Here is a 144,179-nt window from a genome sequence, read left to right on the forward strand (position 1 = left end):
TTATGATGTTCTCATGTTGGCATGTGATATTTGCTTTATGCCTGATGTAACGTGGCCCATATCTTCCAAAAAAAATAAATAGATCTTCCACCTTTGACTCATTAGTCCACAGAAATCCTTGTCCTAGTTAACGGAGTTGACACTGTTCATAAAGCAGTCACCCAGTCCAGATGTCCTCAGTATGCGTGCAAATCCTTGCTCTGGTATTTTTACGTGAGTGACAAACGGAGAGGGAATGTGGAGGAGAAACTTGCCCCAGATGTTCAGAGCACACCGCAGAGCTCCAGCAGCGCCACGCCGAGGAGGAAAGGGGGACTGCAGCTCACTGAGCCCCTTAAATGAGTTGACTGGGAAACACATGCAGCAGTGAGAGAGCAGAGCAAGCAGCGCAGCAACAGGCAGTTGGCGGTGTAGCAAAGAAGAGCCAAGACCAGGTTGCAGCGCAAAACACGGTCAAGGAGGCTCGAAGTTCTGCCCTGCTGTGGTTCCGCGCCTCTGTAAGGCTGTTCGTGTTTCGTTCGCTGGACGAAGACGCCTGCATTGCGCCTGACTGGGCTAGCCAAACTTTGAAGGTAATACATGGAGACCGGTGTGTGGTTGTGTGTGTGTGTGTGTGTGTGTGCTCTGTTTAGAGGGAACGGATGCCTGATTTCCCATTAAGAAGGTAATGCACGTGATTGCTGGGTTTAATAGGTGTGGAAAGACACGCTGTTCGCATGGCATTCCTTTACGCATGACGCACAGCTGGTTTGTGTTTATGTGCATTACGGTGCAGCATATGCAGCAACTCCTTGCTGATTGCACTCCAGAACTGAACGCACACACACACACACACACACACACATACACACACTTGCGCTTTTGCCAAGTACAGATTAGAACTGCGCAAAAAGAGAGAGAGAGAGAGATAGAGGTAGAGAGAGGTAGAGAGAGAGAGAGAGGTAGAGAGAGAGAGAGAGAGAGAGAAACACACATCCACGACAGCATAGCTCAGCACCATGCTGTGTTTATGCAGGTCTGCATCAGAGCGAGCAATGCAAAGCTTAATGCGCAGCCAGACACAGTGCAGCCACTGGCTCAACATCTGCCACAGCCTGTGCATGCATGGTCCATAACAATCCACAGAGGTGATGCTGGACCATCTGTTGCAGCAAACCTGCAGCAAATAAGCTTCACTGCCCTTTACCTCTTCAGTACTGGGCAGTTTGGTCATTTGGGATTCTGAGAGGCAGTGTTTGTTTTTTTTATAGTAGCCTAAAGCATCGTCCTGTGCTCAGGGTTATGTTGGAAGGTGTGTGTGTGTGTTGGGGGGGGGGGCGGGGGGTGAGAGGATGGCATCCCCCCTGTTGGAAAAGCACAGTAAGTAAGACTGGCACCCACCCTATCCATCCCATAATCCTGTTCAGATTAACACTAATTCATGAAATCACCTAAAATAACTATTGGCGACCTGTAGTTGGATGTATTGAATATTCCAAAGACTTCCAAACTTGCTGTTTATGCTCGTAGTTGACAGCCCTGCTTATAATATCATGGTGTTTAAAATCTAGAAAGTAAAGCTACAGTGCATACAGAACATTTTTTAATTAGGGGTGTATGAAAGTATCAGTATATCGAATTATCGCAATATTATGCTTTGCAATATTTATTATCAATGAATAGTTTACATGTATAAATGATTGGTGGCAGGCAGTGGTTCATTTAGAGTTGTGTTTAAACCCCGACCACTAGATAGCAGTGTTGTGGTCTTTCTTCAGATCCGTTTGTTCTGATTGGATAAAAGGTTAACTATTCTTTGACTGATTTTATTCATATGATTGTGTATTTATTATGTCTATATTATACTATAACAGTTTTCCTAAAAAAAAAAAAACAAATCATGATAATCTTGCTTACAGTATTGCAATATATCACAATATATGGAATCATAACCCTGTATTGTGATATGTATCCTACTGCCAGGTTATTGCCAATACACAGCCTTTATTTAATACAGTTACCTCTGTTCCTTTCCTTGGCAGCTCATATTATGAACCATCTAAACTTTTCTGAACTTTATGACGCTCCTATTAAATATTATTTATTTTATTCCAGTAATGTTGGTTTGTTTATTCTTATATTCTTATTCTTATATAATGTTTTTTACATCTATATGGAACTGTATAAATGTAAGGAAGGTCATAGTTTGTTTCATCAACTAATTAATAATGTAGATACATTCTCTTCTATGTTTAAATAAAAGCTTAGTTTAGACAAATATATTGACAAAAGTATTGGGACCCCTGCTTGCTAATTGTATTAGGGGTATTAAAAAAAGAGGGGATCCCGCCTATGTTGGAGTAACTGTCTCTACTGTCCAGGGCAGCCTTTCTACCAGATTTTGGAGGAACATTGCTGTGAGGATTTGTTTGCATGCATTGACAAGAGTGTTAGTGAGGTCAGGTTGTTGGTTGATCACCACTCCACCTTGATTATATACCCTTCTAGCCCATGCCTGGCATTAGGCATGGTGCCAATAGGTTCATGTTTGAACAGCTGCTCCAGAAAGTCCTATTTTATTGGAAAAACTTCTCTACAGGGACTAGACAAGCTATGTGTGTGTGTGTGTGTGTGTGTGTGTGTGTGTGCATTAAGACATCAAGACATCAATGTCAGCAATGGATGCAACTTAAAGTAGCTGAATGTATTCATTAGAAGGGTGTCCACAGACATTTGGACATATAGTGGATGTCACATTCATTAAATATTATGGGATTGTTGGGCGAGGAACATTCTGACTAGGGTATGACTATGGCCCATGATTTCCCATAACGTTCTTCTGTGTTAGCTGGGGAACAGTCTAGACGGCCAGATATGGATCAGAGGTGCAGTGTAGAGTTTCAGTACTGAGGTACTGGCGGGCATGGTCTCCACAGAGACAGGCAAAGAGGTCAGGGGAGGCTCATTCAGTTTTGTATTGATTTGTCTCCCATCTCATTATAGCTCATCTGGGGTCACCCAGCTCAAGGAGCGTTGAGGAGGTAGGCTCATTGTGATGCCTCAGACATGGCTCAGCGTGTGTGTGGGATCAGTTCTGCTTCATGATTTCGAGAATGGAACGATAGTCTAAATATAGCAGCATGTACACCTATAGGCGGTGGGTTAATGCTGCTGCAAGGATACCAAGGCTAAGGTTTCCCCAGATATGGATTAAGGCTTGGACTAAATTGTAGTGCCAATCAAATTGAATTGTGTATTACTCATTTTTAGTGTTAGGCTGATAATCTGGGAATGGGGAAGTCAATCAACACCCAAACACAATCCTGGGTTTTAATGTTTAAATGATATTTCATCTAAAAGAGAAAGTGATGGTAGTCCATAGTCCACTAATGTGACCAGAGCTGCGAGGCATGAACATGCAGGAGGCTGTTGTTGATTGTAGGCCTGTTGTAATATTTTTTAGGGGTGGATCATATATTGTCCCAGAAATAATGAAGGGTATTATTAATATTGATGTTATTGATTTTAATAATTATTTTGAGCCACTGATATAATTATATTTCCGCAGAGTTCACATTAGGTTCACACTGAAGTGACTCAATCAGATTATTTCCTGAATGCCACAGATTTTTGCAGGTCAGGTCTGGACACGTCAGATCCAATCTTTTGAAATCAGATTTGAGTCACTATATGTGGTCCTAGATCAGATACATGTCAGATTTGTGAGCATGGTTAATGAACCTGAACAGTCAGATCAGATTTCAGTGCTCTTTGTCAGAAAAACGGGTGTAGTGTCAGATTTCGAATCCCGCCAAAATTAAAAAGCTTACACATCTTTACCGCCCTCTGCTTTCCAGCCTCTTGCTTTTACAGTTCAGAGCTTTCTACTAGTCAGGGTTTATCAAGATAAAGAGGTATGTGTACTTAAGCTATCTTTAGGACTGAAGAACATCTGGAAACCTGTGTGCTGCACCAAGCACATGTGGAATGAAATACAACTAATGCTAAAGTGTTGTTCTGTTATTTGCTGTGAAGGAAAATGTGATATTATTAATAGTTATCCATTAATCTGTTGCACATATACTGCTCCCTGACCGGGAGGCGGATTCTGACAGGAGGCAGAATTGTGATGTGCATAAACTTATCAGTATGCACAAGCACAACAGATTCGTTCACATTACTGACAGATACAGGTCACTTACATTTATGAATGTGGACCATTAAGAAATCGGAAATCTGAAATTCAATCAAAAACCGAGTACAAAAACAGAATTGATTAATGAGGTTTGTAACGTGAATGTAGCCATAATAAATACCATAATAATGCAATTACACCCTTTTAACCTCTTAAATGGCCAATGGCCCACTATTATACACTTCTGTTACCAAGACACAGCCCCATCAGTGTGTACAGAAGTCCCTGTAGGTACTGAATAATGTGCCTTAGTGTGTAATAAGCTTTGAAGTGTTAAAGAACGATGAACTTTTAATTATTATGAATATTCAGACATTAGAATTAGAATGTAAAAATGTTTAAATATCATAAATAAAGAAAACACAAACAAAAATAAAGCTGTTTTTAAACAGAGTTGACATGCCGATGCCAGAAGGGGCTCTCCTCGCTAAGTTAACACAATGAGAAATATTGAGTATTGAGGTCATGTATTGTACAATAAGTAAAAAATTATGGTGACAGGCCTTGATTGGTGCTTTTGTGTTTAAGCATGAAGGAAACTCAGAATCATGTGATATCCCAGGAGGTTGCTAAGTGGTTGCTAAATGGGTGCTAGATGGGTGCTACAGTACGGCAAGGTAATTACTGTGTTAATTCAGGCAGCTGCCATGAATTTCTTAGCAGTTGTTAGGGTGTTGCTAGTGGCTGTTATGGTATTCCAGATGATTTCCATGGTGTTGCTCAGTGGTTGTTAGATATTTGCTATGGTGTTGCTAGGTGGTTGCTATGCTTTTCCAGGTAGTTACTGTTTTGTTGTCAAGTGGTTGCTTTGGTGATGCTAAATGGTTCCTAGCTGGTTGCTTTCCCATGATATCTCAGAAGGTTGCTGGTTGCTAGATGGGTGCTACAGTACGACCAGGCTATGGTATTTCAGGCAGTTGCCATGGAGTTGCTAGGGTGTTGCTAGTGGCTTATTTGGTATCCCCCATGATTTCCATGGTGTTGCTCAAAAGTTGCTTTGGTGATGCTAAGTGGTTCCTAGTGGTTCCACAAATAGGTGCTAGATGGGTGCTACAGTATGGCAAGGTGTTTGCTATGGTAATTCAGGCATGGATTTCTTAGCAGTTGCTAGGGTGTTGACCAGTGGTCACTAGGCAGTTGCTGTGGTATCACAGGTGGTTGCTATGGTGTCTCAGGTGGTGACTGTGGTAGGCCAAGTGTATTTGTATCGTTGTTACATTTGAAGTGTGCCAAACCTTTTGCACCCCACTTATTGAAGTGTAAGCAAGTATTAGCAATAGCAGGTCTTTGCTCTGTTCATCTCTATGCTTCCGGGTCTCAGCATTTGATGAGGTGAGCAGGGTTCAAGCCAAAATCAGAACCTGCTTTCATGTAGTGCCTTTTGGAACCACAGAAGCTTACAGGTAAACACACACACACACACACACACACACTTAACATCCCTGATCTTCTGATTCTGATTCTGTAGATGAAGCCTGTTTTAGCTCTGTATTGTGAGCACTGTAGTAAATCCTCTGAAAGCCTTGTAAAGGTAGAGAAAGCCGGAGGAGAAATCCCTCTTTAATGGGGTGGGTGACTTGTGACCTCTGAATGGGGCTGGTTATAGTGATTGACGTAAACAGCATTTTGCGAAAACAACCATATTCCAAGATGTGGCTTTACTTTCACAGCCTTTTTCAGACCCGTTTGAAAATACTAAAGATCTACAATGAGTTTGCAATTAATGATATCGTCAGACTAACATCTTATCCGGTTACAGTGGCACCTGTCATGGGATGGGATCTACTTCAAATATTAGTCAGCAAGTGAACAGTCTGTGATGTTTTTGAAACAGGAAAAAAAGGGCAATCTTAAGAACCTGAGCCACTTTAAAAAAAGAGTCAAACTATGATAGCTAGACTGGCCAGGGCATCTCCAAAACATCAGGCAGGTCTTGTGAGGTGTTCCTGGTATGCAGTGGTCAGTACCTACCAAAAGTGCTACAAGGGAGGACATCCAGTGAACCAGCGACAGGATCATGGGTGCCCAAGCCTAATTGATTTGATCCATGGAGACCCCGCCTTGCAATTTACAGGACTTAAAGGTCTTGGTGCTAAATTCCACATTACACTTGCTGGTCACTTGCCACAGAGCTGGTGTATGGGCTACTATGGGACATTAATGGGCCCAGAATTCCTTAATCATTGCATCCCTATAGCAAACATGGTGATGCTGTAGTCTTTTCATATTGAGCGGCCCTAATCCTTGAGTCCTGTGCTATATGAGCTTGGAGACCAGTAGGGCACATTGACAAGACCTTAATGATGAATCATTGTGTTGTAACTCAATTTATGGGATCAAATTATGTGTTTAACCCCTCAAACCCTTGGGTCATTATTCTTTATTTAATCCTATGGCAGAAATTATTTTGAGTTATGTTCCACCATGGAGTCCCACAGGGCTCTGGTTTAGGGCCTAAGAAATTGATGTTAATTATGGCAGTAATGCAGTTCTGAAACTGAAAAACTGAAGCGTGTTCATAGATATAGAACCAAATCTGGAGTTATCTGAGACATTCCTCGGATTGTCAGTATTCCGATTGTACTGTTGGGAATTTCTTGCACGTTTGCTTTTGTCAGATGCATATTACACCAGCCATGCAGACTTTTATTAAATAGATTGGTAAACTGGTCATGATATTATATAAACCAGTCGATTGATCGAGCGCCTCTCCGTTTTGCTGGCATTGTCCATGCACACACACAAACACACACATGGCTCTTAAATGAGCTAAACTGAGCTTTCACCTGCAGCCCCTTGTACGCGGTACCACAGCTGTGTGTGAATGCATTGTAGAGTCTTTTTATTTAATTGGAGCCTTTTTTTAGTAATCTCATTCATGCTGAACAAACAGATCTGGTTCAGGAGGGAGCAGTGTGGCTGGGCCAACGCAGAATAGGAAAAATCAATCCTACCAGCACGAGAGCGAGAGAGAGACAGACAGACAGAAAAAAGTGATGTCTGCTAACAAAGGAAAGTAATTACTGCGAGCTTCATTGCACAGACAGGGCCCGCGATTGGTAGAGAACGTGTGATTTAGTGAGTGCCCGTAATGCTGGAAGAGTAGTGAAGTGTATAAGTGCAGTCAGTCAGCTGCTTTCTAATTGTTGTACACTTACTGCAACACTGAGAGACTTCAACTGTGACAGAGAGAGAACTGCTCTGAAATAATGGATCGCATAGGAACTGATACCAACCTTATTTACCCTATGAAACACTCTGCCAGCCGTCTTTACTTTTGTTCTTAGTTGTGTTTCCACTTTGGCCATAGTAAAATGAGTCAGCATGTGGAACTGGAGCTTTACGTATGCTACTGCGATCTGTCACTACATGAAGGGAACGGCATGCTGGGCCTGGACGATAGGGTGATCATAAAATTGGTTGTGATTGACGCTTCAGAATCATGTTGCTGCTCCACTGACTGTAGTGGGGAGAATAGTATCTCTGTCTTTGCCACTCCGTGCTTGGCCCCATGTAATTTGTGTATATATGTTTAGTGAAACGGCAAGGAAAATGCTCGCAAGAACTGAATAATGCTGCATAACATTGCGTACAACGAGTCATATTAGTGTAAAATCCTGTAATATTACTCTACCGCAACAACTGCACATGCTTTTGGATTGGACTTTTTTCCAGCAGGGGAAGTGGAGACACGCTGGCACATCGTTCACTGTGGAGAAAACATCACATGTGGATCCCATTTATTCCTCAGTATCATCTGCTATTTTACTTGTTAGCTGTAGTTTAGCGAAAGTTAGGTAAAGAGATTTCTTCCTATTCATCCAGCACCAGAGTGTATGTTTTCCCTTAGCTATTTGTTATTAGTTATATGTTGTTGCATGTTGTTGTGACAAAAAACCCTTATGAAACTTCCAACGTTCAGACCTTGGACTACCTACTAGCTATTCTCATAGCTAATTACTGCCATGTTTATAGTAAACTCCACAACCCATCTTTTGTTGAAATGCACCTTTTTCAAGTTGAAGAAATAAAGAATGAATAATCACTTACAGAGCTAAACATGCAACATAACCAATACACATACAGCACTGTAAGTTAATTGTGATAATAATAGCGCAGTGTGTAACAACACCGCCTTCGGTTTTATTCTTAGGCCAGGCAAACACACCACTCTACACCAATAAGAGTCCTAGGGCAATCATCATCTAAGATGATTCAAATGTAAGTCTGTCTGGATATGAGCATCAGCCAAATGTCACACATATGAATATGTAATATAACTAAATTTATAGGAGTGCAAAATAATATTAGTAGGTATTTTGAGCATTGATTGTTGGAGCAAGGCTTCAGTGTCTAGACTAGTCTATTTTAGGCTGTTAAAACCAAAGTCACCAGCAACAAAGAGTGGAACTAGGTAGTTGATGATGTTAAAAAAAATCTAGAATCAGTGTCTTTGGATTTTTCTTGCTGATTCAACGTTAACTTCAACCTGAGTTTTACTGACTATGGCATACCAAAGCCTCTGACATATAAGGCTATGGCAAAATGAAAAGAAAAAGCACAGGACAGATATAATTTCAACTGCCGTAGTCGTCCCTTTTGCCATCGCTAAGTCTCTATTTAAACAATTTCTCAATCCAACAACATATTGCTTCTTCATAGTATATTACCATGTTCTGTATAACAATGCTTAAAACAGCACCATTTGACCTGTTATCCCCTGCTTCCAATAACTGAACGCCAGTATCTGTGTAAAGATCAGTACTCTGTACAGGTTTGGTTTGGTGCGTCCTTCGCAGCAGACCCACAGATGTGACGAGATGGACAGTGACAGGAGAGGCACACTTAGAGTAAGAGCACTGCTGCTACACCTCCACCTCTCCAACTGATTATACACTAGGCAGAAAAACACTAGAACATTTTGGGGAGGTCAGAGCTGTCTTGAGCCATGGGGAGAAATCTTTCATGATCATCCTCGCCGCTAATGAGCTACAAGGTAGAGGCCGAAGAGAGCCGCTGAAAGATTCGCCTCTCACATCAAAAAAGATGAGCTCCTGGGAAGGAAATTAAAGTGTGGCGCCCGTGAAAGCACATAAGGTCACTGTTACAAAGATGCTGCTAATTGACAATCCATTACGCAGCATCAACGCGGGTTGATTAGCTATCGCCATCTCAGTGTCTTGCAAGAATAGTGTTAATTGGCCGAGGTACGTGATTATAGGCCTTAAAAGGGTCTGCTCTGGTGTATGAAAAAAACCTTCAGTGCGAGTGATTTAGGAGAAGCAGCAGAATATGTTTGCACCTGCACCCAGCAAGCTTATGTTAATATAAAAAAAGTATTGGCATTCCATTTGATCAAATTATACAAGTGCTCTCATGACAAAGCTTCTAGTATCCCCATATCTCCCCTTCCATACTGGGATGAGTCACTGAGAGGGAGAGAAAGAGAGAAACGAGCCAACATGCAAATCTTGCCGTGGCTATGTTTAGGATTTTCTCCTTCCTGATCCTCTGCATGGAGACACGGCCTTATCTCTGGCATCATCTCAGTCAAAACACGGGAAGCTGTGCTTGACCTCTGGCCTTCAAGAGGCCTGGGTTAAAAAAGCGGATAAACAGGAAGCTGTTTGGACCACTGCTGAGTGTAGTGAATGTGTTTCAGGATGATGCAGGCCTGTTTTACAGATCTCCTAGGCAGGAGACACATGTGACAGAAACATTGTATGTGTGAATAAAGGGACCCTATGCTGAGAGAGAGCTGGACTGGATATGAATGAAGTCCAGTCCGTAGTAAGGGTGTTATGTCCGTTGCTGTCTTTTGAAGGTTTCTCGGTTACTCTTTTTTTTTTTTTTGGGTGAAAACGTGTTGGGTGCAAGTGATCAAAACTATATGATCTGAAAGCATTCAAGTAGAGTGAAGTGGTGGAACATGGGCTTTGCTTTCAGGGTATTCACTGGGCATGAGGCTCACACAACTGGCCCTCACACCACACTTGTGATTTATCATGTATTTTTGTTGACCCCTCGCTTCCTACTGACTGTATTAACTACCTCAGGGGGGCGCTAGATGGACCAAACTGTAACTTGCACAATTGTCTGACCGTACACTACGTGACTTTAACCTGTTACTGGACCACACTGAACACCAACAGACTCCAGCAAGGGAAGTGAAGACATGTTTCTATGATAAGCTAATGTACTGGCACGTCATTCACTGAGGAGAAAACATCACACGTGGATCCCATTTATTCCTCAGTATCATCTGCTATTTTACTTGTTAGCTGTAGTTTAGCTAAAGTTTAGGTCCAGCACCAGAGTGTATGTTTTCCCTTAGCTATTTGTGACATGTTGCATCTCATCATTGGAGGTACATGACTTTAACCTGTTACTGGACCACACTGAACACCAACAGAACACCACCATGTGCCTGGCGTTGCCTAGGAGACGCAAATTCAGGCCACCATTTGCGCTGACCCAAAACGAAAGAAAGGTGGACGCCTTTGGGTGTGGTCGTGGGTTGGAAGACTGGGTCAGCGTGGTTTGTACTTGAGTTCTTGTACAAATTTCCATTCCACCTTTAATGCTGCTGCAGTATCGGACATGCAGCTACTAGTGCCAGAGTGCAGCTGCTGCATCATTTAAGGTGGAAACGTAAAATTAAAATAAGAAAAATCCACTGCTCCACTTTTCCTGCTCTGTTTCTTTGGCTGTAGACAGGACCCTTTCAGATTGAGTCTCTGACCAGTACACACTACTAGATTACACCCAGAGTCGGGTCAGAAAGTTCCACAAGTCTAAGTCTGCGCCTGTCTCACACTCCTCGATTTTCTCTCCAACTGTGTGACTGTTGAAAAAATCTGCTGACTGAAGCCAGCCAGCACAGACTGAGCCAGCCTGGCAGTCAGGCTTACAATCAGGGTAAAAAGTGTTGTGTAACCCTAGTGTTATGGGCTTAGCTTCTACTGAGGCACGTGATGCCAGCCACCTGCATATATACACCTAAACCTAAGCTTAAGTTACCCTTGACCCAACCCTACATCCCTAGTTAGGGTTAGGTGTGGACTTCCATTCAATTGCCAGTCATTTCCATTCAGCTTAGAGTTCAGTTGCATTTAACAGGCATTCAGTTGAATGTTAGTTGAATGTCCGGTGGGCAGCTAAGAGGCAGCTACAACAGGCCATCCAGGTAAAGTGCTACCTTATTTCCGTAGGCCGCTCTTAAGTGGATCTGCCCAGAACTAGTTGAGATGTACTGTCCTTGAGGCAAAGCCTCAAATGCAAAGCCATCACCGAAAGGCTACTTTTTGGCATCCTGTAGCTGGGGGATATTAAAATCATAAAGCAGTTGCATCAAGTTTGTTTGAGTCCCGGTGACGGGGCCGTGCCGCCTTGAGCCCTGACGTAGTAGTAGTCTTGCCACTGAACAGGGCAGCACATTGACCACAAATGTGTGAACACTGCCTAAAACAGTAGTGTTAGTTAAAGCCCTAGAACTTCCTTTTTTGTCGTTGGCTTTGAGATGCTTTTGAAGGCCCACACATTTCAAGACTCTTGCAGCTTGCAGGATTCATATAGATGGATTACAGCTGGTCGAGGACTACACTGCAGTAAGTGAGTCACCGTTGAAAATCCTTTTAGTCCTTGTGTACATTGAAATGAACGACATTAAGCTTGAGTGAATACAAGCTGTATTGACGAATGGCCATAAAACCACTTGAGTTCAGTCCTTTAGACCTTTGATGTCGCTTGTTTTGATAACATCTAATTGAATCTCTGTATTGCATTAGTTGATTTAATGAGTTTTTAAGGCTATAAATCAAGAACAAGAAGTGATACGCTATTTGGACAGAAGTATTGGGACACCTGCTCATTCATTGCTTCTTCGATAATCAAGGGAATATATAAAAAGCTGGCTGATCCTGCTTTTGTTGGAGTAGCTGTCTCTACAGTCCAGGGAAGAAGGCTTTCTACTAGATTGTCACTGAACACCAACAGACCTCAGCAGGGGAAGTAAAGACATGTTTCTATGATAAGCTAATGTGCTGGCACGTCGTTCACTGAGGAGAAAACATCCCATTTATTCCTCAGTATCATCTGCTATTTTACTTGTTAGCTGTAGTTTAGCTAAAGTTTAGGTCCAGCACCAGAGTGTATGTTTTCCCTTAGCTATTTGTGACATGTTGCATCTCATCACTGGAGGTACATGACACTAACAGACGTTGTGCCATGTGCCTTGCGTTGCCTAGGAGACTCAAATTCAGGCCACCATTTGTGCTGACCCAAAACGAAAGAAAGGTGGAAAACGCCTTTGGGTGTGGTCGTGGGTGGGAAGATGGGGTCAGCTTGAGTACTTGTCAGTACTTGAGTTCTTGTACAAATTTCCATTCCACCTTAAATGCTGCTGCAGTATCGGACATGCAGCTACTAGTGCCAGAGTGCAGCTGCTGCATCATTTAAGGTGGAAACGGAAAATTAAAAAAGAAACTGCCTAAAAATGCACTTTTCCTGCTCCGTTTTCTTTGGCTGTAGACAGGATTGTGGATTGTGTATTGCAGTAAGGATTTGATTGTATGTAGTGACAAGAGTCATAGTGAGGTCAGGATGTTAGATGATCTCCACTCCACCTTCCACCTCATCCACTACTCCCCAGCTCATCCCAAAAACAGTCCTGGATGGAGAGCCGATTATCAATCCAGAGAACACAGTCCCACTGTACCACAGCTCAATGCTCAACGCTGTAGCTTCTCCACAGGAATTGGACAAGGTGTGTGTTTGTGTGTATTTGTACATCTGTATATACAGTGGGTTTGACCTGTTCAATGCATTTATTAGAAGGACTGGCCACAAACATTTGGACATGTTGTGTAACTTACCAGCATATAAGCAGTTCTCTCAAAGGTTTCCTGGTCTGTCAGATTTTATCTTGGCCTTTACAGTTCCGCTGAACTGCCATTTCCTAATAACAGTCCACACTGCAAGGCTGAAAGCCCAAGCTAAAAACACCTCTGTGCAACTCTAAGTAGCTGAATGCATTCATTAGAAGGGGGTGTCCACAAACATTTGGACTTATAGTGTATGAGAGGCTGTAAACAATAGACGGACAGGAATGCTTTTCGGACATATGGGCCTCCATAGGTTTTACATTAGTTATCCAATAGTATTTGAGTGTTGCCACTGAATTGCATCTAAACCATGAAAAAAAGGGCTGGTTGGAGTGTTCTCCAGTCCTGTAGGACCTGGAAAGTAGCTATATTTGCATGTCTGGTTTAATGATTGGCTGATTACAGAGCACTTCTTCATAGGCAGGAAAAGTTTTATGAGTAGAACCAGACAAAGAAGCGTTTGAAAGAGGAGGGGAAGAATAATCTCTCTGTCAGTCTGTCTATTGCGGTCTATTCTCTAGCGTGCTCTCACTCTCGCACTCGCTCGCTCTCTCGCTCTCTTTCTCTCTCTGCGCCTGGTGTATCATATCATTGTTGCATTGTGGGAAGTGCTGGCATTCCTCCAGCACTGCCTTTTGCTCTTTCTGCTGTCTAACCCATGGTCTCTCTCTCTCTATCTCTCTCTATCTATCTCTCTTCACTTTCTTTTTTTGAGCGTTTGCCTTTTCTCTTTCAAAAAGCAGCAGCAGGAAGGAGAACTGCAGCAGAGAGCAACATCTCGAGCTGCACAGCTCGCTTAGAGCGAGGTCACGCCTGAGGAGCGGAGATGCCGGAGGGTTGCCTAGTCAGATCAGTGGAGCTCAGAAGGGTTCCGAAGCTTCACCTAAACACTTTTTAAAAGGTTTCTGTAGTGTGCTGTTGCTCCACCACCGTACCCTGCTCTCCCTCCCATTACATCCCTGTTTCTTACTCTTCTTACTTTCTCTTCACTCTCACTTTTACAAGCATGCGCGCGCACACACACACACACACACATATCCGGTATTTGTTGTGTGTGTTTTTCATATTTGCAAAAGAACAGAGGCAGAACAGGAAGCATCTGCCCAATGGAAACCAAAAAAAAAAAAGCATGTAACCGATAGCGCTGATCTTTCTTGAAGCCTCACGTGAGACAAATTACAGGCTTCCCTGAGCAGTATTGATATTTACAGTAATGGACAAAAGTTTTTAGACACCTGTTTATTCATTGATTCTTCAGAAATCAAGGCTATTTAAATCCTGCTTTTGTTGGAATAACTGTCTTTACTGTCCATAGAAAAAAGGCTTTCTACTAGATTTTGAATTGTGTATTGCTGTGAGGATTTGATTGCATCCAGGAACAAGAACGTTAGAGAGGTCAGGATGTTGGGTGATCACCACCCCACCTCATCCCCAACCAACTCTTCAACTCATCCCGAAAGTAGTAGATGGGGCACCGTCCATCATTCCAGAGGACACAGTTCCACTGCTCCACAGCTCAGTGCAGCTCAATGCTGGGGAACCTTATAGAGAACCCCTCTAGCCCACACCTGGTATTAGGCATGGCCCAGTAGGCATAGCATCATAACTTGCAATGCGCTCATTGACTGCACATTTCCATTGATTCCCATTGACTGCTTCTGTCTTCTGTGGAAGGGCCTTTACTCTTTTAAATGCAGTATACATGCATACACACACACACACACACACACACACACACTCAGACATGTCTACATGTGCATGCATGCACAAGCATCTCCCTCCATCCTGCAGGGCATGAGTCTAATCTGAGTAAGCTGGTTCCTCTGTGTCCATAAGATATTGCAGAAAGAGACAGGCGTAGGAAGCTCCCAAACACACACACACTCACACACACTGCTACAGGACCGAAATAGCTACCATCAAAAGCAAGTAATTCTAGAGGTCCAAATCAGCCCTAAACAGGAGGCGGACGCACAAACACGCCTGCACACACAGATACACACATCCACACAAACAGACAAACACATGCAAACTACCTAATACATTCTTCCTATTTTATTTATTGTGTTCCTTTAACTACTTCCTGTGGAAGCTTTTAAAATTCCCTAGTCGCAAGTTTTTACATAATAACAGGATTTTTTGCATAATCTCTGAACCTGTGCCAAAACTGCAGTGCTGTGGGCTACAAATGAGCAAAAATGGGCAACGTTTATATGCTGTTTCGTAGAAGGTATCTAAAAACATTGAGACTTTGAGAGACAACGAACAGGGGTTATGATTCAATATTCATTTTTTAAATCGAATTTTAGTAAAAAATATCATAGTATAAAAAACACACCATCATATGCATATAATCTGAGTAAGCGTTTACCTTTTTTAAACCCTTAAGACCCTTAAGAAGATGTAAGCCCTCATTACTGCCACTCTCATAGCAGCATTACGGTCGTAATTAACATCAGTTTCACAGGTCCCAAAATAGAACCCTGTGGGACTCCTGAAGATATGCTAAACCAAACAGTTACCAAATAATTCACAATGGTTTCTGCACTGGGATTCACACCTGAATACTAAACCTAGTGGTCAAGGGGTTCAACTCAACACAAAATGATCCACTGCTTCACCAGTCTTTGCTTGTACACCATTAAATAATAAAGATTATGTGTTTTTTGAGAATAGATATAGTATTCAAAAATAAAATATTGTGCTGCTTCAGTGTATCGGTAATTTATTATATCCCTAGTAATAATTAGCTAGAGAGGGCTAGTGTGAACATACATAGAAATAGTAGTGGCAGCTTTTATAAATAAATACATGTCATTTGAGCGATGCCATAGAAGAACCACTTCTGTTTTCGCAAGAACCATGTGAGTGTAAAAGACTACAGGTGGGGGATATGGGCCATATCTAGAAAGCCATTTTAACAACATCTAATATTTATCACAATACTTTACATTTAGACATTTAGACAAAATGCACCACATGTGGGGTAGGTCAGTCTTCTTTAGGCACTGGGGATATCCACAGAGAAATCCTCAGAGTAAAAAAAAAAAAAAAATGCATATGATAATATGATAAAATATTGCCATATTGCCCACCCTTACCATCACTTGAGGACCATCACTTGAAGAACCTTTAATTTAGTAAAGAACCTGTGCACCAAATGATGGTTCTTTAGACCTTTAATATGTGATTCACACTCATACGTCCCTACTACAGCAAACATGGAGGTCTTATTTACCAATCATCCTTAAAAAGAAATGTCTGATTCTGGCATTCACCAGTGTTTCCTCATTTAGGTTTTGTGGGATCCTTCATTTGAAGAGCATACAGTAGCTGTGAGCAATTCTTATTTGATTGAGGCCCATGGTTCTTGATGATGCCAAAAGTGGTTCTTCTATGGCATTGCTCAAAGCAACATTTGAAGTGCCCTTAGTTTTAAGAGTGTAGCATTAGTCTGGATACAGCAGTGGTAGAGCATGTAATAACCATGTTATGGATTAGAGTAAAGTGGTCAATGGGGCCAGCAGTATTTTGGAAGATTCCCGACGCTAACATGACAGAATGTGATGCAACTGGGATTTGAGTCGGGATAACAGAGAAAGATTAGGTAGCCTCTCTGCAGGGTTTTACCTAAGCTCAATTTCAGTACTCTTTCAACATGTCCAAGTCAGCCTCGACCAGCCACTCAGAGGTGCGTAGGACCTGTGTTACACAAGTGACCACTCTAACACAAAGGGAGGAAGGCGAGAACAGGGAACAGTTTTTTTTTTTTATGTAAACACACTAGGCTAGCCTAAATGAGCTAATATAAGCCATTCAAACTTTGTACTGCAAATTTGTGTATTTTTGGGGGGGAAGTCATGACACGTAAAACATGACAGGCATACATTTTGTGGATAATTGTTTAGTCTGTCTAAAACTTTGGTTTAGAATCATAGTGTATTTGGGCTTTTTCGTAGCTATGTAGCAAGCTAGAGGCATAGACTAGTGATGTCCAATTTGAACATAACAAAGTATTTCATATTTTAAAGGATTTATTGCTTGTATTGCTTTATTGCTGAAACTGTTGGAGCATATATGTCCTGAAACCTAGCCTATGGCTTGGAAATACTAAGACAGTGGCCTCTGAAATGCCACTAAAATCAAACCACTGATTAAACATTCTTCATAACATAAGGGTTCTTTTTACTATTTTTATTAAAAAAAAAAAAAAAAAAAAAAAAAAAAAAAAAAAAAAATATATATATATATATATATATATATATATATATATATATATATATGTTTTAACAATTTCCAAGAGATCATTTACATGCTTCAAAGTATAGACTTAAAAATGACCAGGACTGAGTTTATATAAAAAATGCAGAATGGCGTATTGCAGAAATATGGGTCATTTATTTTTTTCCTATAATCTCTAGAGCTCTACAGATGTCTTATGGCCATGTTGAGTGAAAAACGCTGAAAATTATTTTTAGGAAGTTTAGTTAGCATTTCACTTTCATTTCAGTTAAACAGGTACTGATGGAGAAGCTAAAAACCTGGCATTACCATCACCAGGTGTCATTACCTTCACAACAGTTTTGTAATGGTAATGACATTTTGCAGATGTGACAATTTCCGCCTTTATTTTTTAGGACAAAAGATCCTAGATCATGGATCCTGGATCCTGGAGTTCAACAGCTAGTATAAGGTGCACTTTAGAGATGTATAAATCATGTCAATATTTATTTTTTTCATACAATATTGCTGTAAGACATAACATAGTGACTGTAGTATATAATATATGAATACAGACATCACAATGTCACTCTTCTCCTATTGACTGACTTGTGCTCCCTGTCAGTCTTAGTTTCCATGGTAAAGCAAGTGTTACGTTAAAAAAGCCTTTACAGAAATCACAGGTTGTTTGCAGCAATGACAGTACTGCATTAGGAACAGGGCCAATGTTATTACCTTAGCTATTTATTTTGTAGGATTCAAGTATTCCTACCATAAATTTATAACCCGGGTACATAAGAGTTCTCTTAATTGAAGAATGACCCAGTATCACTGGAATTGCTGACACAAGAATATCCACTTGTTCATGAGTAATAGTATCATTCTAGTAGCTATGTAATGGTTGTATTAATAGGGGCTTCTTTTTGTGATGTAGTACATGTAAGAGAATCCTGCCACCACGCCTGGAATAATAGGTTGACAGAGAGACCAGCAGTGGTGCACGAGACATAAATTGGAGCTGGGCTGCTGCAGCAGCCATTAATGCTTTGCCAAAATCACGAGTGATTGGTTGGGCATGCGCGCATGTGTACTGGAGTGGGATGGTGCCAGTCGTTAACTGAATGGATGCTCTTCCTGTGCTACTGAGGATGATGTCCTCCCAGCATCAGTATTGATTCTTACTCTAATTACTGTTTGTCTTTGCCACGTCCCCTATGAAGCTAATACGGCCTATTTTAGAGCCACAATCACCGCACATTCATTGAAGAGTAGATCTTCTTATATTCATTTAAGTAATGTGTGTGTGTGTGTGTGTGTGTGTGTCTTTTTTCTCGCAAAAGTCCCTACTCTATAAAAAAACCTTAGGGAATAGTCTTTGCTTAGATGTTCACTGATGTTAGCAGCTGTTGTGTGAAGGAATCTAGCTCTTGTTCTTTGGTGAAGAACCCCAGCCAATTAATTTGTAGTCCAAAAAGACAATGCAAGATGCTACACAGCTAGTGGTGGAGTGGGTTGAAGAGTGGGGACGTTCAGGAGGGCAACTCAGTCAGCACTTTGAGAACTTCTCTGACCTCACTGAGAAATTCTGGGACTGTGTTGGGAAGAAGAACTTCTGGCAATGTGTGGGGAAGAAGAATCCAGCCACTTTAGGAGGTGTGTGGACAGCGGTGAGGAACATGTGGACACTAATTAATTTAAATAATGCTTTTAAGAAAATAAAAAAAATATCAGAAAGCAGGTGGTGTGAGGTGGTCGTCAAGGCCAGAGGAGGTGTCGGAATAAAAGTGATAATTACTAAAAAAAAGAGGGAGAGAACAGCATTTGAGCATTCATTTTAACTGGCAGTGTGTTACCTTATGTTCTCACAAACCTGTGTGTGTGTGTTTTCCGTAACACAGTGTGTGGGAGTGCTATCTTCTATCTTGAGTGTACTATCTTCAGCTGAACATGTACTCATCTGAGTGCAGGGGCTGTCAGGCTGACAGTGGTTGGTGTGGTGCGGTGGGAAACAACACCCCCTGCTTGCGGCAGACTATTCAGGTACGATTCTCTGGCTGGGCACATATGGTACACCAATCTATACCAATAAAAGCACTTGGGCGGAAAGGCCCTTAACAGCTAACGCTACATACGCTCGCCTGTCTGTATGACATGATTCAAATGTAGGTGTGGATGTAAAGAGGCAGATGGTAGGGAGGTATTGCCAATAGAATAGGACTCGCTGAAGCAGATAAAAAAATTAGCCTGTTGGCACCATGCCTAATGCCAGGCATGGGCTAGAAGGAATACTAGCAGTGGCTGACCTCCTGACCTCACTAACATTCTTGTGGCTAAATGTAATTAAATTCTCACAGCAATCTTCTAAAAATCTGTCTTTCCCTGGACAGCAGAGACAGTGTACACGTATAATGTGACACAGGTTCATGCGAATACACAGCGCTACGTAGCAATGGCTTTCTTACTGTCACTCCACTCGCATATCACACAAGCTGTTGACTCTCAGAAACTTGTCTTCTGATGATGGTGTGGATTTGAGTGTGTCAGAAATCTTCCTGTACCAGACCGCTTCCGTTCTCTCCAGTTTCTAAGAATCGGTTCCTAGCTCTGGTGCTTTGCCTAGCATACGCCGGTGCTGGCCAGCATCACACTGAAGTGATATGGGGACACTGAAAGCCATCTGCCCACCCAGAGAGGGAAAGGCCTATTGTGCTCCCTCTGGCTCTGACTGCTGATGACAGACAGCATGACCTAGTTTAAGCTCTGGGAGTCTACTGCTTATCTATGTACCATTCGAGGTCACTGTACTTTGTGCTTTTTCAGGTTGTTCACTGAACTCGAAGTGCTTAAACGTCAGAAATCTTTGACCGTACGTGTATCAGCTTCTACATATACCTGGTAAAGTAGGGTTCACTCAGTCTGCAGTTGCTCTCTGTTCCTCTCTGTTCTCTGATAACATTTATTCTGGCAGCTGGATGGAATAATCAATAGCCTTGTTGTCGATTGGCACATATTCGCTTGCACGTGAGCACACACACATGCACACACACACACACACACACACACACACACACACACACACTCACACGCTTACACATACATTCCAAGACCCTGGAGGGATCAGTGATGCTAGGCTATGCCTGCCAGGTCTGTGTCACCAGGCAACAGCAGCTTTGCTGCCATATGGCTTAACAAGTCTATACACACCGTATAAGTGTGTGTGTGTGTGTGTGTGGGGGGGGGGGGCAGAGGAGAACAAACGGGGTGGTAATTCACTGTGGTTACTGTTGAAGGCAGAAACAGAGAGGCCAGAGAGGAAAATATAGATCGAGAGAGAAGTTGGGAATGACTGGAATACTTGAGGTTGTGAAACGAGGACGAGGAAATGCTCGCCCTGTCCTTGGTGTCGCATGAATTATCGAAAGTTACACCACGAGACACAATGACGTCGGGCAGACTTTTGTTCGGGTGAGCTGACCTGCTAACGCAGGGCTGTGTCCATTTTCAGACTGATTGATTTTCCCTTAGGAGGCCAAACACATGATCCTTTTGAAATGCTTTCTCACTCACACACACACACACACACACACACACACACACACACATACCATTTTGTGGTCTTTTATATGGTTCTTACATGAAGGTTAATTACAGGTCTCTAGCTGCCAACACTGCTGTGAATAGTATGTTCACGGTTACTGTACCTTAAGTGTGATGCTGGAATGAACTATACAGAGGTATTTACTAGATGTGGGCCAGTAGCAATTCTTTGTTGAGTTAGCGTGGGTCAATGAGCTTTTACTTGATAACAATGAGGCTCCAATGTGGTTGCAAGCAATTTTTTTCAATTATTGCAAATTAGATCTCCAAATTCAACACCAATAGCACTTTTAATGACGTCTGCAGTCCCAGAATTATTAAACCGCTTCTTAACAAGCATCTGTAGTACTCAGTAAAGCCCCCTTTTGCTTATATGACCTGCTGCAAATGTAATGCATAGCCAGACACCTGCCTCTGGCAGCGTTCCTGAGGAGTCTTAGCTCATTCCTCATGGGTAGTGGCCTCCAGTTTACTAATATTCTTGGATTTGCTGCTGCAGCCACCTTCCAGGTACTTGATTGAATTCATCTTGCCCTCCACATGCTGCAGGTTTCCAGTGGCAGAGAAAGCAGATCAGCCCCAGATCATCCCAAACCTCTGCCATGCTTCACTGTAGGCTGGGTGTTCTTTTCAGCATATGCTTCATTGTTCCTCCTCCAGATATAACACTAATCCCTAGGCCCAAAAAGGTCCACAAAACAGGATCTTATTTATATGGTTTTGAGCAGATTGGAGCCAACTGTAAACAAGGGGTTCTTATCAAAGTGTCCTGCTCCGTCAGACTCTGAAGAGTTAAGAGTAACGGTGGTGCTCCAATAGATGGTTCTCAAATTCCCATAAGAGCTTTTTTAGAAATTAAGGACTGTTTCAGCTGCATATGAACAGACATTTGAGCACAAACGCAGTTAGCTGTCTGAGAGACCTGCTATCAGTCTTTAGGCCTGAGAAATCTACTCGATCTTCTGCTTCTGCTCTATGCTAGAGCTCTTTCTGTTGACATAAAGAACCCTTTTTTTCTGCACATGTACCCCTTAGATTTTTTTACATTATCTTTGTACCAACACTGACAGGCAGATTCTATCAGAAACATCAGGTGTACAATGAATTTTGCAGCGTTTAGTGATCTGATACACTATAACTCAGTGGAGAAGACCACCACTCTATCATTTGCATGCTGGACCATTCTTAGCAGAGCAGTGACACTGACGTGCTAGTGCCATTGTGGTATGTGTGAATGTGATGTAAGGGTGTCAGACACAGGGTGTGGTGTACTTTGCAGTTAGGGCTACAGTATTTACAGTATTTTCATAACGAATAAATAAATAAAGATGAAGAAATTAGTGACATATTTATGAACAAAATAACGCATTTATTGAGTCTTTCAATTCTTTCATGTAGAAATAGTAAGTGCAAGTGCAACAACAAACCTTACATATGGCTTAAAAGCCTATTTACAACCCTGTTCTTTTGCCTCAATAAAAACACAGAGTTTCCTTGTACAGCTCTGCTTTTATTGGCTGATTTACGGCACTGCAGTGGCTCACAGGAGCCACAACAACTATAGCCTAGTTTTAACACTGTAAGAAAAACACTGGCTCTATTTTTTTGGATGTATTTCCAGTCTAGACTTTCTAGTCTTGCTGTGTTCCTTGCATTGGGATGTGTTTAACAAGCAGAAGAAAATGTAGTCCTGCTAGCTTTTAGCCTAGCACCATCTCCCTTCTCCAGGTTTGGCTTTCTTGAGTCTTGCTGGAAGAACAATTAGCCAGTGCCTTCCCTTGTAATGGGTTTTTAGCTCTAGTTTGGTAGTGAAGCTAGCTGAGGTACAGGTTTGGAAAGTACAGACGACGGAGAGAAAACATGGTGAAGTCAATCAGGTAGCGTTAGCTTTTAGCCTAATTTCAGCCTCAGTGAATATAATGAATCAAGAATACTATCTTCTTCTGATAAGTGTTAAGGTTCTCAGATTGTGGCGTCTGTGTACCAAATTATCATTAGTCAGTTATGCCAAGGTACTCTATATGTCCAAAAGTTTGTGGACACCCCTTTTCATGAATCCATGAATCCATTCAGTACTTTTGGGAAGAGTTGGGGGATGAGGCGGGGTGGTGATCATCCAGCATCCTGACCTAACTAAAGCTCTTGTCGCTACATGCAATCAAATCCTCACAGCAATATGCGGTCCAGAATCTAGTAGGAAACCATCCTTGGACAATAGAAACCTTTGCTAATTTTAATACCTATTAATACCCATTTTGGAAGAAACAATAAATGAGCAGGTGTCCCAATACTTTTGTGCATATAGTGGAAATACAGCTCCAACTAACTGTATCGTAGGTGTAATTCACTCTGCTGTGCTGGTTAGGTATGATGTAGAGAAGTGTCCTTTCTGCACTTTTAACCAGAAAGGCGGAAGCACAGACAGTGCTCAGTGAGTCTGCAGGGAAAGTGAAACCAGCTTCGGTACCCAGTTCTCAACTGTCTTGACAGCAGTGAGTAAAGAGTGCTCACCTCATTCACTCAGCCGTATTTTAATATCTGTATGGCCTTCATTCTACTGATATACATATCATCATCAGGGTTTTGAACACAGCTCTGGTTGCTGGGGGTTTTTAATACATCTAACTGTGCAGCTACAGCATGTAGCAATTATTTATTATCCTCTGTCTGTACTGTGTTGTGTTGTTTGTCCGCACTTGTTTGTTTGTGTTGCACTTGTGTCTTGTATGCACTGTCTATGTTGCACCATGGTCCTGGAGGAACGTTGTTTCGTTTCACTGTGTACTCTGTATGTAGTTGAAATGACAATAAAACCCACTTGACTTGACTTGACTTGACTTGATGTACCAACAAGGCTGGCAAGTAAGTGACAAATCAGGTAGAAGGCCAGTCAGTATTGCTAGTGCTCAATCCCAGCTGCACCACTATACCTGACGCACCAGCGCCTCAAACACTACAGTTCCAGTGTCACTGTAGTGGGAATATCCGGTCAGTGGTGGTAGAATGGCTTCTTGCCATGACAAACAGGCAATACTATGGTAAATGTTTTTATTAAAATGGGTGTTGGTTTGCTGAACATGTTCCTGAACACGCAGGGCTCTGACATGTTAGTTGTAGGTGTTAATGAGAGGGATAATGATTAAAGGTACGAGTAGTACACTCCACAAGCCAGTCCATCATTGATTACTGATACACTGCTGCTTTTTGATTGTTCCCTTGCTCTCTCTCCCTCTCTCCCTTTCTCTCTCTCTCTCTCTCTCTCTCTCTCTCTCCTTGTCTTTCTCTTAGTGTCTCTCTCTCTCCTCTTTCTGTCTTTTATCCCTCTCTCTCTCATTCTGAGGGCTGTAATTGAGTGTGTCCGCCCACCTCTCTGCAGCACAGAGACAGTAAGGGAAGGGGGCTTTGTTATACACACAGACACACACACACACACACACACATACACACACACACACACACATACACACTACTGCAGTGCCTTCTTTCCATCACCACACAAAGAAGAGCCATAAAAAGATGGTGCAGTGTGAGGAGGAGATGTGTCTATGGTGCAAATGTGTAAATGCATGTGTGTGTGTGTGTGTCATTTAGTATGACTTAGTATGCTCTCTCTCATTCTATCTATATATCTATCAATCTAGATATTTTGTATATATATATATATATGTGTGTGTGTATATTTATATATTGCCGCCATAAAAGATCTGATCGTTCAAAGCATTGACTCCTCTGAGCTACTTTAACAAAAGCCAGATTGTGATGTCTAGACGACTGGGTCAGATACAATGCATGGTACCTACCAAGGTACCTTCTCCAAGGAAGAAGAACTAATGAAGTGGCGAGAGGATTGTTAAATAATGTTGGCTGGAATGCATGTTAATGCATTTTCATTTGTGTGTGTGTGTGTGTGTCTGATGTCTGATGACCACATAACCACATTTAGTTTCTAGCAACTCTTATACCACACTGTCTGACAAGTGAGCTGCCTGAAACCAACAGTGGTCAATCAGTTGAGCATCCATTAAAATGTAGCTCTGCTGTAAGCTGGAAATGTTTGGTGAACCGATTTGTTAAAAGCTAGATAACACATCAGCATCAATTGTTTAGGTTTTCTTTGATGCTGTAAGTTTTTTTGACATGCTGCTGGTGTATATATATATATATATATATATATATATATATATATATATTTGTGTGTGTGTGTGTGTGTGTGTGTGTGTGTTTTGCCATGGTTTCCTGCCCTGCAACTTACTAACACAAAAGTCAGACAGAGCATGATGCATCTGTGTGTGTGTGTGTGTGTGTGTGTATGTGTGTGTGTGTGTGTGTGTGTGTGTGTGTGTGTGCCTGTGTTTCTCCAATGCAGACACAGAGCGGGAGCCTGAATAATGACTTTGTATCTGCAGCAGGAAATGGTACATTGTGGTTTCTTCGCTAGAAGGGGTTGATGACAGTGTGTCAGTTATTCTGTCTATGCAGGCGAATGTGCTTTCCGATTAACACAAGCCATGGCCAGCTCAGACCTGCTGAAGCTGTCAAATGTATCTGTCCTCACAGGGTGGTCTCACATGGGCCATGAACGAGTCATTTTTGCTTTGTTTATACATTATGTATGCAAAAATAATTAATATTTGGCAGTGACACAAGTTGTGTTCTGTCTTGGCTCCAGACTGGAGAGTTATGGGCACTATACAGTTGCAATGAAAATGATTCAACCCCATGGCAAATTAGGTTTACTGGCACAGTGTACAAACTTTCAGCTGTTTCCAATAAACCAGTCAAACAAGAAGTATTTCAATAGCTCAACACCACTAATATATAAAAGGCTTTCTCCAATATCAACACAAAATGACACTTTTAATGACCACTGCAGTCTCAGAATGATTCACCCCTCTGAATAGAATCACATTTGCAAATCAGGTGGCAAATCAAGGGCTTCATCAGTTGCATCAAGTGTGCTTGAGATAAAACACATCAAATACCTGGTTAGGGGTTTGTTGACTGTGGCATATGATTTCATCTAGGGCTGTAGCTATTGATTATTTTAGTAATAAAGTATTCCACCGATTATACCCACTGAGGAATTGGATAATACATACTTTAGCTTTTTTAAATAACAAAAGTAATTCATATATTCAAGATAAAATAAGACAGGTCTTTTAAAATGAACAAAGGAGCTCCAAGTGCCGCTATGGCTTGGAGGTCACAGGTTTGATTCCTGAGCTATGCTGCTTTGCCATCAGCAGCCAGAGCCAGAGAGAGCACAATGGGAAGATGATGCTCTCTCCTCTCATCACCCTTGAAGCGATGTTGGCCGGCACGGGTGCCTGTTAGCTGGTGCGGTAAAGCAGTGGCTTGGGCTCTTTCCTCAGAGAGTTGGCTGCTTCGCGATGCAGTTTGAAAAGAGGCAGTGGCTGGCTTTGCATATATTGGAGGAGAGATGTGATAAGTCCTTAACTACCCTAGTGTCAGGAGCATTGCTAGTGCTAGGGGGAGCTACGAATGAGTGGATTTAATTGGGAGTAACAGATTCTGTTCAGGTGAAGAAGGTGCAGCTGTCCACACAGTGCAGTTTATTTTCTATTGTTCTGTTCTTGAGCAAAGCTTAGCTAATTTAGGTACAACATCCCAACCATACCTCAGAGTCCACCAAGACTTGGTTTCAGAGGAAGTTCTAGAAAATTGTGGAGTGGCCATCTCAGTCGACTGACTTAAACCTCATTGAAAATCTAAGGTGGTTGCAGCATGCAAACCCAAGATGGTTGAAGGTTTCAGTAGTGAACTGGAGGTCATTGCCCATCTGGTCAAGTCAAGTCAAGTGGCTTTTTTCACAGTGGAATGAAATTGTGTTTTAGGCTTTAGATTCCTTAGGAATACTGCCAGAAGCTAGTGTCTGGCTATCTATGATTTTTACAGCAGGTCATAACAGCAAAAGGGTGATTTACTTACTATTGGAATTGCAATTATAGCAGAGAAAGCTAACCAACAAAGGATAGCTGGGCTGGGCTGGGCTGGCCTAACGAGATGCTAACAAAAGAAAACTATGGCATTGTTCAAAGATGTATTATAGATGTATTATTACCATTCAAAGCAAAGCACCGTTAAAACCTCAAAAACAGAAAGTTAACCAAACCAGTTGGTTAAGAAAGCCTGTCACAGATGGACAGATGGAATAAAGATTAACCTCTACCAGTGTAATAAAAAAGAGGACACAGTGGAGGAAAAAGGAACTGCTCACGATCCAAAACAAGCCACCTAATGTTTGCATATCTGCCTGCCAGTGGAACTGACTCATTTATCTTCACTCATCTTGTCACAGCAATATGGTGAGTTCTGAACTGAAGGGAACCCTTTTTACTGTTCAGGTCCAGCCAGAAGATGCAGACACAACACTCTACCTTGACCTGACACCTGGACAGTGCCCAAAACAGCTCTGTTCTGAGTTTTTTCAGGGCCAAAAACTGTGAAAAGCTCTTGATGAGCAAAGTCAGTCACCCAGCCTAAACCTCACTGAGTAACATTTTGCCTACTTTTTTCAAGTCTGAAGACAAAAAAGCTCCTGAAACAAGCAGGAACTGGAAGATACCAAAGGTGGTAGATGATTCACCACCACATACTAAAAATGGATTAATAATATTGTTTATGTCCTGGCAGCTTTACAGGAGGAGAAAAACAACTTTCAGAAGTTGTAATGAAAGTCAGTGTATGAAGATTTTAGTCCAAATAGTTTTGGAGCATTTCTATTGATGCACATGGAATGTGTACATCTCCAATGTAAAGAACAACTGCCAGATTCAAATTATGTTGTAAGAGATCTGTGGATCTTGCCCATCCAACTTTATGTTATTTAATTGTATTACAGAATCAAATATAATCATTAAAACGAATGTCTTTTATGCTCATATATCAGGTCTCCTAATGTGCCAGTTAGTAGAACATGATAGATGTTTCATTTGCTATGGAATTACCTGGGAGTACCAAGGGGGCGTGATTACAATAGTAGCAAACATTCCAGGGGTGGGCATGTGGTTTATAGGAAAATCTCAGCAGGTTGTGTTGAAATGAAAAAAGAAACCAAAGCTCAATGTTCAAACACTTGCATTCAAACAGGGTGGTCACACATACATACGCTTGGCCTTGGCTAGTTTCAGATTGCCACATGAGCTTGATTAGGTGTTTTGTGGTTCAAATCTTTGAGATGATCTTATCTTTGTCACTGAAAACTACAGCATCGTGTTCACAGGTTGCATATTAAAACCCTTTATGTCACAGTGTGGTGGAGCTTGGAGGCGGAGGCAGACGTAAACGCAGGTATTTTATTAAGACAAGGAATACAAAACAACAACAAGTACAGATTAAGCGAACATAACTTACTAAGACACAGACTGACATGAACATACATCCACATGAACATGCACAAGACCAGACAAAGGAAGGGTGAAACAAAGGGGTTCTTATAGGAAGGATTAACAAGGAGCACCTGGGAGTAACAAGGGGGCGTGGTTACAAAGAGAGCACAGGTGGGAACACTAATGGACAGGCAGGGCTAGGCAAAGAAGAAACAAACAGTGCCATGTGCTTAAGAGCACATGGTGAAACAAAACAAACAGACAGGCGGGACAAGAACAGCCAGGAACAGAGAACAGGTGTGACGCTGTAGTGGTATTCCTGTAGTGTAGGTGCATACCATAGGAAAGTAGTAAGTGATGGTGAATACACTGCAGAACCACACACCACTGGACAAATATACTGATAGTCTGGTGGTCATTGCGTTTACATTACATTTACATTTAAGGTATTTAGCAGATGCTCTTATCCAAAGTGATTTACAGAAGTGCGTCACTGTTTACTCAGAAAATACCCTTAGCTAGTTTGTAAAGGCTAGGATCCAAAAGATACCTCTAAGTTCAGATACTGCTAAATACAGAAGTCAGTATGGAGACACAATACTTGGCTCTACACTTCGCCCAAGTACTCTTGGAAGAGGTGGGTCTTCAGTCGGTGTTTGAAGACAGCGAGCGACTTTGTTGTTAAGACACCCGGGACAGAAAAATGTCTTAAAGGATGGCGGGTCAAGCCCAGCCACACTCGAAGGGCTCTTAGTAGTGATCGGCTTTTGACCGTTGCCATCAAGTATGGAGGGGTTGCTATAAAGTACTATTGCCTGCCTTGATGTAAAGTATGATTGCCTGCCTTGATGTAGAATTATGCTTGGTTTGAATATTTATGATGATGAAAATGCATTTATTTGATTGATTCTGGTCACAAATACATCAACACTGAATAGGTTATTTGCTCCATTTGGTAAACACCTTTTGGATCCATAGGTTATTTGTAGAGGGTCTGGTGTCATCCATTTAATTGTGCTACACTTCAAAGCTACTGTGAGTAATATTCCTAAGAGGTATTTCTTAGATCTTCCATCTACACTTTTAGGGATCACTCCTATAGGATCTTGTAAAATATTCTGTTGAAACAAAGGTCTGTAGCTTAGGGCATAGCCAGAATATATGAGTATGATTTCCTATTTGTGCTCCACAACGTCTTCAACATGAACTAGTGTGTGTTGTGCCCAGCTTTGACACAATTTCTGGAGTTCGAAAGTGTCTAATGATTAAACTAAGTTTGGTTCCAAACATATTTTAGTATATACCGGTGTTCATTTCTGGGTTCATCTAGGTTTATAGATAAAAATATTTGATAGAGTTTACTTATTATTCTTCCTTCTGGTTCTCATTTGAGACTCAGTGAAGTAGTTTTCTATTGGGGTAGGTTTAACAGATTTTCCCTTTTTAAAGAAGGCTTTTTAACCTACCAGTGCTACCAACTCCTTACCTAAATTAACAGCATCACTTCTTTATTTTGCACTCATTCTAAGTCAAATAGGCCCTTATGTTGACTGTATGTGGGAGGTTCGAAGCTTCCTCAGCTCCAGTGCCTTGACCTCACTTAATGTATTTCTGTATATTGCACTGATTGCATGCTCTATATGAATACAACATACAAGCATACAAAAGTTCAAAACTCAAAATCTTGTGCAGTGACAGCTTTATAGGCCTTTACAGGAATAATAAAGGAGATCACACTTTCTGGATCTGCTTTGTTAAGTTATGAGGAGTTTTACTACTGTAATAAAGAAGGATAATTGTGTCAGCTGTAAAAGCATAAGGTCAGACATTCTTGGTTAAACACAAGACAAGCAATGAATATTGTCATGAATATTCATGAAAAAGCCATTCATTCTGCTTTCTTCCCCTTTCCAGGGTTTCAAAAGTGAAATACGTGGAGTGGAGGAACATACAGAGCTGAGAAGGTGGGTGGAAAGACAGAGTAACAAAGGAGAGATGGATTCGCTACCAATGGAGTCAGCCACGGTGGATGAACTGGTGGACGCCTGCATCCAAGCTTTTGGTCAGTTTATTCACACACCACAAGTTTTTTTCATTTTGTTGTATTTGCTAATTTTATTACTTGAGGCCTTCAGATTCTGCTTTCCTTCAGACATCTGTTAAAGCCATTTCTCTAGTGTTCTGTGTGCTTTTCTCTAGATGACACAGGGAAATTAAAGGACTCGTCTTTGGTCCGGATGTTTCTAATGATGCACCCCTGGTACCTGCCCTCCACTGATCTGGCCAAGAAACTACTGCTCAAGTATCCTTCTCTAATAAAGACTTACCTGCAAAAATGTTTACTTTACAGGAGAAGCTAGCTTTGAATGGAAGTCATCATAAAATAAGAATGAATTCCTAGCAATTTATAGCATTTCTATTGGTCCATTTATTCAGTATTACATTATTACTATTACACAGTGTACAGAGCAGCTCTAGAGTTCAAACCATGGAGAAACCTAAAAAAGGACAGCAGCAATATATATATATATATATATATATATATATATATATATATATATATATATATATATATTATATATGTATATATGTGTGTGTAGATGCAGAATGGATGTTAATGATTCTTAATTTAACGGCAGATCTCAGGAGGAGGCCTGCACAGCGGAGCTCCGGAGCAAAATCTGTCATCTAGTCAAGTAAGAGCTAACTTTAGACTTGGCCAGTTTGACAGTACAGTACTACAGGAGGGAAATCCTTCTTAACTTTAAATGGCCAGTGTAAAACTTTTTTGCAGCATTCAGATTATGTCAAAAAGCGAAAAACCTTAAATCTATAGACACGTTTTTTGCATTTATACAGTACTGTGCAGATGTTTTACCATTTAAAACCATGTATATCAGCAATAAGAGTGTTTGGCTTGTAGAAACTTTAAAGAACAAAGGTTGGTTTTCCTGGACACCCCTATCAGCCAGCACAGTGTGGATGTGTTCAATTCTTGCAGCAGCAGCTCACCTGATTTACCATCATTAAGTTCTGATCTACCAAACCAGGTGTTGGATGATCACTATAAATAATACTAGACTCCATGAGGAGAGCTTTGGAGATGTTTTAATGAACACAGTGATGGAAAACCACAACTTTCTGTATGAATATTATTACTGTTTATTCTAATATCAGTGTTTTACTGAGGAAGTAAACACTTACTGCCCAAATAAGCAGCTTTTTAATTCAGATCTTCACAGCTTCACACCAACAATAAGTCAGAACATGCACGTCTGAGTATATTACCAATATCTGCAGTACTTTAAAATCACATATTTAATTATGAAGAATCAGTTCATAATTAGTCAGTGGGAATGAATGCTCGGCCCCGTCTCTTAGATATCTGAAGGTACAGCATGGAAATCTCTTATTACTTCCTTTCTCACTCATCTATCTGTTCCCCTCTCTGCACTCTTTCTCCTTTTATATTTGGTTGATTTTTCATTTTTTAGGCCGCTCTCGTCCATCTGTCTCTCCTTTTTCTCACTTATGTATTGCTTTTTGCCTCCCGTCTCTGTCTCCCTCTCTCTCTCTGCCCTCAAAAACAGGTTATATGTTACTTTGGCTAAAAAGTCTCTTCTCCCTTTTCCTCTTTCTTTTCCCATCTCCTACTTTGTGCTCTACTTTCTTATCTGTCTTACTTTTATCACATCATCTGTCTGCCCGTCTCTCTCTGGCTTCCAGAAATGGTTACACATTACTGCATTAGAGGAGTTTCATCAGTTCACTCATAATCTCTCTCTCTCTCTCTCTCTCTCTCTCTCTCTCTCTCTCTCCCTCCCTCCCTAAATCTGTCTCCGTAGGTACTGGATCGCAGAGTTTCCTGTAGAATTTAATCTTAATCCTGCTTTAGCTGAACAGATTAGAGATTTGAGGGAGCAACTCAACACGGAGGGTAACAAACGGGACAGTCAACTCATCGACATAGAGAGTGTGTAAGTAACACACACACACTTTATTATGCTTACACAAATTCATTAAGTCTTTAAATGGTTACAGGTGGTTTTGAGATCCAGCTCTGTGAGTTTACTTAAGGAACAGAACATTAATAGGAGGAGGGGAGGCACCAAAATTGGAATTTACCAATTTACCAGTTGAGATTAGAGAAGCTTAATCAGCTTAATTTTAAGATGAATGCATCTAAAGACATTTTACTTACTTTGATCACTAATATTATTGCTTGTTTTTGTTACTTTTCACTTTATTAAATGATTGTATTACTTAATAGATGTAACCTTTCTTTTTATATGACCTCACTTTAAATTCTACAGTTCCATATGAATAATATTATTGCTAATATTATTACTTTTCCATGTTACTTTTGCCATTTATAATTTTTTTTTTGTTTATAGCACTAATGCTTTGTATTTTTATTTTGCTTTTCATATGACCGTACTTTAAATTCTTCAGTTCCATATTATTAATATTATTGTTGATATTATCACCTTTGTAATGTTTTAATAATGACTATCATGTATTAAATGTATTTAAGTTTATAGCTATTATTTTTTGTATTTAGCAAATTTACATTTGCTACCACCTTACTTCTCATTCTACAGTTAATATAATTATTATAATATAATGTTTTATGATTTCTCTAAATAAACATACTTTTATGGTTAATATTATCACAGTTACATTATTTATGTAATTTATTAAATTATTGAATTACTTCACAGCTGTTATCTTTTGTATTTTTGTTTCCTATTTTCATTTTACCTTATGTTTTAATCTGCAGTTCCACATTATTAAAAACCTTTTTTCTGAACATATATTTTTAACCCCTTAAACAGCCTATGGTCCGCCGGCAGGCTGAATGTGATATTGCAAACTTCTCTTACCAAAAAACAGCCCCATTAGTTTGTACAGACGTCCCTGTAGTTACTGTGTAATATGCCTTAGTGTGTAATAAGCCTTGGAGTTTGCAGATACAATAGCACAGGTCGAATGCTTTTATCTGATCAGATTATGTGGCTGTCTGTAAGTGTTGTGTTTTTAGCATTGCGTCATGCAGCAGAATGCTTTGTGCATGATCTGCGATCTACTGTTTTTCTTACAGTTCTCTATGATGTTTCCTGTCCCTTATAGGCCGTCATATAAATGGAAGCGTCAGGTGACCCAGCGTGTTCCGTCGATGTCGAAGAAGAGGAAAATGTCTCTTCTCTTTGATCATCTGGACTCCTCTGAACTGGCTGAACATCTTACCTACCTGGAGTACAAGTCCTTCTGCAAGATACTGGTGTGTGTTTGCGTATCATAGCTCTTGATTATTTGTATTATCTTTACCTGTGGCTTCAGTCTCTTTCCATGAACGCTTCACTTTTTCTTCTCTGCCAAATGTATCTATTTGATAGATTTCTGGATATTTATTCTGGCTATTGGACCCATGTTGGTCCTGTTGGTCATCCTCCTCCAGCTAATCTTTCCATTAGATCCAGTGCACTTTCAGGCTGAATGCATCAGCTTAGCCTTCTACACCATCATTCAGCACTTGTTTATATTTACGGCTCTTATCCAGAGCGACTTACAGGATTACTCGTATTACAGAGGTGGGTCAGTGTAGTGTTAGGAGTCTTGCCCAAGGACTCTTATTGGTGTAGCGCAGCATAGTCACCCAGACTGGGAATCGAACCCCAGTCTCCCACAAGGTATGGTAGCTCAGTGGCAGGTTGTGGTGTTGTCTGTTGCGCCACACTAACCACACCCTTGTTGACACTTGTTGAACCTCTGGCCTTGTTGAGAAGAGGACTGGACTAATGCCACATTTGTTTGTATAAGAAGGGTTGCTGTGTGTACAACTACGTTTAGCGGGAAGAAATTTTGTTTTTATCATTGCATTGTCATTTTATTGGAGAAACAGTGTGATTTTGCACTACAGAAGTTTAATTTGGTCTAAACTCTGCCTTTCTTGTTCTATCTGTTGCTGCAGTTTCAGGATTACCACAGCTTTGTCAGACATGGCTGCACAGTGGATAACCCCATCCTGGAGCGTTTCATCACCCTCTTTAACAGCGTCTCCCAATGGATCCAGCTAATGGTGCTTAGCAAGCCGACAGCCCAGCAAAGAGCCGCTGTCGTAACTCACTTCATACGCGTTGCGCAGGTTAGCTTGATTTGCATAACTCTGGTTTATAGGTCACATGAGCGTAAACACCAAAATTAATGTTGATTAAGATTAAATTAAAACCAAATTAAGAATGGTTTAACTGTTAAGTTTAAATGTTTTATTTACTGTTGATATAATTTTTTAATAGTTTTCATGTGTTTAAATGTGATTCTGGTCACATTTTACATTGGGTCAATATTTTTAATGATGGACCAATAGAAATGCTCCAAAATGATAAAAATAAAATAATAAAAATGGGAATCTGATAATCATATGTTGGTTGTGGGTTCGCTGAGCTGCCACTGTTGGGTCCTTGAGCAAGGCCTCTACCCTCTCTGCTCTATGGGCCCTGCAGCAATGACAGTCCTTCGTTCTGGGCTAGTGCATCGGCTGTCTAAATACTGAGTAGGCCACCCCAACAGATTTTGTGGCATGGACTTCATAAGACCTCTTTCAGAGTTGTCAGATTGTTGTACTCTTCACAGCTTGTTGTCTTGTAGTGTAGAAATCTGTCAGAGTTGTAGTTTACACATTACATGACACAGGGTCATGAAGTACAAGATCTTTCACCAGAAGGAACCCACAAAGAGTCTGTCTACTCTCTAAAAACACGTTTGGTCAAAAACACACAATAAAGATGATGTGAGAAAATTAATGGTCGTAACAAACAAGCGATACAAGATGTTTGTGTGCAGAAGAGAGAGAATGGATGTGAAAATGGATTAAGACACATGGGCAGATCACTAGACACAACAATTTGTACTTCTGCCGAAGTTCAACCAAATGTTCCTCCATTTCTTGGGTCCAAGCAGACGAGGAATTTTCTTGTAGCCATGCTTGATGATGTTGTATGACTACCCTCAGCTTTCTCCTCCCCCACTGCCAACAGGTGCAGGTATTAAACCTGCTAGATTTTTTTGGGGGACCTTGGGGACATTGCAGATCACTTGACGAGCTCTCAGATTGCACCTTTCAGCAGTTCATACATAATGGCCGAGCCAGCGCTGAACGAACGCTGATTTGCCTCAGACCTGAGACCTTTGCTGGCAGTCCCCAAAACCATTCAACTACTCGAAAATCAGGGCTAAAATTGTGAAGTGTGAACCTGGTATTAGTTGCGAGGTGGGGCCTCCATGGATCTCATCAAGGAAGCTTAGGTGCCCATGATCTTGTTGCCCGTTCAAAGGAAGCACCCCCATTTTCTACCCAATTCGGAAGACCAGTTACCCAATCCCCCCAACACTAACAATGCCCCAACACTAGGAGGGTGAAGATTAGCACGTCTCTTCTGACACATGTGAAGCCAGCCACTGCCCCAGCTCTGATACAACAGCTAACAGCCAAGGCTGTGCTGACCAACATCACGCTAGGAGTGCTGTCAACCCACTCCTGGGAGTGCTCTCCCTGACTCTGGCTGCTGATGGAAAGCAGCACGTCCCCAGATTTGATTGTGACCAGCGTACTGACCACTGCATACCAGGAACTCCTCACAAGACCTGCCTGATGTTTAGATGTTCTGACCTAGCTTTCACAGTTGTCAGAGTGTCTCAGATTCTTACTCTTGCACTCTTACACATCCTACCTTCTTCATCTTCAGCACGTTCAATAACTGACTGTTCACTTGCTGCCTAATATATCCACCCATTGACAGATGAAGCCACTGTATATATATCAATGTCAGTGGTGTTCATGTTATGGCTTATCGCTGTCATGATTACCATGTCATATCTGTTAAGCGCTGCTTCTTCACCTTAACTACTGGAGTATGTTAGATTTTTGACCATTAATCATTTATATCTTAAATTTTAGCTCCTTTTAAGCACAAACACATCACATCACAGCCTTCATCAACAAGTCATCATTTATTAATATGTTCCTCATGCTGTGAGTCTTCCCTCCCCTTTTCCTCCCAATGGACTCAAGAGTAGCAACCCAGCCAGGAGCTTGGGGAGAAGTTCACGTCTCACAGCCGGGGCACAGGTGTAGCATCTGCGTCCAGCTGAGGCAGAGCTGCCCCAAAGCTGCTTTCCCAAGGGCCTTGTACATTATTATTTGTGTTGAGTTAAACGTGTAAGTCTTTCCAGCCTGGTTTGGTTTGGAGATGTTAAAATATTGATGTTCTCAATATGTTTTTTTAAGGCCCGTGGAGTGTCCTGTAGTAGTAGCGCTGCAGGCCACTGTCACCCCCTACTTTGCTTCTTCCTGATCCCTCGTTCTTCCCTCCTCCTTCCTAAGAGAGCTCATCCTCTCTCCAAAAACCACCTACTGTGTGTTTTTCTCTTCCCCCTTTTGCTCTCTCGCTCTCTCTTTCTCTCTGTCGCTCTCTCTCTCTCTCACACTCTCTCATTCTCTCTCAGGTTCCCTGGCTGGTTTTTATGAGACACTAATAACACAGTAACATTAATAGGCTCTGTCACCAAAGGCCTCTCATGTTATTAGCCACTTTACTCTCAGTTGTACTGAGTGCTTTTTACAAGTACTGGATTCATTGAGGATGATATTTGGCCACAGTAAAACCGGTCTGGTGTGTGTGGTGCCGCAGCTGGGGCTGGATTGATTTTTGCAGTGTGTATGTGGGTTGAAGGGCAGAGGATGTCTCCCATAGAGCCTCATTCACAAAGACTTACACTGTGGCTTTCATGCTCTGACTACCACATTCCATACAGCCTGAGAAACAATGGAACAGGACGGCCTCTGACAGAGCCTTCGCCATTTTTGTAGTGTATTTGTAAGAAAACCTGAGAGAAAAGGCCTTTTTAAAAGGGGTTTACAGCTCAGTAATTCAGCTCTTTAATTTTTACACAATTTTTACATGGAGATGGAGGTAATATAAGTAGACACACACAACTGAAAATGTGTGTCAAATGTAGTTAATAGAAATGCAAATGTAAGAAAAAACTAAGGACACGTTTACCCCCACATTTATTATTACTAAAAATGCCTACAATTAGAGTCAGGTGCAGAACATCAGCTGCCGATGATTAGAACATGGTTAAAAGGAATTCTGGGGGAGACTGTCTTACTTAAACCTCAGTCATTTAGTTTGGTTTGTTCTTGACTGTGTGTGAAGTAAATGTTAAAGATCACTATGGTCAGATCCAGAGAGCTTTCTGAGGCCTTCAGAGAGAAGGTTGTAGATGCAGATGAGTCTGGCAAAGGGTTTGAAGATATCTCAGAACATTTAGAAATCAGCCGTTCGACTTTCCTCAAAATCATTTACCAGTGCTACAACTGACAACATGGCCAGATCAAGCCTTCCTATCAAGTTCAGCCCAAAAGCTGATCACAAGATGCTTGAAGAAGTCTCCAACAATCTTAAAATGTCATCACGAGATCTACAGGTCTACAGCTCTTACCACAGCTGATGTCAAAGTACAGTATCTATCATCAGAACATGTTTAGTTTTATGGAAGGTGGTCAAGGAGGAAACCCTGTCAATACTGTTCAAGTGAAGATGATTAAATATGTTTAAATATGTTAAAAAACTTAACAAGCGTCTCTGGTCAGATCTGTCTTAGGTTCTGCATCAGAATCTCAAATCTCAAATGCCTCCCCATTCCCTAAATAGTACACCCAGATAGTGCTCCAGAGAACTGAATCTTAAATGGCTCTTTGTTAGACATACAGTGCTCTTTGTTAGGCATACTGTGCACTGCTATTTTAATACCTACATGGTGCACTTCCTAGGGAGTAGGGAGCCATTTGAGATTCCATCCCAGTGTGGGCAAATCACATAGAGGCTCTAATGGAAATTAGCCCCATCATCGCAGTGGAAATTTGCCATGCAAAAACTGTTTACAATGGGAAAGTGTTTTTAACAATGCTGTTATGTAATGTCTTCATTATTATATAAATTCAGTTGTTACAGTATTACTACACAGTAGTTTTCCTCCTGCAACAGTCAGTAGCATACTATGTTACTTGGTGGAAGTATTGTTTATTGAAATGCAAGTGGAGTCATTCCATAATTTAATTTTTGGAGAAGAACCACGCCCTGACCTCCACCTCTATATCATCATAACCTTTATATAGACCACTTTTCAATCCAACCATGTGTTGAATGTTGTATTTGTAACCACAGAAAAGCAGACCCGGACTCCAATCTAAAAGAATTCAAGAGTCACCCACCCGTTCCACCTCAGAGCATGGTCTGCACTTACTTACTGCAAAATACTTATTGAAAGCTATTAAAGCCATTAAGGCCACTGAAAACTGTGTTTCAGTGATTTTACCTCAAATAAGGGTGTGGGTTAGGCTTTATTTATGGCTCGTAGATAATTAAATAACGTTGTTATCACGCAAAATGTAAATCTGGCAGTTGTTCTTAACATTGTATAAACATTTCATAGTAAGTGGACCAATAGAAATGCTCCATAATGACTTAGTTAAGAAGGTTTATTCCATTTCCTTTAAAGTTACTCTTTAGGAGAAATTCATTATTTTTAGAGCAGCCAATACCTTGACTATGCATAGTTTGTCCCTCCTTTGACCACTTGTAATGGGTACTAATAGGTACTATACACTGGCAAGGGTCACTACACAAGCTTTGCTGTTTAGGAGTCATCTGGCCCTGGTCATCAAGACCCTTGTTAAAGTGGCTCAGGTCTTTAACAAATTGTTCTGGCCAGAACAGAAACAAACTTATAATCAGCATTATTCAGCATTATTCAGTTGATCTCTTGAGTTATCATGAGGTAACTAGCATTTCATTAAGAACACTGTACTAAAACGAAACCCTCCAAGTCATGAATGCCATGGATTCCACAATTTTTTTTTATTATTCTGGTCCATGTTCCTTCATGTTTATTAGAAGAGAACCTTCATGTCGTGAATCTCCGGTTCTACCACATCCCAGAGGTGTTCTAATAGATCTAGATCTGGTGACTGGGAGGGCATCAGAAGAACAGTGAAGTCATCATCATGGTTATGAGACCAGTTTTGCTTTGTGACATGACGCACATAATCAGGCTGGAAGTAGCCATTACCCAAACGATGGATACATTGTGACCATGAAGGGATAACTATGATCAGTGTGCTCTGCGTGAGCTTTTCCTTTTTTGTTATTTACTATTGCCTGAGCTTCCTTCCTCTGAATTACCCCCCCCCCCACTCTGTTTCTCTACTCAGTCTAAATTTTTTCTTGAACCATTTTTTAATATTATTTTTTTTATTATTATTTCTATTATTTCTTTCTGTGAACTCCTCTTTTATCTGAACTACTTCTCTTTTCCTCCCTCTGGTCTTACACTCTAAACTGTAATTATCTTAATCTTAGCAAGATGCAATTTTTGAGATGTTTTTCTCCAACCATGTCCCTCAATGTCTCTTTTAGAGTATCTCCTTTTAAAAATGATCAGGACAAAAGTAAATTCAGTCATAGAACACCTAGACAAGGACCTGGACATCTGGAACAATGTGCTTTGAGCTGTTGAATCCAAAGTTGAATCATTTGGGCACAGTAACACTGACAGAAGATGTTGCAACAAGGCTGCAAGGCCTGACAAATGCTTCATCACAAAATCCACTATGAATTCTTTTTTGTGCAAGAGGGAGTGGAAAATGTGAGACCATCTGTATAAAGACTGAAGCTGAAGATGAGGTGGACCATGCAACATGACAATGACCCAAAACATTCCAGTATATCCACCAAGGAATGGCTCGAGTTTTAGAGTAGCAGCCTTTCACAGCCTTGATCTTAAGCCTATTGAAAAGCTGTGGGTCAAACAGTAGTGGATGGTTTTTCACGTTTTCACATAACTGTATGTAGATGGATAACCTACGTTCTTTAAAAGGGAGTAATAGGGGATTAGGTGAATGCTGAAGATGGAGAAAAGGTCTGTTCTTTCACTTTTGGCCACACTTCCAGTGGGATTGAATCAACAACTGTCCAGTCCCAAGCCATGATTGCTAATGGAGTTTAGTTTGAGTGGACTGAGTGTATTTTGTTTGTGTGTGTTACTGTGAAAGGAATCACCACAACTTGTAGGCCAGTTTTTAGTACGACAGCAGGTTGTTAAGATATGCTCCCATCTCTCTTGGCTTGTTATCACTCTGAACATGTGTCTTTCTTTTTGCCTTTCTGTCTATAGAAACTGCTACAGCTGCAGAACTTTAATACCCTAATGGCAGTGGTTGGAGGCCTCAGTAACAGTTCCATCTCCAGGCTAAAAGACACACAGGCCCACATCAGCAACGACACCAACAAGGTACCCACCAAAGCACTCCGTTGTGTGTGTGGTCGAAATCAGCCAGGATTGCAATGAGATTAGATTTCCTCACTACTCCATTGGCTGGTTATTTATTTTTTTTCGAACAATTTGTGTAACGTTTATGATGTGAATACACAAATGACACGAAAATGTATTTTTTGGGGTACAGACACTATCACTGTGGTGAGCTCATCAATGTTACATTTTCATTATCTTTAGATTTGCATTATATTCCACTGAAATTCTTTTTTTTATTGTAGTGCACCAAAAACTGGTGTGTAATACCTTTTAAAGTAGATGTAAAGTACCCCTTTTTAAATGTATTTTACACCTCAACTCTCTCACCTGCCCTCAGATTTTCAACAATCTAATAGAACTGGTCACCTCGTGTGGAAACTACAGTCAGTACCGGCGCCGCTTCGCAGACTGTTCTGGGTTTAGGTTCCCCATCTTGGGCGTCCACCTGAAGGACTTGATTGCAGTGCATGTGGCCTTGCCCGATTGGACTGACCCGGAGAAGACGCGGGTCAGCTTAGCCAAAACCCAGCAGCTATACGCCATCCTGCAGGAGCTTGCACTTGTACAGACCACACCACCCACCATAGAAGCCAATACAGATCTGCTCAATCTACTCACGGTGAGTTAAATGAGTGTCTACAGTGGATGGATGTGGTGTGTTGCTTGTTTGTTTGTTTTCCGAGGCATGTGCATATATTGCAGGATGCCTCGAACACACTTCAAGCTTCAGATAATATTAAAAAATAATATTAGGCCAGTTGTCAGTTGTATTTCACTGGGACTTAGTGCTAGCCTGCTTGCATTAGAGTCTGCAAACACTTACTGCATGCGGACAGTTGAAGAAGACACACCACCACGACAGCTAGACTGGCAGGGGAAAGATTCGCTTTGCTGTAATGAAAATGTGGCTCAGTTCTCACTATACCCAGCTGTACTCTCACGCAGTAGTGCTTTGACAGTTAGTTTTACATGATGCATTTAGACAGTCAACTTTTAGATTGCATGCAATGTGTCTCACTCAGAAAATAAACAAAAAGGGACGTGTCCAAACCTGCAGTCAGCATGTCACCATTGCACCAGCTCTATATCTCTGATGCACTATGAATGTAGGAAATGTTGTTGTGAGAAGGTTTGTTCATATGTGTTCACAGATTTTTTACACAGATTTTTCTTTTTAGCACCTGTTTGTGCACATATTTTTTAAAAATAAATATTTATTATCAACAGGCTGTCACACAAATATTGGAAAACGTTATCTTCAATACAGTATTTATCACTGTATGTGATGAAGCTTTTAGAGGCATTTAACTCTTCTGACATCTGGGGCCAGATTCACAAAGTGCTCTAACCCCATAAACCTAGTGCTGAGTGACATGGCTTCAAATTAATAACATGGTAATTGAACATTTTATCTTGTGATTATCATTTTATCTTTATTATGATTAATGAATGCTTATTTAAGCTGCTCAAGGTGCTCAGTTGACTTGGCGTTTGAATTCTCCTCAATGTTGCTTCCATGTCGCAGACTGGACGGGGGACATAATTGCACACACTGTTGTATGTTTTTAAGGGTACAGTACATGAATACATAAAGTGGGGAAAGTAATAGTCAGAATAAAAAGAAAATGTAATAATCGTCATGGGCAAGATTATATAAATTATTCTAAATGTCAGTTTCAAGAAATTTGAAGCCCTGTTTGAACCCTATGTATGTTCACTATTGTAACTGTTTGGTATAGAATATCTTTTGGAGTCCCACAGGGTTTTAAAAAAAACCTTTATTTAAAAAGGTTTATATAAATGATGTGCTTTTTTAACAGCTTCCATAACTGAATAATATGTATGATATTTTTTTGTAATGTAAAATGTAAATGTAGCTTTTAAGGGGTATTTTTTACTTAGTCATCAAACATGAGTGAAGTTTTATTTTATAAATCAATAAATAAACAAACAAACCATACCATGTATTTTGCCCCCCTTGTCTTTGCTTTAGCGGAAACTATTTTCACGGTAGGATCTTTCCCGGAGATTGATCATTTACTTCCTACTCCAGGTGTTCATGAGAGATACCAGTGCTGCTTAATTTTCTGGGAAAGTCAGAGATAACTCTTTTTGTGGTGCGGAGTTGAAGGGCGTGAGGAAGTCTTGCAGAACGGCGATCAATATTCAATTTTCTCATGTTGGGAGGGAGGAACAAAATCTGTTTACGTCAGGCAAAGGATTGATGTTTGTATTCAGGCAGAAGGGCATTGGGCAGCGGAATGTGATTTAAAATATCGAGAGTGTTTCTCCGAACTGGCCTTCAGAAGGTATTCAGAATAACTCAGGCAGAAGTTAATAAAGGGCAGCCTTTGCCTCCTCACTATTTTGACATTAAGAAGCTTTCAGCAGCTCTGCATTAACTTGTTACTCAGCTTGGGCCAAATTGAAATTAGACTGTTTGTGTTCATCCATCCAAGTTAATCTTAAAAAGCTGAGGCATGCAATTTACAAAATCCAATATAATTTCAGTGCAAATTATTCTGCCATCTGAATGATTTTTTTTGACATTTCTACTAAAATGTGTTGTGTATTATGGATGATATACAGCAATCAGCCATAACATTAGCACCAAGTGCCTAATATTCAGTAGGCCTGCCCTTGTGCCTGAACAATCCAGGCATAGACTCTTCAAGACCTCTAAATTTGCCCTGTAGTATCTGGCACCAAGACATTAGTAGCAGATCCTTTAACTCATATAAGTTGTAAAGTAGGATCTCCATGGATTGCATCAGTGGTGCCCATAACCCTCACAGTGGGTTACCACTTTTTCTTGCACCACTTTTGGTAGGTACCAACCACTGCATATCAGAAAAACACAAGATCTGCCTTGTGTTTTGATGATGCCTGATGTTTTGGAGATGTTCTGACCCATCTAGCAGTTTGGTTACTGTCAAAATGTCTCAGATTCTTATGCTTGTCCGTTATCCTGCCTTCATCACCTTCAAGAAAGTTTATTTGCTGACTAATATATCCACACCTTGACAGATGCCACTGTGAATGATGATAATGAATGAATGTTAATATATAGCTTTTAAATTTAGTAATATAATATAATATAACATAATAATTTGTAATAATAATCATATAATAATAACCTATATCACCCATGTGAAAAAGTAATTGGCCCCCAACACCTAATTGCTGTTTGTGCCAACCCTAGGCAGTAACAACCACAATCAAACATAACGATTACTTTGTGATGTTTCACCTCACTGTGGAGGAATTTTGCCCTTTGTCTTATTTGCAGAATTGCTGCATTGGAGGGTTTTCCAGTGTGAACTGCCCCTTAAGGTGTAAAAAAAAAGCATCTCAGGCTTATGTGGTTCGGATCATTCTGATCATTGTCCTGCTGCATAACCCAACTACAACTTCTGCCCTGCCCTGCATCCAAAACACCAGTGTGGCGATGCCACTACATTGACTCTCTGGGCATATTAGAAATGACAGTGACTGAAACCAAGCTTTTGTTTGCTTTTATCAAAATTTCTGCAACAAAAAAGAGAGAAGACGTCAGAGAAGGTGGTCAGGCCATTGATTGAGGCAAAATCAGGGTGAATTTTCTGACCGTCAAGGAAATGTTGATTTGCTTCGTCATGTACAACCATTTATCTCCCATCGGTGTACACACAATCTACAATCCATGAATTTAACTTTTATTCATCTAAATTTGCTCATTTAAAAGTGGCAGCAAAGATGGAAACACGATGCTGCCAATCGAACCAATCACACTTGTTCTGTTCATTAAAAGAGCAGAGCTGTGAGCAGGCCTGCACTTTAATAAAACATTGTAAATCTGTCATAGATAAACAAAACGTTTGGGCTTGTTATGACTACCGCAGTTGTAACACATATAGCACAGTTCTACAATTTTGCCCACAGGGTGCAACTCTAATTCAGAGTTGGTGGATTGGGAACAGAGGGAGTATTAGTTTAAGGGAAAAAACAGAGTATGGAAAAGTGTACTGGCTTGACTCAGCTGAAATGACACCTTTTGAACCCAGCAGATTTCCTGTACCTGTTTTCTGGTTTCTCCCCAAGCACATTTTCCCCTTAGTGAGCAATCAGTGGTGCTAACTATCAGTTCCCATGGGACTAATCTACTGTATTTGCACAAGCACAATTCTGGGAATTAAATCCAGTGCATATCAAAACAAAAAACCAACATTCCTATCCTCCCTCTTTTGCTGAGGAATTCCAACTGTTTAACACACACATACACACTGAAGTAAATGGGAGGACTAGATAACCAACAGTAAGTGCCACAAATCATCACATATCAGCTAAGTTCAAGAATTTGGCTACATACACAGGAAGTAAATGTTATATACTCTATACTGGAGCATTTGTACTCCAGTTCTGTCCTGACAAAGACCCATTGAAGGAAGGCCTTAACTGTATTATGTAAATTATTCTTTACAGTCCACTGCATTTTCTGTGTGGATCATGAGTAAAATAATTTTAATATGGTATCAGATGTACCTTTACCACAGAGAGCGAGAGATAGCTACAGTGTGTCAAGCGTGGCTTTTGAAACCAGTCTACATTAGACACATAGATTTATTACAAACCCATTAACCTTTATGTGACTGCAGCCACATTCTACAAATGGGCTTTTCTGTAAACTGCTCATTCTCAAAAGACGTTGCTGTTCATTAGTCTTCGCTGATAAATCCATGTGCTCACCTTTTCTCCAAACAGGGCAGACCCAGGAACACTCATTAGCATGAGCATCTGTGTCATATGGAAATATGAAATTCCATTGAGGATGACTCTATTATTTGTGCATTCACGTCTAGATATGGTGACTATACTAGCACTTGCTTCAGATCATTGTCCTGCTGCATAACCCAGCTGTGCTTGAACTTTAGGTCACAAACTAATGGGATTAGATTTGCCTTTAGGATTTTCTGATAGAGAAAAGGTTTATGAATTTATGATTCCATTAATTATTACAAATTGTCCAGATCCTGCACAAGCAAAGCAGCTCCACACTACCACCACCACCATGTTTGACTGTTGGTATGATATTCTTAAGGTGGAATGTGGTGTAACAGGAACTTCCAGAAAGATCCACCCTTCACTCAGTCTTCTTTGCTGAACACAGAAATGCATTTAGCATTTTTGCATTTTTTAACTTCTTCAACTAAATGTTGTCTATGAATTAAATATTAAATAATATTTTATTATTGCATTGTTGTGTTTGGGTAGGTTTCATTGGACCAGTATCATACAGAAGATGAGATATACCAGCTATCTCTACAAAGGGAACCACGAAGCTCTAAACCAGCTGTAAGTTACAAGCAAGAAGCAATCACACATTGACACTTGAATATTTGCCACTAGAGAAAGTTTGCTTCATTTACTAACATGGTTATTTGGTTTGTAATTGTAATAGGGGCAGAACTCAAGCCCCACTCCCAGCCCAGCTCCAAAGCGACCATCGATGATTGATGAGTGGGCAGCATCGGTGAAGCCTAAAGCAGATCCTGCCATCATCACCAAACACATTGAAAAGATGGTTGATGTATGGGAATTTTTTTCTTATGCAATTGTTTATTTTGTTTTTCATCTTTTATGATTTTTAGCAAAGGGATATTAAATAATATTGAATAATACACCAACGCAAGTGGTTAATGTCTTGACTTTCTTATGTGTTCCCAACAAGCCATTTCATTTCTATTTTACTTATTCATTCTAATAAAACTATAAAATCACACTACACCTGCTTAGATTCATTATTCTGGCATGTTACCTTGTTTGCAGTCTGTCTTCAAGAACTTTGACACGGATGGAGATGGTCATATTTCCCGTGAGGAGTTTGAGAGCATCAGGAACAACTTCCCATATCTCAGCAAGTTTGGAGAGCTGGATACAAACCAGTAAGTGTGGGAATAGCAACTGTATATTAAGCCACTGGCCTTTACACTCTTGACTTCTTTACAGTCAGGCTAATGCCTTTCTCATGCAGTCGGCACTGTTTACTTGCTCACATTGCTAACTCCTTTACTTACATGCTCATTTTTGCACGTTGCCCTCAGTACAGACTTGTCTTACTTTCACACTAAACACTAGCTGTTTACTCTGTGGCCATCTTTGCAATGCCACAGGGCAGTTATTTCCAGGCATATGAGACCAGTCTTCTATCTTTATGAATGGGGAAAGACCGAAATACTCCAAACTGAAGATCAAATTACAGCTTAAAACATCTTTTAAATTGCTAAAAAAATCAAACAAAAATCCAATAAAAAGTTTGTAGTGTTTGGCTTGTTCTGGTGCTCCCATTCATATTTCAACCAGTCTCCTCAATTATAACGTCTCTGACACTACTGACTATAGTTTACAGTAAGCATTGGACTGTAGTTAGCGCTGAATACTTTAGACACAATACTGTCTACAAATAGCACTGATTATGGCTAACAATGGCTATTTTACAGCTAGCCTTGACTACTTTACAGTTAGCTTCACTGAGAATCCCTCTCTACCTACTTTACACTTGGTAGTAAGTCCTTTTATATTCAGTATTTAGTCTTTTACTCTAAGTACTAAATGCTTTACCCTAACCATGGAGTGGTTTACAGTTAGCACTGGACTCTAGTTAGCACTAAATACTTTAGACATAGAACTGCCCATAAGTAGCACTGCTTATGGCTATCAGTGGCTATTTTACAACTAGCCTTGACTACTTTACAGTTAGCTTCACTGAGAATCCCTCTTTACCTACTTTACACTTGGTAGTAAGTCCTTTTATATTCAGTATTCAGTCTTTTACTCTCAGTACTAAATACTACCCTAACCATGAGTGGTTTACAGTTAGCATTGGACTCTCGTAAGCACTGAATACTTTAGACATAGAACTGCCCACAAATAGCACTGCTTATGGCTATCAGTGGCTATTTTACAGTCAGCCTTGACTACTTTACGATTAGCTTCACTTAAAACTCCTCTCTACCCACTTTACACTCTTTACTGACTCTTCTTACGTTCTGTATTCGCTCTTTTACTCTCAGTACTAAATGCTTTATACTATTTTACATCTAGCCTTGACTACTTTACTGTTAGCGTCACAGATTTTACAGACAGCCCTGACTACTTTCTGGTTAGCAATGGCTGCAATGGCTGCTTTACAGTCAGCAGTGTATGTTTTAGGATTCTTTTCTCGTAGTTTCTTTTGTTATCTTTTCCTGCCATCTGTTTCCTTTTTCACTCCAATCATCCTGTTTCTCTCCTTCATGCTATTAACCATTACATTTCTCTCTCTTTGTCTCTCAGGGATGGAAAGATCAGCAGGGAGGAAATGATAGATTACTTCATGAAGGCCAGTTCTCTGCTCAACTGTAAGATGGGCTTCATACATACGTTCACCGAGACCACTTACGTGAAGCCCACTTTCTGTGAACACTGTGCTGGCTTTGTGAGTATTTTGAGCATATTTAACAAACATAGGTATATTGTAAATAGGCTAGGAATGAACATGATACACAAAAGTCATGGTTTGGGTTACACCATGGTCCTGTACGAGTTTGGTACAACAGGAAAAAAGGACCCCCCCAAATACACCCCATTCAACAATTACATTGAGCTGTGCTTAGCTTGTCTTTCATGCCAAGTATCCACTTTCACTCCGCATACTGTTCTTTTATAAAAAAAAAAAAAACAATACAATAATGACCATTATTTGATATTTATGCAGATATGGGCCATTCAGCACCAATCTTTAGCTTTTCCCTCTTATCGCAAAGTAAACATCACTGTTAAATGGTGGAGCGAGCATCAAATGAAACACTCTCTCTACTATTTAAGGTGACCATATTATTATGAAGCTGTGAAGAAACTGAGCTCGTGTTAGTCAGCTGCTCTGTATCTGATCACCCCTACTATCAGCATTCGTTTCACTGATGTTTTGCTGGGAAATGTCACTGCAGGCAAAGGTGATTATTTCTAACACAAGTACTAAGGAAGTTCAGCCAACCGGTTTCCGGGTACAACTCACACTTTCCGAATACACGTATCATTAATATGGACACTAATTGAATAGTATACAATCTCCTAATATTCCTAATGGGATTGTTCCAGGACACAGTTCTGACATGAGGGAGGATCACATTTCATGATTTCATGATGTGTGATCACTTAATCGTCCAGTTAATTGCAACGTGAGCCTTCACCACAGTACCTTAACCCACTGGAGATTACAAATGCATTTTCACAGTTTTTGCATACCATCTTAAAATCGCCCCACATGTGTTATAAATAAATAAATTAATTTAAAAAAAATAATAATAATACATATATATATATAACCCATTTCAAGCACCAAAACAATTTGGCCACATATGCAAAGGTGTATATATATGAATTACATATGAGAGACAGGCAAAGAGTTCAGCAGAATCCAGCAATTACAGGTGAGAGGACACACAAATCCACTAGTTACACACAACAATAGGCAGGGATGAGTATCTTGACCTTCTGCACAGTCTTTAGAGCCTGGTATCTCTGGATGTGAGACACAAATGATCTGACAATGAGATGCATTGGAAAGGGCGGGCTCTACAGATTCAGGACACGTTTGAACCACACTTCAGTGCTGGATTATTATTAATAGAAACAGCGAATTTGATGAGCTGGCGCATTCGTAGACTCCAAAGGAGTTAATTCATTATATTTTTATTGTGTAATAATTTTTTTGTGTAAACCAAGATGGGAAATAAAGAGATTTTTTAGTTTTAAACTGTAATTGGTAATTGTTAAAAATGCAATATTTTTAACTCTTACCCTGTCTTGCACGCCCTCTCTCTCTCTCTCTCTCTCTCTCTCTCTCGTTCTTTTCCCCTACCTCTTTAGTAGTTATTTTGGCTCTCACCCCAGAGAAAATAGTTCAGATTTTTGAACACTGTGTTTTTGATAGAGTTCCAAATACAGAACCCAAAAACTCCTCCACACATTCTGCCATTCTGCTGCTCATTCTACACTCTGTGTATGTGTGTGTGTATGTGTATGTGTGTGTGTGTCAGTTTGCAACTAGCCACAGCCTGTACAGTTTTCCTGCACTTTACCATAAAACCAGGTTCCTTTTCTAGAAAAGAGAAGTTTTGTCAAGTTAAAGGGTGCGGCGTTCTCACCAGCATCTCGGGTAATTAGCACATTTTCAGAATGAGTGTCAACAACATATCAGAAGCTGTGTGATCACAAACATGTTAAGCTAGAGAGTTGATGGTAGACATTGATAGACGTTGCCTGGTTGAATGAAGGTTGTAACACTGGTTGAACAAAATGCAAAGTCAGGACAATGACTAATGCTAACATGCTGTTAGGCAACCAAACTCCAGATGTCACATGCCAACATTATATTGATGTAAAATATTTAGTTGTGAGGTATGGTTACCAAAACCCAACGTCTGCCAAACTTCATGATGTTGATGTTCATGAAGTTCTAATGTTGTTTGATGAATCCTAACTTCAACCCAAAACCTAATCCTAACCAACATTTTGGCCCTAATCCTAACCCTAACCTCAACCCAAAACCTAATCCTAACCCTGGCCCTATACTTTACCGTAACCTCAACCCAAAACCTAATCCTAATCCTTATCCTGGCCTTAATCCTAACCCTAACCCCAACCCAAAACCTAATCCTAACCCTCAACCTGGCCCTAATCCTAACCTTCACCTCAACCCAAAACCTAATCCTAACCATCATTTTGGCTCTAATCCTAACCTCAACCCAAAACTTAATGCTAACCATCATTTTGGCTTTAACCCTAACCTCAACCCAAAACCTAATCCTCATTCTGGCCCTAATCCTAACCCTAACCTCAACCCAAAACCTAATCCTCATTCTGGCCCTAACCCTAACCTTAACCCAAAACCTAATCCTCATTCTGGCCCTAATCCTAACCCTAACCTCAACCCAAAACCTAATCCTAACCATCATTTTGGCCCTAATCCTAACCCTAACATCAACCCACAACCTAATCCTGATCCTCATCCTGGCTCTAATCCTAACCCTAACCTCAACCCAAAGCCTAATCCTCATTCTGGCCCTAATTCTAACCCTAACCTCAACCCAAAACCTAATCCTCATTCTGGCCCTAATCCTAACCCTAACCTTAACCCAAAACCTAATCCTCATTCTGGCCCTAATCCTAACTCTAACCTCAACCCAAAACCTAATCCTAACCATCATTTTGGCTCTAATCCTAACCTCAACCCAAAACTTAATGCTAACCATCATTTTGGCTTTAACCCTAACCTCAACCCAAAACCTAATCCTCATTTTGGCCCTAATCCTAACCCTAACCTCAACCCAAAACCTAATCCTCATTCTGGCCCTAACCCTAACCTTAACCCAAAACCTAATCCTCATTCTGGCCCTAATCCTAACCCTAACCTCAACCCAAAACCTAATCCTAACCATCATTTTGGCCCTAATCCTAACCCTAACATCAACCCACAACCTAATCCTGATCCTCATCCTGGCTCTAATCCTAACCCTAACCTCAACCCAAAGCCTAATCCTCATTCTGGCCCTAATTCTAACCCTAACCTCAACCCAAAACCTAATCCTCATTCTGGCCCTAATCCTAACCCTAACCTTAACCCAAAACCTAATCCTCATTCTGGCCCTAATCCTAACTCTAACCTCAACCCAAAACCTAATCCTAACCATTATTTTGGCCCTAATCCTAACCCTAATCTCAACCCCAAACCTAATCCTAATCTTCATCTTGGCCCAATACTTTACCTTAACCTCAACCCAAAACCTAATCCTAATCTTCATTTTGGCCCAATACTTTACCTTAACCTCAACCCAAAACCTAATCCTAACCCTAACCTTAACCCAAAACCTAATCCTCATTCTGGCCCTAATCCTAACTCTAACCTCAACCCAAAACCTAATCCTAACCATTATTTTGGCCCTAATCCTAACCCTAATCTCAACCCAAAACCTAATCCTAATCTTCATTTTGGCCCAATACTTTACCTTAACTTCAACCCAAAACCTAATCCTAACCACCATCCTGGTCCTAATCCGAACCCTCATCCCGGCCTCTTAATCCAGTTTAGTCCAGTTAGGCTCCAGTTCCAGACTGGTGTCAGCAGCAGGTCTATAGCAGTTGGTTGACTCTCCAAAAAAGCGAACAGCTGAATTCACTAGTCTTCAAGTCTTCAAGGTCTTTTGATGATGTGCTGACTGTTCAGATGCTGCTACATCACTGAGATGTTGATGATCTATTACTGAGAGTCTAATGAGTGTTTATTTCATCTAAAAAAACACCACTCCAAATAACGTGTCACCAGGTTCTGCAGACAGTGGGGTCTATAGTAGCGCGTGTTTGGGTCGCTCTGGACTGTGCCCAGTTACTGTGGTGAGGGTGTGTTTGTATGTGTGTACCATTGTCACCAATACACACACGTGTGTTTTTGTGCAAGGCTCTTTAGATCTTGCATTGTGTGTGTGCGTGTGTGTGTGTGTGTGTGTGTGTGTGTGTGATGTTCTGTTCAGGCCTTTCATGTATTGTTCGCCGGCTCTGATCACCTCTCTCTCTCTCTTGATCCTAAAACCACCCTTTCCACTCTTCCTTTATCTGTTTGTCCACGTTTCTACGTTTCCCCTCTCCCCCCGTTCTTTTTCCACCCCTCACCTTCCTCTCTCAAAATCAGTAGAGCTCGGTCAGTTTACCAGTGCCCCCTGTCTGATTGGTCATTTTCTTTTTTTTCCCTTAGATATGGGGCTTTTATAAGCAAGGATACAAGTGCAAAGGTAAGGGAGATAAGGTACATTCTGTCTGCATCACAACTATTGGAAAAGATCACCCGTAGGATCTCTGAGCTGTTACTTCCCTAGCTTTTTTAAGCCCCCCTCTCTCTATATCGCTCTCTATCTCTCTCTCACTGACTCTTGCCCGTTCTCTGTCTATAATAAGCAGTGTGTGTGCTGACACTGGCTCACTATGCTTCCCCATTAGCAGTACTGAGAGCAAGGCAGACTGGCTCATTTAAGAAACTGCTCAACCCAGAATGTATGAGTGCCTCTGCCAGCTGTATGTAAGTGTGTGTGTGTTGACATTTGATTGGCCACATGAAGTACAAAAATGATGTACAAACGCAGCCAACTTGCTCATATTGGGCTCACATGGGTTGAAATGAAGGCTAAGTGGGTTCTAGGTGGGTATGGGCTCTCAGTGTTGTTTGTAAATGCCTTTTTACTGGGACCCAGTTGGGCTTCCCAAATTGGGCTCATTGTTAGAGCCCATTGTTAGTGTGACTAAGGCACTAGTAGTTTATATAATAATGTTGAGAAGGTCCCTGTTGTGCCTCCAATACAATGCAGTACAGCTGTGGCCATTCCGGGCATGGACTCCGCAAGACCTCCCTGATGTTTTGGAGATTACAGGTCGTATAATTAACCCCTGTGAGCTACAGCTACATAGTCTGGCTCAGAAGCATGGCTGGAACTCAAGCCCAGATAACCTGCTCATGTGGGGCCTGTATGGGTAGCCCAGCTGAAAGTATTGTCTGTGGCTTCCTAGTTGGACCCACATATGGATGCCCACCAAGGTCCCACCAGGGTCAGAGTTGTCTGGGTTGTACCTTGCACATGAGGCCTAGATGAGCACAACTGGGTCCCAGTAAACCCACTCAGAGCCCATGCCCACCTGGAACCCACCTATCACACCTGAAACGTAACCATGCTACCAAAAGACTGTACCCGCTAGAACGTTGGGTATGGATTTGTTGCCGTGCGCACCTCAGGTTTTTATTGACAAAAAAGCGATTTTGCAAACGAGCATCATGGGAACCACACCTCCGAAGGGTGGAGACGGATGTGTAGAAAGGTTTTGCCTGGATGTTGCCAGAAGTTTTTAGATGAAAGGGTAAAAAGTGTTCATTACAGCGAGATTAAAAGTGTTCGTTGCCATAGCAGCCGATTTCTTAAATCAATCAGTAAAGCGAACTGCACTTTTTCTTCCTTCCTTCCTTATACTAGCTACTAGTTGCCTATCCTTGGACAGCTGGCTTAAGCTAGCCAATATGCTAGCTCATTGCCGTAAGTAACTTGAGACTTAAGAGCAATACTAATGGACCATGTGGTCCCTGTCACAACACTCCGGTAACTACAGCTAGGAAACTACATTTCCCACAATGCCGCATCACCAATCGCTGCATCTTCCAAGCCGCCTTTGCAGCCATGGGGGCACATAGTGAGTTCAGTGTAGCAAAGCGGACATTTCAGCCAGCACAGTCTTTTAGTAGCATGGTTACGTTTCAGGCTGGATTCAATATCTTGCAATAGATTTACGATACTTCAGGCAAAGCGATATATTGCGATTATTTATTTATTATTCAATTAAATTTTGAAAAAACTGTCATAGTATAAAAAACACACCATCATATGAATAAAATCTTTGTAGTTGACTTTTTATCCAATCAGAACAGAGGAATCTGAAGACAAAGTACAACACTGCCCTCAAGTGGTTAGAGTCTAACCCACTGTCTGCCACCAGTCTTTACATGTAAACTATTCGGTAATAGTCAATATTGTGTTTTTGAGAATCGATACAGTATTACAAAGCATAATATCACAATACTTTGATGTTACAGTATTTTTACCTCTACAAAGTGCAATGTACATTTGTGGGCGGAGCATGTTTCAGTCAGTCGTAAACTTGGCGCTGCTTTTGTGTGTAAAGAGTTTACATTTTCATCTCACTTTCATCAGCCTGTTCTCTCTACTCATCTCACTCATTCTTTCAATTCTTCATTTTCTGTCCTTTCTTCATTTCTCTCAGGCTCTTCCTCCGTCTCCAAGCTCATGCTGGTGTCCATCACGTTAGGCTTGTGCGCCTGCCAGTGTGCGTGTATGTGCCGTGTGTGTAAAAGCACATTCCTCTCGCCAGTCTTTCTGGACTTCTGCCCCACCTTTCTGCGTGCACTGGTCCCTCAATCAGTCCTTTGCACTTCCTCTCATCCTCTCATTCTTCCACCTCTGCATCACTTTCCTGCCATCTCTCCTCCATCCCTACATTAAGCCCTGCCCCCCCCTTCCCCCTGCATACCCTCCTCATCAATCCATCCAGCCATCCATGTTAAACCTTCTCTCCTCTCTCGTCCTACCCCTTGTCCCTCTACCCTCCTTTATCTGTTTCTCTGAACACCTATACTCCCTCCAAACCCCCACCCAAACCTCCCATCTGCCTCCCTCCCTCCTTTGTTATCCCCCTTCCTTTTCTCCAGTGTGTGGCGTAAACTGTCACAAGGCGTGCCGCTCTCGGCTGGCAGTGGAGTGTCGAAAGAGAACGAAAAGCATCAGTCATGAAACTCCGCCCGCACTACAAGCTCGCTCTTACAGCTTCCCACCTCCGTCAAATGCACCTGCCAATCTCCAGCACACAGGTATGGGCAGAAGGACACACACACACACATGCTTATTTGTACACCACCTTACAACTTGCCATTACTTGTCAAAACGTGAAGTAATTTTAGTAAACACAGTGTAGATTAAGCAGACTCTGGAGTGGTGTCTGCACAAAAACACACTCTCACACACACACACTCAGGCTTGCACATGTGCACACACATACATAGATCTAAACACTATGCATGTAAACTGCTATACGCCAGGACACACATACACTCACACACAGACACAGAAATACAGGCTCACATACACACACATACCTAGACCAGCTGTCAGGACTCAGGTGAGCCAGTACATCTAATTGCGTCTTTGTCCTCACATGTGGCTTTTGTGTGTGTGTGTGTGTGTGTGTCTGTAAATTGGCTCCGGAAAGTTCCATATCACCCAGCAACAGCTGCATCTGTCACCCACAGGATCCTCTTTCTATTTCCAGCTAACTTCACATCAGTGTAGCTTTATGTCAAATTAGTGGTTTAGCTGTATGCTCCTGGGACAACGGATAACACCCCCAGTGTGACAAAGCAAAACAATAAGATGGCTCATTACGTAGTTGTGGCTCATCTTGCACATTTTCTTTTACGCTGGCGAGAGAGATTTAGGAAGCGTACTCATCAGTGTGGTACAAGTCTCAGTAAATATTTACATCCAGCTATGAATCCAGCATCTCTTTTATGCAAATGTCTTTTTTTAATGTAAATTCAGTATATTTAGCCATTACAGACTCTGGGAACACTTTATTTGTGTGGTCCATTATAGATGCCTTGTAGATGTTTACCTAGCATCCAAGTAATGTTCAACGGAATGTCTAGTAACCCCTGGCTGTATGCGAGGGTCTGTACAGTGGGAGCAGAATGGGGAGTTTAAGAATGTGACCTTTACTCAGTAACTTCGCTGTACATTATCTGATGTGATGTGCGATGTGGAGGATCAGCAGGAAGTAACTGTACAGGCAAGACCAGACCATGAATCTGGCGGAATTATTATTTATCATTTTATCCATTTTGTGCCCATTTTTATGAAGTATTGACATTTCATGACCTCGATTCATGTATTCACTGGATCTGACTGATCGTATTTTGCTTAATTTGCCTTATTTTGTACCATGAAGCTGATATTCCACCTTAAAACAGTGCAGCAGGTACATTCTTTTGCCGATAGCTTCTGCACCATTTAAGGTGGAATGGAAAATTCCAGTTAGAGGCTGTAGAATTTTTCTCCTGATTTTCGCACTGCTTTTTATCCCACCTGTAATGCTCAAGACACTAGGAGAGTAAGGACTTAACACATGTCTTAACACATGTCTTCACATGTGAAGCCAGCCACTGCCACTTTTCAAACTGCTGCCAATGCTGCATCACTGGGCAAAGGAAAGAGCCAGGTCCCCAACTCCACCACACCAGCTGACAGACACCTTTGCTGGCCATTGCTTTTAGAGTGATAAAGGAGGGGAGCACCATCTACCCACCCTGAGAGAACATGGTCAATTGTGCTATTACAGACTCTGGCCACTGAAGGCAAAGCTACCTAGCTTGGGATTCAAAACCCCAGGCTATAGTCTTAACTCTAACCATCAAAATGAAGTGTTAAAAACATGATGGTGATAATTTGGAAGAGATTGATCGTTGGGTTTTAGTCAGATGTCCACAAAACAGGCAAAGGTTCTAAGAAGACCAAGAAAACTTTAGTCGGAACTCTGTTTGACTGCAAAAGGCCTTCAGGAAGATTTAGCAGACTCTGGAGTGGTGGTGCACTATTCTACTGTGCAGCAACACCTGCACAAATATGACCTTTATGGAAGAGTTATTTCCTGCATTCTCACCACAAAATCCAGCGTCAGAGGTTTTCTAAGAAACATCACAACAAGCCTGAGTCATTTTGGAAACTCATGTCCAGAGAAAAGAAATGTGCATGAAGAGAAGACCTCACCAACTGTTAAACATAGAGGTGGCTCGAGCTAGAACATTTCACTGGTAGTGAGAAGAATGGATTTCCCTGCTCCTACAGCAGAATAATGATGCTGAACACCTTATAATCCAATTGAATTACCTTGAGGTGCAATCTGGGGGTTTAGGCTTTACAGTCCCCTGACCTAAACATTATCAATCATCTGCAGCAAGACGGCCCAAGACCTTCACAGAGCTAGAAGCCTTTTGCCAGGAAGAATGGACACAAATCCCCCAAATCTAGTAACTGAAACCCTTAAATGCTAGAAAAATGTTGTGGTACTTGCCAGAGGGGGTGTTGCTGACCACAATGAAAATTAGAATATTCAAGAAGTGTGTCACCTTTAACCTTAGGCTTTTTGGTCTTTTACGGTTCAGCTGAGTCTTTTGCATGCCACCGTAATTTGTTGTATGACTTTGTTGAATGTGATTAAATATGTAAATAATAAATATTACTTAATTAGATATGTATCAAAATTAATATGTTTGACTGAGAAACTGATGGGTCAGCAGCTATGCACTGGTTGAGTTTCTCTCTCTATCTCTCACTAGTGATTGCAGAGGAAGATATGGATGCGGTGGGGGAAGGAGTGTTTGATGTTCACCTATAGTCCAGGTACATCATAGTTCCACAAATATCTGTTGTGCACCTACATCCTCTAGTCATATTCTGCAAACTATTTTATTAATAAACCATTATTAATAGAATTAATACTGGTTAAAAACCGCGTACCAACTGCTTTGCTAACTATTTCCTGTAATTGCAGACTGCCGAGACATGAGTGCGAATGCAGCATTGCACCACTTAAACAAGCAAGAACAAAGACCAAGGAGCATTCACTAACCCCAGTGCACTGACTAAATGCTCAGTTAGCATGCTGTATGTTGAGGGGTTAGCAGAATCGGGTTTTGTAAGTTCCAGGTTGGTCAAAGATTTTCAGTGCAAAAAGGCATAAGACCAGCCTTTCTGACCTCAGTCCTGATCTTTAACATTCTGAGAAATGTCAAATTCTTAGAAAAAGACAAAAAAGGCAATCTTAGATGTGATATAAGGGACATTTCCACCAACCATTGGCCTGTTAGGAGCCAAGTTCAGACTTTGTACCGCGGTTCAGCTACACTGAAGAGACTTCGAGTGTCCACCAGCTCCGGCTCCAGAAACTGAAAGAACCTCCAACATAAGACATCAGCATGCTGCCATCTCCTGGACAAAAACTACAAGTGCACTACAGACCAGGTGCCCCAACTAGTCTTTTTTTCCCCTTGAATGTGATCCTCTCAATATTTTTGTAAACACAGTATCTGGTTATTTGCATTGCTGTGCAAAGTGATGTCTTCGTTTCAACTATTTTATATTTACAGTTAAAAAAAAATATGCTGTAAAAGTACAGATATCTGTTTAACCTACTGGGAGACAGAGGGCCATGCCCATTTACTAAAGAAACAGAAGACTGTCTCTAATTTGTGTTCTTGTTGAAAGTTGTCAGTAAATATGTGTATACTGGGAATTTGGGTGGGGGGTGTCCTTTAATTGTACGTCATTCCAGAACTCCCAAGGTGCTGAAACATCCAGAGCTTGCTGTTTAAACTGCTCAGCTTGTGTTTAGTCATTGTGAGTCTGTAGTTGTGACTTCTTTTTTTTTCTGTGCTGAATGCAAAACAACGTATAATGAAAAGCAGAAATCCAGCTGGGTTTTACATGATATTAATAGGAGTATATTAGAAACTCACATAAGCGCTTTTGGAATGACCACCATTACTGATGTAAAAGTCAAAAGAATATTTTTAAGGTTTATCTTAATAACTGAATACATATTTTATATTAGATGTCAGAAGACTGTCGTTAGAAAACTCCGAACTCTTCCAGTAACTGAGCTATTGAATGTAGACAGTCTAGTTGATATTGTCCTGAGAAATGTGTTGCTGTAAATATAATGTATATTGTATTTTTTTCCCACGCTTGTATGCTGTTTGTTGTATTTTCGAGTGCACTGATATTGCCAAATATGCTAATATGCTAATATGCCGATATGTTAAATGTCTGTTTTTTTATTTAGCATGCACAACAAACATTTTTATACCACTATAAACATATAGGTAATGAACTAATTTTTATTTTACATAGGAAGTCTTTGAAAGTGTTGGTTTAATGATGTATTTTTTGCTGTGCTGACATGGTAATGACAGATTTTATGATCCTATTATTGTATTGTTTTATTTTCAATACACTTCGTAGTTCAATAGAACATAGAAATGAAGCTTTCAAGTCACATTGAGTCAAATGACACATCTGCTCTCATCAATCATTTTTTTGCACACTTGCTTAAATTCATCTTTGCTGTCACCTAAAAACCTTGTATCTCAATTTTTTCATTTTTCACATTTTGACACAATGCAATTCTGGCAGTTGTTCTTTACATTGTTTTTGAATTTGAATTTGAGGAATGGACCAATAGAAATGCTCCAAAATGACCTGGAATATAATATTTTTAAGAAGTTAAGAAGGTGTTTTCCTTCTCTTGCAAAGTTGATATTTACTGATATATATATATATATATATATATATATATATATATATATATATATATATATATATATACTATCTGTCAAACATGGCGAAGGCACTGTCATGCCATGTGAATGTATGACTGCTGAGTGAATTGGGTCTCTGGTGTTTACTGATGATGTGACTGCTGATGACTTCTGAAGTGTATAGAGCTGCAATTTCTGTTTACATTCACTCAAATGCTGTAAAACTGATAGGATGGCACATAACAGGACAGATGGATGATGGCCTAAAACATATTGCAAAAGCAACCCAAGAGCTTCTCAAGGCAAAAAATTTAATGTTCTGGCAAAGCATCTCTAGGGATGGGATGGGACGCATTTGGTTCCATAGCTTAGGCTGTCATTGTGTCCAATAACTTTTGAGCCTGTGGAAATCATTGATATACATTAGTTATAAAAAATTATATATATATAAATCAGTCAAAAGTTTGGACACATTCTTATTCAATGGTTTTTAACAATGTAGGTTAATATTGAAGACATGAAAACACACTCAGTCTTGGCTCACTCTTAGTCAGCTTCATGAGGTAGTCTGTTTAGACTCTTTCCCAACTGTCCTGAAGACATTCCCAGAGATGTTGAGCAGTTTTTCTTTCCCCATCTCAGTTGGGCTTAGTTTGGGTGATTGTGGAGGCCAGCTCATCTGACGCAGCACTCCGTCACTCTCACTCTTTGTTGGTCAGATTCCCCTTACAAAGCCTGGAGGGACTACACAATATCTTATGTGTTACTTCATAGTTTTGATGTCTTCAATGTAAGTCTACAATGTAGAAAATAACAAAATATAGAAAAAAACAGTGTGTCTGAACTTGGGAAGAAAGTTCAAGAAGTGGGTCCAAACGTTTGACTGGTACTGGTGTATAATTACATACTAGTGGATAATTGTATATCACTGGTGTATATATATATATATATATATATCCCACCATCCTATTATTCTTTTGTGAATATCAGCCATTATTTCACTAAAGCTGTGCTGCAGCTTGGAAAATGAACGTATTTTCATAACTACGCTGTAATTCCTTTTAATCACACAGACCTCATGCTCTGCTTTAATGACTGATTCATCACAGATTTGTGCATGTAGTGTGCACTAACTGCTCTGAAGGTACATACACCACTTTCCTGAAACATTGATTTGTGCCTAGACTTGTTTAGCTGAAATACATGTGAACAGCAAAAAACAAAGAACAAAGCATTGCAGGAATATAAAATAGCCAATGAATTACACTTTAATTCACAGTGGTGTATTTACAAAGCCAGGCCACTGTTTATTCTAATGCGGGTATGATTGATGAAGGCTGCTCTCCTTCGGACTTAAATGGAGAGAGTCTGTCTGCTTTTTTATAAGTCAAATCGTTAAAGCTTTGTAAGCAGAACGCACAACCTAGCAATGCATTAATGGAAACTGCCTGAATTTCAGAGCTCTAAATGGGTTTGAATACATTATGCGAGATGTACTCATGTAACCCATTCATTCCTTTATTTCCAGACGCTTATTCAGTATCTCTATAAACAGGTTTGACTGTGCACCTTCATGTTTGGAGAATGTGAGTCCAACTAACAAATGGATAAAATGGAGAATAAAGAACCATTCGTCAACTCGAGGCCTTTAAAGCATTTCATCAAGATCGACTCGTGCTAAATGCATGTTTATCTTTTGGACAGTTCTGATGCCACTCTTTTCATGTGACTGGGATTCATTACGGTGCTTAAGTTTAGCTCAAATTCCTCCACCCTTCCTCACCCCCTTCTTGTCGACATTTAGCTGCTGCATTGAAAGGTGCTCCATTGATTTGAATAGGCTGGAACGAGGCAGATCGAAAAAGGATTCAGCTAATTATGTGATGAATACAAGAGGAAGTGTGCCTCACACTGTTAGCGGCTGAGCGGAGTGACCTTGATGGGAGTCTGCTCGCTAACAAGAGTTAGCGAAAAGAGCTCCTTGAAATGCTTGTCTTGAACAAGTAGAGGGCTAACCCTGGGGGGTCAGCAAATGGAAGGAATTACGCATATTTCTTTTGGGCTTTTGCAAGGAGACTGCTTCTTTTGTACCATTAAACTGCAGGTATTTCATTCAGTTATTTGAATTGAAGCTAGAAGCCAGTAACAGGGATGTTGTTCCATGGCCCTCCTTTAACTCTTGGGTTCTCTAAGGGCATCTAAGAGCATTTTCACACCTGTACTTTTTAGTTAAATTGGACTCCTTGTTTTCACCTTAACCGAGACCCTAGAGGAACCCTAGAAGAACTCTCGAGGAAGCGCCATCTCTGATGTTGCTCCATGTTAAGAATATGTGCACTAGTCTAGAACACCTTCTTCCTGTATTTACTTTCTTGCTTCCACCCCAGACAGGTTTTTCCAATTTGCAGAGAGAACGTTCTCACATGATTTATTGTGAGGCATTTTGGTGGCCATTTTGGGGGCGCTCAAAGCAAACCAAAGCAAAAAGGAATGGAAGGAGTAGTAATGGTGGTTAAACAGGAATGGTGGAGGTCAAGTTAAGGTCTGAAAAGCCAAGAAAGGCAAATCCAGACGTCTGTTTGACCTTCAGAAATATTTAGAGACACAGAATCTGGTCGCAGGAGTGGTGCACTGTTCTACTGTGCAGCGATACCTGCACAAATACAACCAAACATCTATCATTCTATTGGATGTTAAAATAAAATAATATTAAAAGAGCTAAAATTTGATCAACAGCAAAGAGATTCTACAGTCACTCTGTTTCTTTCACAAAAACAATTTACACTCAGGGCCCCTTGCTGGCTTGGAGGGCCAAAGCAAGCACTTATACTTGCTTTCTTAACACTTAGCATAGTGTTACCTAAATAAGTAGCTGTTCATTTTCCTTTATTCTTAGCATCACAAGCTCATATTGACTCAGTTATGTATTTAAGAAATAACGTCATAATCAGGGCTGCCTAAATCTTCCAAAAAATGGCATTACCAAATATGCTAACATATGTTTATAAACTGTAAATACAAGCTAATAGTCACCAGTCAGCATAGTCAGTCTTTTATGTGCTGCTAATCAACATTTCTGACTTAACAACTCCTCAAAAGTAATCAGGGGACTATCTCTGTAGCAGTGCCTTTTTTACTCTTTCAAGCAGCCTTATTGAAGAATACAATCAGCTACTGCCATCAAGGCACTCTGGGAAAGGCCTTTGATAGACCTTAACCTAATTTTCCCATCCCAATCATCTACTGTGGGAGGATAGTACTTACTGGAGTTGGGCCTTATTTCTGTTCACGTCTCTATTCCTTTCAGAATATATCGACACACACTGCCCAATTGTCTCATGATCGCATTGAAGCCTCCTCCATATGCCATCAGTCTCAGCTGAATTGGAGCCAGTGCACTGTTAGCAGTGCACTTTAGATGGTGCTGTTGAGCTTCCAGAAACTTGACAGCGACAAATCAATGATGTCAGTTCTTTTGTAACCTTGCAATTATCTGAGGTCCCTTCGCAAATAGCAGACAAATGGGCGAAGGTTCTCGCTCACATAGGGAGAGGCAGGGATTCGGAGGAATACTTAAAAGGCAGATGAAACGTATCTATTATGATCTCTATTATGACTAAATCTGCTTTTTGAAAAGCCTGCAGTGACACTATGATAGTGCTGATATCAGGCTTGTTTTAATGTGAACTAACTTCAAATTAGTGTTATTAATCTCTAGAAGGTGTTTAACTACAGATTTAAGCTCTATAGTTTTACATGGGAAGGTGGTTAATGTAATTATTACCGGTGTAGCTGAGTGATTTTAGCCTCGTCCGAATGCCAGTGATTGAACATTAGGCTGAGAACCACATTTTGCGACATGCGCACACATCCACAGATGCATAGCATCCATTTATAGCTCCTGATAACCCAGATAGAACTGTTATTACGCACATTCTCTCTATATGCACTAATCTGAGCTCTGTTAAATGGTATAATTGTGACATGACTCACATACCCCAGTGACTAATAGTGTACTGTTTGTAATCTGTAGCTTATGCCTTAAATCAATGTACCAAAGAGACTTCCTTCCCAAGTCAAATTACACAGCATATTTCACATTTCCTGAACTTAGCTTAGCATGCTATTAAATATTGCAAAAGGCTATATCAGATATAAATATATAAGAAATATATACAATATAATATATACGACAGCTTACCTACTCTTAAATTTTATTTAAGTAAAATTGACTTTCTCCACTGCAAAAAGTAAAAAAGCATAAAATGAATCATTAAACATCCATTAAAACATGTTAAGCAAGATTAGCGTATTACTTTTGTTTGTGTACACTTTTATATTGAAAAAAAAAAAAAACTACCATGCAAAAGTTTGGGCATCCCAAGAGTTTCAAGCTCTCAGATAACATTTACCAATTCTCAGACCTTAATTAGCTAGTTAGGTCTATGGCTAGTTCATAGTCATTGCTAGACAAGGCCGGGGGATGCTAATTTTAACTGACATCTCAAACCTCGTCCCAACAATCAGCAGCCATGGGCTCCTCTAAGCAGCTGCCTAGCGCTCTGAAAATTTACCTCATTGATGCTCACAAAGCAGGAGAAGACCTATAAGAAGATAGCATAGTTGTTTTTTTAGGTAGCTGTTACATTAGTTCATAACATAATTAAAAAATGCAGATTAACAGGAATGGTGGAGGTAAAGTTGAGATCTGAAAGACAAAGAAAGGCAAATCAAGACGTCTGATAGACTGCAAAAGACCTTCAGGAATATTCTGGAGTGGTGGTGTGCCGTTCTACTGTGCAATGACATCTGCACAGATGCGACCTTCAAGGAAGAGTCACCAGGAGAAAAAAGAGTCACGGATTTTGCATCCTCATCACATAATTCAGCTTCAGAAGTGTTCACAGGAACATCTTAACAAGAATGTTGCATTTTGTGGACTGATGAAGTTCAAATAGAACTTTTTGGTAGCAGAGAGCAAAGGCATGGAGAACACCCCTCCATCTGTTAAGCATGGGGGTGGGCTTGTGATGCACAAGTTTCTTACGACAATGTCATAATACAACTATGTTTTCATTAACTAAGCTATCATTTTTAATGCTAGTTAACCCCTTAACTCAGAAAGGCTCATTACACACTAAGGTTTATTACTCAGTAAGTTACAGGGACTTGATTAATAGTCAGCAAATACTAAGGGCCCTAATGTAGCAATCTTTTGGCAAGCCGTCAACTGCATACCGCACAACTTGATTTAGGGCGTGTCAGTGTGTTAAAATGCACAAAAGGCATGTAATAAGTCTCTTAATTAATCATGGGTGTGTTTTGGGCCAATCAGCATGTCACTTGCTATTCCCGTTAAGAGCCAGGGGCAATCTGACTTTGGCTGATTGCTATTTCAGTGGTGCAGAGCGGAGGTGTACGCGCGTTGGGCTGCACGCGCCTATGTTGGCAATTCACTGCCAAGACAGCAATGAACATCTGACTGTTGACGTCTACCTAGGTCGTTTTCAGTCAGTGACCTGCGCACCTGTGTTTTCCGTTGGCAAGATAGCAATATGCCAGAACTTGACCTAAACACACCTCATTTCGAGACCACCACGCCTATCGCTGTAGATATATTCGCAAGCATCATTGCTATTTAAACGATGCAGGCTGAAGGCATGAAAATAGACTGCTGGCAGGGTGTAAGATAGGCCCCTGAGACGAATGCCAAAGGCTACTACAACTCTACTACAAAAAGATATTTGTGGTTCCTCCAATGCTGTTGCCGTCCACTGGTCAGAAATAAGCCCCCAGGAGAGCAGTCTTGTCAGTATTGTCAGTATTGTCATGACACATTTATTGATGTTACAAGTTGTAGTGCCCCCCCCCCCCCCCCCCCCCACACACACACACATCTCTAATCATGCCCACTGCTAATCGTTGCACCTAAAGAAGTAGAGTGGACTGATAAAATATTAACAGCACCTTCGTTTCAGCAAACCTGTTATCATTGCCTGTCTCTTATTGGCCATCTACAACTCTGATGATACACAGTATGTCCGAATGTTTATGTACAGGACACCCCTTCTAATGAATGCATTTAGTGTGCAATGCACACCCACGGCTTGTCTAGGCCAATAGAATAGGACTCTCTGAAGCAGGTAAACATCAGCCTATTGGCACCATGTCTAATGCCAGACCTGGGCTTTAATGTGCGAATAAAGCCCCCCAGCATTAAGCTGTGGAGCAGTGGTGCTGTGTTCTCTAGAATGATGGTGCTCCATCCAACATCCTGACCTCACTAACACTCTTGTTGCTGAATGCAATCAAATCCTCACAACACTTCTCCAAAATCTAGTAGAAAGCCTTCCCTGCACAGTAGAGACGGTTACTCCAACAAATGCAGAATCGACTTTTTAATACCCTTGATTTCAGAAGAAACAATGAACGAGCAAGTGTCCCAATATTTTTGTCATCACTCCAAACAAGCATTTTTGGCATCTGTTTTTAAGAGTGCAGGACTTTCATGATTCTGAACATTTTCCATGGAGTTAGTTTTTGCTTTTAATGTCATGCTTTAAGCTGATCTCTACACACAAATGGTCCTATACCTTAAACCAGAAGTGGGGAACTCCAGCTCTGTAGGCTCAGCGTCCTGTACTTTTCAGCTTTCCTTGTTCAAGCACACCTAATTCAATTCACTTGTTAACTGCCAGGCATAAATGGTGAAGCTGCTAGCTGTACAAGACTCCGGCCCTTGGTTCCCCATATCTGCCATAGACAAGCAATCATGTTCTACTTGTACACATCATTAAACCGTTCATTCATTCTCCTATTGTTCATCCATATTGAATTAAAATGGTCCTAGTTGCTGCTTTCATTGTTTTTGCCTCTTTTAAAGCTCTCATCCGTTTCTTCCTGGTGGGTCTACCCGGAATCATTAAACACAAGGCTGGAATACCCCATGGACAAGGAGTCAATCCCCTGCTGGAAGCTTAAAATTGAGCACTAATTTATTACAATTAAACTAATGGATGCAGGAGAAGATAAGCAGGAGAAAGATAAGAAGACAGCATCATGTTTTTTTAGGTAGGCATTTCCACAGCTTATAGTGTGATTCAGAAATGGCAGTTAGTAGGAGCAGTGGAGGTCAAGTGGAGGTCTCCAGGGTCAAGAAAGGCAAATCAAATCCCCTGTTTAACTACAAAAGGAAGATTTAGGAGACTCTGGAGTGGCGGTGCACTGTTATGCTGTATGCTGTTATGCTGTACACCACCACTCATGGAAGAGTCACCAGGAGAAACATTTACTGCATCCTCACTGACTCTTACCATAGACAATCCTTTTTGAAAAAGGCTACATTTAGCACTTTTAGCTTCAGAGCCCACACGAAATCATTGGGTGCAAGGCAGGAATACTCCCTGGACAGGGTGCCAGTCCATTGCCAGAAGCTTGAAATTGAGCTGTAACTTTTAAAATGAAAGAAATTTACGCCTACAAAGCAGGTGTTTTCAAGTAGGCATTTCCACAGTTCCTAATGTAATCAGGAAATGGTAGTGAACAGGAGAGGTGGAGGTCAAATTAAGGTCTGGAAGAAGAAGAAAGCCATACCTCTTTTGAACACAACTGGCCTTGCTCTTTCCAGGTGAGTAGATGGGGCTCTCTCCTCTCATCACTCTTAAGTGATGTTGGTCAGCACAGGCATCTGTTAGATGGTGCGGTGGAGCTGAGGGCTGTGTATCTACATCTATATTGCAAGTCTATACCCTCCTAGAGTTGGGAGCATTGCTAGTAGTAGGGTGGGTTAACTGGCAGTACCAAATTGGGAGTGAACATTCTGGAGTGGTGGTGCTCGGTTCTGCTCTGCAGGCTCTTGCATATGAGCCCTCTTTTGAAGCTTCTGAACTTTCATCCATCCATTCATCTATCTTCTCATCTGCTACTTTCTGACAAGGGTGGCTGAGCCTACCTGGAATAATTGGGCGCAAGGCTGGAATACTCCAGTACATCGTCCGAAGCTTCTACTTGAATTCTAATTCAATTGTAATGCCAGTATCTCTCTAGTACAACAAGCCAGGGTTCTACTTTGCAACAATGCACAATCTTTCCGTGTACCATTTTTGCTGAGTATTGAGAAACCTCTATTTGTGCCAAGGGGTCCAAGCACTCATATTTCACTTTTCTAGCTCTTCATCGTTCAGGACATTTATAATCACTGTGTTTAACCAACCCAAGCCTGCAAGCCTAGGTATCCAATTCCAACCTCTGACCAAGAAAGAGAGAGGAAGATGGAGAGAGAGAGAGGGAGATGGAGCGAGAGCTAGAGAGAAAGAGAGAGAGAGAGAGAGAGAGAGAGAGAGAGAGAGAGAAAGAGAGAGAGCGAGAGAGAGTATGCAGCTGCTGCAGAAGGCAGAAAATGATACTTTGCTGGTGGCTCAGAGAGGAATGACACTTAATCAATGCAGAAACATGCCAGGCAGCAACACTGCACATATTTAATATTCCTGTGGATGGGAGGAAGGCGGGAGGGTTGGGGGTGGGGTGGGGTGGGGTGTTGAGAGATAGGTTAAAGGGAAGAAAGGAAGGGATAGAACGAGTGAGATTGTGCAGCAGCCCAGCATTTGAGTGGCAGGTGTGTAGATTGCATCTCCTGAGAGAGAGAGAAGGATCTTTGATAGTGCAGCATCAGTTATCTGTTTACAGACCAGCTACAGGCTGTCTCTCTCTCGCTTGCTCTCTCTCTCTCTCTCTCTCTCTCTCTTTCTCTCTCTCTCTCTCGCTTGCTCGCTCTCTCAGGTTCTTGGCTTGGTTCCTCACACTTGCACAACCTATTTACAGAATGCTCCTTTAAAGAATCATCAATTGAAAGGTTCTTGAGGGCACCAAAAGTTGTTTTTGAATGGTTTCCTGAATCAAAAGTGGTTCTTGAAAGGTTCTTTGGGGAAAAATCACACACACACACACACACACGCGTGTCACAGCACTTCACATGTCTCCCAAGTCTAGCTTGCATGACACCACACAAAACAGATACCAGGATAATGACATTCTAGATCATGAGTGGGTGATATAGAACCTTTTATAGTGCATTTATTTGAATATTTTGACAGTGATGTCCTTCATCAAAGCACATACTTCATGAAGAGAGTGTTGTGCTTGAGTGATAATTATGTGCACGGTTCGATCGTTCAAGTGTATCTAAAAAAGTGCTTGTATCATAGATAACTGAGATTACTGGGGCAGTGGTGGCTCAGCGGTTTGAGCTCCAGGCTATTGATGACCGGGTTGTGGGTTCGATACCCGAGCTCGGCAAGCTGCCACTGTTGGGCCCTTGAGCCCTTCACCCTTTCTGCTCCCCGGGCGCTAGAGTTGGCTGCCCACCACTCTGGATGTGTGTGTGTTTGTTCACTGACCCTAGTTTACTTGTGTGTGTGTTTACAACCACAGATGGGTAAAATGCAGAGGACACATTTCGCTGTACATAGTACAGTGACAGATACGTTCACCTTTATATATATATATATATATCTGTCACATATAGTCCCAGTGTTCTTATGGTCTTAGTTACCACAGCATAATCTAATACAGCATCAGTAAGTGTAATATTAACCCCCTTATACCCTGTATGCAAGCCCATACATCTTCACTTTCCAAACTAGATTACTGCCATAATTAAACTGAGTTTCATAGGCCCTAAAATAGAACCTGGTGGGATGCCACAAGCAAAACCAAGCACTTAATAAAGCATTTATAATAGTTTCTGCATTTGGATTAACAACTGAGTAATAAACATAGGGTTCTAGAAGTTAACTTGTATAACATTTAATAAATTGACATAATAAAGTATAAAAACAGTCCAAATACTGTATCATTTAAAATGATTGATGATTCACAGCTTGTTACTTTTTCTGAGGGTCTCTTGTTTGCCACCTTTTGTGGAAACCAGAAATCTATTGATGAATAAATTCACACTTGAAAACGTACTATTTACTGTGTGACTCAACCTTCTGCCAGACGCAGATGGTTATTACTATTGAGAAGTTCAACATGTACATCTTAAACTGTATAAGGTTTTATATAAAGGCAGTTCAGGTCTCTATTGATTATGTCTCAGACGCACTTTACAAGACGTTTTACAAGGCCACTATTTTGCACAAAGACCTGAAGGCACCCCGCCTTTTCGCAGGTGAATCCACCAATGCTGGAGAAGCTGAACATGCAGCACCAGCTTTAGTTGATGGATCCCCGAGGGCTGTAGGCAACACACACATGCAGCATGTGTCACTTGTAATGCATATATGCTGTGTTTGCTTGCTAGCAAAGGTGGTTGCTGTGGTATACCAGGTGGTTGCTAGATGGTTGCTATACTGTGCTAGGTGGTTGCTATAGTAATTGGTTGCTGTCTAGTGATCAATAATTTACAGGTGAATCCACCAATGCTGGAGAAGCTGAACATGCAGCACCAGCTTCGGTTGATGGATCCCAGAGGGCTGTAGGCAACACACACAAGCAGCTTGTGTGCCCTGTGATGCATATTGCCCACTAGATTTCTACCAAGTGCTTTGAGTCCCTTCAGTGCTTAAACGTGATAATATACCACATGGGCCCTACAAAGTGACTATATTCCAGTCCAGCCACGTTATATCTGATAGTGTCTGTGGTTTGGCAGACAGTAAACCTGACTGTTGTACCTAAGCTCTCTTCGGCTCTGTCTCTGTATGAAACAGCCAAAGCGACTTGTGAGTTGTTTTGACAGAAAGCAAGGAAGTGAAGCCCGCTCCGACAGAGGCCGTGGTCCTCTCCGATTTGTGACTGTGTCATCCGAGGTTGAGTGAATTTTCCCAGACGTGCCTATGTGGTAACTCTTCACCGCTGAGAGACCGTGACGTGGGGAACCTCTCCCTCAGGTGTCAGAGCCATTCACCAGCCGAGACAACACTGTTGATAAGCTGCTAGCACAGGCCACACATTCAGCGTTGTGATGTTCAAAGAAAAAATATTTACTGGCCGAAAGGAAGGATCGTACTTCTTTATATTCCATTGAATCATCTGATGAGCAAGTTGACAAGTTGGAGCATGAAGAAATGGTTGTAAATGTCTCTACATGTGCAGGTAGTGTTGTAGACCCTGCCGGCTTGCTCACTAGCAAAGGTGGTTGCTGTAATATACCAGGTGGTTGCTATGGGTTTGCTAGGCCGTTGGCAGTTGGTTACTATGCTGTTGCTTGGTGGCGGCTATAATGTTGCTAGATGGGTACTGTAATGTTGCCAGGTGGTTGCTATAGTGTTGCTAGGTGGTAGCTATAGAGTTGCTTCGTGGTTGCTAGGGTGTTGCTAGGTAGTTGCAAGGCAGTTGCTGTGGTATACCCGGTGGTTGCTACAGGTTTGCTATGCTATTGCTAGGTAGCGGCTATGGTATTGCAAGATGGGTGCTATAATGCTTCCATGTGGATAGGGTGTTGCTAGGTTGTTGCAAGGCAGTTGCTGTGGTATACCAGGTGGTTGATATAGATTTGCTAGGTCATTGCTAGGTGGTTGGTTGTGGCAATGATGTTGCTAGATCAGTGCTATAATGTTGCTAGGTGGTTGCTTTGAGTTGTATAGTGGTTGCTAGGGCGTTTCTAGGTTGCAAAGTAGTAGTAGTAGTTGTTGTAGTATCCCAGTTGGTTGCTATAGGGCTGCTAGGCAGTTGCTAGGTGGTCGCTGTAATGTTGCTAAAGCATTATCCAGGCTCAAATTCACCTTTCTGCTGGGTGATCAACCAAGGAAAACACAGGGAAGGCTGCTATAGTGGGTTGGATGGAGGGATGAACAGATTAGCTGGGTAGTTTTCAAAGATTTACGCTATGTTGCCTAATCCAGCTAAAGTTCACATCCAAATCCACATTTGCGGACGGAGCATGGATTATGGGTGGAGCAGTTGCATTTCCAGCATCTATGCTTGTCCTCTTCTCCTGTTGTGGCGGTGCACAGCCTGCAGAAAGCACACTGTTACCATTGACCCCTGTTCATCTGCCTGTTTATGCACACTTGCACACCTTGCTTTTTCCAAAGCAGTGGAACTAATGCCTCGTAATGCTTGTCACTTCAAGACAAATGCTCATAACTTATTCACTAAAGAGGGCTTCTTTTTTCCCCTCTCTTATCTTCTTATGTTACACCTCATGAGATCCTCCTCCTGTTAATGTAATCATAAAAGGTGCTGAGTGATTTTGAAGACCTGGGCAGTAGGGCCCAGGGGAACCCCCCTGTCAGGCTGGAGCTGAGTAAAGAAAAAGCTGTATCTAAAATTGTTCCTTATTTTTTATGCGACACACTATTTCACATGTCACACTTTTTATAGGGATGTATAAATTCTTAGCGGCCAGTTTGATGCCCTGCCGTCGTTCATGATATGTGAACCAAAAATAGTAAACTGCAACATATGCAGCTCAGCGCGGTTCAGTCGTCTGGCATGGCGGCACAATTTGTTTACATGGGCTAGGATTCATTTCATCTCCTATAAAAAGTATAGAAAGTCTTGGATAGCCTTACATTTTTACATAGTATCACATAGTATCACAGTCATAGCATTAGCTGCTCGAATGGCATCACAGTGACACAGCAGGTAGTTCTACCCCAAAGCTAGGCTATGCTGTTGCAACATGTTCAATAGGTTGAAAGTGTTTTTACTTGGTGGTTGCTTTGGCACACCAAGTGGTTGCTATAGGGTTGCTAGGTAGTTGCTCAATGGTTACTATGCTGTTTTTAGGTGGTTGCTATGGTGTGGCTTGGTGGGGGCTATGGTGTTGCCTGGTGGTTGCCAGATGGGTGCTTTAGTGTTGCTAGGTGATTGCTATGGTGTTACTTAATGGTTGCTCAGGTGTTGCTAGGCCATGCTGTGGTATACTAGGTGGGTGTGTTAATTCCTAGGCAGTGGCTAGGTGGTTTCTGTGGGATCCCAGGTAGCTGCTAACAGTTTTTGGGTGGTAGTACGTTTCCTGAACGTTACGACTTTTGGTTCGAAGAATGTTCAATCTGTCCATTTTTTTGGATGTTCTTTGAACATTTTTATGTAATATTTTAATCTCACATTTGAAAATGGGCTTTTACATTTGGTAGACATTTTTTTCAAATGTTTACTAAAATGCTCTATGCTCTATGTTTCATTTAAAATTTTTAGTTTTAGTAGCATACATACATACTGAGGCCAGTGGTGGCTTAGCGGTTAGAGCGCCGGGTATCGATAACAAGGTTGTGGGTTTGATTCCCGGGCTCGGCAAGCTGCCACTGTTGGGCCCTTGAGCAAGGCCCTTTACCCTCTCTGCTCCCCGGGCGCTGGAGTTGGCTGCCCACCGCCCTGGGTGTGTGTGTACTCACTGCCCCTAGTTCACTAGTGTGTGTGTGTATGTTCACTACCACAGATGGGTTAAATTTTACTGTACAGTGACAAATACGTGCACCTGACTAACTGAGAACGTTCCAATGACGTTATGATGCAAACCGATACTGCGTCACACATTTTTAGAACGCTTAGAACATTATTTTTGTTATGTTACAGGCGAACCTTCCTGGAACCGTTTAAATATGTTGCTGAACTTTCTGTAATGTTCTCTGTTAGCTGGGATGGTGTCTCAGCTGGTTGCTAGTGTGCTGATAACCCATGTGGTTGGTTGGGTTTTAATAGTGTACTGGTATCATCAGTAACGTAAGACAGACATTCCTTTAAGAAAATTGAGTAATAACAGGCTTGAATCGCACAATCCGACCATACAGTCTGGAGTTTGGAACAGTCTGGAACGGTTTTGATATCTGAAAAACTGTGAGACGAGGTCGCCCTCAAAAACCCAGCAGAAAAATAAGAATAAAATGGAAGAAGAACAATAAAACGAACAGTACAGTGATTCTTTTACCAGCTAAGAATGAATATTTGCAGTGGTTTATGTAATCAATGGCACAAAAGCTAAAATAAAGAAGCTAAAAAATGATATACTTAGGATGAACCTAGGATTCATAGTCTATTTTAGCCAAAGGTGAAAGTTTGTCACCTTTTGATTACGACCCTTGAGTGCCCCATTTAAAAGGCAAGCACATGTATGTATTATCTATTCCTTCCTTCAGACATTATGAGCACAGATGAGCCTCACTTTGGCAGGTAGAGAGGCCACTTTAGCGCTTCATAAACACAGAACTAGATGAATGGCCATTAGCATCTGTTTTACATGCTAGCAGACACCTCTGATGTAAGGTTTTATTTCACTAAGCTTTATTGGGCTCTTAGGCATTATAATGGACATTAGAGGCATTAAGCGCTCAACAGAACATGTGGACACAATGCATCTTTAAGGCCTCACACCAATAACCCATTACTCTTCACAGCACAACACAGTTCTCCTTTGGAGAGACCAGCTGCTGGTAATTAGCCGATTTTATCCACAGCATTTTCGAAAAGTGATAAACCGCATTTAGGATGTTAAGAATGAATAGAAATATGGATATTGTAGGAATACAGTGTGCACTCTTAATATGAGGGGTTCTGTATAGTACCAAAAAATATACTATGACTATGCTCTATAACAATATTCTTTATGACAATATGTTCTTTCAGGAACAAATACATCAGGTTCTTATCATAGACAAGAGCCAGGTAATCTAAATACAAATACAGTAGTGAGCTCTGTCCGTGGTTCTGTACAAAACTGTTGGCTTTATTTAAGAATTTAGGTCATGCTAGGTCTAAGCACAATGGAATGGTGTCTTCAAACCCACTGTTAGCATGTTTGCTGTTAGTTACTTAGCTTAGCTGTGGGGCTCAGCCCTAAGACCTCAATGCTACAGCACTGGGTAGCTATCACTTAGCAGGACAAAAAACCACAGCTTCCACAGATGGGCCAGTGTTAGCCTGCAGGGGCACTTACTATGGGATCATAGCCCCAGCGTGTGTCTCCCTGACCCAAGCGAGATTAAACTCTAGCCCCTGGTCTCTGTGGCCTACACAGGCTCAGAAGTTTGTAGGAGCTTGCTGGGCTTGCCTAACGTGACCCAGCTAGTTTCATAGCCCAGCTTTAATTGCTTTGAGGCTCAGGGCCGGCAATGGGGAGGCCAACTGTACGATGTACAGCGCTTCTGAGAGTCAGCCATTAATAAGTAATAGCGCTGCGCTCTTAACCTCTCGCTGAGCCAAGCGAGCTAGACAGACCACACCACCACTCTTCCACAAGTCTCTCCTGGGAAGGGAAGGAGGTGAGAAGGAACTGGCAGGAGGGAATCACAGTCGCTAAGCAGTGAACCTGAAAACTGATTTGAGTACCATATGCCCAGCAGGGCAGGCTGGAAAACAGAGATTTGTTTCAAATTGTTTTTGAATACACTGCTGGATTTCCCACAACTTTACAATTGCACCAGAAATGTGTCCTTTTGTTTTTCCTTCTGCATAGTTGGACAAACTTTCCAGAACTGAGGCAAAACGTCCCATTCCACTAGCACACTACTCAGCCCCCCCCAGGTTTATGTCTGCATTTTGGCCTCCCATCCACATGAAACATAATTTTTGGTCATGATCAATGGAGCTTTTTGCAAACACTTTGAAAAAACCTCTGTTTTCAGTGTTGTCGTGTAGATGGGAAAAACAGTGTTTTAGGTAAAAAGCTGAACGCACAACGCATGCATGTTACTGGATGAATCTTAAAGACCTCTTTACTCCATTTATAGTGAACTAAATATTTGTATAACTACAACATTTACACGCAGATGGCGCTATATTTCAGACTTCTTTTTATGAAATAATGTAAATACTGTACAATTACAAATATATATACTGCGGTATTTAGATTGGGAATCTGTAATCTCGTGACTTGTGTAGTACACTACATAGGGAACAGTGAGTAATTTAGGGTTAAATCTCAATACTTTCTTCTTTCTTTGTGGTGTTTTGATGTCTTTCTTTATAAGGTACTGACACTCCATACAGGGCTAGCATGCTCATGCAAGAAATTTCGTCTCTGTGTGTAAATGGAAATATTATCAAATTTAAATATTCAGATATGGATTTGGATAGGGCCTCAGTAGCATGTATCTCATGATATCAAATAATATTTATTTACATATTAATTATTAATATATATTATATATATATTAATATAAAAATATATATATTTATATATAGGGTCATGGCTGTTCCAAAGCCTGTCTGGAATGGTCCATTGCAGGGTACCACACATAAATTTCCTCACACCATTACTCTTAGAAGCACCACTTTTGGTCCCATAAAGAACCATTTTTGTAAATGAACTGTGAGCATGAGGAACCTTTACATTAGCAAAGAACTTTCACATTGACCTTTAAAAGGTTCATCACACATACAGTACAGCTGTTTTACAAAAATGATGGAACCAAAAGGAGATCTTCTATGGCATTGTTCAAAGAACTCTTTGTAGCGCCTTTATGTTTTAAGTAATGAGTGTGGGGATATTGAGCATGGCCATTTGTGAGGTGGGAGGAAACCCCCGTGGAAAACCACACTCCTCACAGACAGTGACTGGAGCAAAGACTGAACCCGCAACTCCAGGCCAGTGGAGCTCTGAATCCACCCTATCATTGCTGTCCTACAAAAACCTTTCTTTCTGTCTTTCTGTCTTTTTGACACAGTTTGAATCTGACAGATGTTCTTTATATTGTTTCAAGATTCAATGGGTTATGGACCAATAGAAATGCTCCAAAATGACTTGGAATAAAATATTTTTACATTGACTTCCATTGAACTCCATTGACTTCCACCTCCTGTATAGTTGCCATTATGGAGATTTGGGGAAGGTTTTTGCGAGGCAGCAATGATATGTTTGGCAGGGCATGGTTACATTAATTGTGGCTAATTTTGGTTATTTGGCTATAAAGCAACAAAGTACATGTGTGAACCATCTACTTACAACATTTCCAGAGTTGTTAGCATGTCCTGTTGTTAGCTTTCATTTCCCACTTTCTAGGAGAGATGCCAATAGTGTACTAATGCTCATTAGAAAAGCTGTGTTCAGCCATTGTCCTGCTGTCACCTACACTTTCCACTCACATCTTTATAAAAGCTTGTTTCCCAATTTCTGTACAAGCTTCACCTTCAGATTTGGCTGCCTCAGACTGTGACATTGGTTAATGAACTGCAGCACTGCTTTGCATGAGAGGTTAATAAGTATGCAGCTCACTTGCATTGTACACTTTGAAAACCAAAAGAAGACCTAGGTGGTAGACGTTTATCATTGCACAAACATCTGAATTTCATTTCACTGAATTACTACCTGCAATTAAACACGTTAATTGATGCAGATGTGTGACTAGGTCTGGGCGATTTGGCTATAGCTTCAAATGTTTGTGTTTTTTTTTTTAATAGCTCCAAATCTTTTTTGGGGGGGGGGGGTAACATTTATATTCAGTATACCGTACACTCTTAAAAATACAGTCAATACAAATGCTACAAATGGTGCTTTGAGCGATGCCATAGAACCAATTCTGGTTCCATAAAGTACTATGTTTGCCATAGAGATTTGAGTTCTTTATCAATTTATTGGTCACATTTTTATTACAAAAATGGTTCTTTATGGAACCTAACATGGTACTTCTATGGTATCGCTCAAAGAACCTTTTAAAGTCCCTTTATTTTTTTAGACTGTACATGATTAAATAAACAACATTAAACAACTAATAGATTACAGCTATACATAAAATCCAACTATCCAACTGTCTATGAACTACCAGGCTGAAGAGGCTGAAGTTCTTGTCTAGAATGTAACCGCTGCACCATTTAAGGAAGAACAGAAGAAGTTGGTGAATAAAAAAAACAAAAGAAACGTGGGTTCGTTTAATTAAATGGTGTGTAAGTTTGATAACAGGCAATAGTGCTTTTATACATAATGTACATAATGCTTTTGACTCTTGTCCACTAGGGCTAGCCATCAGGTGTACACTCAACAAGACTACACTACCGAATTATCCCAAAGTGATTAAAGGGGGAGTAGCGATGATATTGCCAACACTTAAATTATTGTGGAACCTCCATTTTTTACTATTATGTTGAATTGTATTATGATATTATATTCATTTTGTCACTTAAGCCCTTTGGGCATTTTTCTCAAAAAGCTTAGCAAAAAATTCAATTGCCAGCTAATTGAATAAAATCTGTTAATTATTTCATCTGCGGGATGTTGTAGATGTTCTTTGGCTTTTGTAAATGGTAAAGAGCAGTACATATTGACGTATTACATATTGGAGAGTATAGAGGGCATGAAAGGCCATAATTCCCCACCAGGGGGTGGTGGAGAATCTGAGTGTGGTCAATGATGTAATGAGTGCCAGGTGTAAGACCTTGATGAGGTAGGACATCTGAGAAAGCCAACACAATAGAAAGCACATCTTCCATGTCTCTCCAAACTGGACTTGGTTGATGGACTGCAGGAGTCTGGACCATTGCTAGGTAAAGATTAAGGTCCTTTTGACCTTTATTGGAGTTGTTTTCGCCAGTGTTTCCCCAGATAGTGGTCCAGTTAAACTATAGTCCGGTTTCTTAAACTAACCTGCATTCCATTTATTCAGGGCCTGGGAAAGTCACTCCATTTGCAGTACGACACACAACATGTTCATATCATGAAGCTTCCAGCTAGTGAGGAGCCAAGTGGATTATTTGGTAAGGTAGGTGTAAATCATATCTAAGAAAATCTGTCAGGGTAATCCCTGTCTTTTTCCCACAAATTCACAGCATATACATTCACATACCCTGCAGTACAAGAACAATGCTTGTTATTGGATAATACTTCTCACTTTTTGGCTTTTGTCTGTGGTCTTTAGTGCTTAAGCTACCCAGAGATCACATCATGTATGGTGTTCAAATGCATACTGGAGACCTTTAAACCTTTGCCAATGAAAACTTTAATGTGTTAGACTCACAGCTTGTCAGATGTAGCAACCAAGTGGGAGGGGCTTAGAAAATAGTTAAATAGGTTAGAGTCTACAGTATATGCTACAGTATATCTTCACAATGCTATTAAATGAGGCTGCTGTGAAGCTGTGGAAGCAGGCAAAAGGTGATGCCTGGTCATGACTCAATGGAACGACCTCAGTAGAACTTGTGGACTGAACCATGTGGGCTGAGAGCATTCTGAACAACCCTCAGTTCTATGGGAGATTTCACTTTCGGCTTCTCTGCTCAAATCACTTTTATTACGTGTGATCAAAACAGAGAGTCTAATTATTATTCTAATTAAAACTGACCCTGCATGCTCAGAGAAGGCACGCAGCTTCAGCATTCCCTTTCATTTTCCTTCCACTCTGTGTTCTCCCCATAATGAACAGCTTCATAGAAGCAGATAATACATCTCAGCGCTGGACGCAACAGGGCCCCCTGCGCCACTTTCATGTCCCCTGATGTCCATTTATGTTTTTAAGTGCTGCACAAAGGCGATAAAACAAATGAGACCGGCAGGATTACAAGCAGAAGAAGGTTTGCATGATGCCTTACACAGCCCAACCTCACAGCTTTCTAGTGCTTTAAGGGTGCCTAATCTCTGTCCTCAAGGACACATTAGTCAGAGACAGTAACCCACTAATTACCCTTGTTCAAATAGAGGGGACCGCATGGATTTTCCCTGAATACAATGACTTCGCAAAGCAATGTTACTTCAATGTCTGTGACAACACCTACAACACAGTTTGCCTTCAAAATGCTCTAAAACACAAAGTATTATTTCTGGGTACTCAAGTTACCCAGGGCCCACATCATGGAGTTCCAAGGAAAATGAGTTTCATGCGATCATGCAAAATTGAATAAACTAATAGGGAAATATATACTAGTAAAATAATTAGGGATGATCCAATTTAGTGGATTGAGATGGGGACATATCCAGATATATGTTAATGGATTGGGTATCGGCTATTTTAATCCCAATCCAGTTCCTGTTCTTTGGTTTAACGACCAAAGCAAGTGTCCAAAGCACCATCTGGTGTCCTTTAGGTGCCTTTTACAGACATTACCCAGCTGGGTATGGCAGACACTCTCAGAAGGTAAATAACATAGATTAGGGTGTGAAGCTGAAACTTTATAAAACTATCACTGAAATGTTCTGTTTTACCATCAGGAGAACCGCACACCTTTCTTTGTTTTTTTAAATCAGCACTGAAGAGGGCATTCAGAGTGTAGGCTAATGCTAATAGAAACCCAAATCACACCATTACCCACAATACACCAGTAATTTTACATCAGTAGACCAACAACCACAGATATCAGTCCAGAGTGTGTACCACTACACACATACAGGAAGTGATTTGACTGCAGTGTTGTAAAAGAGCTGGGAGCTGATCGGTCAGGGAGGACTGACCATTAGAACTGGATTATAAAATGTTAAACACACTATAAAACAGTGATTTTAGGAAAAGTCTCTGCTAAACTAAATAAATCAGTCCAGAATGTCTCATTATAGAAACTGCTACTAAATATAAAGGGATTTTTATGCTGAACAAATTAATCAGCAGCTCATCTTCTCTAAACTGTGAGGCTTTATTATTTATACAAACACAAAGATTGGGTCGGCTGATTAATATCAGCTGATACTCAGCATTAAGAAACCCAGATTCAATTGTAGGGAAAAATAACTGGATCAGAGCATTCCTAGTACGTATTTTCCCTGGTAACCTAATGCATGAATTTTACTTATTGACACAAATGCACATGTACGTCTACTGCAAACAGAATTGTTTACACTGGATTTTCTTGACAAAAGATTATTGTGAGTCAGCACAATCCTATAGGCTTTGCTTGAGCTACAAACATGTAGAAAATGTTATTACAGTGCTGTTTAATCAGTTGAGGAAGAGCTGTAAATTGAGGAAAGGTAATGGGGTGTAAATGTGTCAGCTGCAGACGTTTGCAGAAAAGATGGGACTTGATTGCTTTGTTTCATGTACGCAACGAGGAACATAAAATTGGGAGAACGCTGCGTAAAAAACTAATTTTCCACAAATTAGGATTAAACATTTAAAAGAAAAAGGGTAGATACACTTATGCGACATAAAGCTTAGAATATGATTAGAAATCGGATTGAATGGCAGAGTGGTCTAAGGTTGTGTACCTTATCAAATATAGGAGCTTCTGGTCTCCAAGTGGAGGCATGGGTTTAAATCCCACTCCTGGTATTGTGGTTGGTGTGGCACAATAGATAACACCAGTACCTGTCAGTGAAGTGAAGGGGTTTTTACTCCCGTTCTGGGTGGCTATGCTGCACTTTACCAATAGGAGTAGCTGGGCAAGACTCCTGACACTACATTGGCCCATCTTTGTAATACAAGTAACCTTGTAAGTCACTCTGGAGAAGAGCGAGTCATGCCATAAAAGGAAATGATTGGCTGAGCCATGTTCTAAGCTATTTTTATATACTTACATACACTTCACTTAATACACAATAAACATTCATTTTAACCCCTCTGCCCCACATCCACTATAGCTACGGTGAAATTCATGGTGGTGAAACTGCTAGAACAGTCTGAATGAATCATTCGAATAAATTCTGAGCAGATTTCTTCAAGGACTCGTGGCTAATATACTTGATTTCTCCATTTTCTGGCAGAGTTGCAGTATTACAGTACTGTAAGGGGATCTACTTAATTTCTCTGATAGCACATTAGTAAATTACAGTAACTTATTAGTAAACTATAGAAATGGATCAAGACGGACTAAAATGTAAATGGATTACTTTGAATTACTGTTTTTCTGTGAAGCTTTGATTTTTTTGTTGTTGCGGTAGCCACCACTAAAGGTGCCGCACTCCCATGTTCAAGCCAAGAAGGCGAAGAACCACACCATGTGGGAGACAGGGTTTTGATTCCCAAGATCTGGGTGACTATGCCATACTACACCAGTAAGAGTAGCTGGGCAAGACTCCTAACACTACATTGGCCCACCTTTGTAGTACAAGTAAGTTTTTGAAATACTGTTTTTCTTTGCAGCTTTTTTCATGGTTGCTGTAGCGACCGCTAAAGCTGCCACAGTCCCATGTTCAAGCTAAGAAGGTGAAGTCACATCATGTTGGAGATGGGGTTGTAATTACCGTTCTGGGCGACTGTGCTACACTACACCAATAAGAGTAGCTGAGTAAGACTTTTACAGTAAATTATAGATCTAAAATAGATCAGGACTGACTAAATGTGCTGGGAATTACTGAAAAATCTGCTCTGATATTTTTGTGGTTGCTGTAGCCACCGCTAAAGCTGCCACAGTCCCACGTTCAAGCCAAGATATTGAAGTTGAACTAATGTTAACTTAAACTTTAATACACACACATGTTCATGCCACTTCCCTAAACATAATCTTACACTGCATTAGGGCATTTTGTTTTTCTTCCTAATGTTTAATCCACAGGCATCCGTTTTATCCATTTGATCCATTTATTTGTAATGTGTTCTAATTTTATCATTTCATAAAGGCAATAATCCACTTCAGCTTTTCAATGATTTTAACACATTTCAGGAGCTTTAATTCATTTCACGTCATGCCAACAATACCCACTAACCATGGTACAATCACTCTTGTGGCTTATTGCTTTATTTAAATAAAGAGAAAATGCGTAAAGACCTGGTTATTGGGAAATAAGGACATTAAATGCGCAAAATTCTGTGAGAAATCTATCAGTTATGTTCTTCCTTTTTTTTCCATAGGCTGCCTAATAAAGCAACACTGTCTGCTGGCGTTTAGGGGGTTGTAATTTGGAGAGTGGAGACAGATTGAGCTGTAAGTGTAGCAGAAATGGATCTGGCCTCCAGATTGTGCGCTGATGAGTTTTGGTAATGGGGACAAATGTGAGAGAGACAGAGAGAGAAATGAGAGTGGAAACCAATGTGTCTGATTAACGAGAGAGAACAAGCGGGCGTTCAAGAGAGAAAGGGTGAGAGAGAGAGACAATGTGTATGGAGAAAGGAGGCCAGAAAGACAAAGTAGGAGTGAAATAATGAACGTACGAAAGTAACAGTAAATTGATAGAAGATTTAAGCGGATAAATACAGGCCACTTGTGCTCTATAATTCATTTTATTGGGCTGCGTATTATGTCAAAGCATGTGCAATAGACTTATGCAGCGCAGAGGTTACACACACGTTTATACCCACACGCCCATGAGATTGATATGTCAAATGTGAGGACACCAACCTTGGTAAGAAATCAATTGCACACTGCTAATACTCCTATGGCTGCTCCAAAGGCAGCTCACGGCAAGCACAGGCAGGGAAGACAAGCAGAACACATGTCCGACATCTCTACAGATGAGAGAGAGAGAGGGAGAGAGAAAGAGCTTTCTGTCAGTTTTGTTATCTGGGGTTTCATTATAAGCCTTCATTAGTTGACTGCATGTGCTAGATGTGTCGGTTGACAGCTCCATTTGAGCAGACAGTAATGAGGAATGTGTTGTGCTATTATGGCATTGTGTTGAGTGTGGTGGCATGTTGTTGGTATGTTCGCATGGACCACCGTAATGGAGTTCTGTGATAGCTGCTCATCGTCGCTGTCAAATTAGAATCTCCTAAATCCACTTTTCTTTGATTTTAATCTCATCATTCCTTAACATCTTTCTACCTCATCATTTAATGGAGCAATAGGAATTGTCCAAAGCAACTTGGACTAAGCTAGTGATGGATGAATGAGAGGTGGAAAAAATGTGGCGTTCATGTGCCTCGAAATGATCATTAGGACTAAAAGAAAGACTGAAGAAAATGAAGAGAAGCGTATCCAAGGTGGTTACTTTGGTATTACAGTGTGGTTGCTAGGGTGTCTTGGATAATTGCCAGGGTGTTGCTAAGCAGTTCAAATATTATTTAATGTGGTTGCTATGTGGTTGCTAGGGTATTGTTAGAAGATGGTTACTAGTGAATTTTAGATGGTTGCTATGATATCTGGTGGTTTCTAAGTTGTCCCCGTCTCTTTAATAGGTGCTCTAATATTATTGCTGTGAATATTTAAGTGGTTACTATGCTTTTCCAAGTGGTTGACAGGGTATTACTATGGGTTTTTTTGGGTGTTGCTTTGTATTTGCAGCTTCATACCTTCTTGCTGATCATTTGAGTGCTATGCAAGGGCCCAAAATATTTAAATCTTATTTTCATATTATTTATATGATTGAAAGCAATGATTACAAGGTTTTGGACAATAGGGCAGGTGGTAACTTAGTTTTTAGGAGGTACTGATTGAATGGTCATTAGCTAATAATGGTTACATTAAAACATTACACAATGCAATACAGCCAACGGTTTACTATCTTTCCCTTTCAGTCAAGTTCTAATTGGAAAAACTTATACTAACCTAATTGAGAAAACACTTGGGCAGATCCACAGTCTCTTGCAATGTGTAGTTAGCCTCAGCATTCAGCGTTTTGGAAATGCCAGCACATCTTCGTCTCAGTGGTGATCGCTTCAGCCATCAGCAGAGGAAGCAACGAAATCTGCTAGCAGGATAATTATCCCGAGCTTATAGCCTTCTCTCACCCTCAATACATTGGCTCTAATTTAATTCTGTACCTCGGCGGACAGCAGGGGAATGGTGGAATCATTATCCTGACTTTTTACAAGTTGTTGAAGTGCTTTCTCACATTAGGCACTTTCTGGAGCTAGTGTTTGATCCAAATGTTCAAACTGAATACTAGGAAAGGCTAATCAATTGTTTTTGCTGTGTGTATACAAACACAGATGCGCCAAAACATTATGACCATGTCTAATATAATCTTGGTCTTCTGTGCCTCCTCGGAAGGTACCCCAGATTCTTTAAGTCCTGTAAATTGTGAGGTGAAGCCAACATGGATCAGACTTCTTGTTCTTCCGGCGTATCCCACATATCTGTGACATATACAGTATGTCCCTGGATGTGAAGGAAATATGACTTACCAGGTCACCATGTTCTTCTATAAGTCCAGTTCTAAAGCACTCATGGCCACTGTAGGTGCTTAGGACGGTGGACAGGAGTTATCATGGACACTGAGATCCATAATGGACTGTAAAGAATACATGAATCCAGCTCGAGACCAGCTTTTGCTGGTAACCGGGGGGCGGTGCTTCTCTGCAGGGACTAGATAAGCTGAGTGTGTATGTACATTTGCATAACTGGACTCGGTGTGTTTTCTTTTTACAGTACGTCTCCATGCCTTCCTCGGCCTGCCACTGCACAAAAGCCATGCTAACATGGCACTCTATCTTAGGATGTCACTAACTCCAGACAGTATTATTACTGTGGGCAAATGACAAGAACTAGCCAATCGAAATCTACTCTCCATTCGCCTCCAATATCCCTCCACCGAAACACTCTAATTCTGTCTGGCTGTCTGGCTTTGTCTGGCTTTTAAAGGCTCAAACAGGTCTTGACACCATTTAGCGGCCCTAGCCTAGCCGCGCTGCCCCATTCACACATTTCTCATGCAAATGTATTTGTGTGGCAGATTTGCATAATAAATTGGATGGAATGTTAATCCATCCCAGTGTAATTTGGTGCAAGTGAGCCGGATGAAGACAAAGCCTCTATATTAATTTGTAACGATCTCTTTTTCGTCAGGAAGCACAAACAACAACAACAACAAACAGCGGGGTAAAGAGCGATTGGCATCTTTGGTTTGTGAGGCGCTTTGAGTCGCGCTAATCCACACAGTCAGGCAAATTAGAAACCTCAGCCATTAAATACATGCAAATAGACCTTTTGATTCCACTCCAAGGGAACATTTTGCCCATATCAAAAAGATTAGCAGCTGCTGCAGTGACAAAGGAAGGATTACCAATTTTACTTTACACACACATGCACACTGTCCCTCTCTTGTGAGAGCTTTCGGCAGATGATATCTCTTTCTGCCGTTCGTTCTCTCAGTAGATGCAACACACACACACACACTTTGTTTGACTTTGTCATTAAAGATATGGAGGTCAAATGCGTCAGTTGAAGGTTCACTAGGTTTTTACCAACGCACATGTGGCGCTCTTCCAGTCTTCTGAATTTTTCATTTAGAAAGAAATGTGCAGAATGAGAGATTAGCAGAACTTTTCCCTTCTCCAATGAGAGCTTCACAGATGTTTGGTGTTCTTGCTCCTGGCCTATGTGGAGCTGAAATGACAGATTTGACAGATTGCTTTTGAAAATGTGGGATGCTGGCGACTTCGTGTGAGGTGACTTGTCTCATAGGTGTCAACTCATATGGTTTACCCGTACAGAATATGCTGTCTTTGCAATATTTGGAAGCATTTGGCTTCATATGGCTGGGATACAGGAAATCTAGTCGGATGCATTGTACCTCTCCAGATAGGCACATAATTCTAGGCCAAAAATTGTCCATTTTAAAGCCACTTACTGGTCAGTTAAACATGGCAATGGCAAGTGTATTATAGGCCAAAACTGGTCCAGCTTTAGCAGCCACAATTAGAATTTGACCACATGCGGCCCACTTGCAATTTCTGTATTGGCCTCAACTGACTGACTTTGTTTATGTCTTATTAATCAGTTTATGCAGAAATAAAAATCACTCTTTTTGCTATTAAAATATAAAATATCAAAAATAGTTGTAAAAGTTTAGTCCCTACAAAAAGCTAAAATGCTACCCCCTCCCACCCGGCCCCCAGCACACAATTTATTCCATTTGACTCATATTGAGTCATTGCCTTTTTGTACAAGGGCATCAGGACACATCTGTTGTCTGTTCTGATGTTTTCCGCATGCTTTCGTTCTACTACATCTGTATTTTTGCAGAGATTTTGGTCCAGTTTCTGGCACATAAACTGCACTTAACTTAATCTGGATGTGGGAAACTAATTATCATTGTTTGAAATCATTTTAAAGCCCATGCAGACCAAGTGGCTAAATGTAATTAAAAAGGGCTTTGCTGTTCTGAACCTGGGCTGAAAATAGTGCTTTTTGGCCATTCCTTGTGTAGCCAATGCTAAATTTGGAGGTGTGGACAGTTTTGCCCTTCAGGATGATCTGTTCCTAGTAGAAGAAAGGAAGAGTGAAAAAAAAATAATAAGGTAAAATAGAGAGAGTAGTGTGTGTGTGTGTGTGTGTGTGTGTGTGTGTGTGTGTGTGTGTGTGTGTGTGTGTGTTTTTGTCTAGGCCGACCTTAGAGGTCCTCTTCAGGCTGTCACAGATACAACACACACATACACAGATGCTCTGGGTCCCTCTTCATCCCTCATCAACCGAAACAATGGCACTGTTCATAATTTTGGACACAAGCACTCAGAGAAGGCCTGATTCTGGGACCTCATAGATATGTCTACTTTGTTTTCGCGTTGTTTTCATAGAATCGTCCTGTGTGTGGTAATACATTTCTGCTAATACTGTAGAAATAGCTATTCAGAGCCAAGTGAGGCCAAACTGCTGCTTAAACATCATTGGAGCTCCACATGCTTGGAGGAGAACTCTAACTGCCTATTCTGTTGTCAGCAAACAGATGTCTCTGTTAGCATGGATCACACTGAGTGATTGGGCGAGAAGAAGGGCCATTGAGGTGTTCTTGGAAGGACTTCACTTGGAAGGAGACTCATGACCACCGTCTTTCAGTTGCAATCATGAAACATTTTATTACAAACATACAGTTTGGAAAGAGTCTGTCAAATCTCTGTGCCCCTCTGCTCCCTCTCCCTAGACAAAGAAAAACCTTGCGTTTTATACCCTAGCACATGTCATAAGTTGTACAGTTCCCATATGAGGGATGTCAATCGTCTAGCCCAAATGTATGAAAAAGTCAATATCCATGTGACCCCCACCTTACTATTCCTTAACACCATACTATTCCTTCAAGTCTATGAACAACAGCAAATGTACTGAATTTACCTCACTATGCTTTCCCCAAAGAGAAAGCACTGCTAATTATGCTGTATTGGACTCCTGGTCACACCAAGGCACCACTCTGGACCAAACACTGATGGGGTCTTCGCTTAGATGACCGTATCCCTCTACTTAAGCCTTTAAACCTTAAAGGCCTGGATGTGGGCCCATACTTTCATTCCTCATTGCCAAGCCACTTAAGTCAAGTATTTATAGTAATTACTGAATAATGTATTATATTAAACAATTTAAAGTTACTGCAGCATTTAAAGTAGTAGCAATTATTTATAGTACATATTAAATCAATTATAGTAGTTGCTGAATCATGCGTAGTAGATATTGAAGCATGTATGTTACATATTGAAGCATTTATTATAGTTACTGAGTCATTTATAGTAGTTACTGAATCATTTATAGTAGATATTAAAGCATTTCTAGTGTACTGTATATATTGAAGCATGTAGAATAGATACTGAATTATTTATAGCAGTTACTATATCATTTACTGTAGATACTGAATCATGCATAGTTCTTAGGGAATCCTTTATATGTTCATATATCCATATATCCTTCAATGTTTGTGCTGGAACCTGGAACCGATCCCCTCCATCGCACAGAGGAGAAGTCAATATGGAAGAATGGAGGAGACGGGCTGCTGGTTGGTGTGAAATTTCGTCATGGGAAATGAAAGGGGAAAAGGAGGATTTATATGGGCGTGGTTCTTTCATAAGTTCAACCAGAAGACCCAGGAGACATGAGTATAATAAAACATCAATTTAATATTAACAAATGATGAATAATAAATATTGAGATGGGAACAAGGCTAGCAAGTTAAAATCTGTTGATGGATAAAGGCTTTGGTGTTGGCCTAAACGTCAGCCCAGGTTCTGGCAGATCCTGTGGCGCTGAATTACAGTCTCCTTGTAGAGCTTTCGCTGGTAGAGCTTTCATTTATTTCATATTTACTTGTTGATACTTTAAAAAATGAAAGAAATGTCATGTTTGAGAGCTAAAGCATTACAGGACCCCCTCCTTGCACTACACCACAGCACATGTTTGCTTCGACAACACACCTACATGTATATATTTTTGTGAAAATGATCATTTCAAGCTTTTGAGTCGTAGCTTGATCATGAAAGTGATCCAGAAAAGGGACAATCCATGTGTAAGAGAGAAAAATACTGTACATGATATTTTAGTGCTCATCATTCTCTCATTTGTCTCTACCCCTTCTCTGTGTCCATGTCTGATAAACTTGCTCTTTCACCAACCTTCATTCTCTCTCTCTCTCTCTCTCTCTCTCTCTCTCTCTCTCTCTGAGACCATACAGCCTAGAGCTTAACTAATTAAATCTTTCTAAGTGAGCCGGCTGGCCGCGCTTGCCTGCGTCTACAGCGGGAAAAGGTCAGTGGTAGCCGAAGCCCCTCCCCCCAACACACACACACACACATAAATGCATACACACACTTTCCCCACTCCACTTGATTCTACGGCTTGAAATTTAGCAGATTGTTAATTATCAGATTGCAAGTTGGTTCTTTAAAGGGCACTGCACTGCCCCGAGTTTCATGGATGCAGAGTGTGTTAGTTGGTAGAGTGTCTGTGTGTGTGTGTGTCTGTGTGTGGGAGGGGGAGGTTCTTTCTGAGAGTGAGTCAGGTTTCTGATTGGTCCCTGAGGAAATGGAGATGAAGTGACTGAAGCTCCACTACATATTTTTCTACAGTGCTTCATAGAGAGAGAGAGAGAAAGAGAGAGAGAGAGCGCGCAAGTACTGTTTTTTTCAAGCCAAACATGGATGACTGTAGACCCCATTAGTTGTGCTAGAGCCCAGATATTTGAATTAGCTTTATATATATATATATATATATATATATATATATATATATATATATAACACCACCTCTTTTTTTCTACACCCATTGTCCATTCAATCAGCTCCACTTACCATATAAGAGTATTTTGTAGTTCTATAATTCCAGATTACAGTGGTGGTGTTAGTAGTGTGTGTTGCGCTGGTATGAGTGGATCAGATACAGCCGTGCTGCTGGAGTGTTTAAACACCTCAGCCTCACTTCTGGATTGAGAACAGTCCACCAACCAGAAACATCCAGCTAACAGCATCCTGTGAGCACTGATGAAGGAGTAGAGGATGACCAACACAGGCTGTGCAGCAACAGACACAGAGCTTCTGTCTCTGACTCTACCTTTACAAGGTGGACCCACTAGGTAGACATGTCCAAAAGAGTGGACAGTGAGTGGACACAGTGTTTACAAACACAGCCCTGCTGTGTCTGACATACTCCTACCAGCACAACACACATTAACACACTCGCCACCAGCTTGTCAGTGTCACTGCAGTGCTGAGAATGACCGACCACCCAAATACTACCTGCTCGGTGGTGGTCCTGTGGGTTCCTGAGCATTGAAGAAGAGAGTGAAAGGAGGCTGATAAAGCAAAGAAAAACAGGTGGATAAGTACAGAGTCCGATTCCACAAAAAATATCAGCTGATGCAAACCATCTATGCAAAGACAGAAGCTTTGTGAAATAAGGATGACTTTGTGGATAGACCTCGAAAGAGCTGAGCAGCAGGACGACCCAGGAATACCTCATAAGAGACTCAAGAGTCTTTCTGCTGTAAAAAGTGTTAGTCCTGACCCTGTAAGGGGCCTGAATTCTTGCACAGGCCACAGATTTCAAATCTTAAGACAGACAGAGCAACTCTGCAGTAGAATCTACTGAGGACATTGAAATGTATTATTGATAAGCTATAGAGGTTGTGTTTACTGCTTAATTAAAAAATGCCTTGTACGTGGAATTCCATGAACTTGAATATGAATCCATCATATGTATCATTTGTATGAATGTAACAAAACAAGATAATTTTAGGGCTAATTTAATGCTCTTTGTCAAAGCCGACAGAGGTCCAAACACAGGCAGGCAGGCAGGTAACCCACAGGCATATCCATAACTACAAATCCAAAAAGCATGGCAAAGGTCAAACCCAGCTCAGGACTCTGGTGGAAAGGCAGAATCACTGAGACCTCACACACCCATACTGAAACATCTCAGGAAGACGGTTCTAGATGAGTTGTAGCTGGCTGTGGTTAGTCCAGGGCCCATTCAGGTTAGTCCACCCCTCTGCTTCACAGTTGGCAAGGTTGCAGTTTCTTGGGCAGTCATACAAGGGATTAGATTTGCCAGTCTTACCAGCGTATGAGCAGTTCTCTCAGAGGGTGTTCTTGGTCTTCCAGTCTCATCTTGACTTCAACAGTTCCCTTGAACTTCCTTAAAAGGAGGTTTTGAGTAATTAATAAGAAACCTTTTGAAAAAATGTGAGCTGTTAGATGTAGATACTCCTATAAAGGAAAAGAAAGAACTGTATAGTATACACTAAAAAGGGTGTTCTAACAAAATGAATACCCACAATGCTTCAGATTACCATGCTCATTGCCTAAAATGCCTAAAGTAACTGGACAAAACTTAATTTTAATTAATGAAATTATTGAACAAACTGCTTCCTAAATATAAAATATATTCCAGGTGTATGCACATCACACCTTCATTTTTCTCTTGCCTCATCATCCTCCTCTTCTTCCTCTGCAATACTCCCTATAGATGCTGGTGTGGAGTGTACAAGGGATGAACACCAGCGCTGACATTTAGAACTCTCTCTCCAGTGAATCTACGCCTATTGATTTAGCCTGGGTGTGTGTGTGGTGTGTGTGTAAGTGTGCTTTCTACCATAGCCTTCGTAACGATCCGGAAACGGATCATAACGTGGGCCGCCTGACAGGCTGTACCGCCTCATTAAGAGCATTTGAACACTGAATGGGATTCTCGGTAGTGTGTGGCCTTTCTGTGGGATTGCAGTTGGGTTTCAGAACACTGAGGCCTTTACCAGCATTCAGATACAAACACAGCCTTTTCTTCACTTAACTATTCCATCTGTCTCCTGACATTCCCTTCAACTTTTTACTTTTTAGAGTGTTTCAGAGTTGTCTGGCAGGTTAATAAAGCCTGCAGTGGTCTTATATTTCGTTTACCAATTAAATAAAGCACACATCAGCTTGTCTATTAGCTACGAGTCGTGTGGAAGAGGTCCCCTCATCAGTCCAACAGATCTCCTTGAAGTTTGTTCAAACTAAACTACTGCTCTTCTTTGATGTTCTGACTATAAACCTTAACAGCAGGGATGCTGATTTGTTGTGCTGTTTGTTTCTAGGTCCAAATGTTTGTGGACACCATTTCTAATGAATACATTCAGCTACTTTAAGTTGCAAAAGTATTGCCAATAGAATAGAATAGAGTCTCAGGGCCAGGCATAGGGTAGAGGGGTACATGAGCATTGAGCTGTGGTGCCATGGAGCTGTGTTCTCTAGAATGATGGTCAGGGCTCCAGCCAATACTTTTGGGATAAGTCGGGGGTGAGGTGGGGTGGTGATCATCAAACATCTTGACCTCACTTATGCTCTTGTTGCTTAATGCAATCAAACCCTCACAGCAATGCTTCTCCAAAATCTAGTAGAAAGTTTTTCCTGGACAGTAAAGACAGTTACTAAAAAAAAAACAGGATAAACTTTAATAGCCTTTATTTCAGAAGAAATAATAAGCAGATGTCCCAATACTTTTGTCTGTATATGTTTTAGGTGGCATGCAGAAAACAATCTATGTTTAACAGCTTACATTAAGGCATCTTTAGTGACAGGCCACACAATCTGTTTGCAATTTGGTCGCTCATCCCTTGCTTTCCTCTTTTCTCTCCTGATGAAATCCTTTCTTGTGTTAACAGTGCATTTTGGATAATGATCTTGGTGCATGGTGAAGTTCTTTAAGATTCGACTGGATGCATCTCTGTAAGTTGGCAGAAACTATATTTATATAATAGACGTCTACCATCACAAGTTTCATCCTCACTAATGATTAGTCCATTTCAGAAGCAGCCATGCAAGGTCAAGACATGACACTACCTCAATTTTTGACGGATGAGCTTGTATGTTTTGGATGGTTTTCTAACTTTGGTCTCATCAGTCTATAAAACTTCCAGAACTTTGTAGTTCTTTGCAGATTCCAATCTCCAGTTCTTACTGCTAATGGGTGGTTTTTGTTGTGTGGTATGGCCTCTATTTTGCTGTTGTAAAAGCCTTCTTCCAATAGAGGACTGTGATATCCTTACCCCTGCATTATGGAGAGTGTTGGTGATGGCACAGACTGTTGTTTTGGGGTTTTCTTCACAGCTTTTACAAAGAGTCTGTCATCAGCTGCTGTTGTTTTGTTTGGCTGATCTTTTCAGTGTCATGGTTGTTGTTGTAAGGACCAGGCCCAATGCTTGGAAAAATGGTTCTGATCAGTTTTCTTTTTCGTTTCCCAGCCTCCAAAGCTGGCTTTTCTCCGATAGACAACTATGTGGTCTTCATGTTGGTTTATAGTTTTCAATAACAAATGCAGTCTACAGATCTAGAACTCAAACCAAATAGCAGACATTAAGGGCTATGAACTGTTTTGGGCTCTGAGTGGCATTGCGGTGTAATGTACAGCCACTATGGCCTGGTGGTTGAGAATTCAAATCCAGAGGCATGCCGCTTTGCCATCAGAGGCCAGAGTCTGAGAGAGCACAATTGGCCAAGTTCTCTCCATGTAGGCATCATCACTTTCAGTCTGTTAGCTGGTGCGGAGACGATGCCACATTGCCGGCACTTCGAAAAGAGGCAGTGGCTGGCTTTGCATGCATTGGAGAAGGCATGTGTTAAGTCCTTACCTACCCTAGTGTCAGGAGCATTGCTAGCACTAGGCAGAGCTATGAATGGAGGGGGAACTGGGGAAAAAAGGAATATTAGACAAACAAATGTATAAAAGAGCAATGAACTGTTTTAAGAATCAGTCCAACAAGGTACACCAAGAAACACCTGCCAGTTTCATGTTCCGATAGGTTTGCTCACTTGTAAAATAGGTTGGTTCTAATAAAAGATGCTGTGTTCTAAGCTGATTAAGCATAGATGCAAATATGAGGAAATAAAAGCTGAAATTCTACTCAAATTTTGCAGTAATGTTACAGCAGCGGGGAAAATAGCTTTATTTTATGTATACCAGCCAGATGTCCTCACAAAACAAAATATTCATTTTCTGAACAATTATTCTGGAGACATTTGGTCACTACACAGGGCTGAAAATGTGGTATGATACTTAATCAACATAATCTGCTCAGTATCAAAGTGTCAAGTTGTGCAGACTATTTTAATTTGGTATATAAAGCAAATTAAGACGAACTGAAAAGAATTGTCCCGACCTGCATACATGCTTCTTACCTACACTACGGCTCTTCCTGCTTATCCCAGAAAATCAGACGATGACATCACTTGACCCTGTGCCCAGAGGCGCACAATGTTCTGCAACCCTCCAAGAAGCTGAAAACGGAAAAAACTAACCTAGATAAATGACAGGAGGGGGAAGGGAATGCAGGTAATACCACGAAACTGGTCCATATTTAATGTGTGAGTACTGAGAAATAAAAAACTCCTAGGGTTAGATCCCTATCTTACACTCTGCGAATGCACGTTGAGAAGCTCATTGCTATTTTACACCTTGCCAACAGTCTATTTTCACGCCTTCTTCCAGCGTCGTTCAGATGGCAATGGTGCTTGCAAATATATCTACGGTGATGGCCGTGGTGGTCTCGAAATGTTCCTGAGGTGTGTTCAGGTGAATTACTGGCATATTGCTATCTTGGCAGTGGAAAACACAGGTGTGCAGGTCACTGACTGAAAACAACCTAAGCAGTCGTCAACAGTCAGATGTTCATTGCTATCTTGGCTGTGAATTGTCAACACAGGTGTGTGCCCAACGCATGTACAAATAGCAATGTATTAGGCTGCACCTGACTCTTAAAGAGACTGGCAAGTGACACACTGATTGGTTTATTGCACGCTATGCCCAAAACACACCTATGGTTAATTTCGCATTAACAATGCGAACAATTGCATTAACAAGGACACACTGACGCCCTAAATTGTGCGGATGGTGGCTCGCCTAAAGATTGCTTAAGTAAGGCCCTTGATCTTACAATATCTTAATTTGACAATAATTTCAACATGATTTCATGTACGTAGAAAAGATTACTTATTTACTTATACTAGAAGCCAATGGGTTCTATTTTAAAGTACTGTAAAGTTGCAGGTCTTACCATGAGATAAAAACTAGTTACTTCAGAGAAACTAGAGTTTCTTAGCAAAGCTGTTCTTATAGTTTTTTCGATGCGCTGGGATGCATCATTAGTAATGTTCCTGGGGTCAAAGGGGGTCTCAGTTCTTTGTCTCAGACTCTCTCGCCCTTCAAGGGGTTGATTAAGTCCTGGATTGCATTCCATCATCTGCAATCCACGAGCTCACCCTCTTTCTCCACAGCTACTGCGTGGCTTTCTCTACAACTTCTATAATAGAAGTTAAGCTGAAAAGCTCAGGATGTCTTAGCCCTGGTTGTTGCCGCTGGCTTTTGTTTTGAGGCAGTCAAATTTGGCTACCCAAAGTCACACACTTGCTGCCATATCTACACTGGCTAAACATGCTAACTCAGCACTAGCGTTGGCATGCAAGCCAGCGAGGACGAGGGAGGTTGAGAGCAGCAACACTACCACCACGGCACTGTTACTACCTGATCCACATCCCTTGGCCAACCTGCACTGTGCATGTGCAAGCACACTCGGCAGCAACACTCTGCCTACATCGACTACAAAACTGGGTTCAACTACAAATATTTATTTACAAATATGTTTATGAATCAAGCCTGAAAGTGTTCTGATAAATATTTTTTAATACATGTGTTATGCAAATCAGCAACTGCCCAACAGCCTAAGCTATAAAGGTATATTTTTGTAGCTAGAGGGAAATCTATCAAAATGATTGCTTAGAGTAATCAATAATAAATCACAGATAAAGACAAAGATAAAGGCTCAGAAATTGTAACTACTCCTTTTTAGCAGTCCTTTTGAACAAGTATGGTCATTAAAAACAAATAAAACCAACTAACCCAGTGGTGTAAAAGGCTGTAATTTTGCCTGGCTTACACTCACTGTGAGTTATTTACATATTTACAAATATGTATATGTATATTATTACAGCCACAAAAAGGGAGCTTGATGATGACATGGGAGTAAATTTCACAAATTATATGCACGACTCACCCAGCCAACAGGCTTATATGGAGGTCAAATTGGTGGCATGTGGGCTAGGTTGGTTCTAGTGGGTTTGTATATGCATTGTTACTGCCCACCTACGTCATTACAAACATCATTACAGCCGACCTTAATCCCACATGAGTTACATCAAGGCCCTGAGTGCAGTGTACATCCCAGATGGGGCCCATGTTTAATCACTCCCAGTCCCATCACTGACCCTGGTCGGCATTCATATGTGGGGCCGACATGGGACCTGAGGACATAACGTTCTGGTTGCCAGATGGCTAACCTCTACAGGCCCCACATGGACATGTTAGATAGGCAGTGATCAGACATACTACGAATGAAAAATCAGACAGTGAATCTTAAGAAATGTCAAAATGAGCCAATGACAGCAAGTTCTACAAGAACCTGTGAATGTTAGATTTGATGAATGGACCAGTACACCATCTGTACATCAAAATCTGAAATAATCACATTAAGAATGCATTCAGAGAGAGAGAAAGCAGAGTGGATTGTGTAGCCGCAAGGCTCGTCCGTATGTGTGCGAGTGGATGCAGTGGTGCGAGAGAGAGTCATCAGGCTATTCGGGAGAAGGAATTGGTCAGACAAGGGCGTCCTGAGCCTTCAGTCAAATCAGCCCGCTGATGTGCCTTCCTTACTGAGTCACTCTTCTTATTGCCCTCCATACACACACACACACACACACACACACACTCTTTTCCCTGGGCGCAGCTGAACGGCAGATCTGTAAGGGATCAATTTTGGGACTCTAAGAGTGGAGGAATGGATGGAGGAGTGTGTTGGACATGTGTAACCTTTCACTCTCATTTTTATTTTTTTTCCTTCTTTTGCTCCTTGTCCTCTGTCGTGGCAGAGAGAAGCTGAACGCATGACTGAGCCCCAGAGTGTTTGCCTAGAGAGAAAGAAAAGGAGAGCAAGAAAGAAAGAAAGAAAGAGAGAGAGAGAGAGAGAGAGAGAGAGAGAGAGAGAGAGAGAGAGGGCCAATTACTGCCATCCCATCACTTAGTGCAGATGTGTCTTACTAAGAAAGAGAGCGTGAGAGTGAGAGAGAGAGGGAGAGAGAGAGAGAGACTCAAAGCTGTTCTGTCACAAAGACAGAGGACACTGACAGAGCGAAGACATTTTGTTAGTGTGAGAGAGAGAGAGAGAGAGAGAGAGACACACAGAGACAGAGACCGAGAGAGAGAGAATAATGAGCACCAAGAGCAAGAAATAAATAAATAGACAGATAGAAAGAAATGAGAGACCGGGAGGGAAAGACCGGGGTGAGAGCGAGGCAGAGAGAGAAAAAGAATAGGAAAGAGAATGGACAGAGAGAGAGAGAATTAAAATGGAGAGAAAGGGAGAATAAGTGACAAAGAGAAGGAGAAAGAAATGATTGAGCAGGAGAGAGCGAGAGGGCAAGAGGGCGAGAGAGAGACAGAAGGGGCGCAAGATAGTGAGAGTAGAAGGAAGAAATGAGCAGGAGACAACAAATGAGGGTAAGGCAGGGTGAGACAAAGAGAGGACTAGATGAGGGGGGAAAAGAGAAAAGAAAGTGGAGGAGAAAGCATAAAAGAAAGTCAGGAGAGAGAGAGAGAATTAATGGGAATGAGGGAGAAAGTTGGTGGAGAGTTGGTGGAAGGAAAGAGGGCGAGAGATGAAGGAAAGAGAGGGGGACAATATCGAGAGACTGTTAGACGGGGAAAAGAGAATAGAGAAAGAAGGAAGTGGAGCGAGAGTGTGAATGAGGAGAGAGGAGGAGAGAGAGGGAGAGAGAGGGAGAAAGAGGGAGAGGGAGAAGGAGAGCAGAAATGGGGAGGGAAGGAGAGGGAGAGGTTGAGACAAGAAATGAATAAATGGGAAAGATTCTTTGTCAGTTTCAGGTTAGCAGATCTAACTATTAACTTTGTGTTTTTTCTGTTCCTGGTTGGCAAGTTAGCTTGTGTTATAGGAGACTTTTTGATGACCAGGCTTTTGCTCCAGCCTCAAGGTTTTCCTTCCACTTTTGCGAGTTCTGCTAGGAAAAGGTGGAAACGTTAGAAGAATATTGCTAAAGCCAAAATGCAAAAAGTGACGGAAAAGCATAATTATATAATAAAATAAATATAAAAAAATAAAATAAATAATCTGTAAATGTTGACATGTTTAGCCATTACATGAAAAATCAATGAAAGACCAATGTCTAAGCTGGTCTTTGATGGTCAAGGTGGTTGACAGGTTGGTCAGCCAGATGAAAACATACCCTATGCTGGGAAGCTAACTGATTCAACACCTCTGGATTTGATTTTGTCCATTCTTGCTCATGCTGGTCTGCCTGCGTGGTGATGATGGTCAAGCTGGTCGACCAGCTCGGTCTTGCTGGCCATGCTTGTAGACCAGCTAAACTATTAAACTCAAGCAAAAACATGACCCATGATGGTCAAGAGTTGGCACAGGTGTCCGCTGACGGAATAAATGTCTGGCTTGCTTTCGACATTCTCAAATGCTGAATCCAACATTGGTCTGGAAAATGGTTCCAGCACTGCTCTCCCAGAACCGTCTGGTGTGTTTGCGCTCCCGGATGTATGGTGGACATCGCCAGGGTGGCCCAATGAGATTTCAGCCCCCATTAGGTGGGATACTGCTCGTCCTGTCCGACGTCTCTAAAGTGCAAACGACTGTGAAAGATGGTTCCTGCAAAAAAGTCACATCTCTCACTATATCCTACGTCATCTTCCGCCAAGTTCCTCCGTGGAAACACGGCTTAACATTTTGCAAGCCCAGTTTCAGTTACAGACTTTGGCAAAGCAATGTAAACTTCAAGTGTGTAGTGTGATTTTGGCTTAAGGGAGTATGAGAGATAGGGCACTTGAGGGACAGCACTTGAGACTGCGACAAAAGGGCTCAGAGGGACGTGCAATGTGAGCAATGTGAAGAGAAGATTTGGAAAATTGAAAATGAAATAATGAAACAAACAAGCAAATAACACATTAAACGAGGACCAAGAAGGAGGAGATGACCTAAGAACGGCGGAAAGAAAGCCTGAGAAAGTCTGAGAATAAGGTTTATTGGGTTCTGGGAGGAATGTTGTCAGAAACGGTTCTGCTTTTGCTAATTGGCCCAGAAACTCAGTGAAAGCCTGTGATGAAGGCCCAACCATATCGCCAGCTAATGATGTGCTAATGGCCACTTGCGCTCAACTGTACACACACATCGCTGTAGATCAACACACACACGAAGTACCGAGCCGAACTAGAAGTGTACAAACTGCACAGGGAGGTTCTCCTTAAACCCAGAACACCCATACCTCCCCGCCACACACACACAGTCCCTCATTATTTTCATTACTTCTCTTGCCTCTAATGATTAGCCTATCTCTTTAGCGACGTTGCGGCAATAACGAGCTAATTGGAGGGCTTGTTACGGCTTTGTAGGTGACATTGCTGAGTGTGGGATTGCTGCAGTGTGCACTTTTAGTCCTGTGTGTGTGTGTGTGTGTGTTTCATTACAGTACACTAGGTTTGATATTTTTTTTTTCAATTATTCAGTCTGAAGAGTGGTAGTGTGTGTGTACATGCCAATGCGTGTGTGGGGTTCATTAAAGTATATCAGGTTCGGTTTTGGCAGTGGATGTCTGAAAAATGTCTGTGTGTGTGTCTATGTGTGTGTCTGTCTGTATGGGGTAGTTTCTATCCTCTCCATTTCTGTCCATCTTTCTCTCATTCCCACCCCCCTCTGTTGTGTGTGTGTGTGTGTGTGTGTGTGTGTGTGTGTGTGTTTGTGCGCCTGTGTGTGTTCTGATTTAATACAGTAGGTTTGGTATCTCTCTGCTGTCAGTATTAATTAGGTGGAGTTGCCCTTGACCACCAGCACAGTGAGAGATGGAGTGTTTCGCCCACACTCAGAGAAGAGTGGTGGTTGGAGGAGGGGGGGGGCGGGTGGGTGGAATAAAAGTCTTGTGGTTTATTGTGACTACTTTTGCTTGCCAACTTCTAGTTCTTTTTTTTTATGTAATTATAAACTTGTTGTTCTAGATAAAGAGAGATAGAGATAGACATAGAGAGAGAGAGAGAGAGAGTGAGAGAGTGCTAACTCTGTGGTCATGGCTTTTGGCTGATCATATGGCAGCGTTGACATTGTGGGCTCTGTTGAAATGCTGGTTATGACAGGCCTGTAATTTTTCTGCCCTATAAAGGAGCCTATTGACTGGTCACCTCGGTATATATGTTTTCCTGTAACTGCCATGAACGGCTGTTTCCCCGACAAGATCTTTCTAGTAACAGAACTATTCATTTGTGATTGCATTTTCTTCATGCAAAAATCCTATACAGTACTGAAAGCGGAACAATAATGAAGCAGAGGAGCCCTTTTTAGTCATTCCCAGGTCCCATCAGTTAGGAATCCCCCTCGTACACAATGCAACCAGTGTTGGGAGGGTGAATGTCCGTATGTGCTTCTGCCAAGTAAAATGAAGCCAGCCAACTGCATCCTTTCAAACTACTGCTGACACAACATCACTGGACAGCTCAACATGCTTGGAGGAGAACAGTCGGTTCACTGCCAGTTCTGTTATGTCAGTTAGCAGACACCCATATTGAGTGATGCTGGGGAAAGGGCGGGCCGTTCTACCAACCTAATGAGAGCAAGGCCTATTATGCTCTCTTGGACTCCAAGTGACGGATGGCTGTGGCATAAAGGTAAAGGTAAAGGTGCACGTATTTGTCACTGTACAGTGTGCACTATACAGCGAAATGGGTCCTCCGCATTTAACCCATCTGTGGTAGTGAACACACACTCACACACACACTAGTGAGCTAGGGGCAGTGAGTACACACACACACCCAGAGCGGTGGGCAGCCAACTCCAGCGCCCGGGGAGCAGAGAGGGTAAAGGGCCTTGCTCAAGGGCCCAACAGTGGCAGCTTGCCAAGCCCAGGAATCGAACCCACAACCCTGTTATCGATAACCCGGCGCTCTAAACGCTGAGCCACCACTGCCCCATCACTAAGATGTCCCGTTGTTTGGGCCTTTGCTTAGACTAGTGCACCACTCAGGAGCCTCTAAACTATACATTTTTAAAAAGGGTTCTATAAAACCATATATAAGAAGTTTTCATTGTATTTGAAGAATCATCTTACCAATGCATTTAAATGATTCTTATAGCTGGTATGGTTCTATAAAGAACTAAAGACACAAAAAACCCTCAAAAAGTGTGTAGTACCTATATAACAATACATCACAGGTTGTATTGGAGCTTTAGTTGAGTTGTACCAGAGCTTTAGTGAGGTTACCAGAAATTTGGTTAGGTAACCAGAACTTTGGTAAAATAAGCAAAGTTCTGGTAACCTCAACAGAGTTTTGGCTATTTTAACAGAACTTTGGTTAGGTTGTGAGAACATTGGTTAGGTTGTGAAAGCCTTGGTTAGGTTACCAGAGCTATAGATGGGTTGTACCAGAGCTTTAGCTTTTAGTAGGCAATAGCATACTACTACATCTAAGCAAATGTTAGGTACTGGGATTTCCAAAAATGTCTTGGCACAATGATGATTCTTAAATGGTAGAGTAAGCCTTACACTGAATACTCTTGATTAGGTTTTGGGGAACTTTTTCTGGAATGGTAACAGTCCCGGTGCCGTGTACAAGTACATACTTCCATAATGTAAGTAACTGCAAACCTTCTGTTGGATTTAGTTCATACACATGCAATTACTTTTACTCTATTACATGTGTAATTACTGAGACTACTGTTCCAACTACCAAAATATGCTTGTGCAATGAGTCAAAAACCAAAGTTAATACATGTGTATTTTTAAGCTGTACAGCTCTAAGCTGTCGTACATAAATTATTAATATGTAACAACATGTAATTATATAGTTAAAGGGCAGGACTGAGTGGATTGTTGTGAAATACCCTCTTCTAGAAAAGAAATGTTCACAGTGGAGGTGAACGGAACCAGAATCTAATGCCTCTTGAATCTTTATCACAGGAAGTTATTACACCAGATGGTTGTGAATACACCATATGACATACTGTTTTATAGGATTGTGAATAGGTTTTGGTCTAAAACTTATTTTTTAATACATTTTAAAAACATGGTGGAGGGTATATGCAGGCTGTGAGATAAAATAGTCCCTGGGGACAAAGATTGTCCACGGTTTTATCAACCCTGCAACCCTAAATACACTAAATGTTTGTGGAAACCCCTTCATATGAAAGCAATCAGCTAGTTTAAGTGGCACCCTAATCCCTGTAGAGAGGTTCTGCCAATTGAATAGGACTCTCTGAAGCAGATAAACATGAACCTATTGGCTTCATGCCTAATGCCGGGTATGGGCTAGAGGGGTATAAAGCCCCCCAGTATTGACCTGTGGAGCAGTGGGACTATGTTCTCTAGATTGACGGTGCTCCATTCAATACTTTTGGGATGAGTTTGGGATGAGGTGGGGTGGTGATCATCCTGACCTCACCAACAATCCTGTCCATAAATGCAATTGAATCCTCACAGCCGTGCACCGAAATCTAGTAGAAAGCCTAGAGACAGTTACTCCAACAAAGGCAGGATCAATTCTTTTTGTAAAACCTTTGACTTTGGAAGAAACAATAAATAAGCAGATGTTGTAAACCTTTGTCCATGTAACATCCATGGAAGATATGTGTAGGTTTCCCAGTGGTTTTGGAGAGTAATTTGGATAGTGATTGTACAATGCATTTCAGTGACTGAATTTATCTACATTTGAATCATTTCATTATGCAGAAAAAATGATAAATTATGAAGTCCTACCTATACACTTGCTGCTAGAATTCAGCAACTGCCCAATAGCTTCCACTATAAGTGAGTTTCAGGTCAATGGATTTTCTGTTCCTTACTAATTACATGGAAATGCATTGAAATTATTGTCGATAGTATTCAATACATTACTGTGGATTTTGGATGTCAGTCCTTCTTCTGCAAACCACATTTTATAAATTTCATACATTTCCACCCACACCTTTAGACTACACTGCTGTACTGTAGTTGCTAACCTTTTGCTTTGTCTGTTCTTACACTCCTGTAATATGTGGGAATGTGAGTGTCACACCCCCCCCCCCGGGCTGATAATGCAAATAATGTGCCACCTCTCCATATCTCTGGATCAGGAAGGGAATTTAATTGGAATACATTTGTTCCAGTCACAATATTTTGATGGAGTGATGATGTGTTTGTGTTGGACAGGGTCTAAACGAGGAAGTTGGTCTTAAATTGGGACACCATGTGTGGCTGAGGGAAAACTGACACAATGCCCTCTGTTAGGAGAATGCTACAGGTGGTCTCAGGCCAATGTTTCACTCTTCTCCTATATTGACTAAGGATCGGATTTCTCAGGATGACTCATGGTAAATGCAGTCCTTTCTGCTGCATTTCTTCAAATGGTTCACTGAGCAATGCTGTAGACGAACTACCATTAGCAGGCAAGACTAGTAGTATACAACCAAACCAGTAAAAGAACCAAAGGTGGTTTATCTATGCTAATGTATAGCTTATCCTTACCTTTATCCTTATCCTTTAGAAAAGTGGTTTCCCCAGTTATTAAAGTTGGGTGCTGAACAACTTGACCTGGGCTTGTCAATTAATCATGCAGATTCACTGCATGCCTCTTTCAGGCAACCAGTGGGATCCCTTGCATTCTTGGCCTGCAGCAGATCAGCCCAGACGTTAATCTGGCCCTGCTATTAACAGTGGAGAGAAACAAAGGGTCCTTATGCTGTCTACATATAGCACATATAGTAAGGTCTGCTTCTAACATTTCTGTGGCTTAAAATACTAAAAACATCATTCCTCATGTCATTTGTTTATACGTCATATAAGTATTTTTTACCTTCATATTTTACAATCACTGACTAATAATTCACTCTTCCCTTTGTGGTGTTGGTCTGCTGCTGTCCAATTAGAAGAGTTTTATGGGAGTGTGTTGGTTTTTGCGACATCACAAAAACAAGTGAATTCAAAATGGGCTGTTGTGAATGGATTGGTAAGCGAATTGTGCAGTTTGATACTCCAAAATAGTGTCTACGTTAAACTCTCACTTTTTATTAAAAAAGGACCTAAAAATTCTGTTTTCACAATATGGGCCCTGCAAAAGCAGACTTTACTCCTGTATTATGAAATATTCCAAATGTATTCTATAAATAACTGAATATGTTTGAACCTGTTAAACAGCCTATGACCTGCTGGCAGCCCGAAAGTTTTATTACAAACTTCCATTACCAAGGAATAGCCCCACCAGTTTCTACAGCAGTGTCTGTAGTTACTGAGTAATACACCTTAGTGTGTAATAAGCCTTTCTGTGTCTTTCAGTATTCAGCCACCACAACTTTTTCCAAGTGTTCTTCCCAAATTTGTTACTCTGGAATTACCTTCTGTTACTTGATAGCTGCGTTGGCCTCTCCCGATCAAATTTTAGAAGAAAACTTCAGACACTAAACATGTCTGGTCTGGTTAGATAACATTAAAGGGGGTGGAAGTGGGGTGTAAATGCGATTTTTCACTGAACTATTCCTTTAATTCCCAATCCTGGTGAGACACAACTGCTGCTGTCTTTCCTGCCACTGTGGATTCATTTGTGAATGTTTGACCTCTGAACTAGAAGGATCGAACGAGTGACCTGAGGGATGGAAAGAGCAACGGGTGGGCGAACAAAGGACGGGAGAGGTGGACGGATGAAGAGATGAGAGTGTGCACACTCCTCCGTCTAATTGACATTCCAGGTGTCAACTTTCCAGTCTCTGCTGATTAGCTCTTGAACATATCACCTGGAGAGAAAATTAAATATTGATCTATTTTTCTCTCCACATTTTTCCTCACTCTCTCTCTCTTTCTCATTTCTCTCCTTCTCTCCTCTCTGACGGAATTTCAATTCTGGCTCATCAAGACTCGAGCTGAATCAGCCCAGGGGCAGAAAAAGCACAAGTGACACACACACACTCTTAACAAGCCTCTGCTTGAGTTTTAAACAACCAGCTGCAGATCAGCCCACCCCCAACGTGGCAAATCATTGCCACTGCTGTGAAATCAAACAGTGGAGTGCCCCAGGGTCAGGTGCTGAGGGCCTGCGAGATTTTCAATGGTATAAACTGAAGCCAAAAAGAAGAGAAATGCTCTGCAGGCAGGTTTTAAGGTTTTAAAGAAAATCCAGCAAACCCTTTAACTAACCTTAACCTGGTGTTCATTTTCAAATTTAACCCTCGTCAGAAATCCACCTGCCTGAGGGGCTTTCATTCAAACCCTGTGTATCTCCTCTAGACTACAGTCTGGTGGGCTGGAAGTCTGGGGATTGGAAAACCTGAAAACCAGTGAAACAGTTTCATATAGGCCTTTAAATACATTACATTCTACAATAAAGGTTCTACAAATGGTTCTTTGAGTGATGCCCTAGATGAACCACTTTTGGTTCCCTAAAGAATCATGTTTGCAATAGAGATGTGTGAGTTTGAGGAACCTTTAACCCATCTTTATTAGAAACATAGTTCTTTAGGGAACTAAAAGTGTCTCTTTTTTGGCTTGTGTCTTCAAACCTGGACCACGCCTCTAGTTTCCAGTCCTGGCTTTGACCCTGTCATAGGGCATTGCTTAAATAACATACTGTAGCACCTTTATCTGTAGGAGTGTATGCATCTGTACAAAAGAAATGTCAAAAAGATTTACTCTACAACATTCAGCAGCTCTCTAAAATGGTCCACTTATGATGCCTGTGTGCTTTTATGTATTACAAGCAATCAGAATTGATCACTAAACAGCGATTTTCAATCAGCGATCTCACACTACTAGGCAGGATATTTTGTGTATTCTTTGTGTCTTTAAGGCTGATCATTTTAAATGACCTCATTCCGATTTCCTGTACTGTAAAAAAAATTATAATAAAGTCACACCAACTGAAAATGATACAATAACTGATTACAGAGCATTTACAGAGTTAACTCAACTTAGTTTAGTCATTTTTTAGCTGTGCAGCCAACTCACAAACATAAGTAAATGAACTGGAGCTCCCCCTAATACATGGCATGCCCAGACTAGGAGGACTTTGACAATGGAGCACTGAGCCTTGCTGGGATTTAAACATATGATCTCCACACACTTGATGGGCAGACTTACAAAAGTGCTTCACTGTTTACTCAGAAAACACCCTTAGCTAGTTGGGATAGACTAGGATCCAAAGATACCTCCAAGCTTTAGATACTACTAAGCACACAAGTCAACATGGAGACCATAAAACTCAACACAACATTCACCCAAGTATTCTTGAACGAGGTGGGTCTTCAGTCTGAGTTTCAAGACAATGAGTAACTCTGCTGTTCGAACACCCAGGGGAAGTTTGGTTTACTACTTGGATGCCAGGACTGTAAAAAGCCTGGATGCTTGTTTTCCATGGATCTGAAGAGATGACTTATCAAGCCAAGTTGTACTTGAAGCTCAAAAGGTTCTTGGGAAAGATCGTTTTTGGCTATTGCCATCAAGTACAGAAGGGCTGGTTTATTCTTAGCTTTGTAGACCAGAGTCAGGGTTTTGAATCTGATTTTAATTTTTCAGCTTAGTGTATTGTTTGCGTTGAAGTACTGTGTAACAAAATGTCAACATTTCATGATACATTGGATCATTAAACTGTGTCTAAACCAAAGATTAACACCATGTCTTGTTTTGCTTATTACACATAGTAATTACTTATTTTATGCAAGTTCTCTACATAAATCCTGTTGGGTGCATGATTTTTAATAATGTTAATGTTAAACCGGAATGTTCATGCCCTCTCCCCCCTCAGAGTAGGCGGGAGTCGTGAAGTTTTGTATTTTGAGCACTTGCTGCGGCTTGAAATGTCTAATTTATTCTGCAGTGACTTTGCAGTTTCTCTTGAGTTTACTAAGGCTGTGCTTTTATGAGGTATGACTCACAAGGTTGATTCAACACTTGCATAAGGTTGATTCAATGATTGTGTATTGTAAGGGAAAGGCTGTTCATTGGTGGATTTTAGCATGATGTTAATTACAACTGACATTTTTGGTTAAGACCCGGAGTGTATTAGTCCTTCAGATTGAGACCTATAATAGAATTCTTACATGTCTCTTCAATAATAAAATCTGGATGTGAATATATTGATATGGTTATAAAGGACATCAACTAATGGTGGTTGGTGGACCTGCCACTGAGCTACCACACCACGTGGGAGACTGGGGTTTGAACATGCGTTAAATGCTTTTTTTTAGTGATGCTGTAGAGGAACCACCATTGATTCCATAAAGAATAATGACTGTAATAGGGATACATGCGTGTGAAAAACCTTTACATGAAGTGATGGTTCTTTAGACCTTTAGAAAGATTGTCACACTCACACATATCTCTATCAAAAACATGGTTGTTTATGTAGTCAATAGGGGTTCTTCTATTGCATCGCTCAAAGAACCATTTGAAGCACCACATTTCTAAGTTGATAAACAGAGGATGGAGATCTGGAATTTCTACCACCCAGACCAACTAAACAGATGAAAGGCTCTTCCAAAGAATCCACCATTTTGTGATATGGATATTAAACACCCTTTAACATGTGTTTGAAGAGCTGGGAGATTAAACATAGCAGAGGAGCAGCAATGAAAATTTCTTTCCCTGTGCAAGACTATGTCTGTCTGGAAAAAGCCTGGAGATGGATATGTTTATGTCTGTGTCTATCTGTATTGTGATATCATAAGCATTTCTATGTTGTGATGTCATAGAAGCTTTTATGTTCAGACATCATATATGCTTCTATGTTGTGACATCATAGAGGCTGCTACATTGTGACGCCATAGACCCATCTGTTTTGTAGAGGCTTTTATAGACGCTTTGGTGTTGTGATATCATAGAGGTATTTTATGTTGTGGTATTATTGATACTTTTGTGTTGTGACATCAAAGTCACTTCTGTGTTGTAACATCATAGGTGCTTTTATGTTGAGGCACCAAAGACGCATGTGTTTTGCAGACGCTTTTATGTTGTGACATTATAGACACTTACGTTGTGACATCATAGACACTATATTGTGACACTTACATTGTGACATTATAGACACTTGTACTGTGACCTCATAGATGAATGTACTGTGCTGCGACGGTTTTATGTTGTGACTTCATAGTTATTTCTGTATTGTGACATCATAGCACCTTACTTATACAAAGTCTGAAATCAGTATTGTAAGTGAAAGTTGTGTTTTAGGGGAAATGTCTGACATTATATGATGTAGTTTGGTTACATTTGTTTAGGAAGTGAGAGAGGAAAAGTGTGTTGAGCCCTGAACTCAACATCTAGTGCTTTTATGATCTGCACAAAACCAGTTTGATAAACTCCAGAGGCTTTAATCCTTAGGGAACTTAGACCTCTTTCACAAATGTCTTTGCTTACATTTCATTAATACACCAAATGTCCAAATGTTTGTTGAGTTGGGGATGGGGTGGGGTGGTGATCATCCACCATCCTTGTGGCTGAATGCAATCACATCCTCACAGCAACTCTCCAAAATCTAATAGAAAGCTTCCCCTGGACAGTAGAGACAGTTACACCAACAAAAGCAGATGTCCCAATACTGTTGTCTATATGGTGTAAATTGAATTGGTAACTATTGAATGGAACATTACACCTACATCTAACCCTAAACCTTTACCATAACCTTTTAGGGTTAGATTTAAGGTTTAGGCTAAGGTTATGGGTACAGTTAGGTTTTTAGGACTGATTCAAGTGTAAGGTTGAGGTTAGGGTTTTAGGTGCAGAGTTACATTTAATAGACATCTAATAGAGGCATCTACAATGGACCATTCAAATAAAGTTCAACCTAAGGGTAATGGTATGTAATATTGGTCATGTCACCAGAGCATTGTCATAAACATTGATCCCTGCTATGACAGTCAGGGAGGTGCTAACCAGGTGTTTCAAAACACGCCTCTGTTCCTAATTCAGAGTGGCATCTTCAAATCAATAAAACAACAAACCCCTTGAGCTGGAACCTGCTACAAGGGCGTTGACATAAAAACCTCCGCTTCCAGGTCCTGCCTCATGCTGTCACTTCCAGTCTCTTTTGGCATCAGACGGAGAGAGATATCAGAGTGGCATCTGAAGCCTCTCCTCTCCAGGCCTTCTGATTTTTCGTCTGAGTGGCTCTCTAAGTTATCCTGACAACTCAAAAGAAGGCAGAGAGAGTCATTGTCATCATCATCTCTCAATCTCTCCCTCCCTACCTCCCCCTCTCGCTTTCTCTCTTTCTCTCCTGCCTTTATCTCCCTCCACCCCCTCTCTAGGTGAAAGTAAATGATGTGACCTGGCTGATCTCTTGTGAGCCCATGTATAAATAACCCTTACAGGCCCGACTTCAAGGTGTTCCACACAATGGCCATTTCCTGAATCCTCCAGCAGAGTGACTGTTTCAGTAGATGGGGGGAGAGGGGTTGTGACAGCTTCGATTTTGCCGGTCGTGTGTTGTCAAAATAAATCAGGGCAAAGATGCCCACCACTGTTACTTCGTACCCTTGCAAAATGAGGACCCCCACACATAAGCAGTCAATCAAAACTCCATATATATATATATATATATATATATATATATATATATATATATATATATATATATATATATATATATACACACACACACACACACATTAGCCATAACATTAATACCACTGCTAACCATTCAAGGCTTGGACTCCACAAGGCACAAGCCTCTAAAGGCATCCTATGGTATCTTGCAGACAGTCCTTCCGTGAGATGTTCTGACCTCCAGTCATCTAGCCATCATAGTCGTAGCCCTGGTCAAAGTCCTCAGATTGGTGTGCTTTTAATCTTCATCACCTTCATGAGCCGACTGTTCACTTGCTGTCTATATATATCCACTCCTTGACAGATGCTGCTATAGAAAAAGATAATCAATGTTCTTAATTTTTGGTTAGATTAAAACAATGATTTTAACCTGTAACCTGTATTTAACCTGTATTAGGTATAATAAAAACTCAGTTACCAGGTTTTGGTATCACAATAATGAATAAAAACGATGTTTATTCATTATTGTGATAAATAGGTTTGTCTTAAATGAAATATCAAGGTCATGTTTACCACACCAGACATTTCCTCTGTGCAACCATTCTATTCAGCCATTAGATCAGAAAATAGCATAACTTGCATTAGCCTGTAACTCACCAGACTAAGGTCCATTTGCTGATGGAATACTGCATACTGCAAATTCTGCTACCTCCTTCACACTATGGCCTTTGCCACACCCAAATGCAATCACTCCTTTTTGCCAATTATTTACATCTGCTTTATGACCTATTTCCCACACATCCAATAAGATGTCTACTGCACTGTCCCATCCAGCCCTGCAGCATCCCCTGCAGGTATTTATAGCTCGATCATCCTTGTGCAATGCCATCTACAGGAGCCTGAAGTTACTACCACCTTAAATACACAAATTGTTTTTTGTCTGGAGAGCTTATGACTTATGCATGTACTGTACATACGTGTAACTTTGTTTCACACTATGTAAATATAATGTCTGGGAAGCTTATTTACAATACAAATACAGCATGTGCACTCCATAATCATCACTGGTTGAGATTTCTGTTTAGGCCAGCTTTCATTTTGTAAGATGGTTATAGCACCAAGTAATTCTACACATCAACATCTAAGCTCATTAATGTGAATAGCTACATTTTTCCTGCCCCTAGCCAGTGCATTTATATGTGATACTGTGGTAATATGCAATCAAATGCACTACAGTCTGACCATGCAAACCAATTGATTTGGTCACGTGTGACTTGATATCTGACACTCTAAAAATCTGATTTGCCCTGCATTAAGAACAAAGCCATACTTCAATTTAAAGGACTGTTCGCAGAAGTTGTGTGTGAAAATGCTGATCTTTCCTAGAATTATCAGATAACAAACAACCTCCTAGTCATGCGGCAGAAATGCAAGTGGCCACAAGCCTAATGAAATCTGTCTACAACGACAATGCCTGATTAACTAGATGAGTAATCAAGACCCCAATGGATTCTCAAGGTCCCAGACAAGTGTTCTGTGAAGGCCCAGTATTAATCTATATTGAATGGTGGAGGCCACAAAGTGAAATGAGTGAAGGTAAAGGTTCTGCTCCAATGGAGGCTCAAGTACTAGTGATCTCTGGCCACAGAAAGGACAGAAATAGGAATGTGATGATTGATGTAAAGACAATGCCTGCTGCATGCTTCATGTTTTTGGGCACATAGTACATTAATAAGTATCTTTTTTCACCCCAATTTTCCCACCAATTTGGTTCTTTCCAATTCCCACCCACTAATTAGGTGTCCACCTAGGATGAAACCTTTGCACATGCTCCCTCTGAGCCACATAAAACCAGGCAGCCACTTTATTTTAAACTGCTGCTGATGCAATGCCAATGGAGCTTGGAGGAGAACACTAAACTGCCAATTCTGTGAAGCCAGCTGACAGATATCAACGTTTATTGATGAAGAAGAGGGCAGGTCAGCCTATCCACCCAGAGAGAGCAAGGCCAGTTAGGCTCTTTTGGACTTTTGGCAATAAATGCACTTCTAGCAGCGGGACTAGTGGTCTTCAACCCTGGTCCTGGAGAGCTACCTTACTGCAGACTTAGGATGCAGCCCTAATCCAACCAACCTAATTCAGCTAATTACTGCCTTCAGAAGTCCTTGATTGGCTGAATGGGGTTTTGGTTGGGCTTGAGACCTGGAGGTAGCTCTTCAGAAGCCTCTATACATTATATAGAGGCTACACCTACAGCTAAAATCACTAAGCTAACTGATTGCATTAATTTATCTCCAGTTAAAATGCTGCAGTAAAGTCCTTGTATCTTGTGTGTATTATTATCTGACCAATTTCATATTACTCTGCTCCTTTTGCCTCACATTTGAATGGGCTGTTACTACTGAATGTGGCTTTTGTATGCTTTATGTCTGGATGTTTCAAATATGAACAGGGTTTAAATATGCTATTATACCAGGAGTGGTGCAGCATGTCTGTAAGGCTAGTACAGTGTGACAAAATCCATGATTATAAGTGTATTTTTAAACATTGAAAATGAATGTTATTTACCACTGTTGTGCTTTCTGAGCACACTGCTTGCACTGCCATGTCACCTGTCATAAGGCCAGCATTAGCATGATATACCTCTAGTGAGCTATGTGTAAAACTGCTAACAAAGTAAGTCAGGAAGAAGAGGGAGTGTTTACGTAAGCATGAGAAGATAGAGGGGGTTATGTGGGCCATGCTAACTCTATTTAATGGTTATCACTAGGGATGGAGGAAGGCGTAGCATTCATAATACAGTATTTGGTCTTTTTGGTGTAGCGAACTGGAAACTCCAGTCTCCCACATGGTGTGGTAGCTTACTGGCAGGAAGCGGTGTTATCCGTTGCACCACACCAACCACTGCACACAGGTTACACCCATTTCCATTGCTGTGCTACACCTATTTTCATTGTTATGCTACATACAGTTATGGAACAGTTATGGTAATGTTACAAGAATATTCGTGGTTATGCTTCACCCATATTCATGGTTACATTACACCCATTTTCACTGTAACAGTGTACACTCATTTCCATGGATATGTTACACCCATTTTTATTGTTATGCTACACATATTCTCCATGAGTGAGCCACACCCAGGTCCATGGCTTTGCTACACCCATATTCAGTGTTACACCACTGATATTTTCCATGATCATGTTGCACCCATTTCCATTGCTGTGCTACACCTGTTTTCATTGTTATGCTATATACATTCCATGGTAATGTTACTAGTATATTTGTGGTTATGTTACACTACACACGTTTCTGCAGTCATGTTAAGTCAGTGATGGTTACATTACACCTATTGGCCTAAATAATCTCAGTACTGGCAAAACAGCGCAGATTAGACGAAGAATTTGGAAATATTAAAAACTACCATGCATAAAAAGAAAATACAAGACAGATATAGTCACAAAACTACACCTGTCAGCGCTTAGTAATGCTTAGCAATTACCGTTAGTTTTCTAGCTGTGCATTATCTGCCGTATAGTGAAACAAGCTGACTTAGTTGGCAACGGTTTCCAGACATTAACATTTATATTAGCTGTTGTAGTGCCACCCTACACTGATCTGTTATCCCCAGCTTCCTGTGTTCTCTGCTTCATAAACACACACACACACAGACACACACACACAATATCCTGCCTGAAAAAGATGATCACCAAGTGTGTCTCCAAATTCCTGGCCATAAGCTGCGACAGACTCTGACAGGGCCTCCATAAAGCAACGTATTGCATTTGGCAAACCAATCTCCTCTTGCCCCCCGTCAGCCCATTTGCTCCACTTTAGTGAGCAATCGCTGGGACAAAATGACTGACCTTTGAGTTTATAGACCATTAGGCCGAGTGGCAAAAAAAAAATGTCATCATAAGATTCCTCTTACCGATGCGAATAAACGCTCTGCCCTCGAAGACTCTGACTATGTGGAGGAACCAGTTTGAGAGTCAGTTTGTGTGTGTGTGTGCATATATTATTGGGCCAGAACACTTATTTGCTTCCTTCAGGTTCCTGAGCCAGCTTGCTGCACTGCACTTTTGATGATATACTAAATGGACAAAAGTATTGGGACACTTGCAAATTCATTGTTTCTTCTGAAATCCAGGGTATTAAAAAGAGTTGAACCTGCTTTTGTTGGAGTAACTGTCTCTACTGTCCAGGGAAGAAGGCTTTCTAATAGATTCTGGAGCATTGCTGTGAGGATTTGATTGCATTCAGTGACAAGAGCATTTATGAGCTCACAATGTTTTTGATGATCACCATCCCATCTCATCCACAACTCGTCCTTCTTACAGCCTTACTTCTACCAGGGTTTGAAAAATGTTTTCTGTGCTTAACAGTTGGAGAGGTGTTCTTTTCATAAAATTCTGCACCATGTTTTGCCTTTGCTCATTGTGCCCAAACAATTAGATTTTATCTTCAGTCCACATGACCTTTTTTCAGAATAATAAATGTAAAATAAATGTATGATTATTATTTATTATTATTATTATTATTATTATTATTATTATTATTATTATTACACACATATATTGGCATATAAAAAGGCAACATATATTTTTATATGTAATACATTAAGGCCATAGCCATGGCCTTATGTCCTGACAGTGGGTGAGTGTGTGCATGTGTAAATGTGTATACAGACATTGTGAACACCGAATGTGAACTTTTCATGCTTCATAAGGAACGGTGAGATCTAAAAAAAAAAGGCGTTTATGATGGACAAATAGACAAAGAAAAACAAAGCAATATCCGCTAGATGTGCTTGGTCGGGCAAGCTGAGAGCAAGGCCAGTTTATAAAATGCTAGCGCCTCCCTGGGGGCCAACTCCTTCTCCTTATCACCAGTGTCAAATCCATCATCTCCTCTCTTATCTTTCATCACTGTGAAAATGACTGAGTTTTGGCTTGACTCTCTGTTAATAAGGAAAAACGGATATAGCCATCAGTTGAGAGGGAAGGTGCATTAGTACAGAATGCTGCGGATTCTGCTACTAAAAGGAACTCCATTAATGAGCTTGTCCAATCAGAAACCACCTGTTTCTTCTGGTAATTAGTCATTTGAGCACCCAGTTAGACCCCTAGACTGGCCGACTCATAGTCAAGATCTCTCTCCCCACTCTAAACAGAGATAATTACTTCTCCCAGCACAGAATTTGCAGGGAAAATGGTGCTGAGCAAATAATCAGCTTATTAATTATTTGCTATAAAATCAATGGTTTTACAGGAACTAATTAGGACTTGCTCATCCCATGCACTTACACCAACTTTCCTGTTTATTAGCTACACCTGCCATACCTTCTACCTACATTCTTTGGCCATTTTATCAGAAACCCTCACCTCATGGGCGCACTTTACAGGTTTACAGAGTAAGACTGTGGTTATTATGTTGCTTACCAGCCTGTTTTCACCCTGTCCATCAGTGGAAATGGACTGGAACAGCCCTGGAAAGGGACCATCACAGAACCACCACTGACCAGATGTTCTTTGATTGGTGGACCATTCTCAGTACGGCACTAAGACCAGTGTATCATGCCTGCCAAACCTCTATGCCAAGCTCAGCACATTTTTGTGTTTCCTCTACTCATCATAACACATCTTATCCAACACACAAGGAGCTTGTTGTTAATGACCTAATAACACCTGGTAACCAAGTGGAATAGTCTAAAGTGACAGCTAGGAATATGACAGATGAACTGGCGCAAGATACTGAGTGAAGTGCAAGTGTTTTTGTGTTTAATGTGGAGATACACATAGGAATAAACTGCCCCTGAATCTGGAAGTACATGTTCTAGCCAACCCATGTCGCCTACCAGAGGGCATCAGTTCAAAGAGGTGGTGACCTGGGTGTGCTGGGTCCTTAATGATGTTATAAGCTCTTCTAGGGTAGCGAGATGTGGCAGTGTCCTCCAGGGAGGGCAGTGGGCAGCCTGTAATTTTCTCTGCTGTTTTCACTACTCTCTGCAGGGCCATTCTGTCCACTGTGGGGCAACCTGTATATGACATTGAGATGCAGTAGGAAAGAAAGCTCTCAATGGTGGCTCTAAAGAAGGCCACCAGCAGCTTCCACTCCATGTTGGTTCTTCTGAGGACTCTCAGAAAGTGCAGTCTCTGCCTTGCTCTTTTAACAATTACTGTGGTTTTGGCTGACCATTAGAGGTCCTCAGAAACAAGGACTTCTGAAATACTTAAATCTAAAAGTATGTATATGTATAATACAAAGATATGAAAGTTGGAACACCACCCATGCAGAAAAATGACATTTCCTGAACATGTTTAAAGTATTGGGACACCTGCACATTCACTGGCAGAGAACATAGTTTCACTGCTCCACAGCTCAATGCTGGGAGGCTTTATACCCCTCTAGACCATGCCTGGCATTAGGCATGGTGCCAACAGATTCATGTTTTATCCACTCCAGGGAGTCCTATTCTACTGGCAGTACTTCTCTACAGAGACTAGACAAGTGCTCTGTGTGAGTGTGTCCGTGTGCATTTGCACATCTGTGTCAGCAATGGGTGCATTCATTAGAAGGGGTGTCCACAAACATTTGGACACTGTTATAAAGGACATTCTTGCTGCAAAGCATGTGAAGCCTGGTGAAATAATTTTATGATAACTGCTCTCCGACACTGCTATCCGAAAGTGTCGGACAGCATCATTGCACTGCCAACGGGACTCCAATTACACTCCAGGTATATTAAATGTGAAATATTGCATATGGATACAGGACTCTGGCTGCATTATAGAAACTCAGAATTGTGGCCAGTTCCGAGTGCTTTTTAGGGGTAATTTTGGCTTGAGCTTGCATGATTGTTTTATGCAAGCTCTATTATGCGTTAGTAGTAAACACTAAAAGGCAGAAATGGATTTTTAAAAAGGTTCAGTTTTGCTGTGCATGTTTTATTGTCGGAGCTGAAGCTGGAGTGTTCTCTCTTCACTTAATTTCCCTATTTGTATTGTGTTTGGGACAGAGACTGAATACTTATTACATTTAGATATGTAATACCTTTTATTTTGTTTCTTTTTATAAGGGTTAGGATTTCATTGCCTCAAATTTCATACAGGCCCAACATAACAGACACAGCTGAGTGTGTTTAAACCAGGTTAGGACTTTATTCAGTATACCCCTCTAAATAACACCAGCTGCTCAGATTGCTCTTAGATATTTAAAAACTAAATAACTAATCTAACACTATTTGTTTTATTAAATAAGACATGGCTTGGCATAAAATACGACTTAAAAGCTAGAAAACCATTTGAGAATAGTATGGCCACACCTGATTTGCAATGAACTGGACCTATTAGACCCACTTACCACATAGGAGCCATTTGTAGTTCTATAATTACAGACTGCTGTGTTTTATCCACTCATACCAGCACAATACACACTAACACACCACCACCACCATGTCAGTGTCACTGCAGTGCTGACATGTTACCAACTTTGTGAATTTGTTGCTATATTTAGCGACTTTTCAGATCCCTAAAAAAGTGACTAGCAACAAATCTAGCAACCTTTTCTGGTGTTATTGCTGACGTTTGGAGAATCTGAGGTGAACACACATGTTCTTTAGTTACTGTCCTGCCATGAGCTCTGTCCCACAACACTCGCAGTGCTCACTCTCATGGTTAAAGCAGACCCACACTGCTCCACGTTCACACTGAAATGAACTGCGTATGCCCAAAGTCGCCGCTGACCCTGCTGACCTCAAGCCCAGATAAAAGAGTCTTTGATTAAATTTGATATGCTTACATTTGACAACACAGGACAAATTTGATTGATGTAATTTACATAAAAAATATTTATGTAATGTGGGTCTGGACAAAGCATTAAAGTCATGAAGTTATTTTGGGAAGTAAAAGCCTAGTTCAAAGGCAACAACAACAACAACAACAAAAAAGGATCAACAGAAGTTCATTTATTCAGAGTTCATTTGTAGTTCTAACACATTTAGTCACTTTATTTTCAACATTATTCCTTTATTCTACAGCTTCAAATACAAGCAAATGAACAATTATGCAAATTAGGGACATTATTGCATCATTTAGCAACTTCTAGCAACTTTTAGGACAGCCAAAAGCTACTTTGCTTACTGAGGAGTTGTAAAGACTGCACCCAAATAATACCTGCACTGTGGTAGTCCTGTGGGGTCCTGAGCATTGAAAAACACAGTAAAAGGAGGCTAACAAAGTATGCAGAGAAGCAGAGGATCTACAGTCTGTTTATACTATGTGGGAAATGGAGCTTTCCATATTTCAAACCAGGGGTGGTCATAATGTTCTGATATGTGTATTTTACACATTACTTAAACCTGGTTCTGGGTGGTGTAGCTGTCTAAGTGTTGCTGTCACATATTTAAAAACCTTGTATCCCCAAAACAACAACTTTACAGGAGAAGGAAAAGTCAATGTAAAAAGAGTTTAATCCGAGTCATTTTGTAACCTTTCCATTGGTCTGTTCATTATCAGATTTTGACACAATGTGAAATAGACATTCCAGATTCAAATTATGTCAAAAAGTGAAAATTAACATACAAGGTTTTGTTCCAACAGCAACAACTTTTAAATGTACCTTCTCAGAGAAGCATTATTTAAAATCTGACAGGCACATAAAGGCTCATTTACTTGGTTTATTATAAGAATCAGACATAAATCTGACATTAGACAGAGGGGAATATATTCTGTCCATCATCTTGCTTTGAATTCATGTTTGCGGTTGCCCCCAATTCTCTGAGGTTCACTCTGCAGTTTGATGATTCAGTGACATTAGCAGTTGCTGATAATTACCTGACATTTATTGCTTTAGCTTCCACTCCCATTTCCTCTCTTGTTCTCTTATTTGCTCTCTCTCAGTCTTGCTCTTTTTTCTTTGTCTCTCTCTCTCTCTCTCTCTCTTAATGGTACATAAATGGTCTGGGTCCACCATAATATATCTGCTCCGTGCTGCTACAGCCCTACATGTCTGAGTGTTAGGCTCTTTGTTAGCTGATAAGGCAATTACGCCATTTAAGTAGTGCTCTCCGTATATCCAAGGACAGGGATAAAGCACTTTAATAATGCATGTTTTAGACAGATAGTTTCTTGCCCTTGATTCTGACTGGCTGGCACAGTTTCAAAGCCAAAGCTAAGTTGCACTCTCTGAAATGCACACTGTACATTATTAAATATCAGCATCCTAGCCGGTGAATCTGCCTCGTCTGTCGCCTTTTACGACTTACCGATGTCGGCAGCTCAGGGATTGACTCTGGGATGGAGTGTGGTGCATTGAGTGTTCGGAGATTTGCTCTCAAAGGATCAACACTCACAATTACCATTTCAAAGTGCATGCTCTTTAGAGGGCATATTTTGTTGGTTATTGTCATATGCATTATTGGCCTTGGCAGTATTGATGCCACAGAAGGCTGCAACATGCATATGAGTGTTGTATTAAAAATTGCACTATATAACTATATAACCATTTACAACCATGTTTGTCATGGAGTGTAGGTCTCATTAAACAGATGTGATGTGTGAACAGCCTATAGATATAAAGTCATGGTAATGAGGTCCTGAGGTACATTTTATAATGTTTTTGTTTATACTAGTTTATACTAGGGAGTGAGTTTTCGTACACATTTGTGGCAAGTCCATAGGAAAAGGGGCACGGCCACTGTGGGCAGCGAGGCCCAGAGACGACACTAACACAGGGCTCCAGTGATGCATACCTTTAATTTAAACGCACACTCCACCACACCCAAATGAAAGCTTAAGGAAATATATTGGCCCAAGTGGGGCTGTTGTAGTCTCAACACACGTGTCTAGTCAAGCTCTAGGCTCATTAGACTGAATGACCACAAGTGAACGGCATTAGGGCGGTGTTGGGTGGCACTGTGGGTGTGCCCACGGCTCACTCCCGCCAAATCTTACCCATTATAATGTGTAATCTACAAGAATGCATGTACAAGTATAAATTTTAATTTGTACAGATTTTGTATTAGCTGATATTATGATGACTGTAAGCACTTTTACAGTGTTTAGTATGTAAAACTGAGCTTCTTTTTAACGTCATTATGTGTTTTGGTATCATAATGTAACTGCAATTATGTAATTGTAATGTACACTGTTTTCACTTAGTTATTCTAAATGGAAAACAAAAGGACTGACACTAAACTGAAATATTGAATAAACCAATGAAACCCAACAATAATGCTCATGGTGTATTAGACTGAGAATGAGGGCTAGTAAGTAGTGAGACAGGTGAACAATGTCTAGGCCTGAATAGTTGTAGTTGGAGTCCTTGCAGTGTTTAGTCTCGTCATTGTGAGTATTGCGGAAGCCAATTCTGTGCTGTGTGTGTGTGTGTGTGTGTGTGTGTGTGTGTGTGTGTGTGTGTGTGTTGGCTGGTTCTGGGTGTTGTGAGAATGACCCTGGATTAATGTCTGGAATGGCTATGCTGTTTTCACAGTGCTGGTTTAGCAGTTTTAAAGGATGGCCACTCCTGACGGTGCCCTGTAATTAACAAAGTTGAAATTGTTGAAGTTTTTTTTTTTGATGGATGATTTTGTCAAAGTTCTTGGTAATGGTGCGGAATGGTTACTCCAAATAGATGCCATTTGATTTATTGATTAAAAGAACATATTTCTCCATTGTACGTTTTGCAAAGGGTACTTTGAGTGATGCTATAGAAGAATAATAAATAAAGAATAATGTCTGAAAAAAAGAGTTGTGAGTGCAACCATTTATAAATGTAAGAACCCATGACATAATATTGAAAGGTTCTACATCAACTGACTGTTTCTTCCTAGAACCTTTAAGTTATGTGGAGGTTCTTTGTTAGAACATTAAAAACATTTAACAAAAAAAAAATCTTTATAAAGGAATCAAAGAAAGTTCTTCTAAGTTCTTAAATAGTTTTTCCACTAAAAGCAGCAAAGCCTAATATAACATTTGAATGCTTAAATAGTTCCATGCCTACTGGTTAAATGATCCCTTCCTATGATGTTGTAGGTAGTTCTTTAAAGAATTAATGATCATATACTCAAAAGAACTCAAATGATTGTATATAACACTGTTGTTAGTGGGTTCTACTATTGAGTACTTGTCAGTAATAACAGAACCATGGAACCATGCAAAAAGAGCCCTTTTTGTTTGGGATTACATATCTGAGCTGGCAACAATTCAGTTCAATTATGATTGTCGTGGAAACTATCCAAAAAAAAATGGCCCAACGGTTCGCGAGTCAGCAGCCAGAGCCTGAGAGAGCACCTTGCACATTGACCTTGCTCTCTCTGGGTGAGTAGATGGCGCTCCCTCCCTTCATCACTCCCATTGGGATGTTGGTCGGCACAGGCGCCTGTTGGCTGATGTATCAGAGCTGGGGATGCGGTGCATTTCTTCGAGTGCATTGACTGCATAGTAATGCTACATTGGCGGCAGTTTTAAAAGAGGCAGGGCTGAAAATAGCCTGAGAATGTTGTAAAAATAAATCAATGAATATTTTATTATAAGTAATTAAAATATTTGTTAAAATGATTAATGACACTGAAATTCATGCAACAAATTCACAGCATGGTGTGTATTTACGCCCCTATTAGTTACAGTTATGCTGTTTATTAGAAAACAAACAAGCTTCAGTAGTTTATGTAACAAATCTAGCCCTAAAGGCTAATGCTATTAGCTGACCATTAGATTAAATAACAACAGTCAACCATGTTTAATAGCAGGGCCAGAACCCCAACCCAAAGTGTAATACGATGTGTTGGTCCTTTGGGGCCAGTCTGTTGAGCTATGTCTGCTGCTATGAGTAGAGCCATTAGAGCAAACAGTTCAGGGAGTGTACCAGCTGGCCCCAGTATTACATTTACATTTTGACTTTCACATTTGAAAGTCTCACCAGCCAATAGCTGGGAAATGATCAGAATTGCCCTGCTGGGAATATGAGTGACATTTCAAATGTCAAAAAAAAAAAAAAAAAAAAAAAAAAAAAAATCCTCTTCAATTTTCTCACAAACAAAAGAGAGACGAGGTTATTTATGGTTAGATCCAGCTAACTGATCACACAAGTGCACAGATGCACTGACACACACAAAAAATTACACACTCACACAGACAATGCTCAGTAACAACACCGAAGCAAAGCTTGTATGGGACTTGACCTTTTCTTTACAGCCCACCATCATACCACCTGTCAATCAGTGTCTGTCTCTCTCTCTCTCTCTCTCTCTCCCTCACTATCTCCCTAGTAATAAAAAAGCTTAACATTGCAGCTGCCATAACTATTCAATTAAGGATGGTGTTGGACCTAGAGCTTGCCTGGAATCGTTGGGCATGAGGCATGCACTGCTCCCCCTGGACCGGGCACCAGTCCATTGCAGGGCACCACCGACATCCATTCACTTGCACACTCACACATAGGTGGGTGATTTAGCATGACCAAATTACCTACCATGTGTGTGTTTTGGTAGGAAACTGGAGTACCCAGAGGAAACAAAAATGTCATGATGAATGGACCAATAGAAATGGTCAAAAATGATATGGAATAACATCTTTTTACATTAACATCCACTGAAGGTTACTATATTTTTTCCCTTCTCCCGTAAACCTGCTATTTTGGAATGACGATATGTACGTTTACCACTCAGAGATTCAGTGGGTTTGTGTGCTACCAGATTTTTCTAGATTTTTCTTTTACAGTCAGGATTATAGTAGACGTTTATTAGGGCTAAGGTCATTGTCACTGTCTGATACAAAGGTGCTGTACAGGTGCATTTTTACATAAGGCATACATAATGTAAACTGTGTAGCACTACCCAGCTGGCCACCGATGTTAATAGATGTTATCTAGTTATATGTAGGTTGTGATCTCAGGTGACCAAAATTAAATGCCAAGACAACGTGTAAACCCAACAACAATTTGATGTAGAATAGTGACGACAGCTGCCGTTAATATTTTGTTGGTTTTACACTGTTAAGAGGCTAAGTACAGAAAATACAATGTCTTCCAAATGTCACACGCCAACATCATATTGATGTAAATATCAACATTCAACACCAAAATCCATCGTAGGCTAACCTTAATGTCCACGTTGATAGACAATAGAAGTTGTTGGTTTTAAGTTGTGAAGGTAATTAACCAAATTCAACGTCAGCCTAATGTTGGAGCTTGATGTCAACCTAGGGTTTGTTTTTAACAGACATGTGACTTTTTAATTTCCAATTTAAATTCAACGACTGCTCAATGTTGGGTTTTGACCTCTACCAAATTTTCATTTTCAACTGAAAGGTCAGTATTTGTATGTTATCAAGACTGTTATCAAACTGTTACTAAATGTATTAAAGGCCTGCATGTATATAAGAAAGAGAATTTGAACCTTCTCCTCTATAGAGACCAGGGACAGACACTGGGGCATTGTGGGAGATGTATTGCCTGTAGTGATTGTTGTGTGTCCTGTAGTTCTGTTCAGCAATGCAGGATGAAATTGACTTTTTACTGCAGGGATTTTAGTGGTGCACATGTCCCAACAAGTTGGGTTTAATGATGCCAATGCTTTCAAGCCTTTTTTAAATGCTTCCTTTAAAGCCTAAACTGTACAAACTGTTTATCAGTTTAACATTTAATAAATGACTATGTATTTCATTCATGTAACAAGCAGCAGTTCAACTCAAATATACTCTCTGAATAACCCACTTAGTATTTCTCTCTACAGGCTTTACACATGCATTTCTGGACAAGCTGAGAGATAGAGCCCCATCACTGAAAGTGACAGAAGCATGTGGACTGAGGCGGTAGAGTGATTATGCATTTTTTTTACACAAATATGTTACAATTTACAGAGAGCTACACACTCTTAACAAATCTATGTTCTCAGTGTGTGTGTGTGTATAAAGGCAAAGTGAAATCTGTTCAGGATGTGTGTATTTTAGAATATTAGCTTGGTTAAATGAGCTCAGTGGTGGGTTGATTAGTTATCAGATACTCTAAGATGGAGGAGACTGAAAGGGCTGAGTAAAGACAAAATGATGGAAAACTATGTGTGTGTGTGTGTGTGTGTGTGTGTGTGTGTGTGTGTGTTTGTGTGTGCCTGTTTGAGCAGGTGTATTGCACCCTTTATTTCAAATGAAGTCATGTTGTGAAGTTCAGATGGGGAAAGAGTGTATTGGAGTGTGTGTGAGTGTGTGAGTGTGTGAGTGTGTGTGTGTGTGTAAAAGAGAGTGTGAAACGGTAAGGGGTAGAGGCAGATTTGCTGGGTAATTGAGTGTTTAATCCCATCAAAGTCGGAGCTGTGCCGACCGCCTCTCTGCCTAATCTTAGAGTAATTACATATCCCCCCGACTCCACCTAATACACACACATGCTCACACACACTCTGAGAAAAATCTCACACAGATTCTTGATCCAGCACCTACCCTTACATACATGAACACATTCCACTACACTATTAAAAGAATAGTTCAGCATAAAATGTGCCCGATTTGCCCCTTAGTGACTGAAGCTGCATGGCTAATGTAGCTAACAAGTAATGGGGAAATGTAGCTTCCAGGTTAGCATCTTGCTAACTGACTGCTTAAACACCACCTCTTACTCAAACCTAGTTAAGTAATCTCAGATGTAATTCAGAGGGAGGTCGTGTATAGCTTGGGCCTTTAGTATAGCTTGTGTGTTTAAAGAAGAATGTGCTTTTGGTCATCTTCTCCTATTCCATTAGCAACCTTCATTTATAAATGTTATATCTGACAGATCTTTCTATAAGATTTGGCCTAAAGACTGTGTTTGAACCATAAACCAATAATATGCTTGATTTACTGGGGCATTTTCTATAAGCTATAATTTACTATATTATATTATTATATTTTATTTTAATTACCTTCGAGGTGGCTAAAACAGCATGTAAATAATGCCGAGTTAGAGTTAGGTAGGCTAATATAGGCCTCCGTATGATGGGGTTGATTTTTAATAGTTTCACACTATATGAAAGTTTTCTAAAATAAACAATGAAAGAAGTTCTTATCCCCCATAAAAACTTAAAGTAGTTCATAGTTTTTATGAGTTACAGATTATAGAATGTTTTATAGTTAAACCAGAGTTTGGTTTAACTTCCAACTCAAATGTTAACAGTAGCTAGGTTATTAACTTTTTTTACAGTGTAGGTGCTGGAAATAATATCCCCTGCTTTTATGATAAGAATTGGACAGAACGGTTGGCTAAAAACATTATCAGCAATGAATAAAGCCTACATTTCCCCCCCAAACTTACTGCCTCTGTTCTGGATAACTGTACATCATACAGGGGCAGAACCTACATAAACAAGTGTATTAAAGAGTACTGAACATCTATACATTGTGTGGTGCAAATGTGTGACATTAGCATGAATTTACGGTAGATTATAGAGTGTCTGAAACCATTGTGATTGACGGAAGATCCTAGAAATACTGTAAATCATCCAGTGTTCTAGAATGGCATTGTGATTCACTGCAGATCATAGACATACTGACATACTGTCAATCATACAGTTTAATGCTGTTTAATGCATTGCAAATTGTAAACCCCACAATGTTCTAGAATGTCATTGTGATTCACTGCAGATTGTAGACATGCTGTAAACCCCACAAAGTTCTAGAATGGCATAGTAATTCATTGCAGATCATAGACATACTGTCAATCATACAGTGTTATAGAATGGCTGTTTAATGCATTAAAGGTTTTAAACCCCACAATGTGTTATAATGTCACTGTGATGGGTTGCAGATCACAGACGTACTGTAAGTAGTACAATGTTCTAGAATGCCATTGTGATTCACTGCAGATTGTAGACATGCTGTAAATCCCACAGTGTTCTAGAATGTCATTGTAGTGCACAATGTTCTAGAATGTCACAGTGATGGATTGCAGATCACAGACACACTGTAAATTGCACAGTGTTCTAGAATGTCACAGTGATTGATTGCAGATCACAGACACACTGTAAATTGTACAGTGTTCTAGAATGTCACAGTGATTGATTGCAGATCACAGACACACTGTAAATTGCACAGTGTTCTAGAATGTCACAGTGATTGATTGCAGATCACAGACACTGTAAATTGCACAGTGTTCTAGAATGTCACAGTGATTGATTGCAGATCACAGACACACTGTAAATTGTACAGTGTTCTAGAATGTCACAGTGATGGATTGCAGATTGTAGACATGCTGTAAATCCCACAATGTTCTAAAATGTCATTGTGGTGCCCTGTAGACCATTACTTTATTTTTATCCAATTTCTTTACTGCAGCTAGAATTGCTGTCTTGTGCCTTAGTGTGCTTTACAGTGTACACCAGAAGACGACGGGTTCTTCTTGTCTTGCTTCCTATTAAGGTTTCTTCCTTTCACTCTGAGGGAGCTTTTCCTTGCCACTGTCGCCATTGGCTTGCTCAAGATAGGCTCTGACCTGCTGCTTTGTGACAACACCTATTGGGAAAAGCATTATAGAAGTAAATGTGAATTAAATAAAGCCCACCTACATGCAATCAAGTGTCAACCTGAGCTTCTCCAATAATGCTGGATAAAAACCGAAGGTAGCATATCAGAGGTAGGATTGTGTGGTAGAAATGAGGAGAACAGTCTGCTAGCCTATTTCATTGACAGCCTCTTGATGGAAGTGCTAAATTGCCCCAGCAGGCTTACTCCTGCTGTAAATCAGCGCCTATTCTACGGAGAAAAAAGAGAAAGTACTTTTAGTGCTCAGGCTAAAGGCTGAGTGCTAGGCCAGTAAATAATATGTTAATGGTGATGGCTTTATTTCTCTACACCGCCATCAGTCACGCTGGAGCAGAAGCAAATAAAGTCGAGGGAAAACGTGTATAAATCAATGCATATGTACCTGTTTTTGTATGTGTACAAATTAGTGTGTTGGTGAGGATGTACAGTCACTATGTGTGTGTGTGTGCATGTGTGTGTAGTGTACTAAACTAGTGTACTAAACTAGTGTACTAAACTAGTGAACTAATGTACTTAACTACTGAACATTTAGATTATTACTAATAACACACTTTTTACCACTCATCACCACTGTTAATATTGATACTATACACTATATGGGCAAAGTATTGGGACAACTGCTCACTCATTGTTTCGTGAAATCAAGGGTATTAAAAAAGAGCACATCCTGCTTTGTTGGAGTAACTGCCTCTACTGTCCAGGAAAGATGGCTTTCTACTAAATTTCGGAGCATTACTGGGAGGATTTGGTTGCTTTCAGCTGAAAGCTGAAAATACCCCTCTTGCCGACACCTGGCATTAGGCATTGTGCCAGCAAATGTATGTTTATATGCTCCCAAGAGTCCTATTCTATTGGCAGCACTTTTCTGCAGGGACTAGACAAGCTGTGTGTGTGTTTGCATGCATTTGCACATGTGTGTCAGCAATGGGTGCAGCTTAAAGTGGCTGAATGCATTCATAAGAAGGGGTGTACACAAACATCTGGACACATTGTGAACACATTTAAAAATTAGGTAATTGTAATCCAGATGAATCTGATGATCTTTAAGGGTGTTGAAAACAGTTGCACTGAATATTTATATGCGCTTAGATAAATACAGTCCTGTGAAAAAGTATTTGCCTCTTTTTGGTGTCTTCACTTTTTGAATATTTGTCACATGCCAATGTGTCAGCCCATCCAGTGGTTTGCTGCAGATCCACAGTTATTTGCACCTTTACAACTTTCCCATGGAAGCCAGTTTGTCCTATTGTAGAATTGTGTACATGCATTGACCTTAACTGAGGCAAGTGAGGCCTGCAGTTTTTTTTAGATGTTAGTCTGGGTTCTTTTGTGACCTTCAGGGTGTGCCATTGATGTGCTTTGCAAATTTTGGTAGGTCAGCCTCTCTGGGAAAATTCACCACTGCCCAAAGTTTTCTTCATATCTGGATAATGACTCTCTCTGGTTTTCTGGAGTCCCAGAGCCTTGGTAACCCTAATGGCTTTGTAACCCTTTCCAGACTGGTGGATTTCAGTGAATGCAGATCTTAAAAATGTGCCATCAAGTGCTGTTTTCAAGTGATATTCCAATTCAAGTCATCATGTACTGGGTGTGGCTGGTAAAACTGAGCCACATTGTCAATTGAATTTGTTTTACTGGTTGAATCTTTATCTTCAATCAGTGGAAAGATCTTTAAAAAGCTTCATTTGATTGTGTATATCTCACATTATAGTTAGTTGGATGATCTGAAGCATTAAAATGTATCAAATATGCAAAAATACAAGAAATTGGGGAGAGGGCAAATACTTTTTCACAGCACTGTTATGTACGTAGGATGAAGGATGTAACTGTCAGGGTGTGTTTTCTGTATTTGTGTGTCCGTGACCCCTGTCAGATGCTCACCTGTTTGTCGTGGTGTTGACAGGACCTTGGACACTTCTCTCTGACAGCCCTGTCCCCTTCAGCATGTCACTGTTCACTCCCTCAGCACACTGACACTGCACTCACACACAAGAGGAAAGGTCAAGCCTGAGAAGCAGAGATGCTACAACAGGACACTTTGGGGGGCGGCAGGACCAGACAATGCGGCTTTAGGACTGCCTTACTGTGAATAGGGATTGCAATAGCAAGGGTGTTTCATTATTAAAGTGCCCATCTATTTGCCTCGAGGTCCAATAAGAACACTTGTGTGATTTCTTTTATGCAATGAAAACCATTTATTGACTTCTCTTTATTCCTTGGGATTATACAGGCTTTTATTGTGCTTTGTATTCTTTTGTATTGTGCCTCATTCAGAAATGAGACCGAATGAAACTTTCAGAACTTCAAGGTGACCAGGCTGTAGACCATAGACTGAATAGGTGGTTATGCAGCTATGTTGGTCTTGTGACATCACAAAAACAATCGAAAGGGGCCTTATTGGCCACTTAGTTGCCATGTAGTATAGACTGTAAGGACTGGGGACTGAACAATACATTTAGGTTTTTCTATATATACATGTTAAAACAATAAAATCATATTTCATACACTCTTAAAAGTAAAGGGGCTTCAGAGGGTTCTTTGAGCAATGCCAAAGAGCAGGGGGTTCCCACTTAACCCTCCACAAAACATTCCATTTAACATCTAAACAAATATAGCACAACAATTAGTGTACTAGCTTGCTAATCTACTCGCTAGCTTTGTTGGTCAGACCAATCTATAAGTTATGTTTTATTTTTTCAAATAATTTACATAATATACATCACATATTAAATTACGATTGGCAAAATATCACTATATTGGAAGGATTTTTACTGTTATTCTATGGAGCCAAAAGTGGTTCTTCTATGGCATCGCTCAAAGAACCATTTGAATCAGCCCTATTTTTAAGTGTGTAGCAATTAAAGATTCTCAGTAACAAGGTTAAATAGTGGATCTAAGTCAAGAACCTTTTAGGAATTTTCAGTGTATTTTAGATGTCGCGCAGACCTTACTCATGGTCATACTTTGGTTTGAGCATTTTGAGACTACGGACATTGATAAATCCAGCATTTACTAAAAAGTGTTTTTCAGTGATTTATGCACAGATTTGTTTTGCTCACATTTGATTGCTTTGATTCAGCTACAAGAGCTTTAGTGAGCCTGTGTCAGCAAAAGGCTTGACCTTAAACTAGGTGAATTCACTAATTAGAAGGAGTGACTGGATACACCTTGATGTAGAGTTTAGATCTACATGTTACAACCACTGTGATTTTTATCATTAATCACTTGTTGTTTGAGTGCAAGAGTGCATTTGGAATGCCTTCAAATTTCCACTAAATCTCAGGCAAATGCTATTTACATTATGCATTAGGCTGTACAGTGCAACACATGATCAATAATACTTGCACTGTGCTTTATGTTTGCAAACGGTAGCTATTTGTAGTACTAGAGAAAGTGTAGACAGGTAATTCATTCACTTACATTGCTGCTGAGGGAGTCTAGAAGATCAAATTACAGGGTATGTTTTCTTAGTTTAATAATAACACTGCTGTTGGGTCAGTAGGATTTTATGAAAATTACATCTGATGGCTTACAATTTCTAGCCTTAGGGAATCAAACTAATTCTAAAAGCATGCCATGTTTATTGGATGTGAAGAAAAATACACTTTTAAAACTCTAGTTTCTTTCAAAAGACTGTTTAAAAGCAAAATACCCACCCACAAAATTGAAGATTTAAAAAGTCCTATATCTTTCCCCTTATCATTAGTCATGATGTCATGATTCCTTGGAATACATGCAATAGATGAGCCAAAAAACCCTTTTAAAGGTTTAAGAACCTTCACATGACATAAAGGGGCAAGCCCAATTTTAAGGTACAAATACTGCACATTGCTGCTTAGAGGGGTTTTTTCACACTAACACATCTCATTTAAAAATGATTCTCCATCCAGCAGATACTATATATATATATATATATATATATATATATATATATATATATATATATATATATATATATATATATATATATATATATATATATACTATACAACAGATGGAAATTCACAAGATACAATAGTTTTTTTTAAAAGTGAAACCATGCTTAGCTACAGTACTAACTTTAAATATGCAAGTAGGAAAAAAAAACAACATTAACAGAAAAAGAAATGACTTTCAAAGAAAACTCTAAAAGCAACTCTACGGTCTCTACAGTCAAACATGGTGGACGGTCAAATACATTTTGATGTTGTTTTACGGTTTCTGGCACTGGATGCCTTGACTGTGGTTCATAGCATTGTGAAATCTGAAGACTATCAAAACATTCTGAGGCAAGAAGGGCCAAGTGTCTGAAAGCGTGAGTTTTTCAGCAGGAAAATGCAGGACAAACTCAAAGAGCATACTTCAAAGAGTACCCAGAAATGATTTAGGACAAAGCACTGGACCAGCAATGAGTCCAGATCTGAGTCTTATTGAACACCTGTGGAGAGATCTGAAAACAGCAGTTGGGAGATGAGGAGTTGTCCAGAATTCCAGTAGAGAGGTTTAAGAAACTTATTTTCTTCTTATTTAAGATTTCTGTTAGTTTATTTTACAGTTTGACCTGTAAAAGTGCTGTAAAGTTTCCCATGTTCTAATGAATTTTTTTATGTCTATAGACATTAACTTAAAAATGTTATATTATTTTAGGTTAATGTGCATATTGTTGTACTAGGTTGCTTCATTTAAATGAACTGACAATGAACCCAACCATTTGTAGCTTCCCCAAACAACACCAGAAGAGTAAGGAGTTAACACGCCTCCTCCAATACATGCACCTCCTCTTTTTGAACTGACACCGCAGTGCCGGGTAGCCCACACACTCAGAGGAAAGCACCAGGTCCCCAGTGATGAGGGGTCAAGAGTGATGAGGGGAGAGAGCGCAATTTACCTACCCAGAGAAAGCATAGAAAACTGTGCTCTGTCAGGCTCTGGACACTGATGGCAAAGCGTCATGGCTCAGGATTCAAACTCTTAACCCTCAGACCATAGTGTTAGCACATTTGACCACTGAGCCACTCAGAGCAGACAGTGTCCACCTCCCTGACATCTGTATATTCAACACAACAGCAGATGAGTTGGACATACACAAAGATCTTATGTAAACACTGAATCAATTACAACCTTTTACACTTGAACACACACACACACACACTCACAAATTAGTGTTTTAGTGTTTCTTAATTAACTCCAGCGAGACTTGTGTCAAAATAACAAGCAAGAGTTTTAATCCAGGGGTGGCTGACCCCGTTAGCAGCACACGAGCCGCCTGAGCCGTTGCTGAGGCCGTCACTTTGACACTGACATTTTCACACGGTGTTGCTTTATTGGACTGACAGGCCAGAGCGCTCCTGTGACGGATTACGGACCCTCTTCTCTCTCTTTCTCTCTCTCTCTTTCTGTTTGCAGCTCCTGTAACATTACTTGGCATTAGAATCACACCAACTGTAACAAATTCCTGGAAATGAGGGACGGTGGGGAAATGTGGGGCAATTGGAAAGAAAAGAAGGAACATGGGAAACAGTGTCCAAAACACAGCAGATTGGTCTGAATGTATTTAATAGTATAGTGCATATTCCTGGACTAGAAAGCTGTCAATGAACACCTAAACCTGGCAATTTTATTGTTGTAGGTTTACAGTTATAGACTGTAGTCTGCTGATGCACATTTTATCAGTTTCCATCTGCCACCATTATCAATATAAAGGGACCACCATAGATCTATTGCTAAGTATCAGGTGGGACTAGGTATCATTTAGATGGTGGACCATTGTCATCAGTGACACTGGTAATGTAGTGTATGAGGTGCTGATAAGAGTGCATCGAACACATTGACAACAGATGCGCTATGTGTCAATTACTACAAACATACATGGTGCACTCTCGTCTACTCATCAAAATAATCAGTAACTTGTTAAACATTGTAGATAGTAATTTATGACAAGGATCGTACTTTACGGGGTTTTTTTCCTTGCAACTTTGCTGTGAAGATGTGCAGGGCTTGAATATTAGAATCATTTTATACATGTATCTGGAGCCAAATGAGTTTACTTTAATAGAAAAAGGGCTGGGAAGCTTTGAACAATGATTGCAAACTTTTAAACAGTGATTGGAATTGTTTCAATATTGGTTTCTCTCTTTTCAACGGTCATCCCAAACTTTGGAATGGTAATTCAAAAGAAACTGAACAGATTCCAAACTTTGGAAAAGTAATTTCAAACATCCAAAACTCTTCAATAGTGAATAGAGCTTTGGGCTTTTGAATGATCATCCCAAACTTTTCAAATGTGATTCGAAAACACAGCAAAGCACTTTTGTAAGTCGCTCTGGATAAGAACGTCTGCTAAATGCCTTAAATACACCTTCTAAATGGTAATTCCTGACCTCTGAACACTGATTCCAAACTTCCAAAAATTCCAAGTGATTTCAAACTTTTGAATGATCCTCCCAAACTTTTGAATGATCCTCCCAAACTTTTGAATGATCCTCCCAAACTTTTGAATGATCCTCCCAAACTTTTGAATGATCCTCCCAAACTTCTTAGCTGTAACTCCAAACTTTGGAAGGTTAGTGTATCTGAAAGGTGTTCCAGATAAAGTGGTCTGAAAGGGTGAGTACATGATGGGTGCATCTACTAAACTTTAGACTAATTAGACTATGAGTACAAAGAGATCCTGAGCTGAAACTCCTTTTTTTGCTGCTAAAAAGAAATATAAGTGCCACAAATACATAAAGCAGTAAGTATTTCTCCCTTCTACCAAAGTTCTAGGCTAAGGGCAGTTTGTGTGTGAGTGTGTATGGGCATGTGTGTGTGTGTAGTTTTGCGCAGGCATGCGGCGTACCAGCCTACACCGGAGTAATTTTCTCGTCACCATCTGTACCAGTAAATGACACTTTGCATATGAAAACACTCAATTTACCGAGCTCACTTCTGTAGAAATGTTTCACGATGTTCTCTGAGCAGACTGTGGGATGGTGTACTTTTACACTGTCAGATTTCTTCATAAATGACAAGTCCTATTAAACTGTTCAAACGGATAATGCAAGTGGACAATGCAAAGCATGATTAAAAATAGTAATAGGGTGATTTTATATTTATAGAGAGTGAGAGTGAGAGAGACAGCCTGGCCTCATATGCAAACATTATTAAAGATTTAAAATGTACCCTTCATTTACACAGCCTGTTTTGAATGCGTTGTTTTTATGATGTCAAAAAAGTCAACTAGTTTACATTTAATAACCAAGCAGTTTATTACAAAGACCATACTAATACTGGGTAGGTCCTCAATTTGCTCTCAAACAGCCTCAATAATGTGTGGCATGGATTCCACAAGATATGGAAAGAAGCACCTTCATGCTAGAAATCTCCCAATTAACACTGAAGAACTCATTGTTCATGAAAGCAGTTTTTTAGAGACTATTGCTCTGTGACATGGTTATTCACTGTGCTGAAAGTAGCCAGTACCTAGAAGATGTGTAAATTGTGGCCAAGAAGGGATGCACATGCTTAGCAGCAATACTCAAACAGGCTGTGGCATTCTAGCAGTGATTGAGTGGTGTTACCAGGGCCAAAGTGTGCCAAGAAAACACACTCTCTTGGCCACACCTTCTTCACCAGCCTGGACTGTTGATATAAGGCAGGTTGGGTCCATGGATTCAAGCTGCTGGTGCCAAACTATAACCCTACCATCTGTGTTCCTCAGCAGAAATTGTGGTTCAGCACACTAGGCTACTTTTCATCAGTCTTTGGCTGTCCAGTTTTGGTGAGACTGCCTATGCCCACTGCAGCCTCAACTTTCTGTTCTTGGCTGACAGAGTTGGAACCCGACGCGGTCTTCTGCTGCTGTAGCACCGTCCTCCTCAAGGTTGGACGTGTTCTGCATTCTGAGCGGCTTTTCTGCTCCCCACAATTGTACAGAGTGGCTATCTGAGTTACTGTAGCCTTTCTGTCAGCCTCGAGCAGTCTGGCATTTATCTGCTGACCTCTCATATTGATGAGATATTTCTGTCTGCAAAATTTCTGCTCCTTGGAATTTGGTATTACACCATTCTGAGTAAACTCTAATAAATGCTGAAAATCCATGGAAATCAGCAGTTCTAGTCATACTTGAACCAGCCAGTCTAGCTCCAACAGAATCATTGACATCACATTTCCCCCCGATTGTAATGGTTTATATGAACATCACCTGGAGCTGCTTATTTAATCATATGCTGCCTATAGTCATGTAAAATCTATAATAATTGTTTTTGATGCATTTAGAAATGTCATTAGTAGACCTTGAGGGATGAGAATGAAGTGAACAAAATTTAGGATGTGGACCCTTTAATGTCCTTATTCCTCTTAATGGACTGTTCAGACAGTGTTATTGGCTTGATTAGTGTTTCAGGGTCAGTAGCAGCAGCCTCCCCAGTCCTGTCTTCACAATAGCCTCTGTTTTTCTATCTTTTCTATCTCTCTCTAAAAACTCATAGAACTGTTAAACTCATCTTCCTGTTCGAGCATAGGATACACATATGGCATGATATCAGTCCTAATGCCACAAATGTGTGTAAATGAAATCAGGTACTGTGTGTGTGTGTGTGTGTGTGTGTGTGTGTGTGTGTGTGTGTGTGTGTGTGTGTGTGTGGCACAGTTGGTGACTTTATCAAACGGATATGCAGCACATCACAGGTTCTTGTTTTACTGTTACATCTGCTCAGATTTTGGATTTTGGACATGATGAGCATACAGATGTTATTTATTCCTGCTTTATTTATTTATTAATTTCGGTTTGATGTAGATTTAATTTTATTGCTGCCATGGGTGAAGTTATAAATGGAAAGTATGTGGCTAGACGACACCTATGCAGTGGTTCTTTATAGAACTATGACATCTCAATTGGTTTATATAGCACCAAATAGGGTTGGTTATGAGGAAAAAAAAACTTAAGTACGATTCAGAGTAAAATATGCAAAAAAAAAAAAATCAAACTCAAACTCAGCTCAAACTTACTCAAAGCAAGATTAGGTATTCCATTAAATCTTCCTGCTCTTCTGTAATATACGCAGTCATATCAGAATATTATAACCGCCCCTGGTTTGGAATTAACTCAAACTCTGGACATCACAGATGCCACATGACAGAGTTCACTGTATGTATAAATAAGCGAGCACACCAGTCAGTTGTAACAGAGTGCAAATCCATCACCATGGGCAAAGGATGATCTGACTGATGTCCAAAAGGGCATGATAACAGGGTACTGGGCGAAGGGTGGTGGCATCTTGGAAACCACTAACTTTGTGAGATGTCCTAGAGCTGCTGTAGTAAAGTTGTACCAAGAATGGACTTCTTGCACTTTGTGTGCCTCCCAGTGGCATAACATTGGTGCCCCAGGGAGCATTGTTGTTAGAAGGGAATCACACTGCAGACTCTAATCTGCTCTGCTTCGAATAATGTACATTAATGGCCATCCAGTTGATTAAAATATGCCTGGATTTGCACTATTACATTCCTATTGCATACTATAGACCCTATTATAGCGATCTTTTTAGGCGAGGCGTCAACCGCGCACCGCTCAGCTTGATTTAGGGCACATCAGTGTATCTTTGCTATCGTAACAACGGGAAAAGAACGCTTTGCATGTCTCCAAACTTGCAAAAGGCATGTACTAAGTCTTTTAATTAATCATGGGTGTGTTTTGGACAAAATGTGCAATAAACCAATCAGCATGTCACTTGCCAGTCCCTTAAAAAGCAAGGTATGGTCTGACTTTTGTGGGTTGCTATTACAATGGTGCAGCTACCTGGATATGTCCAATGCCAATTAGCAAACACTAACAAAAGTCATATGACAGTGATCTACATTTTGTGTTAGTGTAGAATAATGTTATTTTATTTTGTATTCTGTTTATTGTTGATGTAAAAGTTTGCATAGCTGCCAACTGGCATGTGCTATAGGTTTGTGCACTGCTGCATGTCCATCTGTGTGTAACAAGCGTTGGGCACACGCCTGTGTTGACAATTCACAGCCAAGATTGCAGTTAACATCTGATTGTTGACGTCTGGCTAGGTTGTTTTTTAGTCAGTGGCGCACCTGTGCTTTCCGCTGCCAAGATAGCTATATGAAAAAATTTAAGCTGTCCCACACGCTCAACACATATCGAGACCACCACGCCCATCGCCGTAGATATATTCACAAGCACTGTTGCTGTATAAACGACGGTTATGGTAGAACTCAGAGCAGATTAAAAGAGAATCTACGAATGTGCGGAAATTAACAGCTGAACTTTTGAAGAGAGAGAGAAAGCAGGATAAGGAAAGAGAGAAAAAGGAAATGAGATGAAACAAGAGTGAAAGAGCGAAAGAGAACGAGAGCGAGAGAGAAACACTGGCAGAAAAATAGAGAGAGAGGAGAAGATAACGAGAAAAAAAGTGAGAGAAGAAGGGGTGTTAGTTGCATCCTTGTTGGGCTCCACCTTGCTACACCGTGACTGTTCATCAAAGCCTCACTCCCAGGCAACCCTGTCGCCTGGCAACCTTCAGATGGTTCACATAGACAGAGGAAACATGAGCCAGAAAGGTGTGAGAGAGAGAGAGAAGGAGAGAGAGAGGTTTATCTGTTCCAAAACTGCACTGTTCCCTTTCTTGTTGGCTTAATGTCTGCCCCAGATGTTTTCATCTCTTCATAATCGACAGGGAACTGCTTAAAGGGATACTTCCGAGATTTTTTAACCAAGTCTCTACATGTCACATCTCTATCATGGTGTCAGTTATCATGGACTGCCATTTTAACACACTGTTCAGCACTTACTGTTTAATAGAAGCGAATGGGAAGAGGCTAAAGACAAGTGAATCACCTGCCCATTAAAATTGATTCAATACAATCTCACATGCACACAATCCGTCTGTCCTACTCTTTTTGAATATGTCAGCTTTTTAGAGCTTATAAAAAAAAGGTCCAGCGTCAATGGAGGCATAATAAGGATTCCTCATTTCATTATGATTAGGGTTAAGGTTAGGAATGAAGGTTAAGGTCAGTGGTTTACATGTAGATTAAGGTGTAGGTAAAGATTAGGATTTGGTGTACATTACGATGTTGATTAAGGGTAGAGTCATAGGTTAGGGGTGGCTAGGTTAAGATTAGGTTTAGGTGTAGACAAAGGTGTATGTTAAGGTTAGGTTTAGGTGTAGATCAAGGTGTATGTTAAGGTTAGGTTTAGGTGTAGATCAAGGTGTATGTTAAGGTTAGGTTCAGGTGTAGATCGAGGTGTATTCTAAGGTTAGGTTTAGGTGTAGATCAAGGTGTATGTTAAGGTTAGGTTTAGGTGTAGATCAAGGTGTATGTTAAGGTTAGGTTCAGGTGTAGATCGAGGTGTATTCTAAGGTTAGGTTTAGGTGTATATCAAGGTGTATGTTAAGGTTAGGTTTAGGTGTAGATTAAGGTATAGGTTGAGGTTGGGTTTAGGTGTAGATCAAGGTGTATGTCAAGGTTAGGTTGAGGTGTAGATTAAGGTATTGGTTAGGATTAGGTTTAGGTGTAGATTGAGGTCTATGTTAAATTTAGGTTTATTTGTATATTAAGGGTAGATTATGGTATAGGTTAAGGTTAGGTTTAGGTCTAGATTAAGGTCTAGGTTAAGGTCTAGTTTAAGGTATAGGTTAGGGATGGGTAGGTTAAAATTAGGTATAGCTTAAGGTGTATGTTAAGGTTAAGGTCCAGGTTAGGTTTACTTGTAGATTGAGGGTAGTTTAAGGTTAAGGTTGAGGCTGCTTTTGCATTGCAATGGTCCATTTTACAAGTAGATAAAGAACGAGATCAGGCTACTGGAGAAAACTGCTGACGTCCGGCTGTGTCTGAATACTTACTTACTTACTAATGCTGAAACATCCATTCCTAGAGTCTGCCTGATCTAATAGTCATGTGGATTAGCTAGTTAGCACTGCCTGTAGGCCTTTACTTATTTATACATGAGCTACAGAATCAAGGAAAGCATACAGGAAATGAAGGTTCAGTAAAGTATTTGGATGCAAGATCAGAGCCTCAGTGGAGTTTATGGTGAGGTCACGTCTGGCATTGTTTTACTAACAAAAATCGGGATCTATACTGTTAAAAAATCTGTTTATATCTGTATATTTAAAATGTGTTTTCTTTATTCTTAACAATGGATTTAATGTATGTAATATTCACATCTTTACTTGCATCCCTAGTTTCCAGTTTTCCATATTTTATTATACAGAATGTTTTAATACCTCAGTTAGTTTCTGGCCTACCTGACCAAACGCTAATGCAGATGGTCAAAAACAGGTTGGGAAACCTGACGCAGGAGTATGCCATTAAACCACATACTTAGAAAGCAAAGTGAAATAATAAATTGGCATATAACTACCAGTCATTGCGCTTTATGGCTGTTTTTTTTTTTTTCTCTGCAGCTGAGGAGCATGAAGGTCCTTTAGCTAAAATGCTAAAAAAAAAAAACAGCCCTCTTTTCTGAGCCAAGGTATAATGTGGAAGCCATTTCAGCGCTGAGTGATGGAATCAGAAGTGTGTGTGTGTGTGTGTGTGGCTCCATTTCAGAACAGTTATATACCTCGGCTGCAATTACCCACTGACGGCTGGTTACAGCACAGCAATCAGCAAACCATTAACACTCCATACAGAGACCTGACTGGCACCCCTCTCTCTTCTAACACTTTATCCTCCTCTCTCCTTTTTTCCTCTCTCTTCATAGCTCTCTACCACCAACATCCATTTTTCTCCTCATCTGTATCTCCCTCTGTCTTCTCTATTCCGCCGTTTGTATTCCCAGTCAATTCCTTTCGACTTTTTTTGTCTCTATGTTGCACCGAGTGACATTGAAATGTTCTTTTGATCAAAGACATTCATGCACAGATTTTCCTGTGTGATAGACTGCCTGTCTGGCTTTATCACTCTCTCTCTTTTTTTTTTCCCCTCCCTCAGTCTGTCCTTCACATTCCGTCTTCCTCCACAGCCTACGTGATTATGAGCGCTTGACGCGGTGTTTTATTCTTTCACAGATAAATCTAAAGGCCTTTAAAAAAAATCTAAAGGTTTTTTTTTTTTTTTTTTTTTTTTTTTTTTTTTTGCTTGAACCACAGATGATCTACACCAGGAATGGCAAATCTTGTTGCTGGAGATCCACAAAGCACATCTACATGCTTTTGCCGAAGGCTCTGATTAGCTGGATCAGGCGTGTATTAGCTTAGTACAGTGAGGTTTAAGCATAGGCACGGTTCCTGAGACATGATTATGCCATTATGACAACTATGTAGTCATCATCTGGTCCAAACTAATTGATGAATTATTCCCTTAGGGGCAGGTCTTATATTATTTAGTGTTATCACATACCCTGTTTTGGTATTAAAAATTACCTCCGCAATGTAAATGACCTCCAAGTAAAGGCCATTTATCAGAGTGACCAGCCATTTCTCATTTTCCTGGGATATGAACAAAGCGCCCAGGATGTCTAATTTATATAAAATGTTGGGATTTTGCATTAGTGCCAAATGTCGGGATTTCTGTGTCCAGATTTTTACAGATTTAAACACATCAGTTTAAGCTTGTCTTCTAAATCTGCATTAACCATTTGTTTCAAATCAGGTTGCCACAGTCTTACAACTTGAAACCCCCCAACCACAACATCCTAATCACAACGGACACCCCTGTGTCACCAGTGTCCTCTTTTAAAAAAAAAAAACATGTGGTCACTCTAGCTTTATCCCTGCTATGAGGAGCTTATGGGGATAGACCCTCCAGCCTCTTAAAGTGCACAATACTGGTAGAACGAATAATAATATGACTATATTTATTTTTAATATTGAAGCCTAAGGAGCCTAAGGTCACCAATGACCAAAGCCAAGAATCAGCTAAAAGGGAATAAAGCCCCCTCCGTAGTCGGGATGTTGTGGTTGGGGGGTTCAAGTTGTAAGACTGTGGCAGTGTGGAAATACCTCTGAAACAATGCAGCTACAGATTGCTAATGTACATTAATACATAAACTTGAATCCCCCCCAGCCACAACATTCAAACTATGGTGAATACTCTTGTGTCCCCAGTGTCCTCTTTTTTTGAAAACAAAATATGATTACCCTAACATACCCTAGCAAAACATCATATGTTTTGTTTTTTAAAGATGATGATCAGCATACTTTCAACCAGGTATGTCCAAATCTTTGGCTGATACTGTTAATTATATATTAAGATTACCCTGGTAAATTATCTATGAATGGATTGTATTAGCCTGCTTAATTACAAAGTTGGGTCTGTGTTCATTTCCATAGCCTTTCCTTGTAGATAACCCACTAAACTGGTGGTGCAAAGTACAGCTTGTAATTAGGCCCTTTTATTGTCTCTCTGCCTCTTAATAATTTAGATACCTACAAATTATGGTAATCCAAACCTTCCCATGTCTACGTAACTCACTCCTCTATATGTGGTGTCCCAGATACCTTGAGGCTGAAGCTTTAGCATTAAATAAAAAGCCAAGTTAGCCTAATTAGGTACTGCAATAATGAATCGTATCTTAACTAAATATTTGCATTGTAAATTTTCACAGTATCTGAGAGAAATCTCTCACCTGCCTCCTTATCTAAAAAAAACCCAAAATCAAATTAATTTACAATTAGAAATGACAAATGTCTGCTTTTTAACCCTGAGAGCCTGAATTGCAAAACTGTTGCATTCAGATTACATCTACTTCTGGCTAAATGTAGCTAAAACTACATATCCCATGAGCCAGCATTTAAACTGCATCATTTGTGGTAAATTTCCCAGCATCCCAAAATGAAATAAAATAGCAAATACAGTAAACATGCATTACATTTCAGTAGGTCCACCTGCAGTTCTGTAGACCCCCTGACCTACACATTCTCAGCAATTCCCCACTATTATTATTAGCAAGCTTTTTATGAGTTTGCTGCAGAGCCACTGTAGGTTTGGTTCAGGTTCACAAATCCTGTTTAATCAATGCCTTCTTTTTCTAGATTTTTTCTCGAAGGAAGCGTTAGCAGATAAGTGAAGTCTGCAGTGACTAAATGTCAGTCTCGCCTCTGTCTTCCCCGCTCCTTCCCTTTTTTTTTCTCCTTTTGACCTTCTGTCTCTGTGGCACAGTCTGAAGTGACTCAGTGTCAGAGAAGTATGAATAGAGACACAGAAAGAAAGGAAGAAAGAACCAAAAGAGTGAGAGGGAGAGAGAAACTTCAGCTCTCACACACTGGCAGGGATTGTCACATACTTGAGCTTTCGTATAGGTGAGTAATGCAGACAGCACACCTCGGTTATTGAAGCGGCAGCACACAGCGGGCTGAGGGACAGGGATGTGGATGAGTCAGCAGCGTTCAGACTCTTCAAACCAGGAGAACTTGCTTCAGATTATTCAGAGTTATAACAATTAATCAGATTTGAGCTGTGGGAAGCAGTGCATGTAGATTACAGGAAGATACGCAGCTCTTGAGTTCTGAGATATTGCAAACTACTGAAAGAAACATGGCAATTGAGGGTTTCATAGAAACGGAAGGCAGAAAGGAAGGGCGTTTCAAGAAATGTGAGTTATGAGCAAGCTTACATTACATGGCAGAAGTGGGTAGAGTAGCAGCAACCCTTGATCAACCCAGTATTCTTACAAAGCACAGAATTTTCAACCTCAATAATTTCAAGCCCAAGAAGAGAAAACCCACTTACTTGAAACACGCTTATAATAGAGTATCTTAAACAACTGCCCACTGACTTCCATTATGGGTGTGTTACGCCAATGGGTTTCAGTGATAGACAGTGATAGAATATTCACAGATCAGCCATAACATTAGTACTAGAATAACATTATTGATTATCTTTCTTGAAAGTGATGAAGGTATTAAAAGCTGGAAAAATGGGCATGCCTAAGGATCTAAGCCAATTTGCCAAGGGTCAAACTGTGGTGGCTAGACTGATTAGGTCAGAGCATCTCCAAAACAGTACCTACAAAAAGTGGTTCAAGAAAGGACGACCAGAGAACTGGTGACAGGGTGACTGGTCACAAAGGGCACCTCACAACTAACAGGACATAAAGGATCAGCTGCTAATCTGTTTTGGTGCCAGATACCACAGGACGTCTTCAGAGGTTATGTGGAGTCCATGCCTCAAATGCTCAGAGGCACAAGGGGGATCTACTCAATATTAAGCATGTGGTATTAATGTCACGACTGATTGATGTTTGTGAAGAGGTAGGAATGTCATGGCAACGCATTTTCTCAATCACAAGGACGCATTTGTGGCATATGTTACTATTGGCGTGGAATCTGGCACTGCTGCCTGTCTGTTTCCCTGATTTAACTGTGCTATTATCAAGTCACACCACAACAGCCTACAAAAAATACTCCACAAGGAAAAGTCCCAGTAAAAAGCCAAATGTCACACTGTTTGATCACACTGGCAAGTCTTGATATTTGATATTCTGGATTGTTTTTTTTCATATGTGATGTAGACGTGAATGTGACGTGACATTTCAATCATCAGTTCTAATCTGGGGTCACTGTGGTTCTGAAATCTGATACTGTTACATATGTGTCCAATATGCTGCGATGGGACCTGAGCCTGAACAGCCAGATCAGAATTCATGCGACATTTGCGTCAATCCAGCTCAGTTTCTGATATGCATCTGATATGCATCCGTACGACCACAGTCTGAAAGACCAGATTGGAATTTACATCAATCCAGCTTAATCGAGCAACCCCCTTCCATCAACATCATTAAAATGCTTGTTACTATAGTAACAATTCTTGTCTTTCGTGTGGCAGGCTGAGTGAGGGAGTACAGATTGTGTAAGGAAGTATGGTGTGGTGCTTTTTTTACAGGAAAAAATAAACTAAATCAGGGTTAAGTAAATGATAGTGCGCCTTTGCTATATATTTGCTATAAGATATAAGTGTGGTTACACTGAAGAATTAAGTGATTGACAGCCTTGGCTGGAAGAGACAGGTTGTCTTTAGGACCTGCATGGTACCGGTTCTGTTGCTGTGTTGTAGTGGACCTTACATGAACTGCACTGCTGAAATATTACACTTAGTGGACAAAATTCAGGGGGGAAACCACTTTGCTTCAGCACTATAGGCTTAATGAAGGTGGGTTAAAATATGCTTGGTCTGGGAGAAGAGGGCAGGTCTACCAAATCAGTAGGCGAGTCTGGCTTCACCTCTCGGAGGCTCCACTAAGCACCAGGGCCAGGCTGGTGACTATGTTAGAGGGGCCAATTACTTTTTACTTTTTTAATCGTTCATTGTGGTGCAGTGAGGTCCAGTTTGGGTCATACCCTGCCTGCTGTGATACCGCATGGATTCCCAGCATTAGCTTGACGCAGAGCTCAGTAGTTTTTTTTTCCAGATAAAAAGACTCAGAATGCTATTTCTGCATGCATATACTGCACACATAATATCATGTATCACACTGTATTGCTTCAGATGTTTCCAGGATTTCTACATGATTCTTTTACAAAAGTAAGTAAACTTTCAGTTCAGCATAAAAAAATCTAAAATAGAATAATTAACATGCAACAGATGTGGTATGAACATTTCCTCCCAATGATGTTAGGCCTTACACAAAATTCCCATCTGCTTACATTTTGCAGAAGAGGGTGAGAGATAACGACATGCCTTCATCTGAAGTGCATGAAAATCTTTTAGCTACCCATGCACTGCCACAGAGCAGCTCAGTGGGTTTATATTCTTGTCCACATGGCCTAGAAAAAGCCCTCAGCTGGCTCGGACAATGCTTTGTTGACATGGAAATCCTTTCCATCTTCCAATTGTGCTAGGGCTCTGGCAAAAGAACCCAAGCCTGGAATGCAATCTCTAGCATCTGCTCAACCTAATCTGTAGATTCAGCACATGCCAGTGCACATCACACCTCCATGATGTTTCAGTGTTTTCCTTCATTTACCCTTCATTACAGCTGTATGTACGGTTTCAACATGCTGTATCGATCCCTAATTCAGCAAAGAAGAATGCATACAAAGTTTACAATGGCTAATTTACAATGGGTTCTCTAGTTAAATCTTGCAATGAAGGTTCGCCTCCAATTCTAATTGTTGGATACTAAGAAGATGTAAGTTGATATAAGCTCCATCCCAAACAGATTTCAGCAAATAACTGGGCTAGTGTGAGGTCTAAACTCACACAAAGGCAGTCTAACTAAATTACACAGAACTGGTTAGCTATTAAGGTGAACAAGAACAGTAAAGTCTACAGTAAGAATAATTACTTTTGTTTACAGTCCAGTTTCATTTAATTTGTATGTACATTACTGGCACATGTGCTGCCTTTTAACCCCATATATGTCTGTTACTGTCCTGCTTTAATATGCAACATTACAGTGAAATTCATTGTAATGCACTTATAGTACTCTATACAGTATATTGGGGAACTGGTTCAAAACACTTCAATAACACAAAAAAGTCTTAATTTTGTGCCATTTTTATATATAAAAAAAAAAAACTTCAAATTGAAGGTGTAGACTTTTGTGCCTTTTAAAATAGAATATTGTCCCAAACACCTTGAACCAAAATACAAGTTATTTAAAGGTTGTATTCATTTAGGTGCCCCTGGTAGTTATTATGGATTACAAAACCTACTACATTTTGCATAACAGTGTCTGGAATTTCAGTTTCCACAATTACACAGAAGGGCACCCAGCAAACCTCACAAAGCCTGCATGTTCTCCATCCTTCAGATA

At 40.6% G+C, this 144,179-nt stretch overlaps 1 protein-coding gene across 2 annotated transcripts; it reads left to right on the forward strand.

Annotated features, from left to right (window-relative positions):
- Nucleotides 1-318: 318 nt before the first annotated feature.
- LOC140546496 (RAS guanyl-releasing protein 2) lies at nucleotides 319-59,355 on the forward strand. 2 transcript variants are annotated; one of them, XM_072669827.1, is made up of 17 exons: nucleotides 319-572; nucleotides 30,138-30,285; nucleotides 30,423-30,525; nucleotides 30,863-30,919; nucleotides 32,069-32,200; nucleotides 33,354-33,504; nucleotides 34,195-34,368; nucleotides 40,461-40,577; nucleotides 40,936-41,217; nucleotides 45,849-45,929; nucleotides 46,036-46,164; nucleotides 46,404-46,519; nucleotides 47,910-48,051; nucleotides 52,366-52,402; nucleotides 54,877-55,035; nucleotides 57,556-57,619; nucleotides 57,771-59,355. In XM_072669827.1, the coding sequence occupies exons 2-16, from the start codon at nucleotides 30,219-30,221 to the stop codon at nucleotides 57,612-57,614; spliced, it is 1,806 nt and encodes a 601-aa protein (XP_072525928.1). In that variant the 5' UTR covers nucleotides 319-572; nucleotides 30,138-30,218; the 3' UTR covers nucleotides 57,615-57,619; nucleotides 57,771-59,355. The 2 variants fall into 2 exon arrangements, with proteins under 2 accessions (XP_072525928.1, XP_072525929.1); XM_072669828.1 differs by lacking the exon at nucleotides 319-572 and adding an exon at nucleotides 28,170-28,185.
- Nucleotides 59,356-144,179: the final 84,824 nt, after the last annotated feature.

This window comes from Salminus brasiliensis, chromosome 24 (genome assembly GCF_030463535.1).
Source record: "Salminus brasiliensis chromosome 24, fSalBra1.hap2, whole genome shotgun sequence".
In the NCBI taxonomy this organism is placed as follows: Eukaryota; Metazoa; Chordata; class Actinopteri; order Characiformes; family Bryconidae; genus Salminus; species Salminus brasiliensis.

Coding starts and splice junctions, on each gene's coding strand:
- LOC140546496 (XM_072669827.1), top strand. CDS start 30,219: ATGGATTCGCTACCAATGGAGTCAGCCACGGTGGATGAACTGGTGGAC. Junction 34,369..40,460: donor ACTTCATACGCGTTGCGCAG/GTTAGCTTGATT, acceptor TTCTGTCTATAG/AAACTGCTACAGCTGCAGAA. Junction 48,052..52,365: donor GTGAACACTGTGCTGGCTTT/GTGAGTATTTTG, acceptor TTTTTCCCTTAG/ATATGGGGCTTTTATAAGCA.